This window comes from Phyllobates terribilis, unplaced genomic scaffold (assembly GCF_046119375.1).
Source record: "Phyllobates terribilis strain yellow unplaced genomic scaffold, ASM4611937v1 Scaffold_7__3_contigs__length_470593459, whole genome shotgun sequence".
NCBI lineage: Eukaryota > Metazoa > Chordata > Amphibia > Anura > Dendrobatidae > Phyllobates > Phyllobates terribilis.
The window spans coordinates 258,837,066-258,961,161 of NW_027362767.1; the positions used below are offsets into that span (position 1 = coordinate 258,837,066).

Here is a 124,096-nt window from a genome sequence, read left to right on the forward strand (position 1 = left end):
CCACACTGTACATGACATCACACCCTGCACATCACACACTGCAAATGACATCACACCCTGCACATCACACACTGTACATGACATCACACACTGTACATCACACACTGTACATGATATCACACCCTGCACATCACACACTGCACATGATATCACACCCTGCACATCACACACTGTACATGACATCACACCCTGCACATCACACACTGGACATGACATCACACCCTGTACATCACACACTGGACATGACATCACACCCTGCACATCACACACTGTACATGACATCACACCCTGCACATCACACACTGGATATGACATCACACCCTGCACATCACACACTGTATATGACATCACACCCTGCACATCACACACTGTACATGACATCACACCCTGTACATGACATCAAACCCTGTACATCACACACTGGACATGACATCACACCCTGCACATCACACCCTGCACATCCCACACTGTACATGACATCACACCCTGCACATCACACACTGGACATGACATCACACCCTGTACATGACATCACACCCTGCACATGACATCACACCCTGCACATCACACACTGGACATGACATCACACCCTGCACATCACACACTGTACATGACATCACACCTTGCACATCACACACTGTACATGATATCACACCCTGCACATCACAAACTGTACATGCCATCACACCCTGCACATCACACACTGTATATGACATCACACCCTGCACATCACACTGGACATAACATAACACCCTGCACATCACACACTGTACATGATATCACACACTGCACATGATATCACACCCTGCACATCACACACTGTACATGACATCACACCCTGCACATCACACACTGTACATGACATCACACCCTGCACATCACACCCTGCACATCACACTGGACATAACATAACACCCTGCACATCACACACTGTACATGATATCACACACTGCACATGATATCACACCCTGCACATCACACACTGTACATGCCATCACACCCTGCACATCACACACTGTATATGACATCACACCCTGCACATCACACTGGACATAACATAACACCCTGCACATCACACACTGTACATGATATCACACCCTGCACATGACATCACACACTGTACATCACATCACACCCTGTACATGACATCACACCCTGCACATCACACACTGTACATGACATCACACCCTGCACATCACACACTGTACATGACATCACATCACACCCTGCACATCACACTGGACATGACATCACACCCTGCACATCACACTGGACATGACATCACACCCTGCACACCACTCACTGTACATGACATCACACCCTGCACATCACACACTGTACATGACATCACACCCTGCACATCACACCTGTACATGACATCACACCCTGCACATCACACACTGGACATGACATCACACCCAGCACATCACACACTGGACATGACATCACACCCTGCACATCACACACTGTACATGTACATGACATCACACCGTGCATATCACACATTGTACATGACATCACACCCTGCACATCACACACTGTCCATGACATCACACCGTGCATATCACACACTGTACATGACATCACACCCTGCACATCACACACTGTTCATGACATCACACCGTGCATATCACACACTGTACATGACATCCCACCCTGCACATCCCACACTGTGCATGACATCACACACTGTACATGACATCACACCCTGCACATCACACACTGTACATGACATCACACACTGTACATGACATCACACCCTGTACATCACACACTGAACATGACATCACACCCTGCACATCACACACTGCACATGATATCACACAATGCATATCACACCCTGCACATCCCACACTGTACATGACATCACACCCTGCACATGACATCACACCCTGCACATCCCACACTGTACATGACATCACACCCTGCACATCACACACACCACATGACATCACATCTTGCACATCACACACTGTACATGACATCACACCCTGCACATGACATCACACCCTGTACATGACATCACACCCTGCACATCACATACTGGACATGACATCACACCCTGCACATAATATCACACCCTGCATATCACACACTGTACATGCCATCACACCCTGCACATCACACACTGTACATGATATCACACCCTGCACATCACACTGGACATGACATAACACCCTGCACATCACACACTGCACATGATATCACACCCTGCACATCACACACTGTACATGACATCACACCCTGCACATCACACACTGTACATGACATCACACCCTGTACATCACACACTGCACATGATATCACACCCTGCACATGACATCACACCCTGCACATCACACACTGTACATGATATCACACCCTGCACATCACACACTGTACATGCCATCACACCCTGCACATCACACACTGTATATGACATCACACCCTGCACATCACACTGGACATGACATCACACCCTGCACATCACACACTGTACATGACATCACACCCTGCACATCACACACTGTACATGACATCACACCCTTTACATCACACACTGCACATGATATCACACCCTGCACATGACATCACACCCTGCACATCACACACTGTACATGACATCACACCCTGTACATCACACACTGCACATGACATCACACCCTGCACATGACATCACACCCTGCACATCACACACTGTACATGTACATGACATCACACCGTGCATATCACACACTGTACATGAGATCACACCGTGCACATCACACACTGTAAATGACATCACACCCTGCACATCACACACTGTACATGACATCACACCCTGCACATCCCACACTGTGCATGACATCACACCATGCACATCACACCCTGCACATCCCACACTGTACATGACATCACACACTGTACATGACATCACACCCTGCACATCACACACTGCACATGACATCACACCCTGCACATGATATCACACACTGTACATGACATCACACACTGGACATGACATCACACCCTGCACATCACACACTGCACATGATATCACACCCTGCACATCACACACTGTACATGACATCACACCCTGCACATCACACACTGTACATGACATCACACCCTGCACATGATATCACACCCTGCACATGACATCACACCCTGCACATCACACACTGTACATGATATCACACCTTGCACATCACACACTGTACATGCCATCACACCCTGCACATCACACACTGTATATGACATCACACCCTGCACATCACACTGGACATGACATCACACCCTGCACATCACACACTGTACATGACATCACACCCTGCACATCACACACTGTACATGACATCACACCCTTTACATCACACACTGCACATGATATCACACCCTGCACATGACATCACACCCTGCACATCACACACTGTACATGACATCACACCCTGTACATCACACACTGCACATGATATCACACCCTGCACAATACATCACACCCTGTACATGACATCACACCCTGCACATCACACACTGTACATGACATCACACCCTGCACATCACACACTGGACATGACATCACACCCTGCACATCACACACTGGACATGACATCACACCCTGCACATCACACACTGGACATGACATCACACCCTGCACATCACACTGTACATGACATCACACCCTGCACATCACACTGGACATGACATCACACACTGTACATGACATCACACCCTGCACATCACACACTGTACATGACATCACACCCTGCACATCACACACTGTACATGTACATGACATCACACCGTGCATATCACACACTGTACATGACATCACACCCTGCACATCACACACTGTACATGACATCACACCCTGCAAATCACACTGGACATGACATCACACCCTGCACATCACACACTGTACATGACATCACACCCTGCACATCACACTGGACATGACATCACAGCCTGCACATCACACACTGCACATGATATCACACCCTGCACATCACACACTGGACATGACATCACACCCTGCACATCACACACTGGACATGACATCACACCCTGCACATCACACACTGTACATGACATCACACCCTGCACATCACACACTGTACATGACATCACACCCTGCACATCACACCCTGCACATCACACACTGTACATGACATCACACCCTGCACATCACACACTGGACATGACATCACACCCTGCACATCACACACTGGACATGACATCACACCCTGCACATCACACACTGTACATGACATAACACCCTGCACATCACACACTGTACATGATATCACACCCTGCACATCACACACTGTACATGACATCACACCCTGCACATCACACTGGACATGACATCACACCCTGCACATCACACACTGTACATGACATCACACCCTGCACATCACACACTGTACATGATATCACACCTTGCACATCACACACTGTACATGCCATCACACCCTGCACATCACACACTGTATATGACATCACACCCTGCACATCACACTGTATATGACATCACACCCTGCACATCACACTGGACATGACATCACACCCTGCACATCACACACTGTACATGACATCACACCCTGCACATCACACACTGTACATGACATCACACCCTTTACATCACACACTGCACATGATATCACACCCTGCACATGACATCACACCCTGCACATCACACACTGTACATGACATCACACCCTGTACATCACACACTGCACATGATATCACACCCTGCACATGACATCACACCCTGCACATTACATCACACCCTGTACATGACATCACACCCTGCACATCACACACTGTACATGACATCACACCCTGCACATCACACACTGTACATGACATCACACCCTGCACATCACACACTGTACATGACATCACATCACACCCTGCACATCACACTGGACATGACATCACACCCTGCACATCACACTGGACATGACATCACACCCTGCACACCACTCACTGTACATGACATCACACCCTGCACATCACACACTGTACATGACATCACACCCTGCACATCACACCTGTACATGACATCACACCCTGCACATCACACACTGGACATGACATCACACCCAGCACATCACACACTGGACATGACATCACACCCTGCACATCACACACTGTACATGTACATGACATCACACCGTGCATATCACACATTGTACATGACATCACACCCTGCACATCACACACTGTCCATGACATCACACCGTGCATATCACACACTGTACATGACATCACACCCTGCACATCACACACTGTCCATGACATCACACCGTGCATATCACACACTGTACATGACATCCCACCCTGCACATCCCACACTGTGCATGACATCACACACTGTACATGACATCACACCCTGCACATCACACACTGCACATGACATCACACCCTGCACATCACACACTGTACATGACATCACACACTGTACATGACATCACACCCTGTACATCACACACTGGACATGACATCACACCCTGCACATCACACACTGCACATGATATCACACATTGCATATCACACCCTGCACATCCCACACTGTACATGACATCACACCCTGCACATCACACACACCACATGACATCACATCCTGCACATCACACACTGTACATGACATCACACCCTGTACATGACATCACACCCTGCACATGACATCACACCCTGCACATCACATACTGGACATGACATCACACCCTGCACATGATATCACACCCTGCACATCACACACTGTACATGACATCACACCCTGTACATCACACACTGCACATGATATCACACCCTGCACATGACATCACACCCTGCACATCACACACTGTACATGACATCACACCCTGCACATCACACACTGGACATGACATCACACCCTGCACTTCACACACTGGACATGACTTCACACCCTGCACATCACACTGTACATGACATAACACCCTGCACATCACACACTGTACATGATATCACACCCTGCACATCACACACTGTACATGACATCACACCCTGCACATCACACTGGACATGACATCACACACTGTACATGACATCACACCCTGCACATCACACACTGTACATGACATCACACCCTGCACATCACACACTGTACATGACATCACACCCTGCACATCACACACTGTACATGTACATGACATCACACCGTGCATATCACACACTGTACATGACATCACACCCTGCACATCACACACTGTACATGACATCACACCCTGCAAATCACACTGGACATGACATCACACCCTGCACATCACACACTGTACATGACATCACACCCTGCACATCACACTGGACATGACATCACACACTGTACATGACATCACACCCTGCACATCACACACTGTACATGACATCACACCCTGCACATCACACACTGTACATGACATCACACCCTGCAAATCACACTGGACATGACATCACAGCCTGCACATCACACACTGCACATGATATCACACCCTGCACATCACACACTGGACATGACATCACACCCTGCACATCACACACTGGACATGACATCACACCCTGCACATCACACACTGTACATGACATCACACCCTGCACATCACACTGGACATGACATCACAGCCTGCATATCACACACTGCACATGATATCACACCCTGCACATCACACACTGGACATGACATCACACCCTGCACATCACACACTGGACATGACATCACACCCTGCACATCACACACTGTAAATGACATCACACCCTGCACATCACACACTGTACATGACATCACACCCTGCACATCATACCCTGCACATCACACACTGTACATGACATCACACCCTGCACATCACACACTGGACATGACATCACACCCTGCACATCACACACTGGACATGACATCACACCCTGCACATCACACACTGTACATGACATAACACCCTGCACATCACACACTGTACATGATATCACACCCTGCACATCACACACTGTACATGACATCACACCCTGCACATCACACTGGACATGACATCACACCCTGCACATCACACCCTGCACATCACACACTGTACATGACATCACACCCTGCACATCACACACTGTACATGACATCACACCCTGCACATCACACACTGTACATGACATCACACCCTGCACATCACACACTGTACATGACATCACACCCTGCACATCACACTGGACATGACATCACAGCCTGCACATCACACACTGCACATGATATCACACCCTGCACATCACACACTGGACATGACATCACACCCTGCACATCACACACTGTACATGACATCACACCCTGCACATCACACACTGTACATCACATCACACCCTGCACATCACACACTGTACATGACATCACACCCTGCACATCACACACTGTACATGACATCACACCCTGCACATCACACACTGTACATGACATCACACCCTGCACATCACACACTGTACATGATATCACACCCTGCACATCACACACTGTACATGACATCACACCCTGCACATCACACTGGACATGACATCACACCCTGCACATCACACACTGTACATGTACATGACATCACACCGTGCATATCACACACTGTACATGACATCACACCCTGCATATCACACACTGTACATGACATCACACCCTGCACATCACACATTGTACATGTACATGACATCACACCGTGCATATCACACACTGTACATGACATCACACCCTGCATATCACACACTGTACATGACATCACACCCTGCACATCACACACTGTACATGACATCACACCCTGCACATCACACACTGTACATGACATCACACCCTGCACATCACACTGTACATGACATCACAGCCTGCACATCACACACTGCACATATCACACCCTGCACGTTACACACTGGACATGACATCACACCCTGCACATCACACACTGGACATGACATCACACCCTGCACATCACACACTGTACATGACATCACACCCTGCACATCACACACTAGACATGACATCACACCCTGCACATCACACACTGTACATGACATCACACCCTGCACATCACACACTGTACATGACATCACACCCTGCACATCACACACTAGACATGACATCACACCCTGCACATGACACCCTGCACATCACACACTGTACATGACATCACACCCTGCACATCACACACTAGACATGACATCACACCCTGCACATCACACACTGTACATGACATCACACCCTGCACATCACACACTAGACATGACATCACACCCTGCACATCACACCCTGCACATCACACACTGTACATGACATCACACCCTGCACATCACACACTGTACATGACATCACACCCTGCACATCACACACTGTACATGACATCACACCCTGCACATCACACACTGTACATGACATCACACCCTGCAAATCACACACTGGACATGACATCACACCCTGCACATCACACACTGGACATGACTTCACACCCTGCACATCACACTGTACATGACATAACACCCTGCACATCACACACTGTACATGATATCACACCCTGCACATCACACACTGTACATGACATCACACCCTGCACATCACACTGGACATGACATCACACCCTGCACATCACACACTGTACATGACATCACACCGTGCATATCACACACTGTACATGACATCACAGCCTGCACATCACACACTGTACATGACATCACAGCCTGCACATCACACTGGACATGACATCACAGCCTGCACATCACACACTGCACATGATATCACACCCTGCACATCACACACTGGACATGACATCACACCCTGCACATCACACACTGTACATGACATCACACCCTGCACATCACACACTGTACATGACATCACACCCTGCACATTACACACTGTACATGACATCACACCCTGCACATCACACACTGTACATGACATCACACCCTGCACATCACACACTGTACATGACATCACACCCTGCACATCACACACTGTACATGACATCACACCCTGCACATCACACACTGTACATGATATCACACCCTGCACATCACACACTTTACATGACATCACACCCTGCACATCACACTGGACATGACATCACACCCTGCACATCACACACTGTACATGTACATGACATCACACCGTGCATATCACACACTGTACATGACATCACACCCTGCATATCACACACTGTACATGACATCACACCCTGCACATCACACACTGTACATGTACATGACATCACACCGTGCATATCACACACTGTACATGACATCACACCCTGCATATCACACACTGTACATGACATCACACCCTGCACATCACACACTAGACATGACATCACACCCTGCACATCACACCCTGCACATCACACACTGTACATGACATCACACCCTGCACATCACACAGTGTACATGACATCACACCTTGCACATCACACACTGTACATGACATCACACCCTGCACATCACACACTGTACATGACATCACACCCTGCACATCACACACTGGACATGACATCACACCCTGCACATCACACACTGGACATGACTTCACACCCTGCACATCACACTGTACATGACATAACACCCTGCACATCACACACTGTACATGATATCACACCCTGCACATCACACACTGTACATGACATCACACCCTGCACATCACACTGGACATGACATCACACCCTGCACATCACACACTGTACATGACATCACACCGTGCATATCACACACTGTACATGACATCACACCCTGCACATCACACACTGTACATGACATCACAGCCTGCACATCACACTGGACATGACATCACAGCCTGCACATCACACACTGCACATGATATCACACCCTGCACATGACACACTGGACATGACATCACACCCTGCACATCACACACTGTACATGACATCACACCCTGCACATCACACACTGTACATGACATCACACCCTGCACATCACACACTGTACATGACATCACACCCTGCACATCACACACTGTACATGACATCACACCCTGCACATCACACACTGTACATGATATCACACCCTGCACATCACACACTGTACATGACATCACACCCTGCACATCACACTGGACATGACATCACACCCTGCACATCACACACTGTACATGTACATGACATCACACCGTGCATATCACACACTGTACATGACATCACACCCTGCATATCACACACTGTACATGACATCACACCCTGCACATCACACATTGTACATGTACATGACATCACACCGTGCATATCACACACTGTACATGACATCACACCCTGCATATCACACACTGTACATGACATCACACCCTGCACATCACACACTGTACATGACATCACACCCTGCACATCACACACTGTACATGACATCACACCCTGCACATCACACTGTACATGACATCACAGCCTGCACATCACACATTGCACATGATATCACACCCTGCACATCACACACTGGACATGACATCACACCCTGCACATCACACACTGGACATGACATCACACCCTGCACATCACACACTGTACATGACATCACACCCTGCACATCACACACTAGACATGACATCACACCCTGCACATCACACACTGTACATGACATCACACCCTGCACATCACACACTGTACATGACATCACACCCTGCACATCACACACTGTACATGACATCACACCCTGCACATCACACACTAGACATGACATCACACCCTGCACATGACACCCTGCACATCACACACTGTACATGACATCACACCCTGCACATCACACACTAGACATGACATCACACCCTGCACATCACACACTGTACATGACATCACACCCTGCACATCACACACTAGACATGACATCACACCCTGCACATCACACCCTGCACATCACACACTGTACATGACATCACACCCTGCACATCACACACTGTACATGACATCACACCCTGCACATCACACACTGTACATGACATCACACCCTGCACATCACACACTGTACATGACATCACACCCTGCAAATCACACACTGGACATGACATCACACCCTGCACATCACACACTGGACATGACTTCACACCCTGCACATCACACTGTACATGACATAACACCCTGCACATCACACACTGTACATGATATCACACCCTGCACATCACACACTGTACATGACATCACACCCTGCACATCACACTGGACATGACATCACACCCTGCACATCACACACTGTACATGACATCACACCGTGCATATCACACACTGTACATGACATCACAGCCTGCACATCACACACTGTACATGACATCACAGCCTGTACATCACACTGGACATGACATCACAGCCTGCACATCACACACTGCACATGATATCACACCCTGCACATCACACACTGGACATGACATCACACCCTGCACATCACACACTGTACATGACATCACACCCTGCACATCACACACTGTACATGACATCACACCCTGCACATTACACACTGTACATGACATCACACCCTGCACATCACACACTGTACATGACATCACACCCTGCACATCACACACTGTACATGACATCACACCCTGCACATCACACACTGTACATGATATCACACCCTGCACATCACACACTTTACATGACATCACACCCTGCACATCACACTGGACATGACATCACACCCTGCACATCACACACTGTACATGTACATGACATCACACCGTGCATATCACACACTGTACATGACATCACACCCTGCATATCACACACTGTACATGACATCACACCCTGCACATCACACACTGTACATGTACATGACATCACACTGTGCATATCACACACTGTACATAACATCACACCCTGCATATCACACACTGTACATGACATCACACCCTGCACATCACACACTGTACATGACATCACACCCTGCACATCACACACTGTACATTACATCACACCCTGCACATCACACACTGTACATTACATCACACCCTGCACATCACACTGGACATGACATCACAGCCTGCACATCACACACTGCACATGATATCACACCCTGCACATCACACACTGGACATGACATCACACCCTGCACATCACACACTGGACATGACATCACACCCTGCACATCACACCCTGCACATGACATCACACCCTGCACATCACACACTAGACATGACATCACACCGTGCATATCACACACTGTACATGACATCACAGCCTGCACATCACACACTGTACATGACATCACAGCCTGCACATCACACTGGACATGACATCACAGCCTGCACATCACACACTGCACATGATATCACACCCTGCACATCACACACTGGACATGACATCACACCCTGCACATCACACACTATACATGACATCACACCCTGCACATCACACACTGTACATGACATCACACCCTGCACATTACACACTGTACATGACATCACACCCTGCACATCACACACTGTACATGACATCACACCCTGCACATCACACACTGTACATGACATCACACCCTGCACATCACACACTGTACATGACATCACACCCTGCACATCACACACTGTACATGATATCACACCCTGCACATCACACACTTTACATGACATCACACCCTGCACATCACACTGGACATGACATCACACCCTGCACATCACACACTGTACATGTACATGACATCACACCGTGCATATCACACACTGTACATGACATCACACCCTGCATATCACACACTGTACATGACATCACACCCTGCACATCACACACTGTACATGTACATGACATCACACTGTGCATATCACACACTGTACATAACATCACACCCTGCATATCACACACTGTACATGACATCACACCCTGCACATCACACACTGTACATTACATCACACCCTGCACATCACACACTGTACATTACATCACACCCTGCACATCACACTGGACATGACATCACAGCCTGCACATCACACACTGCACATGATATCACACCCTGCACATCACACACTGGACATGACATCACACCCTGCACATCACACACTGGACATGACATCACACCCTGCACATCACACACTGTACATGACATCACACCCTGCACATCACACACTAGACATGACATCACACCCTGCACATCACACACTGTACATGACATCACACCCTGCACATCACACACTGTACATGACATCACACCCTGCACATCACACACTGTACATGACATCACACCCTGCACATCACACACTAGACATGACATCACACCCTGCACATCACACCCTGCACATCACACACTGTACATGACATCACACCCTGCACATCACACACTAGACATGACATCACACCCTGCACATCACACACTGTACATGACATCACACCCTGCACATCACACACTGTACATGACATCACACCCTGCACATCACACACTGTACATGACATCACACCCTGCACATCACACACTAGACATGACATCACACCCTGCACATCACACCCTGCACATCACACACTGTACATGACATCACACCCTGCACATCACACACTGGACATGACATCACACCCTGCACATCACACACTGTACATGACATCACACCCTGCACATCACACTCTGTACATGACATCACACCCTGCACATCACACACTGTACATGACATCACACCCTGCACATCACACACTGTACATGACATCACACCCTGCACATCACACACTGGACATGACATCACACCCTGCACATCACACACTGTACATGACATCACACCCTGCACATCACACCCTGCACATCACACACTGTACATGACATCACACCCTGCACATCACACTGGACATGACATCACACCCTGCACATCACACACTGTACATGTACATGACATCACACCGTGCATATCACACACTGTACATGACATCACACCCTGCATATCACACACTGTACATGACATCACACCCTGCACATCACACATTGTACATGTACATGACATCACACCGTGCATATCACACACTGTTCATGACATCACACCCTGCATATCACACACTGTACATGACATCACACCCTGCACATCACACACTGTACATGACATCACACCCTGCACATCACACACTGTACATGACATCACACCCTGCACATCACAGCCTGCACATCACACACTGCACATGATATCACACCCTGCACATCACACACTGGACATGACATCACAGCCTGCACATCACACACTGGACATGACATCACACCCTGCACATCACACACTGTACATGACATCACACCCTGCACATCACACACTAGACATGACATCACACCCTGCACATCACACACTGTACATGACATCACACCCTGCACATCACACACTGTACATGACATCACACACTGTACATGACATCACACCCTGCACATCACACACTAGACATGACATCACACCCTGCACATCACACCCTGCACATCACACACTGTACATGACATCACACCCTGCACATCACACACTAGACATGACATCACACCCTGCACATCACACACTGTACATGACATCACACCCTGCACATCACACACTAGACATGACATCACACCCTGCACATCACACCCTGCACATCACACACTGTACATGACATCACACCCTGCACATCACACACTGTACATGACATCACACCCTGCACATCACACACTGTACATGACATCACACCCTGCACATCACACACTGTACATGACATCACACCCTGCACATCACACACTGTACATGACATCACACCCTGCACATCACACACTGGACATGACATCACACCCTGCACATCACACACTGTACATGACATCACACCCTGCACATCACACACTAGACATGACATCACACCCTGCACATCACACACTGTACATGACATCACACACTGTACATGACATCACACCCTGCACATCACACTGGACATGACATCACAGCCTGCACATCACACACTGCACATGATATCACACCCTGCACATCACACACTGGACATGACATCACACCCTGCACATCACACACTGTACATGACATCACACCCTGCACATCACACACTGTACATGACATCACACCCTGCACATCACACACTGTACATGACATCACACCCTGCACATCACACACTAGACATGACATCACACCCTGCACATCACACACTGTACATGACATCACACCCTGCACATCACACACTGTACATGACATCACACCCTGCACATCACACACTGGACATGACATCACACCCTGCACATCACACACTGTACATGACATCACACCCTGCACATCACACACTGTACATGACATCACACCCTGCACATCACACACTGGACATGACATCACACCCTGCACATCACACACTGTACATGACATCACACCCTGCACATCACACACTGTACATGACATCACACCCTGCACATCACACACTGGACATGACATCACACCCTGCACATCACACACTGTACATGACATCACACCCTGCACATCACACACTGTACATGACATCACACCCTGCACATCACACACTGGACATGACATCACACCCTGCACATCACACACTGTATATGACATCACACCCTGCACATCACACTGGACATGACATCACACACTGTACATGACATCACACCCTGCACATCACACACTGTACATGACATCACACCCTGTACATCACACACTGCACATGATATCACACCCTGCACATGACATCACACCCTGCACATTACATCACACCCTGTACATGACATCACACCCTGCACATCACACTGGACATGACATCACACCCTGCACATCACACACTGTACATGACATCACACCCTGCACATCACACACTGTACATGTACATGACATCAAACCGTGCATATCACACACTGTACATGACATCACACCCTGCATATCACACACTGTACATGACATCACACCCTGCACATCACACACTGTACATGTACATGACATCACACCCTGCATATCACACACTGTACATGACATCACACCCTGCACATGACATCACACACTGTACATGACATCACACCCTGCACATCACACTGGACATGACATCACAGCCTGCACATCACACACTGCACATGATATCACACCCTGCACATCACACACTGGAGATGACATCACACCCTGCACATCACACACTGGACATGACATCACACCCTGCACATCACACACTGGACATGACATCACACCCTGCACATCACACACTGTACATGACATCACACCCTGCACATCACACACTAGACATGACATCACACCCTGCACATCACACACTGTACATGACATCACACCCTGCACATCACACACTGTACATGACATCACACCCTGCACATCACACACTGTACATGACATCACACCCTGCACATCACACACTTTACATGACATCACACCCTGCACATCACACACTGTACATGACATCACACCCTGCACATCACACACTAGACATGACATCACACCCTGCACATCACACCGTGCACATCACACACTGTACATGACATCACACCCTGCACATCACACACTAGACATGACATCACACCCTGCACATCACACACTGTACATGACATCACACCCTGCACATCACACACTGTACATGACATCACACCCTGCACATCACACTGGACATGACATCACAGCCTGCACATCACACCCTGCACATCACACACTGGACATGACATCACACCCTGCACATCACACACTGGACATGACATCACACCCTGCACATCACACACTGTACATGACATCACACCCTGCACATCACACACTGTACATGACATCACACCCTGCACATCACACACTGTACATGATATCACACCCTGCACATCACACACTGTACATGACATCACACCCTGCACATCACACTGGACATGACATCACACCCTGCACATCACACACTGTACATGACATCACACCCTGCACATCACACACTGTACATGTACATGACATCACACCGTGCATATCACACACTGTACATGACATCACACCCTGCATATCACACACTGTACATGAGATCACACCCTGCACATCACACACTGTACATGTACATGACATCACACCGTGCATATCACACACTGTACATGACATCACACCCTGCACATCACACACTGTACATGACATCACACCCTGCACATCACACACTGTACATGACATCACACCCTGCACATCATACTGGACATGACATCACAGCCTGCACATCACACACTGCACATGATATCACACCCTGCACATCACACACTGGAGATGACATCACACCCTGCACATCACACACTGGACATGACATCACACCCTGCACATCACACACTGGACATGACATCACACCCTGCACATCACACACTGGACATGACATCACACCCTGCACATCACACACTAGACATGACATCACACCCTGCACATCACACACTGTACATGACATCACACCCTGCACATCACACACTGTACATGACATCACACCCTGCACATCACACACTGTACATGACATCACACCCTGCACATCACACACTGTACATGATATCACACCCTGCACATCACACACTGCACATCACACTGGACATGACATCACACCCTGCACATCACACACTGTACATGACATCACACCCTGCACATCACACACTGTACATGTACATGACATCACACCGTGCATATCACACACTGTACATGACATCACACCCTGCATATCACACACTGTACATGAGATCACACCCTGCACATCACACACTGTACATGTACATGACATCACACCGTGCATATCACACACTGTACATGACATCACACCCTGCACATCACACACTGTACATGACATCACACCCTGCACATCACACACTGTACATGACATCACACCCTGCACATCATACTGGACATGACATCACAGCCTGCACATCACACACTGCACATGATATCACACCCTGCACATCACACACTGGAGATGACATCACACCCTGCACATCACACACTGGACATGACATCACACCCTGCACATCACACACTGGACATGACATCACACCCTGCACATCACACACTGGACATGACATCACACCCTGCACATCACACACTAGACATGACATCACACCCTGCACATCACACACTGTACATGACATCACACCCTGCACATCACACACTGTACATGACATCACACCCTGCACATCACACACTGTACATGACATCACACCCTGCACATCACACACTGGACATGACATCACACCCTGCACATCACACACTGGACATGACATCACACCCTGCACATCACACACTGTACATGACATCACACCCTGCACATCACACACTAGACATGACATCACACCCTGCACATCACACACTGTACATGACATCACACCCTGCACATCACACACTGTACATGACATCACACCCTGCACATCACACACTAGACATGACATCACACCCTGCACATCACACACTGTACATGACATCACACCCTGCACATCACACACTGTACATGACATCACACCCTGCACATCACACACTAGACATGACATCACACCCTGCACATCACATCACACCCTGCACATCACACACTAGACATGACATCACACCCTGCACATCACACACTGTACATGACATCACACCCTGCACATCACACACTGTACATGACATCACACCCTGCACATCACACACTGTACATGACATCACACCCTGCACATCACACTGGACATGACATCACAGCCTGCACATCACACACTGCACATGATATCACACCCTGCACATCACACACTGGACATGACATCACACCCTGCACATCACACACTGGACATGACATAACACCCTGCACATCACACACTGGATATGACATCACACCCTGCACATCACACACTGTACATGACATCACACCCTGCACATCACACACTGGACATGACATCACACCCTGCACATCACACACTGGACATGACATCACACCCTGCACATCACACACTGTACATGACATCACACCCTGCACATCACACACTAGACATGACATCACACCCTGCACATCACACACTGTACATGACATCACACCATGCACATCACACACTGTACATGACATCACACCCTGCACATCACACACTGTACATGACATCACACCCTGCACATCACACACTAGACATGACATCACACCCTGCACATCACACACTAGACATGACATCACACCCTGCACATCACACCCTGCACATCACACACTGTACATGACATCACACCCTGCACATCACACACTAGACATGACATCACACCCTGCACATCACACACTGTACATGACATCACACCCTGCACATCACACACTGTACATGACATCACACCCTGCACATCACACTGGACATGACATCACAGCCTGCACATCACACACTGCACATGATATCACACCCTGCACATCACACACTGGACATGACATCACACCCTGCACATCACACACTGGACATGACATAACACCCTGCACATCACACACTGGATATGACATCACACCCTGCACATCACACACTGTACATGACATCACACCCTGCACATCACACACTGTACATGACATCACACCCTGCACATCACACACTGTACATGACATCACACCCTGCACATCACACACTGTACATGACATCACACCCTGCACATCACACACTGTACATGATATCACACCCTGCACATCACACACTGTACATGACATCACACCCTGCACATCACACTGGACATGACATAACACCCTGCACATGACATCACACCCTGCACATCACACACTGTACATGACATCACACCCTGCACATCACACACTGTACATGACATCACACCCTGCACATCACACACTGTACATGACATCACACACTGGACATGACATCACACCCTGCACATCACACACTGGACATGACATCACACCCTGCACATCACACACTGGACATGACATCACACCCTGCACATCACACACTGGACATGACATCACACCCTGCACATCACACACTGTACATGACATCACACCCTGCACATCACACACTGTACATGACATCACACCCTGCACATTACACTGGACATGACATCACACCCTGCACATCACACACTGTACATGACATCACACCCTGCACATCACACCCTGCACATCACATCACACCCTGCACATCACACCCTGTACATGACATCACACCCTGCACATCACACACTGTACATGACATCACACCCTGCACATCACACACTGTACATGATATCACACCCTGCACATCACACACTGTACATGACATCACACCCTGCACATCACACTGGACATGACATAACACCCTGCACATCACACACTGTACATGTACATGACATCACACCGTGCATATCACACACTGTACATGACATCACACACTGTACATGTACATGACATCACACCCTGCATATCACACCCTGTACATGACATCACACCCTGCACATGTACATGACATCACACCGTGCATATCACACACTGTACATGACATCACACCCTGCATATCACACACTGTACATGACATCACACCCTGCACATCACACACTGTACATGACATCACACACTGTACATGACATCACACCCTGCACATCACACTGGACATGACATCACAGCCTGCACATCACACACTGCACATGATATCACACCCTGCACATCACACACTGGAGATGACATCACACCCTGCACATCACACACTGGACATGACATCACACCCTGCACATCACACACTGGACATGACATCACACCCTGCACATCACACACTAGACATGACATCACACCCTGCACATCACACACTGTACATGACATCACACCCTGCACATCACACACTGTACATGACATCACACCCTGCACATCACACACTGTACATGACATCACACACTAGACATGACATCACACCCTGCACATCACACACTGTATATGACATCACACCCTGCACATCACACACTGTACATGACATCACACCCTGCACATCACACACTAGACATGACATCACACCCTGCACATCACACCCTGCACATCACACACTGTACATGACATCACACCCTGCACATCACACACTGTACATGACATCACACCCTGCACATCACACACTGTACATGACATCACACCCTGCACATCACACACTGTACATGACATCACACCCTGCACATCACACACTGTACATGACATCACACCCTGCACATCACACACTGTACATGACATCACACCCTGCACATCACACACTGTACATGACATCACACCCTGCACATCACACACTGTACATGACATCACACCCTGCACATCACACACTAGACATGACATCACACCCTGCACATCACACACTGTACATGACATCACACCCTGCACATCACACACTAGACATGACATCACACCCTGCACATCACACAGTGTACATGACATCACACACTAGACATGACATCACACCCTGCACATCACACACTGTACATGACATCACACACTGTACATGACATCACACCCTGCACATCACACACTGTACATGACATCACACCCTGCACATCACATACTAGACATGACATCACACCCTGCACATCACACACTAGACATGACATCACACCCTGCACATCACACACTGTACATGACATCACACCCTGCACATCACACACTGTACATGACATCACACCCTGCACATCACATACTGTACATGACATCACACCCTGCACATCACACACTAGACATGACATCACACCCTGCACATCACACACTGTACATGACATCACACCCTGCACATCACACACTGTACATGACATCACACCCTGCACATGACATCACACCCTGCACATCACACACTAGACATGACATCACACCCTGCACATCACACACTGTACATGACATCACACACTGCACATGACATCACACCCTGCACATCACACCCTGCACATCACACACTGCACATGATATCACACCCTGCACATCACACACTGTACATGACATCACACACTGTACATGACATCACACCCTGCACATCACACACTGTACATGACATCACATCACACCCTGCACATCACACTGGACATGACATCACACCCTGCACATCACACTGGACATGACATCACACCCTGCACACCACTCACTGTACATGACATCACACCCTGCACATCACACACTGTACATGACATCACACCCTGCACATCACACCTGTACATGACATCACACCCTGCACATCACACACTGGACATGACATCACACCCAGCACATCACACACTGGACATGACATCACACCCTGCACATCACACACTGTACATGTACATGACATCACACCGTGCATATCACACATTGTACATGACATCACACCCTGCACATCACACACTGTCCATGACATCACACCGTGCATATCACACACTGTACATGACATCACACCCTGCACATCACACACTGTCCATGACATCACACCGTGCATATCACACACTGTACATGACATCCCACCCTGCACATCCCACACTGTGCATGACATCACACACTGTACATGACATCACACCCTGCACATCACACACTGCACATGACATCACACCCTGCACATCACACACTGTACATGACATCACACACTGTACATGACATCACACCCTGTACATCACACACTGGACATGACATCACACCCTGCACATGACACACTGCACATGATATCACACATTGCATATCACACCCTGCACATCCCACACTGTACATGACATCACACCCTGCACATGACATCACACCCTGCACATCCCACACTGTACATGACATCACACCCTGCACATCACACACACCACATGACATCACATCCTGCACATCACACACTGTACATGACATCACACCCTGTACATGACATCACACCCTGCACATGACATCACACCCTGTACATGACATCACACCCTGCACATCACATACTGGACATGACATCACACCCTGCACATGATATCACACCCTGCATATCACACACTGTACATGCCATCACACCCTGCACATCACACACTGTACATGATATCACACCCTGCACATCACACTGGACATGACATAACACCCTGCACATCACACACTGCACATGATATCACACCCTGCACATCACACACTGTACATGACATCACACCCTGCACATCACACACTGTACATGACATCACACCCTGTACATCACACACTGCACATGATATCACACCCTGCACATGACATCACACCCTGCACATCACACACTGTACATGATATCACACCCTGCACATCACACACTGTACATGCCATCACACCCTGCACATCACACACTGTATATGACATCACACCCTGCACATCACACTGGACATGACATCACACCCTGCACATCACACACTGTACATGACATCACACCCTGCACATCACACACTGTACATGACATCACACCCTTTACATCACACACTGCACATGATATCACACCCTGCACATGACATCACACCCTGCACATCACACACTGTACATGACATCACACCCTGTACATCACACCCTGCACATGACATCACACCCTGCACATCACACACTGTACATGTACATGACATCACACCGTGCATATCACACACTGTACATGAGATCACACCGTGCACATCACACACTGTAAATGACATCACACCCTGCACATCACACACTGTACATGACATCACACCCTGCACATCCCACACTGTGCATGACATCACACCATGCACATCACACCCTGCACATCCCACACTGTACATGACATCACACACTGTACATGACATCACACCCTGCACATCACACACTGCACATGACATCACACCCTGCACATGATATCACACACTGTACATGACATCACACACTGGACATGACATCACACCCTGCACATCACACACTGCACATGATATCACACCCTGCACATCACACCCTGTACATCACACACTGCACATGATATCACACCCTGCACATGACATCACACCCTGCACATCACACACTGTACATGATATCACACCTTGCACATCACACACTGTACATGCCATCACACCCTGCACATCACACACTGTATATGACATCACACCCTGCACATCACACTGGACATGACATCACACACTGTACATGACATCACACCCTGCACATCACACACTGTACATGACATCACACCCTTTACATCACACACTGCACATGATATCACACCCTGCACATGACATCACACCCTGCACATCACACACTGTACATGACATCACACCCTGCACAATACATCACACCCTGTACATGACATCACACCCTGCACATCACACACTGTACATGACATCACACCCTGCACATCACACACTGGACATGACATCACACCCTGCACATCACACACTGGACATGACATCACACCCTGCACATCACACACTGGACATGACTTCACACCCTGCACATCACACTGTACATGACATAACACCCTGCACATCACACACTGTACATGATATCACACCCTGCACATCACACACTGTACATGACATCACACCCTGCACATCACACTGGACATGACATCACACACTGTACAAGACATCACACCCTGCACATCACACACTGTACATGACATCACACCCTGCACATCACACACTGTACATGACATCACACCCTGCACATCACACACTGTACATGTACATGACATCACACCGTGCATATCACACACTGTACATGACATCACACCCTGCACATCACACACTGTACATGACATCACACCCTGCAAATCACACTGGACATGACATCACACCCTGCACATCACACACTGTACATGACATCACACCCTGCACATCACACTGGACATGACATCACAGCCTGCACATCACACACTGCACATGATATCACACCCTGCACATCACACACTGGACATGACATCACACCCTGCACATCACACACTGGACATGACATCACACCCTGCACATCACACACTGTACATGACATCACACCCTGCACATCACACCCTGCACATCACACACTGGACATGACATCACACCCTGCACATCACACACTGTACATGACATCACACCCTGCACATCACACACTGTACATGACATCACACCCTGCACATCACACCCTGCACATCACACACTGTACATGACATCACACCCTGCACATCACACACTGGACATGACATCACACCCTGCACATCACACACTGTACATGACATAACACCCTGCACATCACACACTGTACATGATATCACACCCTGCACATCACACACTGTACATGACATCACACCCTGCACATCACACTGGACATGACATCACACCCTGCACATCACACACTGTACATGACATCACACCCTGCACATCACACACTGTACATGATATCACACCTTGCACATCACACACTGTACATGCCATCACACCCTGCACATCACACACTGTATATGACATCACACCCTGCACATCACACTGGACATGACATCACACCCTGCACATCACACACTGTACATGACATCACACCCTGCACATCACACACTGTACATGACATCACACCCTTTACATCACACACTGCACATGATATCACACCCTGCACATGACATCACACCCTGCACATCACACACTGTACATGACATCACACCCTGTACATCACACACTGCACATGATATCACACCCTGCACATGACATCACACCCTGCATATGACATCACACCCTGCACATCACACACTGTACATGACATCACACCCTGCACATGACATCACACCCTGCACATCACACACTGTACATGACATCACATCACACCCTGCACATCACACTGGACATGACATCACACCCTGCACATCACACTGGACATGACATCACACCCTGCACACCACTCACTGTACATGACATCACACCCTGCACATCACACACTGTACATGACATCACACCCTGCACATAACACCTGTACATGACATCACACCCTGCACATCACACACTGGACATGACATCACACCCAGCACATCACACACTGGACATGACATCACACCCTGCACATCACACACTGTACATGTACATGACATCACACCGTGCATATCACACATTGTACATGATATCACACCCTGCACATCACACACTGGACATGACATCACACCCTGCACATCACACACTGGACATGACATCACACCCTGCACATCACACACTGTACATGACATCACACCCTGCACATCACACCCTGCACATCACACACTGGACATGACATCACACCCTGCACATCACACACTGTACATGACATCACACCCTGCACATCACACACTGTACATGACATCACACCCTGCACATCACACCCTGCACATCACACACTGTACATGACATCACACCCTGCACATCACACACTGGACATGACATCACACCCTGCACATCACACACTGTACATGACATAACACCCTGCACATCACACACTGTACATGATATCACACCCTGCACATCACACACTGTACATGACATCACACCCTGCACATCACACTGGACATGACATCACACCCTGCACATCACACACTGTACATGACATCACACCCTGCACATCACACACTGTACATGATATCACACCTTGAACATCACACACTGTACATGCCATCACACCCTGCACATCACACACTGTATATGACATCACACCCTGCACATCACACTGGACATGACATCACACCCTGCACATCACACACTGTACATGACATCACACCCTGCACATCACACACTGTACATGACATCACACCCTTTACATCACACACTGCACATGATATCACACCCTGCACATGACATCACACCCTGCACATCACACACTGTACATGACATCACACCCTGTACATCACACACTGCACATGATATCACACCCTGCACATGACATCACACCCTGCATATGACATCACACCCTGCACATCACACACTGTACATGACATCACACCCTGCACATGACATCACACCCTGCACATCACACACTGTACATGACATCACATCACACCCTGCACATCACACTGGACATGACATCACACCCTGCACATCACACTGGACATGACATCACACCCTGCACACCACTCACTGTACATGACATCACACCCTGCACATCACACACTGTACATGACATCACACCCTGCACATAACACCTGTACATGACATCACACCCTGCACATCACACACTGGACATGACATCACACCCAGCACATCACACACTGGACATGACATCACACCCTGCACATCACACACTGTACATGTACATGACATCACACCGTGCATATCACACATTGTACATGATATCACACCCTGCACATCACACACTGTCCATGACATCACACCGTGCATATCACACACTGTACATGACATCACACCCTGCACATCACACACTGTCCATGACATCACACCGTGCATATCACACACTGTACATGACATCCCACCCTGCACATCCCACACTGTGCATGACATCACACACTGTACATGACATCACACCCTGCACATCACACACTGCACATGACATCACACCCTGCACATCACACACTGTACATGACATCACACCCTGTACATCACACACTGGACATGACATCACACCCTGCACATCACACACTGCACATGATATCACACATTGCATATCACACCCTGCACATCCCACACTGTACATGACATCACACCCTGCACATGACATCACACCCTGCACATCCCACACTGTACATGACATCACACCCTGCACATCACACACACCACATGACATCACATCCTGCACATCACACACTGTACATGACATCACACCCTGTACATGACATCACACCCTGCACATGACATCACACCCTGTACATGACATCACTCCCTGCACATCACATACTGGACATGACATCACACCCTGCACATGATATCACACCCTGCATATCACACACTGTACATGATATCACACCCTGCACATCACACACTGTACATGATATCACACCCTGCACATCACACTGGACATGACATAACACCCTGCACATCACACACTGCACATGATATCACACCCTGCACATCACACACTGTACATGACATCACACCCTGCACATCACACACTGTACATGACATCACACCCTGTACATCACACACTGCACATATCACACCCTGCACATATCATCACACCCTGCACATCACACACTGTACATGATATCACACCCTGCACATCACACACTGTACATGCCATCACACCCTGCACATCACACACTGTATATGACATCACACTGGACATGACATCACACCCTGCACATCACACACTGTACATGACATCACACCCTGCACATCACACACTGTACATGACATCACACCCTTTACATCACACACTGCACATGACATCACACCCTGCACATGACATCACACCCTGCACATCACACACTGTACATGACATCACACCCTGTACATCACACCCTGCACATGACATCACACCCTGCACATCACACACTGTACATGTACATGACATCACACCGTGCATATCACACACTGTACATGAGATCACACCGTGCACATCACACACTGTAAATGACATCACACCCTGCACATCACACACTGTACATGACATCACACCCTGCACATCCCACACTGTGCATGACATCACACCATGCACATCACACCCTGCACATCCCACACTGTACATGACATCACACACTGTACATGACATCACACCCTGCACATCACACACTGCACATGATATCACACACTGTACATGACATCACACACTGGACATGACATCACACCCTGCACATCACACACTGCACATGATATCACACCCTGCACATCACACACTGTACATGACATCACACCCTGCACATCACACACTGTACATGACATCACACCCTGTACATCACACACTGCACATGATATCACACCCTGCACATGACATCACACCCTGCACATCACACACTGTACATGATATCACACCTTGCACATCACACACTGTACATGCCATCACACCTTGCACATCACACACTGTACATGCCATCACACCCTGCACATCACACACTGTATATGACATCACACCCTGCACATCACACTGGACATGACATCACACCCTGCACATCACACACTGTACATGACATCACACCCTTTACATCACACACTGCACATGATATCACACCCTGCACATGACATCACACCCTGCACATCACACACTGTACATGACATCACACCCTGTACATCACACACTGCACATGATATCACACCCTGCACATGACATCACACCCTGCACAATACATCACACCCTGTACATGACATCACACCCTGCACATCACACACTGTACATGACATCACACCCTGCACATCACACACTGGACATGACATCACACCCTGCACATCACACATTGGACATGACATCACACCCTGCACATCACACACTGGACATGACTTCACACCCTGCACATCACACTGTACATGACATAACACCCTGCACATCACACACTGTACATGATATCACACCCTGCACATCACACACTGTACATGACATCACACCCTGCACATCACACTGGACATGACATCACACACTGTACATGACATCACACCCTGCACATCACACACTGTACATGACATCACACCCTGCACATCACACACTGTACATGACATCACACCCTGCACATCACACACTGTACATGTACATGACATCACACCGTGCATATCACACACTGTACATGACATCACACCCTGCACATCACACACTGTACATGACATCACACCCTGCAAATCACACTGGACATGACATCACACCCTGCACATCACACACTGTACATGACATCACACCCTGCACATCACACTGGACATGACATCACAGCCTGCACATCACACACTGCACATGATATCACACCCTGCACATCACACACTGGACATGACATCACACCCTGCACATCACACACTGGACATGACATCACACCCTGCACATCACACACTGTACATGACATCACACCCTGCACATCACACCCTGCACATCACACACTGTACATGACATCACACCCTGCACATCACACACTGGACATGACATCACACCCTGCACATCACACACTGGACATGACATCACACCCTGCACATCACACACTGTACATGACATAACACCCTGCACATCACACACTGTACATGATATCACACCCTGCACATCACACACTGTACATGACATCACACCCTGCACATCACACACTGTACATGACATCACACCCTGCAAATCACACTGGACATGACATCACACCCTGCACATCACACACTGTACATGACATCACACCCTGCACATCACACTGGACATGACATCACAGCCTGCACATCACACACTGCACATGATATCACACCCTGCACATCACACACTGTACATGACATCACACCCTGCACATCACACACTGGACATGACATCACACCCTGCACATCACACACTGTACATCACACCCTGCACATGACATCACACCCTGCACATCACACACTGGACATGACATCACACCCTGCACATCACACACTGGACATGACATCACACCCTGCACCTCACACACTGTACATGACATCACACCCTGCACATCACACACTGTACATGACATAACACCCTGCACATCACACACTGTACATGATATCACACCCTGCACATCACACACTGTACATGACATCACTCCCTGCACATCACACTGGACATGACATCACACCCTGCACATCACACACTGTACATGACATCACACCCTGCACATCACACACTGTATATGACATCACACCCTGCACATCACACTGGACATGACATCACACCCTGCACATCACACACTGTACATGACATCACACCCTGCACATCACACACTGTACATGACATCACACCCTTTACATCACACACTGCACATGATATCACACCCTGCACATGACATCACACCCTGCACATCACACACTGTACATGACATCACACCCTGTACATCACACACTGCACATGATATCACACCCTGCACATGACATCACACCCTGCACATTACATCACACCCTGTACATGACATCACACCCTGCACATCACACACTGTACATGACATCACACCCTGCACATCACACACTGGACATGACATCACACCCTGCACATCACACACTGGACATGACTTCACACCCTGCACATCACACTGTACATGACATAACACCCTGCACATCACACACTGCACATGATATCACACCCTGCACATCACACTGTACATGACATCACACCCTGCACATCACACTGGACATGACATCACACACTGTACATATCACACCCTGCACATCACACCCTGCACATCACACTGGACATGACATCACACACTGTACATGACATCACACCCTGCACATCACACACTGTACATGACATCACACCCTGCACATCACACACTGTACATGACATCACACCCTGCACATCACACACTGTACATGTACATGACATCACACCGTGCATATCACACACTGTACATGACATCACACCCTGCACATCACACACTGTACATGACATCACACCCTGCAAATCACACTGGACATGACATCACACCCTGCACATCACACACTGTACATGACATCACACCCTGCACATCACACTGGACATGACATCACACACTGTACATGACATCACACCCTGCACATCACACACTGTACATGACATCACACCCTGCACATCACACACTGTACATGACATCACATCCTGCACATCACACACTGTACATGACATCACACCCTGCAAATCACACTGGACATGACATCACACCCTGCACATCACACACTGTACATGACATCACACCCTGCACATCACACTGGACATGACATCACAGCCTGCACATCACACACTGCACATGATATCACACCCTGCACATCACACACTGGACATGACATCACACCCTGCACATCACACACTGGACATGACATCACACCCTGCACATCACACACTGTACATGACATCACACCCTGCACATCACACACTGTACATGACATCACACCCTGCACATCACACCCTGCACATCACACACTGTACATGACATCACACCCTGCACATCACACACTGGACATGACATCACACCCTGCACATCACACACTGGACATGACATAACACCCTGCACATCACACACTGTACATGATATCACACCCTGCACATCACACACTGTACATGACATCACACTGGACATGACATCACAGCCTGCACATCACACACTGCACATGATATCACACCCTGCACATCACACACTGGACATGACATCACACCCTGCACATCACACACTGTACATGACATCACACCCTGCACATCACACACTGTACATGACATCACACCCTGCACATCACATACTGTACATGACATCACACCCTGCACATCACACACTGTACATGACATCACACCCTGCACATCACACACTGTACATGACATCACACCCTGCACATCACACACTGTACATGACATCACACCCTGCACATCACACACTGTACATGATATCACACCCTGCACATCACACACTGTACATGACATCACACCCTGCACATCACACTGGACATGACATCACACCCTGCACATCACACACTGTACATGTACATGACATCACACCGTGCATATCACACACTGTACATGACATCACACCCTGCATATCACACACTGTACATGACATCACACCCTGTACATCACACATTGTACATGTACATGACATCACACCGTGCATATCACACACTGTACATGACATCACACCCTGCATATCACACACTGTACATGACATCACACCCTGCACATCACACACTGTACATGACATCACACCCTGCACATCACACACTGTACATGACATCACACCCTGCACATCACACTGTACATGACATCACAGCCTGCACATCACACACTGCACATGATATCACACCCTGCACATCACACACTGGACATGACATCACACCCTGCACATCACACACTGGACATGACATCACACCCTGCACATCACACACTGTACATGACATCACACCCTGCACATCACACACTAGACATGACATCACACCCTGCACATCACACACTGTACATGACATCACACCCTGCACATCACACACTGTACATGACATCACACCCTGCACATCACACACTGTACATGACATCACACCCTGCACATCACACACTAGACATGACATCACACCCTGCACATCACACCCTGCACATCACACACTGTACATGACATCACACCCTGCACATCACACACTAGACATGACATCACACCCTGCACATCACACACTGTACATGACATCACACCCTGCACATCACACACTAGACATGACATCACACCCTGCACATCACACCCTGCACATCACACCCTGCACATCACACACTGTACATGACATCACACCCTGCACATCACACACTGTACATGACATCACACCCTGCACATCACACACTGGACATGACTTCACACCCTGCACATCACACTGTACATGACATAACACCCTGCACATCACACACTGTACATGATATCACACCCTGCACATCACACACTGTACATGACATCACACCCTGCACATCACACTGGACATGACATCACACCCTGCACATCACACACTGTACATGACATCACACCCTGCACATCACACTGGACATGACATCACACCCTGCACATCACACACTGTACATGACATCACACCCTGCACATCACACACTGTACATGTACATGACATCACACCGTGCATATCACACACTGTACATGACATCACACCCTGCACATCACACACTGTACATGACATCACACACTGTACATGACATCACACCCTGCACATGACATCACACACTGTACATGACATCACACCCTGCACATCACACTGGACATGACATCACAGCCTGCACATCACACACTGCACATGATATCACACCCTGCACATCACACACTGGACATGACATCACACCCTGCACATCACACACTGTACATGACATCACACCCTGCACATCACACACTGTACATGACATCACACCCTGCACATCACACACTGTACATGACATCACACCCTGCACATCACACACTGTACATGACATCACACCCTGCACATCACACACTGTACATGACATCACACCCTGCACATCACACACTGGACATGACATCACACCCTGCACATCACACACTGTACATGACATCACACCCTGCACATCACACACTGTACATGACATCACACCCTGCACATCACACACTGGACATGACATCACACCCTGCACATCACACACTGTACATGACATCACACCCTGCACATCACACACTGTACATGACATCACACCCTGCACATCACACACTGGACATGACATCACACCCTGCACATCACACACTGTACATGACTTCACACCCTGCACATCACACACTGTACATGACATCACACCCTGCACATCACACACTGGACATGACATCACACCCTGCACATCACACACTGTACATGACATCACACCCTGCACATCACACACTGTACATGACATCACACCCTGCACATCACACACTGTACATGACATCACACCCTGCACATCACACACTGGACATGACATCACACCCTGCACATCACACACTGTATATGACATCACACCCTGCACATCACACTGGACATGACATCACACACTGTACATGACATCACACCCTGCACATCACACACTGTACATGACATCACACCCTGTACATCACACACTGCACATGATATCACACCCTGCACATGACATCACACCCTGCACATTACATCACACCCTGTACATGACATCACACCCTGCACATCACACTGGACATGACATCACACCCTGCACATCACACACTGTACATGACATCACACCCTGCACATCACACACTGTACATGTACATGACATCAAACCGTGCATATCACACACTGTACATGACATCACACCCTGCATATCACACACTGTACATGACATCACACCCTGCACATCACACACTGTACATGTACATGACATCACACCCTGCACATGACATCACACCCTGCACATCACACACTGTACATGACATCACACCCTGCACATCACACTGGACATGACATCACAGCCTGCACATCACACACTGCACATGATATCACACCCTGCACATCACACACTGGAGATGACATCACACCCTGCACATCACACACTGGACATGACATCACACCCTGCACATCACACACTGGACATGACATCACACCCTGCACATCACACACTGTACATGACATCACACCCTGCACATCACACACTAGACATGACATCACACCCTGCACATCACACACTAGACATGACATCACACCCTGCACATCACACACTGTACATGACATCACACCCTGCACATCACACACTGTACATGACATCACACCCTGCACATCACACACTGTACATGACATCACACCCTGCACATCACACACTAGACATGACATCACACCCTGCACATCACACCCTGCACATCACACACTGTACATGACATCACACCCTGCACATCACACACTAGACATGACATCACACCCTGCACATCACACACTGTACATGACATCACACCCTGCACATCACACTGGACATGACATCACACCCTGCACATCACACACTGTACATGACATCACACCCTGCACATCACACACTAGACATGACATCACACCCTGCACATCACACACTGTACATGACATCACACCCTGCACATCACACCCTGCACATGACATCACACCCTGCACATCACACACTGTACATGACATCACACCCTGCACATCACACTGGACATGACATCACAGCCTGCACATCACACCCTGCACATCACACACTGGACATGACATCACACCCTGCACATCACACACTGGACATGACATAACACCCTGCACATCACACACTGGATATGACATCACACCCTGCACATCACACACTGTACATGACATCACACCCTGCACATCACACACTAGACATGACATCACACCCTGCACATCACACACTGTACATGACATCACACCCTGCACATCACACACTGTACATGACATCACACCCTGCACATCACACACTGTACATGACATCACACCCTGCACATCACACACTGTACATGACATCACACCCTGCACATCACACACTGTACATGATATCACACCCTGCACATCACACACTGTACATGACATCACACCCTGCACATCACACTGGACATGACATCACACCCTGCACATCACACACTGTACATGACATCACACCCTGCACATCACACACTGTACATGACATCACACCCTGCACATCACACACTATACATGTACATGACATCACACACTGTACATGACATCACACCCTGCACATCACACTGGACATGACATCACACCCTGCACATCACACACTGTACATGACATCACACCCTGCACATCACACACTGTACATGTACATGACATCACACCCTGCATATCACACACTGTACATGAGATCACACCCTGCACATCACACACTGTACATGTACATGACATCACACCGTGCATATCACACACTGTACATGACATCACACCCTGCACATCACACACTGTACATGACATCACACCCTGCACATCACACTGGACATGACATCACAGCCTGCACATCACACACTGCACATGATATCACACCCTGCACATCACACACTGGAGATGACATCACACCCTGCACATCACACACTGGACATGACATCACACCCTGCACATCACACACTGGACATGACATCACACCCTGCACATCACACACTGGACATGACATCACACCCTGCACATCACACACTAGACATGACATCACACCCTGCACATCACACACTGTACATGACATCACACCCTGCACATCACACACTGTACATGACATCACACCCTGCACATCACACACTGTACATGACATCACACCCTGCACATCACACACTGGACATGACATCACACCCTGCACATCACACACTGGACATGACATCACACCCTGCACATCACACACTGGACATGACATCACACCCTGCACATCACACACTGTACATGACATCACACCCTGCACATCACACACTAGACATGACATCACACCCTGCACATCACACACTGTACATGACATCACACCCTGCACATCACACACTGTACATGACATCACACCCTGCACATCACACACTAGACATGACATCACACCCTGCACATCACACACTGTACATGACATCACACCCTGCACATCACACACTGTACATGACATCACACCCTGCACATCACACACTAGACATGACATCACACCCTGCACATCACACACTGTACATGACATCACACCCTGCACATCACACACTAGACATGACATCACACCCTGCACATCACACACTGTACATGACATCACACCCTGCACATCACACACTGTACATGACATCACACCCTGCACATCACACTGGACATGACATCACAGCCTGCACATCACACACTGCACATGATATCACACCCTGCACATCACACACTGGACATGACATCACACCCTGCACATCACACACTGGACATGACATAACACCCTGCACATCACACACTGGATATGACATCACACCCTGCACATCACACACTGTACATGACATCACACCCTGCACATCACACACTGGACATGACATCACACCCTGCACATCACACACTGGACATGACATCACACCCTGCACATCACACACTGTACATGACATCACACCCTGCACATCACACCCTGCACATCACACACTGTACATGACATCACACCCTGCACATCACACACTGTACTTGACATCACACCCTGCACATCACACACTGTACATGACATCACACCCTGCACATCACACACTAGACATGACATCACACCCTGCACATCACACCCTGCACATCACACACTGTACATGACATCACACCCTGCACATCACACACTAGACATGACATCACACCCTGCACATCACACACTGTACATGACATCACACCCTGCACATCACACACTGTACATGACATCACACCCTGCACATCACACTGGACATGACATCACAGCCTGCACATCACACACTGCACATGATATCACACCCTGCACATCACACACTGGACATGACATCACACCCTGCACATCACACACTGGACATGACATCACACCCTGCACATCACACACTGTATATGACATCACACCCTGCACATCACACACTAGACATGACATCACACCCTGCACATCACACACTGTACATGACATCACACCCTGCACATCACACACTGTACATGACATCACACCCTGTACATGACATCACACCCTGCACATCACACACTGTACATGACATCACACCCTGCACATCACACACTGTACATGATATCACACCCTGCACATCACACACTGTACATGACATCACACCCTGCACATCACACTGGACATGACATCACACCCTGCACATCACACACTGTACATGTACATGACATCACACCGTGCATATCACACACTGTACATGACATCACACCCTGCACATCACACACTGTACATGTACATGACATCACACCCTGCATATCACACCCTGTACATGACATCACACCGTGCATATCACACACTGTACATGACATCACACCCTGCATATCACACACTGTACATGACATCACACCCTGCACATCACACACTGTACATGACATCACACACTGTACATGACATCACACCCTGCACATCACACTGGACATGACATCACAGCCTGCACATCACACACTGCACATGATATCACACCCTGCACATCACACACTGGAGATGACATCACACCCTGCACATCACACACTGGACATGACATCACACCCTGCACATCACACACTGGACATGACATCACACCCTGCACATCACACACTAGACATGACATCACACCCTGCACATCACACACTGTACATGACATCACACCCTGCACATCACACACTGTACATGACATCACACCCTGCACATCACACAATGTACATGACATCACACACTAGACATGACATCACACCCTGCACATCACACACTGTATATGACATCACACCCTGCACATCACACACTGTACATGACATCACACCCTGCACATCACACACTAGACATGACATCACACCCTGCACATCACACCCTGCACATCACACACTGTACATGACATCACACCCTGCACATCACACACTAGACATGACATCACACCCTGCACATCACACACTGTACATGACATCACACCCTGCACATCACACACTGTACATGACATCACACCCTGCACATCACACACTAGACATGACATCACACCCTGCACATCACACACTGTACATGACATCACACCCTGCACATCACACACTAGACATGACATCACACCCTGCACATCACACAGTGTACATGACATCACACACTAGACATGACATCACACCCTGCACATCACACACTGTACATGACATCACACCCTGCACATCACACACTGTACATGACATCACACCCTGCACATCACATACTAGACATGACATCACACCCTGCACATCACACACTAGACATGACATCACACCCTGCACATCACACACTGTACATGACATCACACCCTGCACATCACACACTGTACATGACATCACACCCTGCACATCACATACTGTACATGACATCACACCCTGCACATCACACACTAGACATGACATCACACACTGTACATGACATCACACCCTGCACATCACACACTGTACATGACATCACACACTGCACATGACATCACACCCTGCACATCACACACTGCACATGACATCACACCCTGCACATGACATCACACCCTGCACATCACACACTGTACATGACATCACACCCTGCACATGACATCACACCCTGCACATCACACACTGTACATGACATCACACCCTGCACATGACATCACACCCTGCACATCACACACTGTACATGACATCACACCCTGCACATGACATCACACCCTGCACATCACACACTGTACATGACATCACACCCTGCACATGACATCACACCCTGCACATCACACACTAGACATGACATCACACCCTGTACATCACACCCTGCACATGACATCACACCCTGCACATCACACACTGTACATGTACATGACATCACACCGTGCATATCACACACTGTACATGAGATCACACCCTGCACATCACACACTAGACATGATATCACACCCTGCACATCACACACTGTACATGACATCACACCATGCACATCACACACTGTACATGACATCACACCCTGCACATCACACACTAGACATGATATCACACCCTGCACATCACACACTGTACATGACATCACACGCTGCACATGACATCACACCCTGCACATCACACACTAGACATGATATCACACCCTGCACATCACACACTGTACATGACATCACACCCTGCACATGACATCACACCCTGCACATCACACACTAGACATGACATCACACCCTGCACATCACACACTGCACATGATATCACACCCTGCACATCACACACTGTACATGACATCACACCCTGCACATCACACACTAGACATGATATCACACCCTGCACATCACACACTGTACATGACATCACACGCTGCACATGACATCACACCCTGCACATCACACACTAGACATGATATCACACCCTGCACATCACACACTGTACATGACATCACACCATGCACATCACACACTGTACATGACATCACACCCTGCACATCACACACTAGACATGACATCACACCCTGCACATCACACACTGTACATGACATCACACCCTGCACATCACACACTGTACATGACATCACACCCTGCACATCACACACTAGACATGACATCACACCCTGCACATCACACACTGTACATGACATCACACCCTGCACATCACACACTGTACATGACATCACACCCTGCACATCACACACTAGACATGACATCACACCCTGCACATCACACACTGTACATGACATCACACCCTGCACATCACACACTAGACATGACATCACACCCTGCACATCACACACTGTACATGACATCACACCCTGCACATCACACACTGTACATGACATCACACCCTGCACATCACACTGGACATGACATCACAGCCTGCACATCACACACTGCACATGATATCACACCCTGCACATCACACACTGGACATGACATCACACCCTGCACATCACACACTGGACATGACATAACACCCTGCACATCACACACTGGATATGACATCACACCCTGCACATCACACACTGTACATGACATCACACCCTGCACATCACACACTGGACATGACATCACACCCTGCACATCACACACTGGACATGACATCACACCCTGCACATCACACACTGTACATGACATCACACCCTGCACATCACACCCTGCACATCACACACTGTACATGACATCACACCCTGCACATCACACACTGTACTTGACATCACACCCTGCACATCACACACTGTACATGACATCACACCCTGCACATCACACCCTGCACATCACACCCTGCACATCACACACTGTACATGACATCACACCCTGCACATCACACACTAGACATGACATCACACCCTGCACATCACACACTGTACATGACATCACACCCTGCACATCACACACTGTACATGACATCACACCCTGCACATCACACTGGACATGACATCACAGCCTGCACATCACACACTGCACATGATATCACACCCTGCACATCACACACTGGACATGACATCACACCCTGCACATCACACACTGGACATGACATCACACCCTGCACATCACACACTGTATATGACATCACACCCTGCACATCACACACTAGACATGACATCACACCCTGCACATCACACACTGTACATGACATCACACCCTGCACATCACACACTGTACATGACATCACACCCTGTACATGACATCACACCCTGCACATCACACACTGTACATGACATCACACCCTGCACATCACACACTGTACATGATATCACACCCTGCACATCACACACTGTACATGACATCACACCCTGCACATCACACTGGACATGACATCACACCCTGCACATCACACACTGTACATGTACATGACATCACACCGTGCATATCACACACTGTACATGACATCACACCCTGCACATCACACACTGTACATGTACATGACATCACACCCTGCATATCACACCCTGTACATGACATCACACCGTGCATATCACACACTGTACATGACATCACACCCTGCATATCACACACTGTACATGACATCACACCCTGCACATCACACACTGTACATGACATCACACACTGTACATGACATCACACCCTGCACATCACACTGGACATGACATCACAGCCTGCACATCACACACTGCACATGATATCACACCCTGCACATCACACACTGGAGATGACATCACACCCTGCACATCACACACTGGACATGACATCACACCCTGCACATCACACACTGGACATGACATCACACCCTGCACATCACACACTAGACATGACATCACACCCTGCACATCACACACTGTACATGACATCACACCCTGCACATCACACACTGTACATGACATCACACCCTGCACATCACACAATGTACATGACATCACACACTAGACATGACATCACACCCTGCACATCACACACTGTATATGACATCACACCCTGCACATCACACACTGTACATGACATCACACCCTGCACATCACACACTAGACATGACATCACACCCTGCACATCACACCCTGCACATCACACACTGTACATGACATCACACCCTGCACATCACACACTAGACATGACATCACACCCTGCACATCACACACTGTACATGACATCACACCCTGCACATCACACACTGTACATGACATCACACCCTGCACATCACACACTAGACATGACATCACACCCTGCACATCACACACTGTACATGACATCACACCCTGCACATCACACACTAGACATGACATCACACCCTGCACATCACACAGTGTACATGACATCACACACTAGACATGACATCACACCCTGCACATCACACACTGTACATGACATCACACCCTGCACATCACACACTGTACATGACATCACACCCTGCACATCACATACTAGACATGACATCACACCCTGCACATCACACACTAGACATGACATCACACCCTGCACATCACACACTGTACATGACATCACACCCTGCACATCACACACTGTACATGACATCACACCCTGCACATCACATACTGTACATGACATCACACCCTGCACATCACACACTAGACATGACATCACACACTGTACATGACATCACACCCTGCACATCACACACTGTACATGACATCACACCCTGCACATCACACACTGTACATGACATCACACACTGCACATGACATCACACCCTGCACATCACACACTGCACATGACATCACACCCTGCACATGACATCACACCCTGCACATCACACACTGTACATGACATCACACCCTGCACATGACATCACACCCTGCACATCACACACTGTACATGACATCACACCCTGCACATGACATCACACCCTGCACATCACACACTGTACATGACATCACACCCTGCACATGACATCACACCCTGCACATCACACACTGTACATGACATCACACCCTGCACATGACATCACACCCTGCACATCACACACTAGACATGACATCACACCCTGCACATCACACACTGCACATGACATCACACCATGCACATCACACACTGTACATGACATCACACCCTGCACATCACACACTAGACATGATATCACACCCTGCACATCACACACTGTACATGACATCACACGCTGCACATGACATCACACCCTGCACATCACACACTAGACATGATATCACACCCTGCACATCACACACTGTACATGACATCACACCCTGCACATGACATCACACCCTGCACATCACACACTAGACATGACATCACACCCTGCACATCACACACTGCACATGATATCACACCCTGCACATCACACACTGTACATGACATCACACACTGTACATGACATCACACCCTGCACATCACACACTGTACATAACATCACACCCTGCACATGACATCACACCCTGCACATCACACACTGTACATGACATCACACCCTGCACATGACATCACACCCTGCACATCACACACTGTACATGACATCACACCCTGCACATGACATCACACCCTGCACATCACACACTAGACATGACATCACACCCTGCACATCACACACTGCACATGACATCACACCCTGCACATGACATCACACCCTGCACATCACACACTGTACATGACATCACACCCTGCACATGACATCACACCCTGCACATGACATCACACCCTGCACATCCCGGTGTGACGGACACATGCCGGTGCAGCAGTCTCCCGTGCTGTCGGTGATAGTCAGTCCCGGCTGTTCCTCCTCCTCTCTCCTCCCTCCTCGTTGCTCCTCCCCCTACAGCCGATCCGCTGAACTCTCCCGGGCCGAGGAGGCTGCCAGGAGCCGGGACTGATCGCATCCAGCGGCCGGGAGAGCCGCCCTGCAGTAGCGAGGTGAGAGGCGGCGGCGGGTCCGGTGCAGGGAGGGGCCGGGTGGGGGCTGCACTGTGGTCCCGTACACCCCTTATATAAGTGGGTCCGGGGCAGGTATGGGGGGCTCCGGGCTGCAGGGAGGCGTGGGCTCGGGGGTCCCTGCAGGGATACAATGCCCCCAGTAATAATCACCCCCCCCCCTCAGATTTTGCTTTTCCCATTTTATCATATTGCAAAAAAATTGTTGCATTTGTTTTCATCCGCAGCTAATAAGTGTGTGAGCGAGCAGCCCCCGGGCCCCCACACCGGGCCGGGCCCCCACACCGGCCAGTGCCGGCCCCTCACCGGCGGCGGCGCCCCTCCTCTCCGGCTCAGGCCTCACATTTCTCTTCTCAATTTTTTTTCCAATTTTTTTTCTGATTTATTTCATTAAAACAGCGCCACCTGCAGGAGGAGCGCTGAACACGCAGAGATTCAGCAGGAAACAAACAATTATTCCCATTTATAAAAAAAAAAAAATCCTAAAACTTTAATTTCATCAAAGATTTTTTTTTGTCTTTTATTTTTTGAGTGTGGGGGCTGCTCTCTTATTTCCTGTGGGTGGGGGATAACACATTCCTTCCTCCCCTGCATTTTTCTGCAATCCAAATCTTTAAATTCAATTCTATATATTTTTTTCCTTCTACATGAAATCTCCCCATAGTTTTTTATTTAGTTTTTCGCATTTCTTTAGAGGCTAATCTGCTCCCCTGGGGGGTGTCGTGCTCGGGGTACATGTGTGCAGTGCAGTATTTTTTTTCTGGCCGGGGAAGAGAAATATGAAATTTTCAATTATTTCTGCCCAGATGACGAGCTGCTAAATGATCCCATCCCCGACGTGTCCGAGGGCGACGGGCGATCCTGGCCGGTGGAGGCGATCCTGGCCGGCGGAGGCTTCTGTCTGTTCTCAGGGCAACACCCAGAAAGGGAAAATATTTACAATTATTGAAATTTCATTTTTTTTTTTGCCAGAGGGAAATGATCGGCCTCATTTTGTCTTTTTTTTTTTTTGCTGTATTTATACAAAAATTTTAAATATTTGTTGTTTTTTATGTTTGATGGTGAAAGTTTTAATTGTGGACTGATATCTGGATGCAGTTCTGATATTGTTTTTTTTTTTTTTTTTAACAAAGCATAAAAAAAAAATATTTCAATCAGTCTACTGCTGTCAGAGGATCTCCAATTTCATTCAACCCATGTCTGCCATATTGAGTGAAATTTTAATTTAATTGATTTGCTTATGCTGGCTGCAGTAGATTGATTTTTTTATATATATATATTTTCTACCTTTTTTTTTTTTTTTATTCAATTACTATGTACCGGCGTATTGTCATTTAAGCGACACTTCAAAGCCGTTGATGATGAGATTTGTAGCTTCGTCCTCTGCTTGCTGCATATGAATGAAGTCAGATTTGCTTGATTTTTATTTTTTTTATTATTATGTGAATTATTCTGTAATTATGGTTGACAGAAGGACTTGTGAATTGTTGACACTTCTGGATTATGGGAGTTTCCTTGTTCCTGGAGATCTGACTTGATGGTACGTGGTTTTGGGGTCATTTTATATTTGTTTGCATTTTATTTATACATTTCCATGTACATTTATGCTACATTTATATTTTTTTTACCTAATGGATAGCTGTGGTGCAAGTTTTTGAAAACTTTAGGAAAATTTAAAAAAAAGATTAGAATTTTTTTTATTTTTCCCCCAATTGCAGATTTTGGCTTTTGTTTCTGGCCCAGCTCCATGTAAATGACCCTGCTGTCACCTGCTCCCCCGGGGGGCCGGAGCGCTCTGCAGCCGCCATCTGCCATTTTTCCCCCGTTTATTTGATTACATTGATTTGCCGTCAATCATTCGTCCTCAGCGCGGTTTCCTGTTATAACTTAATTAAGCAAATTGTAGGATTTTTTTTTCCCCAAAGTTTTTTCTGATTTACTCTTCCTTTCTCCTATGTTAGAAATCGATCTGATTCCATTTATTTTGTAATTGCCGGTTGCCATATGGTAAGTGCCACATCCGGCCACTCGCTCACTTCTTGCCACCTCTGATGCTTCTTCTCGTGGGCGATTCATCACTGAGATTTGTTCAGACTCCTGATAAAAAAAAGTTTTAGTAAAATCTTCAGACCCCAGAAAAGTGTCAAAAGGTGAAAAAAAAACTTTTTCAAAAGCCAAATGAAAATGTTTCCCAGATGACGGCGGGAACATTATTATTTATTATGATATTGGATTTATCTAAAATTCAACAATTGGAATAGAGAGGAGAAAAACTAAATTGTAAGCAATAGCGATGTATCACAAGCTGGAGAGAAACCGTTTCCATTGGTGCTGTAATGACACGCGGACCTCCACACAGAGGGTGAACCTTACCCCGTCCCCACCGCCCTACGGAGACGTCTGACTTTTTGCCTCACAAGGATGAAAAGAAATAAAACTTGATGGAAAAACAAATTCCATTTTTTTAAAATTAATTTATTGGAATTGTTTATTATCTGACCACTAGGGGCACTGGTTTCTAATACTCGTGTGACCTCTAGGGGCGCTGGTTTCTAATACTCGTGTGACCTCTAGGGGTGATGGTTTCTAATACTCGTGTGACCTCTAGGGGCGCTGGTTTCTAATACTCGTGTGACCTCTAGGGGTGATGGTTTCTAATACTCGTGTGACCTCTAGGGGTTATGGTTTCTAATACTCGTGTGACCTCTAGGGGCGCTGGTTTCTAATACTCGTGTGACCTCTAGGGGCGCTGGTTTCTAATACTCGTGTGACCTCTAGGGGTGCTGGTTTCTAATACTCGTGTGACCTCTAGGGGCGCTGGTTTCTAATACTCTAGGGGTGCTGGTTTCTAATACTCGTGTGACCTCTAGGGGCGCTGGTTTCTAATACTCGTGTGACCTCTAGGGGCGCTGGTTTCTAATACTCGTGTGACCTCTAGGGGCGCTGGTTTCTAATACTCGTGTGACCTCTAGGGGCGCTGGTTTCTAATACTCGTGTGACCTCTAGGGGCGCTGGTTTCTAATACTCGTGTGACCTCTAGGGGTTATGGTTTCTAATACTCGTGTGACCTCTAGGGGCGCTGGTTTCTAATACTCGTGTGACCTCTAGGGGCGCTGGTTTCTAATACTCGTGTGACCTCTAGGGGTGCTGGTTTCTAATACTCGTGTGACCTCTAGGGGCGCTGGTTTCTAATACTCTAGGGGTGCTGGTTTCTAATACTCGTGTGACCTCTAGGGGCGCTGGTTTCTAATACTTGTGTGACCTCTAGGGGCGCTGGTTTCTAATACTCGTGTGACCTCTAGGGGCGCTGGTTTCTAATACTCGTGTGACCTCTAGGGGTGCTGGTTTCTAATACTCGTGTGACCTCTAGGGGCGCTGGTTTCTAATACTCGTGTGACCTCTAGGGGCGCTGGTTTATAATACTCGTGTGACCTCTAGGGGCGCTGGTTTCTAATACTCGTGTGACCTCTAGGGGCGCTGGTCTCTGTAAATCATGACCACTAGGGGCCCTGGTTTCTAATACTCGTGTGACCTCTAGGGGCCCTGGTTTCTAATACTCGTGTGACCTCTAGGGGCGCTGGTTTCTAATACTCGTGTGACCTCTAGGGGTGCTGGTCTCTGTAAATCATGACCACTAGGGGCGCTGTTTCTGGACACTGTTGACCACAGCGAGCACTAATTTCTGGCCTCTCCGGGTGCTTTAATATATTTTGTACTAAGCTTTGACATATTTTGTAAAATCCACTGGACTTTCTGCTGGTGTCCACAAGTTTGTAGCCGTCCACTTTGAGCAATCCCTGTAGGTTGTTGTGCCCTCTGATCACAGGATCTCCCACTGCTTGCAGCTCCAGCGATCAGCTCTGATATATGGGAGAATCCAGCAGCAGGTGTGCGATTCTCCTGCAGCGCCACCACAGGGAAACTGAAGTATTGCACAGGTCTCTCCAGAGAGATGGAGACCCCTCTTGAAGCCCCTCGCTCTTAAGCTATTAGATAATGGTCCTGATCAGAATCTCCCGTTGGGAGCGCCTGCGTCTGTCCGCGGCACCTGCGTCTGTCCGGGACTGCTTTCTGATAAGGGAAGAGGTGGACACAGAGTGGTAGAGGCAAGATCCCAGCAGCACAGAGCATTTCATGAGATGACGTTAAAGGATGTGGAAAATCAAAGTGTTTTGCAGCAATTTTGGAACATAACGGCAATGTGAGAATAGGCCCATAACGATCAGAGCGGCCCCAGCAGCACAGAGTATTTCAGTAGCGAGTGCAATATACGAATTTGGTCCCTTTTGGGCGAGAAGAAAACATTTCTTTCCGTCCTGCAGCCTCTTCCTGGTTGTGTGGATGAATGTGGCCTTTCTTCTCGTCCATGATAACAAGTTGCGTAAAAATATTTAATACTCTAAATTCTTTCGAAAAATATTTTCTCTGGAAATGTCGGCGTTCAGAAATGCCACAGAGGAGCTCCGCGTCCCTGGTGCCCGCTACAAGAGGTGGCTGCCACATACCCGGTCGAGGAGGGAGTGTTTTTTGCCTTATTCCTTAAAGGGCCCCTCCACCGACTTCATGGGCAGATAACGGCCCCGGGATCTAGTGACTGGGTAATTTTGTGTTTGCGTTGCCTGCGCTTGCCTTGTATATCTGTGTGCAATCCCTAATGAAGCCCCATCTTTGTGTTCTCCGGAGGAGGATGTTATGGTTGGAGCTTTCCAAAGATTATGATCTCACTTTATTTTTTTTTATTTATTTTATTTTTCAATTTTTACTCTTGCTGCCAAATCCCGTTTCGGCTCACGGGGTCAGGTTGTTCTGCAAAGTTTTATTTTCCTTTCAGAACACAGGGCATGCTAATTAAAAATTCTCCATTCAATTAATAACTTTCTGCACCTCCCATGTCCGTTCCCTTTACCCCCCCCCCAAAAAAAAAAAAAATATAAAAAAAATATATTAAATTGAAAATTCATTTTTTTATTTTTTTTTTATTATGAAATTGATTATTTTTTTCTAAAATTGGAGCCTAAATTGACATGCAGAGGGTGATCTGACTATAGGACGGTGACCTTAAAATATATATATATATATATTTTTTTACCCAAAATCTCATGGCATCCGCAGCACATTGTGTGTATCAGATGTGTAGGGTTTAGCAGAATTTCCATCGGATGGAATGGGGAATTGATAAATGTGTTGGTCTAATCAGCCAAGTGACCGGAGTCATCATAAAAGAAGCGATCGATAGACTGTAGCTTAAAGCCGGCCCTACTTATTAGATTAATTTTGTCTGAATTTGACAATTTCTATGGAGGGGGGAAACATATATTTAACAAAAAAAACAACTTGCTGTTGTAAAGCAATAAAATAAATAATTCCCAACGTAATGATCCCATTGGGACGCTCTTTGGGTCCCTCGCTGGTCTCTATGCTTTCTGCCTGGTTTGGACTGGTCGCTGCAGCAGTGACGCCTGGTTGGGGCATACACATGTCCATGTTCAAACAATTCATCGGAATAGTAGAAAGCGATTATTACTTTGTTTATTGTAAACATTTACTAACAAATGTAAAAAGTCTGAGCAGACCCCCATAACTGAGCCATGATGACCCCAGATTTGAGACCTCTAATCCATCGCAGAAGCCTCTACATGGAGCTGTAGAGCCAGATGACCTAATTTCTCATTCACATCATTACATCGCGTTTACTAAACAAACAGAATAAAATGAAATCTCCGGGACCGCGTCCGCCATTCATCCTCCTTAGTAAAGTAGCGGAGCAGGGAGTGAGGAGGGGGCAGATTTATGATATTTTTTTTTATAAACAGCCGCACAATTCCGGTTCTGTTTGGCGTCCGCACTTCGTAGCTGGTTTGTAAGGTCATATAAAAATATTATGACATGAAATTAGAAAAATAAAACTTTTATTACTGAAAAACAAAAAAAGTTTTGTGGTGTTGATTATTTTCATGATTACGTTGGAGGAGACGGTGACTGACGTAGTGTTAGATATTGGAGGGGGTCTATTACTTAAAAAGGGGTGTCCCATAACCATTTATCACCTGTCCACAAGATGGAGGAGAAATGTATGACGGGTGTCCAGCTGCTGCCAGTAATAGGGAGGACATGAACTTACTTTTTCCTCACAATGTATTGGAGGAAAGCTGTGCTCCCCCCGACTGCTGAACAGCGCACCCTAGTTGTGAGGCCTGTAGCTGCACTGACAACCGGCTTCGACAACACAGTCACTTAAGCTGAATCTATTTCCCTTTCCCACGAGCAGACGGGGACGGTTTTTCACTTTTACGAGCAAAGCTTGTCCCTGTTACATCAGTACTAAAAAAAATTCTAGTCCGAGCGACACGGTTTCTGTAATTTTTACATGTGAATTTTTGTTATTTTATGCCCCTTTTTATTGGAATTCGTTCCAGATCTCAAACATGCGATTTATTCGATTGAAGGTTGTCGGCGCCTTTGTCTTTTCTGGTCATTTTTTTTCGGCTTTCTCCAAATTTCCTCTTATTTCTAAATCCTTTACAAATAGTTTTTTTTTTGGGGGGGGGGGGGGTTTCCATTGTCAAACAAATAAGATTTTTTTTCTTCTCTTCCTCGTCAGCTCAGTCCAGAGGAAATAAATCATTTTCTGTAATTCTATGGAAAACAATTTCAGGAGAATAACACCCTAATAAATTTCAGATCCAGTTTCTACTACCGCAGCAAAACAGCCGCGTGGAGTTATAAAATGCCTATTATTTTCTGGATGCAATTTCCAGGAGAACTTTAAAAACCCCAAGCCCTTTTAGAAAATGACATTTTTTTTATTTGAAACAAATATTTTTCCGTAAATTATTTTCTACTTCTCTGTACATTGTTACTTTGTGCAGTTGACGAAAAGTAATTCACAGTTTTTGCATTTTTTTCTCATTTTTTTCCCTCTACAAGTTCTGTCTAATCACAAGTCCCCGTCCCTCAGCTGCTATATACATTTCGGTTTTGGAAAATTTTTGGGTAATTTTATTATACCAGTTCGTGACACTCAAAGATCTTAAGAGTTTTCTTGTTATGTCAGTGACAGTCGGCACATTTTTAAATAAACTTGTTATCAAGAACGGAGGGATTGTTATTTTTTTTTTAGTTACGGTTTGTTGCCTAGGTGACCGGCCACTTATGCAGTCTGTGAGCAGTGGCCAGTCTCCTAGACTAGGAGCACAGCACTTAACAGCTCTCTCCAAAAGGCCCTGTAAGTGGTGCTCTGAATCTTCAGCACCACTGCGCTCTTTCTCCGACCTCTGCAACATCAAAGAGGGCACGGTACATGACTATGCCAGCGGCCCAAACTGTCAATCAGGAGCACACAAGTCCTGCAGGAGGCTGAGGAGCCATGTGCTCCCGAAGATCAAAGTGGAGAGCAACGCTTTAGGCTGGGTCTGCACCGCGATTTTGGCACATGTTGCACAGTCAAAGTTTCCAAGATGTTACATTACATCGCAGCACAATACAAGTGCATGTGGTTACACTGCGACCCCCTAGGGGAAATCCACAAGCAAGTCTCAAAAAGTCCATCTGCAGTTGCAGTACCTTCATGTTCGCGATGCGACCACATTCACCTAGCAAACTTTGATCGAGCAGATCGTCGTGGCCACAGTCAGCCCTATCTTGTATGGAGCCTTGGTGGCAATGTACCATGAGAAAATAATGCAAATTAGATCTTGAGGAGGAAAGAAAACTATTTTGTTAGGTATTGGAAGTTGATCCCATAGCGAGCCTTGCCCCATAACTAGTGATACAAACTATAGAAACTACTATGAGCCGGGCAGCCACAGGAGCGGAGAAAAGTGACAAGACTCTGCCTAGACCCCGTCAGAAGATTTCAAAACTTTTTCCTTTCTGAAATTTTGTAACTTGTGGCATTATAAAGCTGGAAATGAGTTGGCAGGTCCGGCTGCCGGTCTGTTCTCTGCCGTCTCTTCACTCCGCACAGTTACGTCTTAGGTGGCACAGACTCCGAACAATTACAGGGCAAAAATAGATCACGTCAAGTGCATGGCGTTGGTGTTCAAAGGCTTCATTGTGCTGCACCCGGGATTAACGTACCAAATTGTCATGGAAAATTTAAAAAAAAATGTTAAATTTGGAATATGTTTAAACTTGGCCGAAGACCAGAACTCTCGAACATGTTCTACACGAGCTGCTAAGTCTCTCAAGTCCCTGCATGGAAATAAAACCGGATCCACTCTGAAAAATCTCAGATTATTTTGGCTCTTAGAATATTGTTAGATCAGAGGTGTTTATGGCCGTCGTGCCAGAGAGTCACAATCACTGAAGTATTCAGTACTCCACCTGCAGAAAGGAGTATGTTTAAAAAAAAAATAAAGAAAAAAATCCTTTTTTTAATAGCATCAATCAACAAGAAGTTTATGATTCATTTTGACTTTGCAGTCAAATTCTGCTTCTTTTTCTTCTGTTTTTCATTATATATTTTTTAATCTTTTAAAAAATATATATATGGCATATTTATTTGTTTTATTTTTTTCATCTTTTTTTTTTTTTAATTGACGGAGATATCCACCAATTACGGTTGTGTGTTCGATATTTCATTTTGAGGAGGAAAGATTTTTCCGATGCCGCCAGGTAATTGAGTATTTTCTTACCGTCGCAGACTCTTTGCAGAACAGACTGATTGGAACAGAACTTGACCCTGTCACAGACAATTATATTTGCAATTTTGCAAAAAAAAAAAAAAAAAATCACTCGTGAAGACAAACCAATCTTCTGTCCCGTTAATCACAAAGCCAGGGATTATGGGTAATAATTTGGAAATTCATCCATGCAGTCATGGCTTCTATTACAGAGGGAATGCATTTGCTGAAGGACTAAAAGTCTGAGAATGTCCCTAACACACGAGCGATGGCCAATACTGCAGCCATTACAGATCCCAAAGTTGGATGATAACTCCTTTGGATGCTACTATGAAAGCCATATTGGATTCAATACTAAAACTGTCCATAAGCAAGCAGTGTTTAATGGCAGAGTTGGACAGTCAAGGTGCAAATTGCATAAATGTTAGAGCAATCCGATCAGAATGGTTACCATCCTGCAACTATTATGTTGATCTGTGCTCAAGAGGTTCAGCATTGGGCCATCTTTTCTTGTTGGTCCAGTTCTCCTACAACGTTGACCGATAAATGGCTGCCTTAATAATGGGCCTTATTTTTTTTTACATGAATTGAGGTCAAACTCAAGGTTGTGTGCTTAATGCTTTTTATTTTTCACACTTTCCTGTACTTATTTTTTAATAACTTGTTTGTCAATCTTTTGTCAAAAATGTGGGATTTTAATTGAAAACGGGTAATTGAAGAAACTTGTCTGTGCAGATGGGATCGCCTTCGGTGTCATGTCAGGTCACGCACATCTAAGATTTCTAATCCTGCCATCTCTCTGGTGTGATTTACTCTGTGTATTGCTGAAAGGAACCAAACCCGTAAACCCATTTTGGCTGTTTTAGTAGCCCGTAATCTGACGGTCCTGAAATCTTATTTTTTTTATCAGCACCCTCCTCCCCTCCCGATGACCAGATATATTGAGGAAAATAAACTTTGGGGTGATGGATTTCACCTGCCCGATACTTTTGTTCTCAGGGGTGATAAGTTGCTGCCAGAGGTGTCCGTCAGAAGACGTGCGCTCGGCCCAGCAAAGTGTGTATGGGGGGGTCAGGAGGAACCATTATTCTAAAGTTTATGTTCCGCTTCAGTCTTCGTCAGGGGATGTTCCTGCTGCTTTCTACTCTAAGCCCCCTCAATGAGCTTCCGAAAGAGAAGATGCAATTGAACGACACCTCAAGCGAAGTATAGAATTATAATATTTTTATTTACTTTTATAAATTTCTTACATATGTTTTTTTATATACTCACTAGCTGTACCCGGCCACGCATTGCTGTGGCTCAGTCTGGTTAAATGGGAAAGAAGGGAAAGAGAGAGCGCACGTTTCTAAAATATGTAATTTCACAATGCTTGTGGGTATACAATAGTTTTAGTTGTTCCATTGTCTGTGTAGATATAGAGATTGTCTGGTTTGCCGACTCTAGACCACGCACCATATAATTGTCCATGTGAGAAGCAATCCGTGTCTAGATGTAAACCGCACAATTCTAAAGATTGGCCCTGAGCTTTGTTGATGGTGATTGCAAACGCCAATCGAATTGGGAATTGCAATCTCTTAAATTGAAATGGCATATCTGTTGGAATCACAGGAATGCGAGGAATGAGGACATCTTCACCTTTGAAAGGTCCTGTCAAGATTGTTGCTTCAACGACGTTGCTCATTAATTGTTTTACTGCAAGCCACATGCCGTTGCAAAGCTTTGGCTGGTTGATATTTCACAACATGACAATTGGCACGCCGATTTTCAATTGCAGTACATGCTGTGGCATCCCTGGCAGATCAAGTGAATGCAGAAATTCTGTTGGATAATTAACCGCTTCATTGTAAAATTGGAAATTTGTCAATCGTAAATGGGAAACATTGAAATGGAATCGTAAAACATTTTGTATAGCCTGTGTTGCTTTTACGTCCCAACAGATGGTATATAAAAACATGCGTGTATTCGAATTCAACGTTGTGTCAAAATTTCAAAGCAATCGGTGACAAACTTTCGGAGATTTAAGATTTTGAACAAACGAACATTTACATTTTTATATATAAATAATGGAAGATTATATATTTTTTTTTCAGAATGTGTTTACTCCTTTTCCATTATCGGCCAATCCCATTTAATTACATCAACCGATTGTCAAGAAGGAAGCGCGCCGCTCCTCTAAATGATTTGTACTAGATTGTTGGTGGTGGGAGGCTGTGAGCGGAGGATGCAGAGGTCACAGACATAGCTAAATGAGAAAACTGTTAGGCTAAGTGCCCACGAAGCAGAAATGCTCTGGATTTTTCTGCATCTCCCTGGCAGGAAAAACGCATGTACATGCGTTTTTCCTGCCATGTAGAAGCGTTTGTGAAGCTTTCTTCACATACATTTCTGCATGCGGGTTATCGAGCGCTTTTCCAAGCGATTTTAGCATCACTTGGAAAAGTGCTTGACAACTTGTTCACACTATATAAATTCATGCAACCCGCATGAATTTATATAGTGTGACCAAGTAATAGTTAAAAAAAGAATAAAAATGGTAAAAAATAAACATTATTCTTACATTCCGATGGCCCCCAGTCTCCTGTACAGTGCGTCCTGGCTCCCCGGTGGCTCGCGGTGGTGTAAAAGGACCTTGCATGATGCCATTTAGTCATGTGACCTGTCACATGACTAAATTACGTCATGGAAGGTCCTTTTACACCATCGAGAACCGCCAGGGAGCTAGCATGCACTGTACAGGAGACTGGAGGCCATTGGAAGGTAAGAATAATGTTTATTTTTTATTTTAATTCTTTTTTTTTTTTTTTACAGATACTATGGTACCCGGGTCTGGATGAGAGTCTCTTCTTCTACAGACCCGGGTACCATCCGCACATTGAATCCCTTAATATCCGCATGTGCACATGTAGTGATGCGGATATTAAGCGATTCAATGCAAGTCAATGGCGGCGATTACGCTGCGTATCCGCAAAATTAATGGATGTGCTGCGGATTTTTCCGCAATGATAATCCGCAGCGGAAATTCCCGCAGCATGTGCACAGCACATGCGGATTATCATTGGGGACCATGGGGCACGTATTACCAAGCGTTTTTTAAGCGTTTTCGCTGCGGAAATTCCGCGGCGAAAAACGCATAGTGGGCACGCAGCCTAAGTCAATATTTTCCGGCAAATTAGCCAAAATTAACTTCTCTAAAGTGAATGGGTCGTCGGCTTGGATTGGGCCATTTTGGAATTTTCTCAGCTCCTTATAGAAGCTGATTTGGATGGGATGATTTTCTTGCGCCATCCACTATACACCTGTTTGTAGAGCGCCGCGCAGTGGAAGATAGCAGTCTGTACTTGGTCTGGTACTTTTCCATTATCCGATGCTACCAATAACTGACCGTGTGTGGAGTCCAGACCTCTAATGCTGGGTCATCAGTCCAGATGAGTCCCTACTTATTCCAAGTAACCAGTTGTGAGCTGTCAGAACCCCCACTTTGTGGGCTGTGGCATGCTCTTTCTGCATCCCATCCTGTAGGCATCTCTAGAAGCCAGGGGTCCTGAACGTCAGAGGCGAAAGCTTTGGTGGGAATGTGGCACAGTTGGATGTTGGAGCTGACAGCCCTGGATGGGATGTTGTATTGGGAAGAGGAAGACCAGCATCCGGACTCTGCATAGAAGCTGTCGAACTACCCCTTTTATATTTTTACATTTATTTATATATGGTATATAAAGAAAATAAATAAAAAAATATATATTTATTATTGTTTATTTTATTTTTTTTACGTCTTGCGTTCTCTTAAATCTTTCTTTTTTGTTTTCTTTGAGTTATCAGTCTTCCAATTTCACTGAAACTGGTAATACAGGGAAAGAAAGATCCACGCTTAATTACCCTGGAAAAGAGTCCGTATTCTATACAGAAGGATCAATACCCTTTAACCAGTTACTAGAAACAAAGAAAAATTATCAATATCCCTGTAGCACCGACCAATGAAGCTGCCACCGCCGTCCACCCGCGGCTTTACTGATGGCGCTTTAATCTACATTGATACGATTGATTTTAAAAGTCCGGCCGTAGGAATCGTATAGTCACGCCACATCTTCGCTGCAGATTAATTGGGATTTGTGTATAGATTTCCTTCGCTGCTTGGTTTTTAGTTGGCTTTGGTTTTTTGGATGTTTTTCCTTTAAAAAATTTTTTGGGGAGATATGGACAGAATCACAACCCCCTCCCATGGTTTACAAAATTGAACCCGGGGCAACAAGGGGGGCCTTGAAATGCAAGACAGGGGAATTTGGTATCTTTTTAAAATTTTTCTGAAAAGTGGCTAATCACTTGAATTTTGTATTTTATTTTGAAAGAGAACTAAAAAAATCCTTTACATTTTTTCATCTTTATGAGTGCAGACTATTCCACATTTTTTGTCTTAAGTTTTATTTTTTTATAGAAATTGCTATTTGCGGGACGGACGTTTTTTTTCTTTTTTCTACTGTATTAAATGAGAAAATATGACTTCCCGTTGACAGGCGCACTTTTAAAAGCCGCATCTCAGAATTACCTTTGAGGTTCACTCGTGCCGGCAGCGAGCCGTGACTGCCATTCAACGCTCTTCTTACAACGATCATTAATTATTTTCTCAGCCTAAGAATAGGGCGGCCGGACGCAAATATCATTACCACAGAAACACAAATGCAAATTGACGACCCAGATTTTTTTTTCATTTTTTTTTTTAGCCAAGAACAAAGGTAGACTCCATCAATAGCGAGATGAGGCCGAGTAGGAGGCAAAGGACTGTCTTCACGTGCATGAGCAGGCTTCTCACACTGGACAAGGGTTTCTGATGAAAAAGATATGAAAAATGGTCATGGGTGGGGAGAGGGGTTCTCAAGATGTCAAACGGGGTCCATAGTAACAAGGTGATGACTGCCAGTCTGGCCGGCTCTCGTCCAGTTGCACAGAGTGTATGGTCTATATACAATGGCCCTTGTCCTCAAGCAGCCAAAAGCAAAATAAGTATTGTCGGTATAGTTGACAGTTTTGCAAGGAATGTGTGATGGAATTGCAGGCTTGGTGGCCCATTGGGTTCAAAGTTGGCTGTTTGGTGGGCTGAATGAGAGGCAGTTGGAGTTATTGGGGTGCATTGAGGCAATACTGGTTGCAATAGGGTTCAATAAAATCCATTCATTTGGCTGAACGAGAGGCAGTCACTTGTGGCATGGGGATGTGTAATTGGTATCCCATTGGGCTAGATGAGCAACAAGAATTGGGAGCCTATTAGGCTGTGTAGGGAACCAGGGCTGTGAAGTTGGAATCTGTGTCCATTTTGGTGGAGTCGGTATAAAATGGACCAACTCCTAAAATATATAATAAATTGGGTACAGTAGTTCAATGCAGTTTGTGGGGAATATTTTTTTTCATAAGAATTTAGGAAAGTTATGAAATGTCCTATAAATGTCTGTTCTGTTCCTGGTCTCAGGATCTAGACTTTTAGCTGAGATGAATCTGTGCTACAGTAAATTTATCACTTAAACATGAGCCATGTATGAGGGAGTCGGAGTTGGAGTCTGTGTCATGGAAATTGAGGATTCGGAGTTGGAGTCGTAGGTTTGGCTTACCAACTCCACAGCCCTGCAGGGAACAGTCACAAATGGTCCATTGGGCTGCATGGGAGACAGTCACAGGTGACTAGTTGGGCTGAATGAGGACAGCTACTTGTGGCTCATTAGTGACTTGTTGGGTTGGATGGAGACTGTCTTCGGTGGCCCATTCGGTTGTATGAAGACGGTCATTGGTGACCCTTCGGGTTACTTGGAGAAAGTCAATGGTGTCCCGTTGGGTTGCATGGAGACTGTCTTCAGTGTCCCGTTGGGTTGCATGGAGACTGTCTTCGGTGGCATTTTATGCTTCTAAGGGACAGTGATTGAGGTGTTTCGTCCTCCTTACCACTCCCCACAATAAGGCCATTCTTACTATCGTGGAGCAGATGACTATCAATGGGTTCCCGGCCATCTCATAGCCTTGTCCAGAGATGATGGCACCTCCTGGTCGTATATTCAGTAACCCGCCCATCACTCTGTAATAATCGCCAGTACTGTGTCCTTCTAGGCGAGTGGTGGAGGGGGGCGGCTGCTCTACAAGCTGATTAGTTTCTCACTCTGAATAATGCTGTCACCTTCTCCATCGGCCGCTGTATTATTGTGTCTATTCCGGCGTCGTAACTCAGAGCACTTGTGACAAAAGAGACATCAGTAATGTGGATCTGGGAACGCACTTGACAGCTGCTGTGTAAAGCGCGCCGTTGCATTCCGTGCGCCGCAATCTCGCACATTTGGAAATTGTTTACAAATGATTTGGCAACATTCAGGATATTCCTGTCTTGTCCTTTACAAGCTCTTTATTTGCATATAAATGAGTTTTCTCAGCTGCACATTAGTGACATTACAGGAACAAGTACAATTAGAATCTCAGTTGTTGTTTTTTTTTCCATTTTTCCCTCCTCTAAAATCTCCGCTCCTGATTTCACGTCTCAGATTTATTAAGTTTTGGAACAACTAATTTAATTCTGTTAAGACGCTTAAAGGGATCGTCCACGATCTTCTTTCTGTGTCTCTTGCGTTCCTTTATTCTGAAGTCAGACACTCGTGTTTAAGGTAAACGCTCCGCAATGGCCGGACCGACCGCACGTCTCCTTACTTATTTCCATATGTGGTTTCTCTGTTGGTAATAGGTCGGTGACTGCTGCAGCCAATCGGCGACCGCTGATCGGCTGCGTCTTTAACAGTTTTGTCTGACCAAAGAGCAACTTTTCTTTTTCTTTGTAGATAATGAAGGGGGAGGGTGTACAAATCTTTTTAAACAGGACTTCATTCTGCCACGTGAGACGCGCTGGTTTTGGCGGTGGTACTTGGGGAGACTTTATTTTTTGTGGCTACATCATAAGAACAGTAATCAAACACAAAGCAAAAAGGCTGACCAAGGTAAACCTCTACCAAACCATCTGGTCAGCTGAGGTGTATGGAGGCCTCCCAGGAGGAGGAAGGATCGAGCATGCTGGATTTCAATATGCCCAATACTTTTTTTCCCACGGCCAGTAATGAGCTACTAGAGGAGTGAAAACATTAGTCAACTTGTATGTGTACGGCCATGTGAAATGAAAAAGAAAAGCCATACTCCACGTCCTCCTCTTTTTCTAACTCTTCCTGGGTCCTCTGGGCCCTCTGGACACTGGCAGGTCACAGCTCAGGACAGTAATTATCATTTTCTGTCATTTCCTGTGAATCAAAATGGAATAAGATCAGAGGGGACCTAAAGCATCGGGGTAATAGTGGCGAAGGAAGGGGAAGACCCCGATTCCTTGTGAGCTTAGGACCATTTCTGCCGTCAGTTACCCAAGGGATTTTTCTCCTGCCCAGTTGTGCTTGGCCTGAAGCGTTTCAGGTAGGAAATAATAGTGGATAAATATCAGCGATGTGTGGATATCTGCGTTTCTGGCACACGATTCACATCCCGGAGCATTTCCAGGTCTGAACCTCGGGTGACTAATTCTACGATACTTTGGAAGTAGAACCACAGTGAGAAATCACCGCCAAGTTCACTTCCCGTGTGATTCTTGTAACCGGCTTCTGTCTGTTTACTCGCCAGCTCAGTGATTAGGAAAATGTGTGCCATGTCCACGCCAGGAGAGGCGAGAGACTCCCCTGTGCCGAGCCGCAGGTTCCTATATAAATGACTGCAGGGTTACGTTACACTCTCGACCTCCGGCCGCGGAGGAGATCGCCGGTAGCACTCTGCCATTTCCTTATTGATCTTCGCTCTTCAATTTGCATTACTTTGTTTATGCAAGTAAAACGTGGCAGATCTTCCTCCTTCAGGGTGATTGCATTCATTTTAAGAAATTCATTTTTGCTATTTATTTTTTTGTAATTTTTATATTTTGTAAATAATAGGCTGCATACCCTGCTGGTAGACCCTCGACACTCAGGAAAGAATGGAGGCTGCTTGAGTGGTATCAACTATTTTTGCCAATGGCTACAGAAAGGAAATCTGACCCGACCATAGTACTACATACAGTGGCGACCAAAAGTTTTGCATTTATTTTTAAAGTGTGATTACGTCTGTCTGGTTGTTGTGATGCCATTTCCCTTGTGATGAATTGAAAGTGCATGAAGTTGTCATCATACAAGACCTTAATTTTAACCAAAATGCTTTTGAATATAGGCATGGTCATTTAATTAAAGAAAACTGACTACCAAAAGTTTTGCATCTACTATTTATTGATCACAACATAGAGAGTAATTCATGGCTTACAATGCCATAACTTAGTATTTTGTAACATAACCTCTTGCTTTATTTACTGCACCACACCGACGGGGCATTGAAACTGCTAGGGTAATTCAAGACATCTTGAGGGATCTTGCTCCATTCCATTTGCAAATCTGCAAACAATTCATCTTTATTGCTATGGGTACGGGCCCCAACTTGTCGCCCTAACTCATCCCAAAGATGCTCTATAGGGTGTAAATCAGGTGATTGGCTTGGCCATTGCAACAGGCGAATATTTTTCTTTGCTAACCAATTTTTGACTAAATTGGATTTGTGCTTAGGATCTTTTGTCTTGCTGGAATTTCCATCCCCTGTCTACTTTGGTTTTACCATGTGGCAGCATTACATTCTCCAGTATATCCTTGTACATGGTAGCATTTATATTTCCATCAATTCTATGCAGAGGACCAATGGCAGATGCAGAAAAGCAGCCCCCAACCATGACATTGCCTCCACCATGTTTCACTGCAGGTGTTTTTTTCCTTACATCATTACGTTTTCCAATTGGGTGGTATATATAGTGCTTACCATCACTACCAAACAGATTTGAACTTTGATTCATCCGTCCACAACACCTTAGACCAATCTGTCTCTTTCCATTGGCTGTGTTCTTTGTTCTTTGGCAAACTCAAGTCGGACCTTCCGGTTCTTTGCAGAGATGAAAGGCTTCTTGATTGGAACTCGTGCATTCAGCCATACTGCTCTCAGCTGTCACACCACAGTTTGACGACTCACTTTGACCCCATATTCTTCTATTATTTTGTGTGAAATCTGTCCAGCACTTTTATGGACTTCAGATACTGACCTTTTCTTTATAATGTGATCAACTCTGGAGGAAGTTTTCCATGGTCATCCACTTCTAGGTTTGTCAGCTGTTCCATAACCTTATTTTTCTTTAATATATGTGACACTTGACTCTGAGAACAGTTGAATTCCTAAGCTACCGTATTTTTCGGACCATAAGACGCACAGGACCATAAGACGCACCCCAAATTTTGCGGTGGAATATAGGAACACTTTATGATGGGGGTCCGTCTTATAGTCTGAATAGGTATCTTACCTGGGGGGCGGTGGAGCGAGGTTCACAGGAGGCTGGGTCCTTCAGGAAGCTGGTGCTCCAGCAGCGGGGAGTTGCGATGGTGGTGGAGCAGGATCGCAGAGCCCTCCGTTCCCTCCCTCAGGAACCTGGTGGCTGCAGCAGAAGAGGTGGGATGGCTGAGGCCTGGAGCCGATGTCTGGATGGGGGCCGCTGTCTGGCTGGGGGACGGTGAGCGGCGTGCTCGGCTTTCCAGTGTGCGCGGCCATCTTCCTGAAGTTGTGATCTACAGGAAAATGGCAGCCCGAGCTACCAGGCTGCGCATGCGTCAGCTCGAGCGGCCATTTTCCTGTAGATCACTGGTCTGCAGCATCTGACCTCTTCTGCCGCCACTGGGTTCCTAAAGGAGGGAGGGAACGGAGGGCCCTGCGATCCCTCTCCACCACCACCGCAACTATCAGGTAAGCTCTGCGTTTGGACCATAAGACGCATCCTCCATTTTCCTCCCAAATTTGGGGGGGGGGGGGGGAGTGCATGTTATGGTCCGAAAAATACGGTACCTCTTTTTGGCTTTTGCCTGACTTCACTCTCAGAATTATAAGCTTCCTGACATCTGGTGATAAATTTGGCTTTGCTGTTGTTTTAACCTAAAAACACACACACACAAAAAAATTTAGGCAAAATTCGATTATCCATGACGAAATATGCAAAACATTTGGGCCAGCAAATGAAAACTAACACATAAAGGGATAAAACAATGTCAAACACAATTTTCGTCCTTATAGCTGAGAAACATTTTCTTCCGGTTTACTAAAATCATCAGGAAAATGGCATCACAACAACCAGACAGAAGTAATCACACTTAAAAAGCAAAACTTTTGGTCGCCACTGTAGTATGTCTGAACTGCTCTCCTATTTGTCCACATACATCACCCTGGTGGATGCGTCATCTCTTCCGATACAATCTGCCATGATCATCGGAGGATTCCCGATTTACAAGTGCTTCTCACAAAATTAGAATATCATCAAAAAGTTTATTTATTTCAGTTCTTCAATTTAAAAAGTGAAACTCGTATATTATATAGAGTCATTACAAACAGAGTGATCTATTTCAAGTGTTCATTTCTGTTAATGTTGATGATTATGGCTTACAGCCAATGAAAGCACAAAAGTCATTATCTCAGTAAATTACAATAATTAACAAAAAACACCTGCAAAGGCTTCCAAGGCGTTTAAAAGGGTCCCTTAGTCTGTTTCAGTAGGCTCCACAATCATGGGGAAGACTGCTGACTTGACAGATGTCCAGAAGGCAGTCATTGTCACACTCCACAAGGAGGGTAAGCCACAAAAGGTCATTGCTAAAGAAGCTGGCTGTTCACAGAGTGCTGTATCCAAGCATATTAATGGAAAGTTGAGTGGAAGGAAAAAGTGTGGTAGAAAAAGGAGCACAAGCAACCGGGATAACCGCAGCCTTGAAAGGATTAAGAAAAGGCCATTCAAACATTTGGGGGAGATTCACAAGGAGTGGACTGCTGCTGGAGTCATTGCTTCAAGAGCCGCCACACACAGACGTATCCAGGACATGGGCTACAAGTGTCCCATACCTTGTGTCAAGCCATTCATGACCAATAGACAACGTCAGAAGCGTCTTACCTGGGCCAAGGAGAAAAACACCTGGACTGTAGCTCAGTGGTCCAAGGTGTTGTTTTCAGATGAAAGTAAATTTTGCATTTCATTTAGAAATCAAGGTCCCAGAGTCTGGAGGAAGAGTGGAGAGGCCACAATCCAAGCTGCTGGAGGTCTAGTGTGAAGTCTCCACAATCAGTGATGGTTTGGGGAGCCATGTCATCTGCTGGTGTAGGTCCACTGTGTTTTATCAAGACCAAAGTCAGCGCAGCCGTCTACCAGGACATTTTACAGCACTTCATGCTTCCCTCTGCTGACAAGCTTTTTGGAGATGGAAATGTCATTTTCCAGCAGGACTTGGCCCCTGTCCACACTGCCAAAAGTACCAATACCTGGTTTACACACAACAGTATCACTGTGCTTGATTGGCAGCAAACTCGCCTGACCTTAACCCCATAGAGAATCTATTATAGAGAATCTATGGGGTATTGTCAAGAGGAAGATGAGAGACCCCAGACCCAACAATGCAGACGAGCTGAAGGCTGCTATCAAAACAACCTGGGCTTCCATAACACCTCAGCAGTGCCACAGGCTGATCGCCTCCATGCCACATTGCCGCATTGATGCAGGAATTGATGCAAAAGGAGCCGCGACCAAGTATTGAGGGCATTTACTGAACATTTCAGTAGGACAACATTTCAGATTTAAAAATAATTTTTCAAGCTGTTGTTATAAAGTATTCTAATTTACTGAGATAATGACTTTTGTGTTTTCATTGGCTGTAAGCCATAATCATCAACATTAACAGAAATAAACACTTGAAATAGATCACTCTGTTTGTAATGACTCTATATAATATAGGAGTTTCACTTTTTGTATTGAAGAACTGAAATAAATTAACTCTTTGATGATATTCTAATTTAGTGAGATGCACCTGTAGCTTTTGGGGAAGAGCATAACTGTATGAATCTTCTCCATCTGTCCGGACCTCCGTTTACCCCTCGTAGTTTTTATTTTAAGGACTAGAAGGGTGAAGTCCGGAGTTACATTATTGCCGCTGTCGTGCTAAATGCCGAGTAATCTCTGCTCCTAAGACTCCATGGCTAATTTTGGAGTTTGAGGTTAAGAGTTCATCTATTCTGGCATTGCAGTAAGAAGACCTGATGTGGCGGGATTTTCTGGGGCCATTTAATAAATCTAATGTGCGGGGAAAGGAAAAAATATAAAATCTAAGATCTCATTCTTAAGCCCAGGTCATCGTAGACGAAACGTAAAACTGCTAAAATAATATAAAAGAAAGATATTAAAGCAAATCATTAAAATAAGACACCTGAATCTATTTATGATATTCTGACTGATATAGCTATGTGTATATAGATAGATTGGGGACAGACCCTATGTCTGCAGCTCCTTAGAGCTTTGTCCCATGACAACACTTCATGTCTCGTGCTATGCACAGCAGAGTTGTCATGGGGGCATGGAGTCCAAGTCAGTGCTGACAGTTTTCTTGTCAGTACAAATGCTGATGTTGATCGTGAATTGACCCTACACCATGCCAATATGACAAGGCTTAAGGACGGGGATGTGTTGTAGGAACTCTGAAAAGCTGTGTGTGTTGGGTCGGGGCTTTAAAGACTGATTTTAATGTTGACTAAAGAGGAAGGGTTTAATACTTGCGATATTAAAGGGGTTCTCCGTTTTGGACCGATCCTACTTGTTAGAAAGATCCTTTGACAATGAGCTGATCACAAAGTGTCCTCCTGCTGCAATCAAATGTGATCTATCTGGAAAGCTTGGGCGTAACTGTTCAATCTTCCTACAGTGCCACCACCTGGAGACATTGGGTATTACACAGCATTCATCCTAATGAATGGGGTGTCTGTATAATACAGGACAGGTGCTCCCGAGGGAGAGACGATCCTAGTAACCATTCTCCACCACGGCCAAGTCATGCAGAGCCTGAGCAGAGGACCCCCAAGTTTTTGCTTTCGCTCGCCCTGGTAGGTTGCAACAGGTAGCAGAATATTCGGCTGAGCTGAAGTATGTGGGGAACGTGTAGAGCAAGACCTCTCCTAAAAATAATGCAGGTATGAAGGCTGTTAAAATAGATCTGATGAGCCCAAGGGATGAGCTGACCCACATTTCACTCTGACGAGGAGAGATTTTTGGTGTTTGACAGGCAGCTGCTCGCATATCGAAAGCTGCATCAGTCAACATGATTAGGTAGATCCCGTCAGAGGGAAGAATCCAGGATCTTGTGCGCAGATTCCCCCGTTACATGGCATGTGATGGGTCCTGTCCTTATTTATCCAACTCGTATAAAGTGGACGATCCAGTAAGTCTACATAAAGGACCATACATCTCCGTGGCTGCACAAAGCCATTGTACTGCACTGCACATGAGCTCTGGGGGAATTTGAAGGGCAACTCCACTTTTCTATGAGAAATTTCCTACTGATTTAGAACCACATCGTTGTCTGCAGCTCGTAGCAATAAGGTTATTTTCCTCTTCTCTCACATCAATATTCCAGTTAGTTTTCAGGAAAACTCACATTTTTAACAGCTCATTCAAAATTCATGAGCTTCAGAGAAAGCTCCTCCCACCAGAAAGCCAATATGCAAAATAAAAATCTGTGCTCCACCCTGATGCATGATGGGAAGAGCATTCAGAAAGTGAAAAACTGGGCAAAGGTTATATACATGCAGTGCTGGGATAATTCCCATCATCTAAGGGATGATGGAGGAGTAGTCATTGTTCTTTTCAGCTGCTATGATTTCCAGCTTCTTTTTTTCTGTCTGTTTCTGGCACATTCTTGGACTTTTTGAAGTTTTCGCTTCTGCCTTTGAGGAATTTGCTGCTGCAAGGAATTTACCAAATAAAAGCCGGACTGTGAGCGGCCGGCGCCTTAATTCCACCGCTGTTCAAACAAAAGTTGTCAGATTTTTTTGTTTTGTTTTGTTTTGTACCCTTTGGCTTCCAAAACTTAAATTCCAATCATTCTACTTACTGGGAGCGCTTGTGCGGACAACAAAACCTTCATTAAAAAATTGTCAAAAAAAAAAAAAAGATTTTAATAAAAATTGAAAAAGATTAAAGAATGTTGTCAAAATTGATTTTGAATTTAGTTTAATGTTTTAAGCCCGATTATTATTATTATTTTTTTTTTATTGTTGTTCTAGGTCTTTATTCTTTGGGGGAAACTTTTGGTATGTATGAACATTAGGGGATTAGATGTGCCAGTTATTAGTTGTCCCCCATAGTTCTGTTACATTGCTCAACAGTTTCGCTACTTTTTGGCTCTTCAGCTTTTGCAATATTATTATTGCTATTATAGCGACATTTATTCCATGGCGCTTTACATGTGAAAGGGGGTATACATACAAAAATAATTACAATAATCTTGAGCAAAATGTGACGGCGACTGGTACAGGAGGAGCGAGGACCCTGCCAACGAGGGCTCACAGTCTACAAGGGATGGGTGAGGATACAGTAGGTGAGGGCAGAACTGGTCGTGCAGCGGTATGGTGGAGCGGTGGTTACTGCAGGTTGTAGGCTTGTCGGAAGAGGTGGGTCTTCAGGTTCCTTTTGAAGGTTTCCACGGTAGGCGAGAGTCTGATATGTTGGGGTAGAGAGTTCCAGAGTAGGGGGGGATGCACGGGAGAAATCTTGTATGCGATTGTGGGAAGAAGAGATAAGAGGGGAGTATAGCAGGAGATCTTGTGAGGATCGGAGGTTGCGTGCAGGTAGGTACCTTGACACTAGATCAAAGATGCATGGAGGAGACCGGTTGTGGATGGCTTTGTATGCCATGGTTAGGGTTTTGAACTGGAGTCTCTGGGCAATGGGGAGCCAGTGAAGAGATTGACAAGAGAGGCCGGGGAACAGCGGGAGGACAGGTTGATTAGTCATGCAGCAGAGTTTAGGATGGATTAGAGTGGTGCGAGAGTGTTAGAAGGGAGACCACAGAGCAGGAGGTTGCAGTAGTCGAGGCAGGAGATAAGGGCATTCGCTAGTGTTTTTGCAGATTCGTGGTTGAGAAATGTACAGATCCAGGAGATATTTTTGAGTCGGAGTCGGCAGGAAGTGGAAAGGGCTTGGATATGTGGTGTGAAGGAGAGATCAGAGTCCAGAGTTACCCCAAAGAAGCGAACTTGTGGGACTGGGGAGAGTGAGCAGCCATTGATGTTGATAGATAGGTCAGATGGGGGGGTTGAGTGAGATGGTGGAAAGATGATGAATTCTGTTTTATCCATGTTAAGTTTTAGAAATGTAGCAGAGAAGGATAAGGATGAAATAGCAGACGGACATTGTGGGATTCTGGTTAGTAGGGAGGAGATATCAGGTCCAGAGAGGTTGATCTGTGTGTCATCAGCATAGAGGTGATACTGAAAGCCATGAGACTCTATGAGCTGTACTAGGCCGAAGGTGTAGGTGGAGAAGAGCAGGGGTCCTAGAACTTAACCTTGGGGGACACCGACAGATAGGGGGCTAGATGAGGAGGTGGTGTGTGAGTGGGAGACACTGAATGTCCTGCCTGTTAGGTATGAAGAGATCCAAGATAGGTCTAAGTCTGTGATGATTGTTACGGGTCCAGGTGGTGGAACCTCTGTGCTGCGGTGCAAGGAGGGACCCAGAGGGGCGTAACTAAGTATCAACTCGGACCGACCTAGGTCGTACGGCGGCTAACGACTCCGTGACCAGGGAGGGACTGAGCAGAGGGACCAGGTGCTACTCTGGGGACGACCTTGTAAGAGAGCAGGTGACTCCCACGGGTCAGATGGCTGGGACTGACCGGTTTAGCAGATGGGCACAGCAGGCAGGCTGACGAGTGATCCTGGTGGATGGACTGGCAGACACGGCAGGCGGGAGCCTCTAGGTAGGCTGTCAGGTGGTCACGGCAGGTGACAGACAGGAGCCTCCAGGTAGGCACGGCAGGTAGCAAGCAGTAGCCTCCAGGTAGGCACGGCAGGTAGCAAGCAGGTGCTTCCAGGTAAGCAAGCGGGCAAAGCCCATAGACAGACTGGCGGAAGACAGACTGTCGGGCTGGAGAGTAGTCGGGCTGGCGGACTGGACTGGTAGTCAGGCTGGCGGGCAGGACTAGTGGTCAGAAGCAGAGGTAAGTACACTGTGCATCAACTATTGCTCGGGCACCTCCATTTTGGAGGAGGTGCCTTATATATGGGAGGACCTCCGGCAATTGGGCGGGGACTCCTTAGGGCGGCAGCAGAAGCAGGAAGAGGAGCGCTGGAGGACACCGGGCAGGGAGCGCGGCGGTGAGAGGGATGGCGTCTCTGCCTGGCAGGGGGCAGAGACGCCGATGCTACAATGATGAGAGAGTCTGTGGTAAGAGGGAATGGTCCGCTGTGTTGAAAGCAGATGACAGGTCTAAGAGGAAGAGGACGACAGAGTAGTGTCGCTTGGATTTGGCGGTTAGTAGGTCGTTGGTGATTTTAGTCAGGGCAGTTTCAGTAGAATGATGCTGTCGGAAGCCAGATTGGAGGCGGTCAAAGAGAGAGCAGGAGGAGAGGTGGGAGGACAGTTCAGAGTGGACATGTTGTTCCAGTAGTTTTGAGGCACAGGGGAGAAGTGATATGGGGGGGTAGCTAGGCAGAGAGGATGGGTCGAGGGAGGGCTTTTTGAGGATGGTTGTGATCGAGGCATGTTTGAAGCATGAGGGGAAGACACCAGTTGTTAGTGACAGGTTGAAAAGATGGGTTGGGGATGAGGTGGGACAGGACTGGGTCAAGTTCACAGGTGGTGAGGTGTGATTTGGAGAGTAAAGAGGAAAGTTGATCTTCCGTAATGGGGGAGAAGCTGGTTTTGGAGGAGGAGAATTGAGTAGGTCTGAAGAGGGGTTGGGGGGACTTTAATCAAAAGCTTTGTCTGATGGTGTCAAAGTCTTCGGCTGAGATGAGAGGAGTGGGAGGAGGCACTTCGGGACAGTGGAGAGAATTGAAGGTGTGGAATAGCTGTTTAGGGTTGTGAAACAGGGAAGATATGAGAGATGAGAAGTATGTTTGTTTTGCTGCAGTGAGTGTGGACTTGAAGGTAGTGAGGGACTGTTTGAATGCGATGAAGTGCTCATTGGAGTGGGACCTTTTCCATCTACGCTCAGTAACCCTGGAGGCCCTTTGCAGTTCTTTGGTTAGGCTGGTGTGCCAGGGTTGCCTGTTGATTGTGTGAGCTTTGGTATGTGTGAGGGGGGCGACTGAATTGAGAGCTGCAGCTGTTGTGGTGTTGTATAAAGCGGCAGCTACATTTGCATCATGTAAGGAACTAATGTCTGTAAGAGGGAGTAGGGATTCAGAGAGTGAGTGTAGGTCAAGGTGTTTAAGATTTCTGCGAGCGTGTGCAAGTTTGTGGGTTGGGGATTATGGCCCTGGAGATGGTAGAGAATGTAAGTAGGTTGTGGTCAGAAAGAGGGAGAGGTGAGTTAGAGAGGTTAGATAGGGAACAGAGGCGGGTGAAGATGAGGTCCAAAGTGTGGCCATCTTTGTGAGTGGCTGTGGAAGACCATTGAGCAAGGCCGAAGGAGGAAGTGAGGGAAAGATGCTTAGAGGCAGCTGAGAGGGAAGTGTCGTTGGGAAAGTTGAAGTCGCCCATGATGATAGTGGGGATGTAAGCGGAAAAGAAACGAAGTAGCCAGGTGGTGAAGTGATCTAAGAAGGTTGTGGCTGGTCTTGGGGGGTGGTAAATGACGGCCAAATGGAGGTCGAAGGGGGAGTAGATGCGCACACAGTGCACCTCAAAAGAGAGGAGAGTAATGGGGGGTGGCAGTGGGATTTGGGTGAAGGAGCAGTTATCTGACAGGAGAAAACCTACTCCTCCACCATGCTTGCCATGGGGCGGGGGGTGTGGGAAAGGTTGGAAACCGCCGTACTAAAGTGCAGAGGGGTTGAGCCAGGTTTCGGTGATGAAGAGGAAGGAAAGTTTATTAGTGATGAAAAGATCATGAATGTAGGAAAGTTTGTTGCAGATGAAAGGAGCTTTCCATAGAGCTCCTGTTAGTGGGACTGGTGAAGTGGGGGCTGGGCGGATGTGTATGAGGTTAGAAGGGCTGTGAGAGTTTGTGACAGATCGTGGATAGGAGGTGGAGGTGACTGTGGGGATGTGGTGAGGAGGGCCAGGATTTGGGGAGATATCGCCAGCAGTGAGGAGGAGCAGAGAAAGTGTTAGTAGGTGGGAGCAGGAGAGAGCGTGAGGTGGTTGTCTGTGTTTGGAGACAAAGGATTGAATGTTGAGGAATAGTTCTGAGGAGGTGGTGAGATGAATGGGGAGGATGGAGGGAGAGATAACCTGTTCCTTACTAGGTGTACAGATACTACAACTCCTATCATGTCCTGATGGCCACACTAAGGCTACATTCCCACCATCCGGAGCCTGCTGCGGAGAAGCCGCCAGCGGCTTCCGCTCAATATGCTAATGAGAGGCACCATTTTATTTTTCCTCATGCGGACTTTCCTCATAGAGGTTGGGTCTATGGGGAAAGCCCGCATGTGGACCCGCAGGAGAATTAGACATTCCGCGGGTGTGCCGCAGACGCATAGTGGACATGGGATTTCTACAAATCCCATCCACTATGCTGTAACATCTGGCTGCTGCTGTTTGCACGTCCAATCCGCAGCAATTGCTGATCGTGTGCACGTACCCTATGTCACCTCAGTGTTAGTAAACTTTGAGCCACATTAGGTTTTTTCACTGTCTGTTCACATTTGGGTTATAGCTTCTGTTTATTAGCTAATAGAGACTTTTTATGCCTACTGCAGGCCTCAGGGGTGGAACACAGCACAGGGGACTCCCTGTAATATCATGCTCCTTCCCGTCATGCTACGCCCCAGACATAACACAATGTTGCAGTTTTGCCTGCAGTGTTTCTTTAAGAATTTGTAAGGGAATTGAAAAACATGGCTGCTTTCTTTCAGTAACAGCGCCACTCTTAGCCATTGGTTATAGGTGGTATTTCCTCCCATTATTATTAAAGGATGTATTCCCTTTTTAGTTATAGTAGCATAGGTTGAAATAAAGACTTGTGTCCATCAAGTTCAACCTTCCTCCCCCTATTGTGCATTTTGTCTAATTTAACTGTAACCCACAATTTTATATGTATCGAGGAAATCGTCCAGCCCTTGTATAAAAGCTATTATAGTGTCTGCCATTACTACCTCTTGTGGTTGGCATTCCACAGTCTGACTGCTCTGACTGTAAAGAACCCTTTCCTGTTGAGGTGCCAGAATCGCCTTTCTTGCACCCTTAATGAGTGCCCCCTGGTCCTTAGTATGGTCTTTGGAAGGAATAAGTCATGGGCTAGTCCTTTGTACTGACCACACATATAAATAAGATCTCCTCTTAGGCGTCGTTTTTCTAAGCTAAACAAGCCCAACTTTTCCAACCTCTCATCATATGAGAGTTCTTCCATCCCTTGTAATAATCTTGTTGCCGCCTTTGAACTGACTCTAACTTCTGAATATCCTTTTTAAAATGTGGAACCCAAAACTGGATCCCATATTCCAGATGTGGCCTCACCAGTGATTTATAAAGGGGTAACAATACTTTGGGATCGCAGGATTTTATTTCTCTTCTTATACATCCTAAAATCTTGTTTGCTTTTGCGGCTGCTGCTTGACATTGAGTACTGCTGCTCAGCTTATTCGTAACCAGAATACCCAAGTCCTTCTCCTGTTCTGTAGTCCGGAGTATACTCCCATTTAATGTATATGCAGCAATAGGATTACTCCGTCCTAGGTGCATTACTCTACATTTATCTACATTAAACCTCATCTGCCAAGTGTTTGCCCATTCAGTCATCTTATCCAGATCTTTCTGCAATATTGCAATGTCAAAATCAGATTTTAATATCCTACATAGTTTGGCGTCATCAGCAAAGACTGACACTTTACTCTCAATCCCTTCGCCAAGGTCATTAATATAGAGGTTAAAAAGAATCGGTCCTAGCCCAGATCCCTGGGGCACGCCTCTGCTCCCAGTACAGATCCCTGGGGCACCCCACTGCTCCCAGTACAGATCCCTGGGGCACCCCACTGCTCCCAGTACAGATCCCTGGGGCACCCCACTGCTCCCAGTACAGATCCCTGGGGCACCCCACTGCTCCCAGTACAGATCCCTGGGGCACCCCACTGCTCCCAGTACAGATCCCTGGGGCACCCCACTGCTCCCAGTACAGATCCCTGGGGCACCCCACTGCTCCCTATATCCCATTTAGAGAATGTACCATTCATGATGACTTTGTTTCCTGTCATTTAGTTAATTCTTTACCCATCTGCATATAGTTCCCCCAAGTCCTTGCTTTTGTAGCTTCTGTATAAGGCTGTTATGTGGTACACTATCAAATGCCCTTGCAAAGTCCAGATAAATCACATCCGCCGCATTACCACCATCCATATTTGCACTTACCTCCTCATAGAACCCCAACATGTTTTTTAAACACGACCTATTTTTAATGAATCCGTGCTGGTTCATCATTTATTATATTATTCTCTATGATATAACTCTGCAGGTCATCTCTTATGATGCCCTCAAAAACCTTGCACACTACTGATGTCAGACTTAACGGACGGTAGTTACCTGGATCCACCTTCTTACCTTTCTTAAATATCGGTACTACATCGGCTATCCTCCAATCTTGTGGCACTACCCCTGTTACAAGAGAGTCTAAGAATATGAGATACAGCGGTCTATCAATTACTGAGCTTAATTCCCTCAGTATCCGTGGATGAATACCATCTGGGCTGGGGGATTTGTCAGGGTTTAATTTGCTCAGACGCAGGCGTACTTCTTTTTGTGTTAAGCTAGTTATATCACGTGCTGAACTTTGATTTTTGCCCTGTTGAAAGATCCCTGGAACAGACGGTTCGTTGGTGAACATGGATGAAAAGTAGGAAGTAGTTTAGAAAAACTCCAGCACCTTCTCTGTTTCCATCACAAGAGATGTAAAGTTAAAACGTCCATTTTATTAGTTCCATTAAAAAAGCGCCATATGTAAGGCAGACCTTACGCGTTTCGAACCAAACAGGGGTTTTTAATCATATCTATGATCTATGATTAAGAACCCCTGTTTGGTTTGAAACGCGTAAGGTCTGCCTTACATATGGCGCTTTTTTAAAGGAACTAATAAAATGGACGTTTTAACTTTACATCTCTTGTGATGGATACGGAGAAGGTGCTGGAGTTTTTCTAATCTACTTCCTACTGCTTCTCATCCCTGGATTACCAAGGATTTCCATGCACCAGTGGACCCTTATGGCATATGCATGGTAGGCTGAAATTTTCCCTTTTTTTTTTCTTATATACCATGGATGAAAAGTGCCTGTTTAATATTGCAGCCTTTTCTTTGTCCTCTATAATTATCTTATCGTCTTTTAAGGGGCTGATACCATCTGTTTTTTTCTTTTTGGCATTGATGTATTTCTAAATTTTTGGGGGATTTATTTTAATGTTGCTGACAATTTGTTTCTCTGTAGCTAACTTTGCTAGCTTGATTTCTTTTTTGCATTTCTTATTTAGGTCTTTATACTCCTGAAATGCTATTTCTATTTTCTTGGCTGTCAAGATTTTGAATGCCCTTTGTTTTTGTCTTATTAAACTTTGTACTGTCTAATTTATCCATAATGGTTTCTTTTTATTCCTGGACATTTTATTACCAGAGGGTATACATTTTCTACAGGATTCTAGTAGTGTTTCCTTAAACATGCCCCATTTACGTTCTGTATCCCCAGCTACCCTGACATGGTCCCAGTTTACGTGATTAAGCTCTTCCCTTAATTTGTTGAAATCAGCTTTCCTAAAGTTCCAGGTTTTTGCATTTCCTTTTTGAAATGTTTTATTGCATATTACACTGCAACTTACCATATTGTGGTCACTGCTTCCCAAATGCTCCCGGACCTGTAGATCTGAAATTGTAGAACCAGATCCAGCAGATTACCTTCCCTGGTTGGTTCATCAACCAGCTGAGAGAGGTAAATGTCCTGAACTGTGGATAAGAACTTGCAGCTTTTAGTACAACTGGAAGATTCTTTGTCCCATTGAATATCTGGATAGTTAAAATCCCCCATAATAAGGACCCTAAATAATTATGTAGACATTAGTAGAGAGAGATATTTGTGAATCGACAAATGGGAGTCAGCGGACCCCAATCTTCCTCCTCGCTCTCTGCGCAATGACCTCTGCACAGCTCACAGAGCATGCACAAGTCTCTCGCATGGAGCTCAATGAGTTATCTCAAGTCCACAGCCTCGTATGGTCCATGTGGCTACTGCAAAGCATATCCCTGAATTACTTTTAATAGCGTCTCAAGCACAATGTCCGCCCACATAAAACAAGAACCATAAATACAAAAAAATCTATAGCCCAAAAATAAAACAGATTTGAAATACAATATATTGATTACTTGTTTTTAATGAAAAAAAAATCACACAGGTAATATATTCCCACTGATTAGAATTTAACAGCATTTTTTTTTTAATGATTCACCAAAAAATAAGAAAAAAAATATTCTATGCTCCGCTCCCAACATCCAAGTAAAAAATTGGGTTTTCAGAAATATCCAATTTGTCTGAAATATTTTCTAATTTTTCGCTGTTCATCAAAATCTATTTTTTTTTTCTCCCCCACTTGAATCTCCAGCTCCACGGTTGATATTCCTTTAATATTTCTGAATTTCATGAGTACATTAAATGTGACCTCTATAACTCTAAATTAAGAATTTATGCTGTCTTGAAATTTATGAAATATTTCAACATGAAAGAGAGGCCCGTTCCCTTGGGAAGGGAGTATAATAAATCACAGCTCTGTGGATTTAATACTCCGTAGTCAGCAAGATCTGATTTTTTTTTTCTTCTTCTTCTGCTTTCAAAAATGAAAAAAATGTAATCCTATAAAATAGCTTAACTGCCATCATCCCACATACTAGAATTTTTAATTTCTGCTGTTTCTGCCTGGATTTATTTCCAATATTCCTGCTCAGCTTTTCAATTTCCTCTGTTATTAAAATTTAATTCAGTGCATTAGCATTTAAATTAAAAAAAGGTTTTATTTTGTAAGAATCATTGGCGAGGAGGAAAAATTGTAACAGACCTATTCTTTCGTTGCATGAATTTGTGATGCGGTTACGGGGCTTGTACAATTTAAAATGCAGATGGGGTTCCTCTTTTCTTGTAATTTTTTTTTTTCACCTCTGAATTCTAAAAAAAAAAGGAAAAAAAAAAACGATTTAGAAAAGAATACCGAAGAAAGAAAAATAATTCAAGTAATTTAATTATTACAATGTTATGGATTTACCTTTATATTCTGGGAGTCACCTTTTGTGATCAACTGATCGCTGCCAATCATGCTCCTGGCATGACTTAGCGAGGCTTTTTCCCCACAGTGGCCACTACTGGAGAAGCAGAGTATTACATGGCTGCTATTCAGATGGTTTGAGACCAGGAGAGCAGATCACATTTCTGGCTATTAGAGGGGGTTCCTAGGACCTAACAAGGCATGTGATGGGCACTTGATTTATTATCTATCTGGAGGGGCCTGTCGATTTTCAACAGCTGAAGCACCATAGGTTGGGAGCCGCTGATAAACTAAAGCTTTGCAGATTACAGAACCAGCAGGACCAGGAACAGGCAGTTTATTAATGTTCTTTCATTGGACTGTCTGACAATGTGCAGCAAGGGAGAAGTATTGGAGGAGTATGGAGCATGACCGCACACCAGGAGAAGAGCTGCGGCACGGACCACCATTACTAGCATGGTGATCATTGATATATGAGAAGAGGGCTGGGTAGGTCATGTATTGTGTCCAAAATTGCATAGTCCGCCATTGGATTGATGGTCTCACTTTTATTTTTGATCATAGGAAAATTAAAAACTTTTTTAGTAGATCAGCAGATTTTGTTCCAGTTTCTGTTTTCTGAACACTACCCGCAAAGCTCAAAAGAATGCCATAATATCCTCATCATAAAGCCATGTTTTATTTTTTTCTCCCTTTGTGAATCTGCAACCAGATAGATATTTTTATATTATTATTATTTATTTTTTTTCTTGAAGTTTTGGACTCCAGCCTTTTATGCTCGATGACTGATCGCTCTTTCTTATCTTTTCTCCATAGGGTTTTAATAAATATTCATGCTGCAGAAATAATGATATGTTCTAATTTAAATTAATTAGGATTATTAAAATGAGTGAAGAAAATAGGCGACCTTTCCACCCCGCGCTTCTCACCACGCATATATTACCATCCGAACATTTGTATAAATTAGCGGACAATGGGCGAGGGGGTGGGGCGGCCATTGTGAAATGTACACTGTCTTTACAGATTGTTATGCCCCTCTCATTGCACAGTTTGTTTTGGGGTGGGGGTTTTATACGTAGAAAAAAAAAATCACTTTTTTGGAGGGGTGGGCTACTTTTTCAGCATTAATCACTTTATGTTGCAGACTGAATTTGGAGAGAACATTTTATTAGAAGATTAATTTAGTTTTATTGTGGCTGTTTTGAGCAATTTGACCAAATTGGGGTAAATTTAAAAAAAATTCTAATTTTTTTTGTGTAAAATTTTTCAATTTTTATTTACTATTTTACATGTTTTTGTTGTCTTTCTAACATTTTTATTTTTCACATTGTTATATTTTTACATTGATTATGTTGTGCTTTTTGCATTGTTTATTTAGTTATATTTTTTAGGTAGTTTTTGTAGTTTTTTTTGTGTTATTACATTTTATTTTTTGCATCGTGTATTATGTTATTTAACTTTGTTGTCTTATGTTGTGTGATTTTACAACATAATGTTACAATTTTTCTTTTTGCTGTTATTTTTTATTTTAGTTTATTATTTTGCATTATGTTTTCTATGTTGTGTTTTTGCATTATTGCAGTTGACAGAAGGCATGTTTAATGTATTTGGAGGGAGACTTTTGCATATGGAGCTTTTTTGTGATGGGGTTTGCATTTCCTAGCTTTTGCCAATTTTGTACCAAAAGGGCGAAGAAAAAAATCACTTCTGACATGACCTTTTATCTGGCAGAAGTCAATATTTTATTTTTCATTTTATTTTATTCCCAGTACAGTTTTACTAGAGCAAATTCTCATGGTAATATTTTCCACCTCCTACTTTACATTTTAGTAAACCGCCTCGAGCTGGAAAAAAAATAAAAATAAATAACCTGATCTATTCTTTACAATTTTTCGATATTATTTGCATACTATTTTCCTAACCACATTTTCTTTTTGTCTTGACTCATGCAAAATCATTTACACAAATTTCCCCCTGCTGTTCATGGATGCAGTCAGGTTTTTTTTTTTTTTTTTTTTACATTTTCCCTTTTGACATGTTGTAATTTATAGAAACGGAAAAAAAAATGAAATTGACAGAAATATACATCAGTGGAAAATTCCCCCCAGCTCTTGAAATTTTTCCACTAGAAAACATTGGCTGCGGTCTGAGCCGAGACTGAATATTCCATTGTGTAAGGAGAATAACTGGATTCCTAAATGGGCTCCTTGAGCAAATGTCACCTCGGGGCCTTATATAGAAACGTGGAGACTGTGCCGCTGCCGCTTGCACTAACACAATATTTCTTGTACTTGTAAGTCAAGCAAATGGAATTTTGTGTTTTTATGTAATATATAGTGAAGGCTAAAACAAAACCTGTAACCCCCCCCCATAGTAGTGAATGGAGCTTACACTTATCCACATGTCCTAATGGAGCCAATGGACCTGTGTGAGGCAGAACGGGAAGATCTGCTCTGTACCAGCAGCTCCCTTTTTGGTGGTCTCTAGCCGTCCTTGTTTTACATTTATCTGTTGCCCTGTCATCAGATTCCCTCCCACCCCCGTCTGGGAGAAGGACCTGACGTTGTCCACTTCGGATATTCATTTTAATCTTCTAATGATGAGATGATCACAGCAATCAGCTCCAAAATGTGCGGCAGCAGGTGTTTGAGTTTCCCACAGCACCACCGCAGGTTAAATGAAGCGTTACATACCACTCAATGCATAAATGGGATTCCCAAGTAATGCATGGCCGTGCTGGGTCCTCCAGGGTCGGAGACGCTCTTTTTAACCTCTGGCTAGTGTCCTATAGACTGGATCGCTCCTCTAAACACTATTTTTACTGGTATTTCAGGGTTTCTTCTCCAAGAAGTTTCCATGTACCGCATAGATACAGACCCAATGTCCAAGCAATGGTGCAACATCTAAATGTCTGGTTTTATAAAATAATGCATTCAGAAGCAGAACCACAGAAAATATGACACTCGCATTAAATGATCGGATCCCCAGTTATTAGTCAAGACCAGTATGGACCTGTGCAGGTTTCACTAGGGCTCCTGATATTTCATTATTAATTGTGAACCACGGAATGAAAGGAGGTCAGACTCATCCAATGCTTCCTGCTCCGCGCGCCAGGGTAAAAGGGATTGGAAATCCTATGTTGTGCAGTGACCCACATGTCCATCTCAGGTGGGATGGGGGGTCTCTGCAACTGGATAGGTATCCAGGAATAGAAAGCATGCTGTCTTTTTCAAAATATAGTACCACATTTCTCTTAAGGTTGTGTATGGTATTGCAGTTCATCCCCATTCACATAAATGGAACTGAGCTGGAGAAGCAGACAAATTCTATAGCCCGGGGAGGCGCAGTTCTAGAAGAAAGTGGCCATGCTTTTTTAATTCTTAGGACTTTTAGAATTTTTGGTTTTGGTCATCCCAGACCTCTGCTGTGTTTTTCTAGGGAGCGTGCCATCCAGGGGGGAGAGCCGAGACCCTTACTTCATTCATCCCAAAGTGTGTGGACCATGAGTACGCAAGATGTGACGGTGAAAACAGAAAAACCTGAATATGTTCTCCAGCCTGCGCTGTGGAATCGGGAGGCTAAAAATGCTGCTGAGAACCAGATGAATGATGGCGCCAAGAAGGTGCCCGCCGAAATCTGCGTGGTGATCGGAGAAAACCACAACCAGCAGAAGATTGGTGAGTGGAGCGATGGTAACCATAAGGACAACCCTTAGAGAAATTTATGGGGTCGGTCGTTTTTTGCTCCCCGTAGCAGGGACATTGTTTTTGGCCAGACCTATGAGCAGGGAAAGGGGATTGACAATCACGCTGACTACATTTCTGTTTTTTGCTGTTCTTATCTGATCTAATATGAATTCTTCTGTCCTTTTTTTTTTCCCCTGCCTGTGGATATTCCCACCAGAAAAACCTGAAGATGTTCTTCTGCCTGCACTCTGGAAACAGAAGGCCAAAAATGCTGCTGAGAAGAAGATGGAAGATGGTGCCGAAAAGGTGCCTGCTGAAATCTGCGTGGTGATCGGAGAAAACCATACTCAGCAGAAAATTGGTGAGAGGAGTGATGGTAACAGTGAGGACAACCAAATTTGTGGGGTCATTTTTGCCCCTGGGGGCAGATGCAGTGTTTAGACCAGAACTATGAGCGGGGGATTTGCTGTTTTTGTTCAATCTAATATGAATTCTTCTGTCCTTTTTTCTTTCTTTTTTTTTTTTTCCCTGCCTGTGGATATTACTGCCAGAAAAACCCGAAGAAGTTCTTCAGCCTGCACTGTGGAAACTGAAGGCCAAAAATGCTGCTGAGAAGAAGATGGAAGATGGTGCCGAAAAGGTGCCTGCTGAAATCTGCGTGGTGATTGGAGAAAACCACACTCAGCAGAAAATTGGTGAGAGGAATGATGGTAACAGTGAGGACAACCAAATTTGTGGGGTCATTTTTGCCCCTGGGGGCGGATGCAGTGTTTAGACCAGAACTATGAGCGGGGGATTTGCTGTTTTTGTTCAATCTAATATGAATTCTTCTGTCCTTTTTTCTTTCTTTTTTTTTTTTTTTTTTCCCTGCCTGTGGATATTACTGCCAGAAAAACCCGAAGAAGTTCTTCAGCCTGCACTGTGGAAACTGAAGGCCAAAAATGCTGCTGAGAAGAAGATGGAAGATGGTGCCGAAAAGGTGCCTGCTGAAATCTGCGTGGTGATCGGAGAAAACCACAACCAGCCGAATATTGGTGAGTGGTAATCATGAGGACAACCCTTAGAAAAATTTGTGGGGTCCTCACCCCTCCCCCATGGCAGGGGCAGTGTTTATGGCCAGAACTACGAGTGTGTGTGTGTGTGGGGGGGGATTGACAATCACGCTGACCACATTTGGGGCTTCTGTTGTTTTCGTCTGGTCTAATATGAATTCTTCTGTCCCTGTTTTTTCCTCCTGTGGATATTCCCACCAGTTGCAGACTCTCCAGAGAGACATTCAGTAGTAGTGAGCAGAGAAGCCTCCTGGAGCGGCGGCAGCCGTCCACGTAGCATCCCACCAAGAATCAGCACATCTTCTCCAGGTGAGCAGTGGGAACAGGACATCAGCCAGTGCTGCCATACTGGTCGTCATCAAAAGTGCTGTGGATGCAGCCACTAATGGGGCCCTCGGTCACCTCTCCCCTGCGCCGCATCGACAGGTGCACAGCCGGTAGGTGTAGTGCACCTGTCCTGTTCATTGCACAGCCATATTTATCAGCCGCACTCACGTCCTGTCAGCACAAAGTCATCAGTGCCTGTGCTGTGGCAACCAATGATGGCGAACGTGGACGCCCAGAATCCAACATTGGATTTCTGCTGACTGTCGGGCCGCCGCCTCTTGTGGCTCCACATTCACATTGCTAGTCGCCATTATGTCCCGCCTAACATTAATGGCTCCGGAGCATCGCTCCACATAAAGGTCTTTTATCTTGATAACGGCGCTCATCTTTTTCTTTTTTCCAGGTTCCTACGAATGTGGAATTTGCAGGAAGAAGTACAAATATTACAACTGCTTCCAGACTCACGTCCGAGCGCACATAGGTAACCACTGCCGTCCGGACGCGTCGGGTCCCCTCCTTCTCTGTAATTGCCCGGTTCAGTTTAATCAGTGTGTGCCGTAAGAGAGGGCACTCGCCCCGCGCCACTGTGGATAAAGGATTTCATTATCTGCAAAAAATAATTACATTGATCTAATGACCATTGTGCTAATAGCTCAGGGCAGAGAATGAAGTGACGGAGGCCGCGGCAGCCACAGAACCAGGCTGTAAAGTTACTAATGACTCTCCACTGTTACATGTACCAGCACTTACGCCCCACTCCACCTGCTGTTTATACCCACTTTTACCCTAGACCACCAGGGAATAAAATATTAACGCTTTTCTACTCTGGTCTACAAGGTTTTAACCTTCTCTGCTGCTATTACCCCAGCGTAACAGAGAATTAACTGTTCGGCCTTATTCTACCTTAGGCCACCACGGCTACCCTACACCAACAAGCAAAGGCGCATTACCATGGGGTATGAGGGATTTACATATTAACACCTAAACTACCCAAGACCACCAGGGAATTAAATATTAACCGCTCCACTATCCAACTAAGCAAGAGAGCAGTGCACTAGACTACCTGGGAACAAAATAGTAATTCTCCACTTCTTTAATCTGGCAGTGAAGTCTCATTTCCCTAGACCACCAGGGAATGAAAAACTTATTAACCTTACTATTTCAGACCACCAAGAAATAAACTATTGACCAATCCACTAGAGTACTCAAAAGTACAAGGGAAATAAATAGCTACGGCTAAAATGCCCTAGACCACCAGGGAATTCAATATTACCCTAGACTACCTTAGACCATCAGGGGAATAAATTATTAGCCCTTCACTACCGTAGACCACAATGGATTGAAATATTAACCCACCACCACCCCGCAGAGAATTAAATATTACTCATCCACTACCTTAGACCACCAGGGAATGAAATATTAGCCCTTCCCAACCCTAGACCAAGAGGGAAATACGTATAAACTCTCCACCACCTTAGACCACCAAGGATTGCGTTATTAACCCTTCACTATGCTATTAACTCCCTATTCCTCAGAGAATTAAATAGTGGCCCTAATCCACCTTGGACCACCGGGGAATGAAGTATTGGATATAAAGGAGTTTTTGGTATATGGGTATAGGAGGCGCTGTGGGCTCGTCACTACTAGTGGCAGCAAATTAGTGGACAGGGAACCAGAGTTGTCCAAATGGGTTTTGATGTAGCTGAAAAGAAGTAAATTTGCGCTAGTGGTAGTGAACAGAAGGACAGCACGAGAGATATACAGTGCAAGAGATAATTTTATTTAATCGAACATAAGCTTAAATTAGCTTAGTTAAAATGATTCAGACTCAGTGGGGTCACTGGGTCGGATAAGAGAATAGGTATTAAAAGTATTAAGATTTTTTTAAAATCAATAAAAAGATTGGTGTCCACTGATATAGGATCAACATAGGCCTTTTTCCCGTAGTCTGTGGATGTTCGGTTGCAGTAGATGTATAAGGAGGCAAAGGCTTGTAGACCTGGTGGGATAGAATAGGAATGTATAAATATGGTATACTAATGAGCGATAGGGAACAGGTAGATATCTTTTTGTTGTGGTTACCTGATACTGGTGCCTCATATGGTATACGAGGGTCACTGGTGGTACGTGTTGGTGCCTAGGAGGGAGGACGAAGGGTACCTAGAGTGGGGTACAAAAGATGTATGGATCAGCGGGGGTGGAAGTCGATAGAGATGTCTCTGTTGGACTCTGAGTTGAGTCGTGAGTTACCTGTACTTGGTATGGTACTCAATAGGCTGTGGTAGTGGTTGGCTGTTTCTCCACAGTCGTTCTGCTACTGGTATGACAGTCAGCAGGCTGTGTGGATAATACGGAATTCACTGGAGGGGTACTAAAAGGGAGTGAGGGGAGACAAGTATTGAATAGGGTGCGAGGCTCAGGGGTAAAGGTACGAGATTTGAAGAAGTCAGTTACCTTCTAGAAGGTGGCGGGGGGTGTCCTGAGTATTTTTTGATGACTAGGAGATGGCGGTCCTAGTCCTTTTTGGAAAGTGGTAGAGGATATGTCACACACGGCTGTGGGTGGATGATCAGAGTTAGATCTGTAAGGGGGAGGAATAAGGATAGATCATAAATTAACTAACTTGTGTAGCCGTGGTACAAGCATTGGAGACAAAAGGTATTTTGGTTTAACTGTAAATAGGTACAAGGGGGCTCCAAGGGGCGTCTTGAGATGAGCGGGAGGTAGTAATCCTGGTCCCTTGTAGAGTGGAGGTAGCACGAGGAGGTCAGAGGTGGGATGCAGCAGGAGGCTGGTATTAGCATATAGTGTCTCTGTATGCTGAATAGAAATCTATACGGAAGGGGGAGGGGGTATATCTGTTAGGGTGTCACTGGGTAGTGGTTGTAGCCTCCAGTATGTACCCAGAGATCGTGGTTTACCTGTTTCGTAGGGATTAGGGTGTCAAATAGTAGATGCTGGTTCCGGTCTCCTTATTGTAGATACAGCAGGGTGCTGTAGTAGGAGGCTATAGTGGTATCAGAGGTAGCCAGAGAGAGGATACAGCATGAGGCTATTGTTGTCCTATGTTGGGTGCACCAGGAAGCTCTGGCTGAGTAGAGAGTGCAGGTGCCAGATGCGACAATATGGAGGGCTGCTGGTGCAGGGCCCAACTGGGGAGGTTGATGGCAAGTACTGCAGGGAGCAGGGAAAATCCGTTAGAGGGTCAGCTGGGTGCAGTATGGCTTGGTAGGGCAGAGGCTCGTTATTACTTACGGTCAGTAGAGAGCTTCACCGTCTGGGGGTGGTGGTCGAGGTCCGGAGCGAGGGCGGAGTCCCGGCCGGTGACTGCCGCGTACTCGCTGCTTCCGGGTAGGAGAGGGAGAAGGAGTGTATGTGGAGAGCGCGTGCGAAGGTGCGCGTCTCCCAGGAAAGCGCGCGAGAGGGGGGCAGCGTGACGTGCAGTCACGTGGTGTGCAGCGTGCACAAAGTACGGAGGCCTGTGGGCGCCTCTTTCACTGGGTTAAAGGTCAGTCCTTTAACCCAGTGAAAGAGGCGCCCACAGGCCTCCGTACTTTGTGCACGCTGCACACCACGTGACTGCACGTCACGCTGCCCCCCTCTCGCGCGCTTTCCTAGGAGACGCGCACCTTCGCACGCGCTCTCCACATACACTCCTTCTCCCTCTCCTACCCGGAAGCAGCGAGTACGCGGCAGTCACCGGCCGGGACTCCGCCCTCGCTCCGGACCTCGACCACCACCCCCAGACGGTGAAGCTCTCTACTGACCGTAAGTAATAACGAGCCTCTGCCCTACCAAGCCATACTGCACCCAGCTGACCCTCTAACGGATTTTCCCTGCTCCCTGCAGTACTTGCCATCAACCTCCCCAGTTGGGCCCTGCACCAGCAGCCCTCCATATTGTCGCATCTGGCACCTGCACTCTCTACTCAGCCAGAGCTTCCTGGTGCACCCAACATAGGACAACAATAGCCTCATGCTGTATCCTCTCTCTGGCTACCTCTGATACCACTATAGCCTCCTACTACAGCACCCTGCTGTATCTACAATAAGGAGACCGGAACCAGCATCTACTATTTGACACCCTAATCCCTACGAAACAGGTAAACCACGATCTCTGGGTACATACTGGAGGCTACAACCACTACCCAGTGACACCCTAACAGATATACCCCCTCCCCCTTCCGTATAGATTTCTATTCAGCATACAGAGACACTATATGCTAATACCAGCCTCCTGCTGCATCCCACCTCTGACCTCCTCGTGCTACCTCCACTCTACAAGGGACCAGGATTACTACCTCCCGCTCATCTCAAGACGCCCCTTGGAGCCCCCTTGTACCTATTTACAGTTAAACCAAAATACCTTTTGTCTCCAATGCTTGTACCACGGCTACACAAGTTAGTTAATTTATGATCTATCCTTATTCCTCCCCCTTACAGATCTAACTCTGATCATCCACCCACAGCCGTGTGTGACATATCCTCTACCACTTTCCAAAAAGGACTAGGACCGCCATCTCCTAGTCATCAAAAAATACTCAGGACACCCCCCGCCACCTTCTAGAAGGTAACTGACTTCTTCAAATCTCGTACCTTTACCCCTGAGCCTCGCACCCTATTCAATACTTGTCTCCCCTCACTCCCTTTTAGTACCCCTCCAGTGAATTCCGTATTATCCACACAGCCTGCTGACTGTCATACCAGTAGCAGAACGACTGTGGAGAAACAGCCAACCACTACCACAGCCTATTGAGTACCATACCAAGTACAGGTAACTCACGACTCAACTCAGAGTCCAACAGAGACATCTCTATCGAGTTCCACCCCCGCTGATCCATACATCTTTTGTACCCCACTCTAGGTACCCTTCGTCCTCCCTCCTAGGCACCAACACGTACCACCAGTGACCCTCGTATACCATATGAGGCACCAGTATCAGGTAACCACAACAAAAAGATATCTACCTGTTCCCTATCGCTCATTAGTATACCATATTTATACATTCCTATTCTATCCCACCAGGTCTACAAGCCTTTGCCTCCTTATACATCTACTGCAACCGAACATCCACAGACTACGGGAAAAAGGCCTATGTTGATCCTATATCAGTGGACACCAATCTTTTTATTGATTTTAAAAAAATCTTAATACTTTTAATACCTATTCTCTTATCCGACCCAGTGACCCCACTGAGTCTGAATCATTTTAACTAAGCTAATTTAAGCTTATGTTCGATTAAATAAAATTATCTCTTGCACTGTATAAAGGAGTTGTTGTCTCATAAAATCAGTTATTTGCCATGTTCCCTATGAGTTGCACTTATGTCATAGGAGGTGTCCCTTGTCCTCTAATATCCCGGGCTGAGAGCAGATAAAGGCATATTCTCACCCTGGTCTTTTATGACTTATCTGCATGTATTGTTAGGGAATCCGTCTCCAGGAGAGGAGTCCCAAAGGTAGATGCGAGGTGGGACACTTGTCCGTCTATGTGGCCCATGTTCTGGAGATGTGTAAAAGTTGGGACCTGCAACCTGCATCTGTCCTTTCCTGACTGTCATGGGAAAAATCGACTTTAGGTGTCGCAGACCCGGCCGGTCTCTGTATTCCACGGTCACTAGTGGTTGGACAGCCTGCAGATGGCGCCGTAGAGGGAGCTCCAGAGAGCGCAGCTCCGGTAGTAAACTGCGTTGTCTGTCCTTCAGACTAGAGGCGACATCACGGCTTCATCATTGTTTTGGAGGCGCTCGGTGATTAAAATGTGTAATTAAATCCTATCTTCCCATAATGAGATAAAAACCTCGGAAAACGAATGGGTTGTGGGAGATATTGTAATTAGAATAGCAGATACGGGCGGCGAATTCATCAGGATGAGAGAGGCGCTTTATTGGAATCTTTTAGATTATTAATGGATCTCTCTACATCAAAAAGATTATCTTCAAACCCCACTAATACATCGCTGAGAGATTCACACTTTGAGATGGCGGATGAAAAACCGCCTCCGAGAACTTTGCTGCAGATTGTTTTCCAGCCAATTCCCAGTATCAACCGTGGCCAAGATCTCACCTGTCCCCGGAGCAGAAGGCACGAACACTGGATACAGACGCCTGCTTCAATTCTGCAGCACCACCAGTGGTCAATTGCAGTAGTACAGCCGTATCCGTCCATTTGGTGTGTTTTTTTTGTAAGCTTTCTATAAGGTTGCTGCACTTTTTTTTTTAATTTCCCGTAAGGAAATAGTAATGTTTCCCACGAGTCGCGGTAACGCTGCAATTTTATAGCAACTCGCTTGACTGTGTGTTGCAGTAGCAGGAAGGAAATATTCAGAAAGTTCTTGATGTCACCATTGTGGATATGTAGGAATTTTCCTGAAAATGTTTTTTCCGAGCTGACAGATGCTGATTGGTTTGCAGGACGACCTCATGCAAGTCTCATATTCCAATTTAAAGGGGTATGCCCGCCTTAGGATATCATTAGTGTATCTGATTAGTGGCAGTCCGACCCTCGGGGTCTGCGTTGCTATTGTCTTCGTGCTGTGCTCCAAAGGAATTGTTGGGGTTATGGCACCGATCAGTAAATAATGGTATTGAAGTGCATTATGCAATATATACATATATATATATATATATATATATATATATATATATATATATATATATATATATATATATATATATATATATATATATATATATATATATATTTTTTTTTTTAAATTTCCATCTTTCTGATTTCTACTTAGACAATGAAGTTGCATCGGTGGAGGGTGTCGTACAGGGAAGTAAGTATGCCTGTCTTCTCTTCCTTCCGATGTCATTCAGGTCTTGCACACAATGCTCACTGCCATTATTGATTGCATTATAACTGATGATGGCGAGGAACCTTCCCCCCTCCCCCCAAAGTGCTTCTTAATTATTAATCATTTTATGAAAATGAATCCCTGGACAAAAAAAATTCAGATAATTTCTAGTGGACTCTATGTACCATTTTTTTAAGATCTTTGAGATTCTTCTTTCCATTCAGATGCTGATAAGATCCCAATTGGTTTGTTACAATGTATCAGTGTTGGTGTAGCCTGAGCTTTACCGTCAGTCATGGCTGAAAGTGTTCAAGATAATGAATGAAGTTTTTCTTCCAGAAAAATTATTGCATTATTGCAATTACACATGTTTTGTTATACACGTGTTTATTTCCTTTGTCTGTATTGGAACAACACAATATAACAGAAGAAAACGGCGAATTGGACATGTGTTAAATTGTTGGCACCCTGAACTTAGTATTTGGTTGCACAGCCTTTGGAATAAATAACTGCAATCAGTCGCTTCCTATATCCATCAGCAGCTTCTTACAATTCTCAGCTGGCATTTTGGGCTCTTCTTTTGCAAACTGCTCCAGGTCTCTTATATGAAGATGTCTTCTCCCAACAGTAATTTTCAGATCTCTCCACAGGTGATCATGGGATTTAGATCCGGACTCATTGCTGCCACTTCAGAACTCTCCAGCGCTTTGTTTCCATCCATTTCTGGGGGCTTCTTGAAGTATGTTTGGGGTCATTATCCTGCTGAAAGACCCATGACCTAGGACGCAAACCCAGCTTTCTGACACTGGTCACTACATTGCAACCCAAAAATCCTTTGATAGTCTTCAGATTTCATGATGCCTTGCACACAGTCAAGGCACCCAGTGCCAGAGGCAGCAAAACAACCCCAAAACATCTTTGAGCACTGATGCACCCTGAACCTGCAGGACAGCTTGAATTTCTTTGTAGCTTGATTGGGGCTCCTTATCCACCATCCGGACTATCCTGCATTGCAACCTTTCACCAATTTTTCTCTGCCGTCCACGTCCAGGGAGATTAGCTACAGTGCCATGGGTTGTAACCTTCTTGATTATGTTGCGCACCGTGGACAAAGGAACATCAAGATCTCTGGAGATGGACTTGTAACCTTCAGATTGTTGATATTGTTCAACAATTTTGGTTCTCAAGTCCTCAGACAGTTCTCGTCTCCTCTTTTTGTTCTCCATGCTTAGTGTGGCACACACAGACACACAATGCAGAGACGAAGTCAACTTCTCCCCTTTTTATCTGGTATCAGGTGTGATTCTCATTTTCCCCACATCTGTTACTTGCCACAGGTGAGTTTGAATAAGCATCACATGCTTGAAACAAAATTGTTTACACCCAATTTTGGCAAGGTGCCAACAATTTTGTTTGGCCCGTTTTGGGGTTTTTGTGTGAAATTATGTCCAATTTGCCTTTGTTTCTCTGTTTTTTTTGTGTTGTTAAAATACACACCAAGGAAATAAACATGTGTATAACAAAACATGTTTAATTGCAATAATTTTCTGGGAGAAAACCTTCATTTTCTGGAACAATTTCAAGGGTGCCGACACTTTTGGCCATGACTGTATATGGGTATATTGTGGCAACAGGATAAGGTAGAGATGTCTGATTATAGTGTTACACTGATGGAACCCCCACTATTCACTGGAATGGGGCTTCCTAACCCCTGTTCCTCCTTCCTACATGACCCCAGCGAGTGATGGTTGAGCGTGCACTGAGCCGCTCCATTCTGTGTCTATGTGGGTGACGGAAGCAAACAGGCCGTGTGCTCTGCTATCTCCGTCAGTCCCATTGATATCGAAGGGGCACGTTCCCACTTGCTGCTTCCAGTACCATATTAGATCTTTTTCACGGATCACTTTATGGTTCTGAAGTTCATATGAATGTCTTATGCTGGTGCATTATACATAAAATGTATATTACTAGTCTTGCTGTGTGATTGCTGGGCTGTACTTTCAGGTGGTAGGTAAGTATGGTCGTCCTCCTTTTACAGAACTGAATTTTGGGCACTAAAAACAGGACACATTTAGGATTTGACTAAATTAGAAACATATATGTTTTATTTACAATTTGGTATTTTGCTTTTTAATGTTTTGGGCATTTTAATTCTGCATATTACTCCCAGAGCTGTATTCACAATTCTGTTATTTTGTCATTGTAAACAGTCATCTAGTCGACAGTTTAGCTTGTCTCCTATAATGAAGATGGCAATTAGTTTTTCCTACAATGACTAGTGACACTCCCCAGAATGTGAGTCACAAGAAAACTGCAATCAGGGAATGCTGAGAGATTTCAGCTCTAAATTGTGAATGCAGCGCTCGATAAGAAAAGGTTTGATAACTCAGGATTAATGCAAGATGAGGCTATAAGTAAGGCAGAGTACGTAGAGTATATCTAGATGTAAAAATTGATAGGAGCTGAACAGTGAATGGGCCGATGAGAACTATTGAAGGTAGATACTTGGTGATCTGACTGCCGAGAACCCTTAACTGCCGTGCTAGACTTTCCGTACATGTTGGTGTTCAATACATTGGTCGAACTCCCAGCAATCATAATATTTTACTGTATTATGACCTATTAAAGAGGACCTGTGACTTGACAGAAATGTGGAATTTATTATTCTGGTGTAAATGCCGCTGTTCTCCTGAATCCGAGGATGTTTTTCTTTTGTTCCTGCGCCTCTCCGTTCCTGAGATACAGCCTCCTCTTCTCTGTATGTAAATCTAGTCTCCTACAAGTGGGCGTGGTCCTCAAGAAGAGGCCTACAGACAACAGATGAGGACCACGCCCACTTTTCTAATAAAACTAGATTTGTGTTCTTGGAAAAGGAGGCCATATCTGTGGAACAGAGAGGCACAGGAAGAAAAGAAAAACAACGCCGGATTCAGGAGAACAGCGACATTTACACCCGGTAAAATAATGTATATTTATGGCAAGTGACAGGTCCCCTTTAAGTGCTCTCAGATAGTCCACAGCAGCTCGTTTTCACAACCACCTCATATAGTCATGTTTGTGTTAACCCCATTATTATTTTTGGACATGTCCTTACCCTATAGAATGTTCTGCCAATCCACTAGATGGGAGGGTATACAGTATTGTATCCCAAAAACAACAATTGCAAGACACAATTCTGGTTACAAACTGTTTGGACATAAAAGGCCTATGTAATCATGTTTGGTGATAAATGTATGATCAACACCATAGGGACCCCCAACTGGTAACGAGAACAGAGGTCCTGTGTTCGCTGTTCGCTGTTTGGTTTTGGGGCGGTCACACACACTCCTCTATTAAAATGGAGGACACGACACAGCCATTCTAGTGAACTGTAAGAGTCCCCATGGATCAAGGGTATGGGTATTAAGGTGAACGAAACCCTTTAATTGGGGTTATTTTGATAACTGTGGAATGACTTTATGGTAAATTGTCAGTTTTGGGTTGGTTTGTAGCTGGTAATAAGACCGAATCCCTCACCAGTTCTTCCCTTTGACATAATATTAGGACAATCCCTTCAAAACATATTAGTAAACGATTATCCATCTGCATTAATGGATCCCATCACCTTGGAGCCATGTCCCTAAGCCCTTATGGCCAATAGTGAAAGAAAATCTAGGTCTCAGTCAATGAAAAACTGTGTTCTCACTAGTAGCGTAGACCATAGATATTAAAGGGTATTTCTATCTCCAAGATCCTATCCCAATATGTAGTGGGTGTAGTAATATTAGCAAATGCCTCCAATTAAAAATATAGTATAGTTTTTCTGATTCGCTATGTCTTTGCTCATGTGCAGGCATCGTAACCATGGATACCTAAGGTCCTGCAATGCCTGCACATGAGGAAAGAGACATAGCGAATCAGAAAAACTATACTACATTTCTAATTGGAGGTTTTTGCTAATATTATTATTATTACACCTACTACGTATTGGGATAGGATTTTGGAAATGGGAATACTCTAAGTATATGACGTCATTCCTCTCTGCTCCCGCCATGTCTGCTTCACGTCATTCCGTGTGTACTCATGTGGGTAGGTGTCACTCCTGCATATTGCAGAAATTATAATGCCTCATAAATGAGCCGGGTGACAGCCAGTAAGGCCGGGGTGGGGTTATATATTGATGATATGGGTATTTCTGGCAAACTGTGCCCGTCTGCCCCCATTACATGACTCCACATTAAATCCTCTTGGCTAGATAAGGGGCGTTAGTGTCTCCCATCCACGTGTCCCGTGCTGTGTTGCCGTCCGCTCATTCATCTGAACGTGCTAGCCGACATATTTTCATTCTTGCAGACAATTTTCGCTACACGTGCGACGTCTGTGGCAAAAAGTACAAATATTACAGCTGTTTCCAAGAGCACAGAGACTTGCATGCAGTGGATGGTAAGTATCCCAGCCTCCATCTCTCAGAGGTAGGAACCCTGTGCTACAGACCTGCAGAGAGGGTAGGTGGCAAAGGGAAACTGTCAGCAAGTTGGCAGCATGAAATGGTGCGAGAGTACTATGCTTTACTGTCAGGTAGAAGTCAGTGCTGGGCGGCTGCTCTCTGGCTTGTTCATTCCCAGCTGAGCCTGAATCACTTATATCTCCCTATAAAATCAGTTTCCTGCTGCCCTTAGTTATCTGCTGACAGGTTCCCTTTAATGTCCGTATCAAAGGTGTTATCAGTCCTGTAAGATATCAGATTGGGGGGATTCTGACTTTTCAGCCCTTCAGTGAGGTCACCTCCCCTCCATTGTTTATCAAGTGCAGTGTCGGGTATTTCAGTAGGTCTGAACTGTAATACCAAGTACAGCCACCACTATTTGTGCAGCGCTGTGCTGATAAACAACCAAGGGAAGGTGACACTCGCTGTAGGGTTGCAATCCATTCAGCAGATCGAAAACTGGGAGATAAGGATCGGACCCCCACCGACCTATTGTCGATGGCCTATACTAATCCTAAGCAATACATTTTGGAGGACCCCATCAATATGCATCAACCATGTCTTAAAGGGAACATCCATCCAATTCCTGACTTTCTATAGTTACCTCTGAGCTGTAACTTAAAAATGAAGGGTCTTCTGCCGCCTCAGAGTCCCTGAGCCCAACTAAATGTTCTTGAATTGCTTTATTTGAGGGGTGTGAATTTTTAGTAAGTGAATGAATTCTGTGGTGTTCCCTTTTAAATAACATTATTGTATATAACATATACGTACTGCCGAGGATATAATGCCTCAGACTAGTGACCTAGGACACCACACACATCTTGGCAGCCTTTGCTAGACAGGCCCCTCCTGTAGTACAGGTCTGCCCCCTAGTGGTGACGGTAAACAGCAGATAGTTTATGCTGCTGCTCTTCACTGCTTATCTCTTTGCCTTTGCTCCTAAGGAATTAATAGAAATCCCTACGGTCACCATTTTTTTGTTCAGTGCGGCCGTATACAATGGGTTGATTTTCTGATTACTTTATGTGAAGGGTGTAATGGAGTCTTTATACAAACTCAGCATTTTATGCATGTTGGAAGCTGAGTTTTTGGAAAACTGTTCTCGATGGTGGATTTCTGCCTTCGTTAACTAATTAGCATAAAATAAAGTTGTACATTTAGTTTCAGGGCCGTACTGGTAGGCAGGAAAATTACACATTCAGCAATTTTTCATTTTTTTTTCTCTCGATAGAAAAAAAATCTGATTATTGCAGTAAGGCAAGTGATGCACATGTCTTATATTTTGGACCCCTCCCTCCAGCGTCTGCACGAAGACCAGGAATTGGGAGAAGTCTTGTCTTTTCTTGCATGTTGCAGCTCTCTTGTTTCCCATTAGTATCACGTGTTGCCGCATTTTACATCGCTGCCATGGTATATGTGTGTGGTTAGAGGCTCACCCCTTCATCCGCTCATATGGCTCCCATAAGATCAGCTCACCTTAAAGAGGTTGGCAGAAATCCCCGTACCCCATTTAGATGAATGGAACGGATCTTCAGTTATTTTTGCACCACATGTACCGCGTGTGAATTCACCTCCATCATTTATTTCTAAAGGACACTAGAGTTGATCAAAAAGCTTTGCAGGACCCCGGTCCAGTGGGTAGTCTGTGGCTGCCGGACCGGAGCCCTGAAAGTCTTCTCCTACCTGCCGGCACGCCAACTCCTCTTTTGATCAGTAGATCCGGCACAACGTCCTGGTAGCAGTGTGATACACACATGGCGGCGTCTACTTATCAGAGGAGGCCACAGCTAGTAAGTAGTTCACAGACCTCCCCCTGTGGCCATGGACTAGTGATGTGGCACTCCAGACCAGGGTCCAACAAATCATTTTACTCAACACTAAAGGACACTCTTTTTGCATGCGCCGAGTGCATGGGGGCCTATAGATACATTAAGCGTTCAGTGCACACCCGCAGAATACTACACTTATATTAGTAACAGAGCAAAATGTGAACAGATCCCATCATGTCACTAAATACAGATTGGTCTTTATTTTATGCAATTATTACAAGTAACTGATGTAAATGAAGCAAAATGTTCCAGAGCTATAAATATATGAGATACATTGTAATGTCAGGAATGCATAAAAGTAGCATCTCTGATGACATCTTCTGGCCGTTTGTGGAAGTGCACAAGCCTATATGAAGGGACGCCTGTATTTTGGCGCTGTAGGCCCCCGTGTACATGCTCCTTGTGAGGAGGCAACCCCTCTAAATGAGGCTGCTGGGCACTCAGAGGTGAGGGGGGAGGATGGGTTTGATTATGTAACTTATGGTCCACTTCATTCTGTATTTTATCTATTTTTTTTTTCTTCAGATCATATAACATCAGTTTCTTTTTATTTTTTTATGGTTCTTTTTTTTGCCTTTTTAGACACCTATATCCATATGATGGTAACGTCAGGGGACGCAAAAGAAGAGGACCTAGAATCATGTGTCAGATTTGGTCCAAGTATGATTCACATATGGGATATCTCTAGAATATCTCTCTCCTCCCATCTGCATGTCTACACCATTCATTCCCGCTAGGTTTATTTTTAAAATGTTGTCCCTATTTATTGTATAAAGGTTTTTTAGGATTAGGGGGTCTGTTTGCTGGAAAAGATGTGTTCCCCCAGAAGTTATGTATATATAGTACATTTTCCGTGTGTGTAAAATTTGATCTGTACACCGACCCCCACCCACCATCAACTCTTGTTTAAAAAGCTAAGTAATTCATGACATCACTTTAAGAGTTCCCCTCCTCCTACTGCCATAGAAGATGAACCTAAGCCAAAGTATTGATTGAGCGGCAGACTGTTTCTTCTATACCCAGTGTAGGACCCTCTAGAGCAAGAGATGCATTCTAATAGAGGGGATATTGATGGGGACCACCACTAATTTGTATGAATGGTATCCTTCTTTCCACAAGCTGCCTTGTCCATTAAATTTGACCCATAAACATGGCAAAAATTACCTAAATATCATGGGATATATTTACAATGTATTTTCTAACAATAACGATTATTTTAATCGTAAATTAGTATTACATATAGTAATATATATAATTAGACGAGATGGCATCTTTCTCACTTTTGTCCTACCTGCAGGTTCTCAATAATGGTTTAGGTTCCACCTCAGTCTCCAGAATTTTATTAAATCTATGTAGTGTACAACAGGAACTAGTATAGAGTACAGAGCGGGTTGCGGCTGCAGCTTCTCTGGTGCGTCTGTGCGGCTGCAGCTTCTCTGGTGCGTCTGTGCGGCTGCAGCTTCTCTGGTGCGTCTGTGCGTCTGCAGCTTCTCTGGTGCCTCTGTGCGTCTGCAGCTTCTCTGGTGCGTCTGTGCGGCTGCAGCTTCTCTGGTGCGTCTGTGCGGCTGCAGCTTCTCTGGTGCCTCTGTGCGGCTGCAGCTTCTCTGGTGCGTCTGTGCGGCTGCAGCTTCTCTGGTGCGTCTGTGCGGCTGCAGCTTCTCTGGTGCGTCTGTGCGGCTGCAGCTTCTCTGGTGCGTCTGTGCGGCTGCAGCTTCTCTGGTGCGTCTGTGCGGCTGCAGCTTCTCTGGTGCGTCTGTGCGGCTGCAGCTTCTCTGGTGCGTCTGTGCGTCTGCAGCTTCTCTGGTGCCTCTGTGCGGCTGCAGCTTCTCTGGTGCGTCTGTGCGGCTGCAGCTTCTCTGGTGCGTCTGTGCGGCTGCAGCTTCTCTGGTGCGTCTGTGCGGCTGCAGCTTCTCTGGTGCGTCTGTGCGGCTGCAGCTTCTCTGGTGCGTCTGTGCGGCTGCAGCTTCTCTGGTGCGTCTGTGCGGCTGCAGCTTCTCTGGTGCGTCTGTGCGGCTGCAGCTTCTCTGGTGCGTCTGTGCGTCTGCAGCTTCTCTGGTGCCTCTGTGCGTCTGCAGCTTCTCTGGTGCGTCTGTGCGGCTGCAGCTTCTCTGGTGCGTCTGTGCGGCTGCAGCTTCTCTGGTGCGTCTGTGCGGCTGCAGCTTCTCTGGTGCGTCTGTGCGGCTGCAGCTTCTCTGGTGCGTCTGTGCGGCTGCAGCTTCTCTGGTGCGTCTGTGCGGCTGCAGCTTCTCTGGTGCGTCTGTGCGGCTGCAGCTTCTCTGGTGCGTCTGTGCGGCTGCAGCTTCTCTGGTGCGTCTGTGCGTCTGCAGCTTCTCTGGTGCCTCTGTGCGGCTGCAGCTTCTCTGGTGCCTCTGTGCGGCTGCAGCTTTTCTGGTGCGTCTGTGCGGCTGCAGCTTCTCTGGTGCGTCTGTGCGGCTGCAGCTTCTCTGGTGCCTCTGTGCGGCTGCAGCTTCTCTGGTGCGTCTGTGCGGCTGCAGCTTGTCTGTGCGGCTGCAGCTTCTCTGGTGCGTCTGTGCGGCTGCAGCTTCTCTGGTGCCTCTGTGCGGCTGCAGCTTCTCTGGTGCGTCTGTGCGGCTGCAGCTTCTCTGGTGCGGCTGCAGCTTCTCTGGTGCGGCTGCAGCTTCTCTGGTGCGGCTGCAGCTTCTCTGGTGCGTCTGTGCGGCTGCAGCCTCTCTGGTGCGTCTGCGCGGCTGCAGCTTCTCTGGTGCGTCTGCGCGGCTGCAGCTTCTCTGGTGCGTCTGCGCGGCTGCAGCTTCTCTGGTGCGTCTGCGCGGCTGCAGCTTCTCTGGTGCGGCTGCGCGGCTGCAGCTTCTCTGGTGCGGCTGCAGCTTCTCTGGTGCGTCTGTGCGGCTGCAGCTTCTCTGGTGCGTCTGTGCGGCTGCAGCTTCTCTGGTGCGGCTGCGCGGCTGCAGCTTCTCTGGTGCGGTTGCAGCTACTCTTCTGCGTCTGTGCGATTGCAGCTTCTCTGGTGCGGCTACAGCTTCTCTGGTGCGGCGGTGCGGCTGCAGCAGCCACTCTGTGTGTGTCTGTGTGGCTGCAGCCCCTGTGTGTCTGTGCGGCTGCAGCTGCCTCTGTGTGTGTGTGTCTGTGCGGCTGCCTCTGTATGTGTGTGTCTGTGCGGCTGCCTCTGTATGTGTGTGTCTGTGCGGCTGCCTCTGTATGTGTGTGTCTGTGCGGCTGCCTCTGTATGTGTGTGTCTGTGCGGCTGCCTCTGTATGTGTGTGTCTGTGCGGCTGCCTCTGTATGTGTGTGTCTGTGCGGCTGCCTCTGTATGTGTGTGTCTGTGCGGCTGCCTCTCTGTGTGTGTCGCTGCAGATGCCTGTCTGTGTATTTCTTGTGTGGCTGCAGCCTCTGTGTGTGTCTGTGTGACTGCGGCTGCAGATGCCTGTCTGTGCGGCTTCAGCCCTCTGCGTGTGTGTGTGGCTGCAGCCCTCTGCGTGTGTGCGGCTGCAGCTGCCTCTGCGTGTGTGCGGCTGCAGCTGCCTCTGCGTGTGTGCGGCTGCAGCTGCCTCTGCGTGTGTGCGGCTGCAGCTGCCTCTGCGTGTGTGTGGCTGCAGCCCTCTGCGTGTGTGCGGCTGCAGCTGCCTCTGCGTGTGTGCGGCTGCAGCTGCCTCTGCGTGTGTGCGGCTGCAGCTGCCTCTGCGTGTGTGTGGCTGCAGCCCTCTGCGTGTGTGCGGCTGCTGCTGCCTCTGCGTGTGTGCGACTGCGGCTGCCTCTGCGTGTGTTCGGCTGCGGCTGCCTCTGCGTGTGTGCGGCTGCCTCTGCGTGTGTGCGGCTGCCTCTGCGTGTGTGCGGCCGTGGCTGCCTCTGCGTGTGTGCGGCTGCGGCTGCCTCTGCGGCTGCCTCTGCGTGTGTGCGGCTGCCTCTGCGTCTGTGCGGCTGCCTCTGCGTCTGTGCGGCTGCGGCTGCCTCTGCGTGTGCGTCTGTGCGGCTCACTTGTCAGATTCTAACTGTGTCCTATTCTGCCCATCACCAGTTCTGTGAAATGGAGTTTCCTGTAACATATCAGTGTATCATTATAACAGTCTGATCTGTGCCCTATTGTAGAGCTGGGATCCATCGTGGCGGCATAGGTGTAAACCCTGATTGGAATAGAGGCGCGGACAGTCAGGGCGGTCCTGTAGTAAGGTTCCCCTCTGTAGTGGGGTCCCCTCTGGAGCTGCTCTTTATTCTTGGGGTCCCAATTGGATCACCTCTTTTTCGTATATTGATGGTTCATAGAGGACAGGACCTTCTCTATTAGTCTGTCCGGAGTCTTTTCTCTGGAGGACACGACATTTCCATGACATAGACTTGTGATGCCTCATTTCGCCTCTTGAGGCGCTACAGGGTAATTGGCGTTGGTTTTTCCACAGACTATCGGTGATCACTGGGGTCCCAGAAGCCAGTGGGGAATATGTAAAGATGACAAAGTCCATTATCTCCTTAGAAGCCGCCTTTTGGGTATCTGTCAATGTGCACAGTGGCTGCAGTAGGAACAGCCTTGGCTGTGACTGGAGTATAGTAGACCTGTTAATGGCAGGATATGATGCCGTCCTCGCCGGCTGATATTTCTCCATTGGATTCAGCACAGTGATGTGGACTTTTCTCCTCTTTTTGCAGAGACCGGTAATTACATGTGCGAGTTCTGCGGAAAGCAGTACAAGTATTACACTCCGTACCAGGAGCACGTTGCTCTGCACACCCCTATCAGTGAGTATAGTGATTAACCCCTTCTCACCTTACAGGACATCAGCGACGCCTTCTGCAATGTGCAGGCGACAAGGATCAGTGGCAGAACACCTATAAGCGGAGCTCTGGAGGGGGGATTGCAAATATTACAGGGGACAAGTACTAGGAGTGCAGTTTGCAGATAACACATCACCTCTCAGCCAGTCAGAAGTGCTCGGAGAGTTTGAGCGACACCCATAGCACCAACAGACATAATTTCCCATTTATTTCATACCCTACATAATATAATTCTGCATCCACCACTAGGGGGCGCTAAATGCATACAGATATATTATTAACTTCTATAGGAGCTCCCCCTATTGGCGGCGGCAGACTTGTTTTTTGCTGTCACCCCTAACCTGACCTTATAACTATAAGATTAGGGAATTGTTACTTAAGCCGTCCCTTACTAATTTTAAATAGACCCGCAGCTATATTTTATTTTCTGCAACGGGGAAGGGGTGTGATGTGTGTAAAGAAAAACAAGGGACTGGAGACACCTGTAGAAAAAAATAATCCCAAATATGTATGGGCTGGTGATGTGGGATTTTTTACTGAAGAGAACTCTATTCCAAGAATATAATGTCCATGCTCCGGCCAAGAGGCGATCAGGAGACGCGAAATGCTGACATCTGTGTACTAACGGGTAAATGTACTTCTTTTTCTCAGAAAGTACATTCATCCAAGATGTAGAAGAAAAGCAGCCCAATAACTATGAGGAAAACAACAGCAATTCTCAACACTCCAGTGGTAAGAGCTTCATATCAGAATCGTCACCTCCAGAGCTGCATTCAAAGTTCAGCTGGCACTCAGTATTGTGACACCAGAGACTACCAGACTGGTGTATTACGGGTGTAAACCCCGAACCCTATGGCATGGTCGGCCGAGGTCCTTAGACCCACGGTTGAGCTGAGACTTTCATCTGTGGTATGCTCATGAGACTGGCCTCATATTGACGTGTGGGGGGAGGGGGCTGCTGCAGCGTTTCTTTATACTCCCGTCTGGGGCAGTTTCCGCCGCTCTGTAATACACGTTTACACACTTCTTGTAGCCGGCTCCTGTCGAACACACACAGGCATGTCTGACATGGTGGGCGGAAGTGGAGGAGGTGGCAACATGACCAATTGGCAGAAAGGTGAGCTACACAATTATGCCCCACACCTACCAGATATGGCCACAAGGTGGAGCTCTAATAATTGATCACAGTTTAGTTAGTGAGGTCACTTGTCCCAGCTCAGATGACCTGAAATATAATAACCCAAAGCCTTGGAGATCAGGGACATTCTCTCTACAGCTAGGTCTAGTATAAACCAGATGCCAGGTGGAGGCCCCGCGTGTCAATAAAGTTAATCTATAACTTCTAGATGTTCTTAGCCAATGCATGGGGACTGGTGGCCACCGTCTTACTCCTCACCTGCCAATAAACCCCAGGATTGTTATAGCCGAGCTGCTCCTGCCTCATACATTAGGATTTATGGCTCATGGTGGCACCTGATCTGGATTGTAAGCTCTTAGTAGGTGGACTGCCTGCTCTTTGTGTCTTTATGGGGTCATAAACTAATTGTAAAGGTGCTATATACCCCATACTGCATGCTATCACCAAGAAGTTGTATAGACGTGTCTTTCCTAGCTGCAAGGACAGAGATGCTTCGATAATAAAGGACGGCAGTCACTATCTGCAGCCATACGTAGTGTCTGCCCACAGCCATGGACCTCAGTAATGACAGTGATGGTGTATTGCTCAACTCATATAGCATTTTGTCTTTTCAGAAGCCACCAGCCCAATGACCTCCAGCTCCTTCCCACTCATGCAAGGTTTGTATCTTGTCTTGTTTATGTCACACATCAGTGAGGCTGCACTACTGAGAGTCTGGCCTCAGTGATCACGCCAAGTCCTATCAGTCTGTGCAGCCTGGAGGCAGAAGGAATTGTGAACCACTGTCACCGGCCTAACAGGAGACTGGAGGGAACTGCACGACAGCCCCAAAAGGGAAGGGTGCAGGTGGTGCCACAGACATGTCCTCTCTCCTCACCCTCCCTCCCTGACTGACTCCTCTAGTTTTGCCTTTTGCTCGTGTCCTTGACACTATGTAGGATAAGGTAGTATCTGCTGCCCATTCCGGTGGCATAGGTTGTCCAGTGCCTCCAAGATGGCACAAATACACACTACTGATCACATTATGGGATGTCAGGATACATACAGACATGTGCGGTCATACACTGCTGATCACATTATGGGATGTCAGGATACATACAGGTATCTAGGGGTAATATTTCTCCTTGCGGAGAGTGACGTGTTAAGCACGTCAGGTGAGGAGACTTTTAAATACAGATATATACAGACACGTGGTGTCATTCATGCTGATCACATTATGGGATCTCAGGATACATACAGACATGTGGGGACATACACCGCTGATCACATTATGGGATGTCAGGATACATACAGATAACGAGTTGCTATGATGAAATTCACACAGATTGGATCCGCCTGTAGCTTGAATGTTTTCCATTTGATTTCGGGGAAGATCAGGAATACAGCCTCAGTTGGTCTTGGTTCCCATTGAGTGTTGATAACAAGTTACACCATTTACAACTAGGTCAGAAATATTTAGACAGTGACCGCACCTTCGTGATTTCAGCTCTGCAGGCCGCTATTTTGGATTTAAAATGAAATAACTGAGATACAATTGAAGTGGAGACTTTCAGATTTAATTAAAGGGGTTGAACAGAAATATCTTGTGAAACGTTTATGAATTGTAACCATTTTTCTACAAAGCCTCCTCATTTTGGGCTCAAAAGTAATTGGACAAATTAACTTTATCATAAATAAAATGTTAATTTTTAATAGTCTGTAGAGAATCTTGTGCAGGTAATGACTGCCTGAAGTCTGTGAGCCATGGACTTCACCGAACGCTGGGTTTCTTCATTTGTGATGCTTTGCCGCCTTTACTGCAGTGACTTCAGTTGTTGCTTGTTTGTGGGTCTTTCCGCCTTACGTTTTGTCTTAAGCCTGTGAAATGCTGCGAAATGGGGCTGAGATCTGGTGATGACTCGGCCATTGCAGAATAATCCACTTCTTTGCTTTCACAGTATGTTTTGGGTCATTGTCCATCTGTCTTGTGAAGCGCCGTCCAATGAACCTTGCTTCATTTGGTTGAATCTGAGCAGAGTGTCGCCCTGTACACTTCAGAATTCATCCGGCTGCTTCTGTCTTCAGTCACATCATCAATAATCACTAATGACCCAGCACCATTGTAAGTCATGCATGCCTGCGCCATCACACTGCCTCCACCATGTGTTACAGAGGATGTGCTGTGCTTTGGATCATGAGCTGTTCCAAGTCTTCTCCATACTTTCTTCTTCCCATCATTCTGGTGCAGGTTGATCTTAGTTTCATCTGTCCTGTGAATACTTTTCCAGAACTGGGCGGCTGCCTCAGATGTTTCCTTGGCAGTGTCTAATATGGCCTTTCTATTTGTAAGGCTGATTAATGGTTTGCACCTTGTGGTGAACCCTCTGTATTTGCTCTTATGAAGTCTTCTCTTTATGATGGACTTAGATATTGAAACACCTACTTCCTGGACAGTGTTCTTCACTTGGGTGGATGTTGCTGAGGGGTTTTTATTCACCATGGAAAGGATTCTGTGATCACCCACCACTGTTGTCTTCCGTGGATGGCCATGCCTTTTTGAGTTCCCAACCTCATCAGTGCGCTCCTTTTTTGCAGAATGTACCAAACTGTTAATTTGGCCAATCCTAATATTTCTGCTGTCTCTCTGATGGATTTCTTCTTTTTTTCACTTCCATTGCAAGCTCCTGTGACCGCATGTTGTGGGTTTACAGCAACAGCTTCCAAATGTAAATATCATACCTGGAATCAGCTCCAGACCTTTCACCTGCTTAATTAATGATTTATTAACAAGGGAATAGCACATGCAGCCCATTACAAAAGCTTTTGAGATAATTGTCCAATTACATTTGTTCTCGTGAAAAAAAGGCATCTGCATATTAAGGAGCTGTAATTTCTAAACCCTTACTCTAATTAGGATGTGAATACCCTAAAATTAAAGCTGAGAGTCTGCAAATTAAGCCCATATTGATTATACACTGCTCAAAAAAATAAAGGGAACACTTAAACAACAGAATATGACTCCAAGTGAAGCAAACTTCTTTGAAAACAAACTGTCCACTTAGGAAGCAACACTGATTGACAATCAATTTCACATGCTGTTGTGCAAATGGAATAGACAATGGATGGAAATTATTGGCAATTATCAAGACACCCTCAATAAAGGCGTGGTTCTGCAGGTGGGGACCACAGACCACATCTCAGTACCAATGCTTTCTGGCTGATGTTTTGGTCACTTTTCAATGCTGGTTGTGCTTTCACACTCGTGGTAGCATGAGACGAACTCTACGACCCACAGAAGTTGCTCAGGTAGTGCAGCTCATCCAGGATGGCACATCAATGCGAGCTGTGGCAAGAAGGTTTGCTGTGTCTGTCAGCTTAGTGTCCAGAGGCTGGAGGCGCTACCAGGAGACAGGCCAGTACACCAGGAGACATGAAGGGGGCCATAGGAGGGCAACAACCCAGCAGCAGGACCGCTACCTCCACCTTTATGCAAGGAGGAACAGGTGGAGCACTGCCAGAGCCCTGCAAAATGACCTCCAGCAGGCCACAAATGTCCATGTGTCTGCACAAACGGTTAGAAACCGACTCCATGAGGGTGGTATAAGGGCCTGATGTCCACAGATGGGGGTTGTGCTCACAGCCCAACACCGTGCAGGACGCTTGGCATTTGCCACAGAATACCAGGATTGGCAAAGTCGCCACTGGCGCCCTGTGCTCTTCACAGATGAAAGCAGGTTCACACTGAGCACATGTGACAGAGTCTGGAGACGCCGTGGAGAGCGATCTGCTGCCTGCAACATCCTTCAGCATGACCGGCTTGGCAGTGGGTCACGAATGGTGTGGGGTGGCATTTCTTTGGAGGGCCGCACAGCCCTCCATGTGCTCGCCAGAGGTAGCCTGACTGCCATTAGGTACTGAGATGAGATCCTCAGACCTCATGTGGCTGGAGTGTGTCAGCAGTTCCTGCAAGATGAAGGCATTGAAGCTATGGACTGGCCCGCCCATTCCCCAGACCTGAATCCGATTGAGCACATCTGGGACATCATGTCTCGCTCCATCCACCAACGTCGCGTTGCACCACAGACTGTCCAATAGTTGGCGGATGCTTTAGTCCAGGTCTGGGAGGAGATCCCACAGGAGACCATCCACAACCTCATCAGGAGCATGCCCAGGTGTTGTAGGGAGGTCATACAGGCACGTGGAGGCCACACACAATACTGAGCCTCATTTTGACTTGTTTTAAGGACATTACATCAAAGTTGGATCAGCCTGTAGTGTGTTTTTCCACTTTAATTTTGGGGGTGACTCCAAATCCAGGCCTCCATTGGTTAATAAATGTGATTTCCATTGGTGATTTTTGTGTGATTTTGTTGTCAGCACATTCAACTTTGTACAGAACAAAGTATTCAATGAGAATATTTCATTCATTCAGATCTAGGATGTGTTATTTGAGTGTTCCCTTTATTTTTTTGAGCAGTGTATAACTGTATCTTGAATTTGTTTTGGTAAACAACTAAAATGCCAAAACTTGTCACTGTCCAAATATTTTTGGACCTAACTATACATCTGTAATGATCTTCAGCTTGAACCTTTTGTTTTTCGAGATCAGATTTGTGATTTTCGTGTTCCTTTTCAGGTTTTCGAGCAGTGAAAATGACACAGCTTTAGAGTCCTGTATACGGAGTCTTATTACCTCCTGTTACTGTTACTAAATCCTTCAAGTCTCAGTCTTCATTTGTCTTCTATTACAGGCAAAGGGTGGAAGAAGAGGATCAAAAGAAAGGTGGAAACGAACAACAAATCTATAAAAACAGAGAAAAGCAGTAAAGTAGAAGGTAGGTTTATTGTGAGAGCATTTTTCCAGGACCGAAATGTCCCTGGTGCTAATATGTCAGTGTATTTTATAAGGAAACCACCTGTAGAGGTCATGCTCTGTTCACCTTAAATTCCACTTTACCTATTGCATATATGGTGGTAATCTTGCAGCAACCGGACCCCTGGCCGGGGAGGTAGCTTGCAGCAGCATGACCTCTGGTCTGGGGGTAGCTTGCAGAAGGACCTCTGCAGAACCCCTGGCCAGGGTGGTAGCTTGCTGCAGCAGGACACCTGGCTGTGGAGGTACAGTGGATATGGTAAGTATTCAGACCCCTTTAAATTTTTCACTCTTTGTTTCATTGCAGCCATTTGGTAAAGTCTAAAAAGTTCATTTTTTTTCTCCTTAAAGTGCACTCTGCACCCCATCTTACAGAAATGGTTGCAAATTTATTAAAAAAGAAAAACTGAAATATCACATGGTCATAAGTATTCGGACCCTTTGCTCAGTATTGAGTAGAAGCACCCTTTTGAGCTAGTACAGCCATGAGTCTTCTTGGGAATGATGCAACAAGTTTTTCACACCTGGATTTGGGGATCCTCGGCCATTCTTCCTTGCAGATCCTCTCCAGTTCCATCAGGTTGGATGGTGAACGTTGGTGGACAGCCATTTTCAGGTCTCTCCAGAGATTCTCAATTGGGTTTAGGTCAGGGCTCTGGCTGGGCCAGTCAAGAATGGTCACAGATTTGTTCTGAAGCCACTCCTTTGTTATTTTAGCTATATGCTTAGGGTCATTGTCTTGTTGGAAGGTGAACCTTTGGCCAAGTCTGAGGTCCAGAGCACTCTGAAAGAGGTTTTCATCCAGGATATCTGTGTACTTGGCCGCATTCATGTTTCCTTCAATTGCAACCAGTCGTCGCAGCTGAAAAACACCCCCATATCATGATGCTGCCACCACCATGTTTCACTGTTGGGATTGTATTGGGCAGCTGATGAGCAGTGCCTGGTTTTCTGCACACATACCACTTAGAATGATCACCAAAAAGTTCAATCTTCGAATCATCAGACCAGAGAATCTTATTTCTCATAGTCTGGCAGTCCTTCATGTGTTTTTGAGCAAACTCTATGCGGGCTTTCATATGTCTTGCACTGAGGAGAGGCTTCCGTCGGGCCACTCTGCCATAAAGGCCCGACTGGTGGAGGACTGCAGTGATAGTTAATTTTGTGGAACTTTCTCCCATCTCCCTACTGCATCTCTGGAGCTCAGCCACAGTGATCTTGGGGTTCTTCTTTACCTCTCTCACCAAGGCTCTTCTCCCACGATTGCTCAGTTTGGCTGGACGGCCAGGTCTAGGAAGACTTCTGGTGGTCCCAAACTTCTTCCATTTATGGATTATGGAGGCCACTGTGCTCTTAGGAACCTTGAGTAATGCAGAAATTCTTTTATAACCTTGGCCAGATCTGTGCCTTGCCACAATTCTGTCTCTGAGCTCCTTGGTCAGTTCCTTTGAGCTCATTATTCTCATTTGGTCTGACATGCACTGTGAGCTGTGAGGTCTTATATAGACAGGTGTGTGCCTTTCTAAATCAAGTCCTATCAGTTTAATTAAACACAGCTGGACTCCAATGAAGGAGTAGAACCATCTCAAGGAGGATCACAAGGAAATGGACCGCATGTGACTTAAATATGAGTGTCTGAGCAAAGGGTCTGAATACCTATGACCATGTGATATTTCAGTTTTTCTTTTTTAATAAATTTGCAAAAATTTCTACATTTCTGTTTTTTTTTTTCAGTCAAGATGGGGTGCAGAGTGTACATTAATGAGAAAAAAATGAACTTTTTAGAATTTACCAAATGGCTGGAATGAAACAAAGTGAAATATTTAAAGGGGTCTGAATACTTTCTGTACCCACTGTAGGTTGTGGCAGCAGGACCTCTGGCCCGGGGGGTGGGGGTGAGTGGCTTGTGGCAGCAGGAGCTGTGGCCAGGGGGTAGATTGCGGCACTAGGGGGTCTGGCTGGGGTGGTACCTTGCTGCACTAGGAGGTCTGGGCCTGGGTGGTACCTTGTGGCAGTAGGATGTCTGGCTGGGGTGGTACCTTGTGTAGGTAGGAGCTCTGGCCGGGAGTAGCTTGCGGCAGTAGGAGCTCTGGCTGAGGGTAACTTGCGGCAGTAGGAGCTCTGGTCGAGGGTAGCTTGTGGCAGCAGGACCCCTGGCCGAAAGGTACCTTGCGTCAGCAGGAGCACTGGCCAGGGTTAGTCGCAAGGTACCACCCCGGCCAGAGCTCCTAGTGCCGCAATCTACCCCCTGGCCTAGTGCCGCAAGCTTACCCCTAGCCAGGGCTCCTGCTGCCACAAGCTACCCCCAAGCCAGAGCGCTTACTAACGCAAGTTACTCCCAGCCAGAGCTCCTGCTGTTGCAAGCTACCATCCTGGCCAGGAGTTCTGCAGAGGTCCTTCTGCAAGCTACCAACCCAGCCAGAGGTCCTGCTGCTGAAGGCTAACCCTGGCCAGTGCTCCTGCTGACGGAAGCTACCTTTCGGCCAGGGGTCCTGCTGCCGCAAGGTACCTCCCCGGCCAGACCTCCTAGTGCCGCAATCTACCCCCTGGCCATAGCTCCTGCTGCCACAAGCCACCTCCCCCGGGCCAGGGGTCCTGCTGCCACAACCTACAGTGGGTACAGAAAGTATTCAGACCCCTTTAAATATTTCACTCTTTGTTTCATTGCAGCCATTTGGTAAATTCTAAAAAGTTAATTTTCTTTCTCATTAAAGTACACTCTGCACCCCATCTTGACTGAAAAAAACACAGAAATGTAGTAATTTTTTCAAATTTATTAAAAAAGAAAAACTGAAATATCACATGGCCATAAGTATTCAGACCCTTTGCTCAGACACTCATATTTAAGTCACATGCTGTCCATTTCCTTGTGATCCTCCTTGAGATGGTTCTACTCCTTCATTGGAGTCCAGCTGTGTTTAATTAAACTGATAGGACTTGATTTGGAAAGGCATACACCTGTCTATATAAGACCTCACAGATCACAGTGCATGTCAGACCAAATGAGAATCATGAGCTCAAAGGAACTGCCCAAGGAGCTCAGAGACCGAATTGTGGCAAGGCTCAGATCTGGCCAAGGTTATAAAAGAATTTCTGCATTACTCAAGGGTCCTAAGAGCACAGTGGCCTCCATAATCCTTAAATGGAAGAAGTTTGGGACCAGCAGAAGTCTTCCTAGACCTGGCCTTGCAGCCAAACTGAGCAATCATGGGAGAAGAGCCTTGGTGAGAGAGGTAAAGAAGAACCAGAAGATCTCTGTGGCTGAGCTCCAGAGATGCAGTAGGGAGATTGGAGAAAGTTCTACAAAGTCAACTATCACTGCAGCCCTCCACCAGTCGGACCTTTATGGCAGAGTGGCCCGACGGAAGCCTCTCCTCAGTGCAAGACATATGAAAGCCTGCATAGAGTTTGTGGCAGCAGGAGCTATGACCAGTGGGCAGATTGCGACACTAGGAAGTCTGGCCGAAAGGTAGCTTGCGTCAACAGGAGCATTGGCCAGGGTTAGCCTTCGACAGCAGGACCCCTGGCCGAAAGGTAGCTTGCGTCAGCAGGAGCATTGGCCAGGGTTAGCCTTCGGCAGCAGTACCCCTGGCCGGGGAAGTAGCTTGTGGCAGCAGGACCTCTGGCCGGGTTGGTAGCTTGCAGAAGGACCTCTGCAGAACCCCTGGCCAGGGTAGTAGCTTGCAACAGCAGGAGCTCTGGCTGGGGGTAGCTTGCGGTACCAGGAGCTCTTGCTTGGGGGTAGCTTGCGGCAGCAGGAGCCCTGGCTAGGGGTAGCTTGAGGTATCTGGAGCTCTGGTTGGGGTGGTACCTTGCGGCTGCAGAAGCTCTGGTTGGGAGGTAGGTTGCAGTTGCAGGACCTCTGACCAGGGGGTAGCTTGCGGCTGCAGGACCCTCCCCTTGCTTTTTCTTGATGGGTGGGATCTGACAATCTAAGACAAAAGGGGTTAAAGGGGACCAAAAAGATATGGTCCTCATGTTTTACTTTCCAAAATAGAATTGTTTAATAAAGGTCTTGGAGGCCTAACAGTAGATAAGTGTTTTGTTTTTCTGAACCCTAAGTTCTGGTATTTTCTCCGGGACACTTGGTCTCCATATTTGAGCATACAGCAGGTAAGGCAATGTTTGACTCTTGATGTGCAGCCAGGTACCTCGTGTGATTATATCAAGTGCCACATGTGGCCTCACCCTATATAGCTCTTTTGAATACTGAATCATCAGAAGCCGGTCCCCTGGATTACTAAAATACCCTTCTAATGCCTGGTTGTTGGGGTGGATTTTATATTTTACTGCTATTTTCTGTGACAGAATTTACTTTAGTGTCTTAAAGAAGTCACAAAGCAGCGTTGAGGAGCTGGTATGTAGGGAGATAAAGGACAATATTCTTGGTGTCACTAAAACGAACAGTTACAGTGCTCAAACAAGACTGTATGACCACTGTGACTTGTAATCATTTCTGGCATGTGTAGTTGATATAGGAGTTCTTATCTCTCATCATTAGACCGGTATCTCCAGGCTGCTGCTGCTGCTGAACGCTGTTCCTAGGATTAGCAGATAGGATCGTCCTGCGAGAGAACAGTCAGGAGCCAAGCATAATATTGCATCATAGTGCTCAGTAATAAGATCTATATATTCGTGACCGTCCCAATGTCCTCTGTCACACCCTTGCTGGTTTATGAGTAGGCTGTGCTGGTGTCATTTCCATAACACTGTTAGACTCACGTGTCTGCTCCTGCTATACTGCTCGTGTTCCACGTCAACATCTTTTTCACCTTTTCTTAGTTCAGCGCGCTTTACTTCCGCATCGGGAGCGGCACTGATGACGTCACGTTGATGACGTCACTACTACACTGATGACGTTATGTACCTGCCGGGATTCCCGCACAATCCGCTGGTATGAAGCACCTGATCTGTTCATCTGCTGATTGTGTACCCGTCCTGGGAGGTATATGCAGAGGAGACGACATCGGTGCTGCTCCCGATGCGGAAGTGAGGGGCACTAGACAAACCCTTTAGGCAGAAGTATTAAAAACCCCTATTACTGGTCCTGCTGGTGCTGTATCCTGCTTCTCCCTAGCCAAACTACTTTCAGACATGGAAGAAATAATAAATTATTTTGGTATCAAACATGGATTTCATTCATGATTCCAGCTTCTACAGTGTTAATGACAGGCAGACACATAAGCTGCCGTTCACACTGGCTGTGAAAGGTGCTATAGACATAAAGTAATGCACTTATATATTATTAGTGACTGGCCCAAGTGAGCAGATCAGGGTCTCTGCCTTCACCATACATCTTGGTGATGGGTTGTGCACATAGATGGCCATAGCAATCTCTAAATTCCGGTTAGGTCCTTAAAGAGTTCGACCACATTCTCTTGTGAGTGCCACTTTCGTCACAGAGGGACCACCACTTCTCTCCGTACATAGAGGAGCATCTGACTAGACCTATCAATCAGCCTCCTCCAATAAGTAAGAAGCTTTCTTCTGAGGTGTTTCATCTGGAGGCGTCTGACGGACAGGTCTGGTCACATGACCCTCCTCCACCAGTGGTGGCCACTGTATGGACAGAGCAGTTTTTGATGAAAGCTTCACTATCAAGAGAAAGTGGCCGACCCCTCTAAAAGGTCTCCACAATGTCTTCCACATTCTTGAGTCTTCAGAGAAACAAGGGCGTTTCAAGGGGTCTTCCCACTATGTCTAATAGCCACTCGATTGTAACTGGAGTATCCCGTCTGTGACGTGTCTATAAGCTCATTGCATTGTGAGAAATCTTTTTGAAACCCCCGAATTGTTTTCTCGCAGAACCGTACACTTGTGGGGCATGCGGGATTCAGTTCCTGTTTTACAGCAATCTCCTGGAGCACATGCAGTCACACGCTGGTGAGAATACTCGCAAATTTATTGTCGTTTGCTTGTAAATGAAGTATTCTGATTTTTTTTTTTTCTCGAGTTCTAGCTTTTTTTGCACTGTAGGCTTTGAGGGCTAGTGACTTACTCCGGCTGACACGTAATGCTCCACATTAATGTATTGTAAAATCTGATTAATAAGGCCGGGTGACAGCGAGAAGCCTTCTGGACCCTTACCCATCAGGCCTGGATGGCTGATAACAGAAGGGTGCACCATTTGGCACAGTTCTTTCCTGTCTCGGCTGGCTTTAGTAATCAGAATTTCTTACATTTTGATGAGGGTAATGTATAATGCAGGGCGGCTCATACTAGCACTGCTCTCTGTATCTTCTAATGGTCTTTCTGTCACTCAACCCACGTACTTTGATATTTCCTCATCTGTTCCAACCTTTTTTTTCTGTTTTTCTCTTCCTTCAGCTGACAACGAAAACACTATCGCCACCAACCAGACCAGGTCACTGCCGCCTGCGGAGGAGAGCTGGAAGTCTCAGCCCCAGAGAAACAACACGAATAACAGTACGTGAGCACACAGGACGCATGGGATTTCTGATAGGATCAGTCTTTGGAAAGGAACCTGAACCATTTAATCCCCCTCAGCCATTTTTTTCTTTTTTTGCATTTTTATTTTCCCCTCCCCTTCCAAGAGCCCTAACTTTATTTTTCCACCTACATAATCATATGAGGGCTTTTTTTTGTGGGACGAGTTGTAGTTTTGAATGGCACCATTCATTTTATTGTACTGGAAAACAAGAAAAAAATTCCAAGTGCGATGAAATTGTGAAAAAAAAAATGCAATTCCACAAAATATTTTTTAGGTTTTGTTTTTATGGCGTTCATTTTGAGGTAAAAAGACTTGACAAGACGATTTTCTAGGTCAGTGCGAGTACGGAAATACCTAACATATATAGCGTTTTTTTTTTTATTATTATTATCTAAAGAGGTATTATCAAGTTTGCTGGATAGGGAATAAGGGAATATAACTTTCAGTCGGACCCCCAGCAATCACAAAGTTCTCCCTGAATCCCATTAATGGGGCATAACTTACAAACTTGAGAATACCCCTTTAAGTGGTGTAAGGAAATTTGTAAAAAAAAAAAAAAAAATTCACTTGTGCCACCATTCTCCGAGACCTATAATATTCTCATTTTATGGTAGATGGAGCTGTGCATGGGCTTGTTTTTTGTGCCCTGAGCGGTCATTTTTATTGGTAACATATTGGGAACGATACATTTTGATCACTACTTATTGCTTTTTTTTTTTAATTACTGCATTCATATTTTATTTATTTTTTTTAGCTCCCCCTCCCCCTTCTTCTTTAGTTGCTGCCGAGATCTTTATCATTGTCTTTTTCTTGTCCCATCTCTCACTTTTTCAGCAGCTGCAGCGTCTTCTGCTCCAGTGCCAGCTGTTAACAACTCTCTCCCCGAGAAGGAGCGCCAACACATTGCAGAAAGGCTTCTGAGGGTAATGTGCGCTGATCTAGGAGCTCTGAGTGTTGTCAACGGAAAAGACTTCCTGAAGCTGGCACAAACCCTTGTAGACACTGGAGCTCGTTACGGGTCATTTGCTGTAAATGAAATTTTAGGTAACATGAACACGCTGGCTCTGAAACATCTGCCACGAATGTACAACCAGGTCAAAGTCAAGGTGACCTGCGCCCTAGGAAGCAACATCTGCTTAGGAATCGGGGTTACCTGTCACTCACAAAGTGTCGGTCCGGACTCGTGTTACATCCTCACCGCGTATCAGGCTGAAGGGAATCAGATAAAACGCTATGTGCTGGGAATTAAAGATGTGGACAGTAGAGAAAGTGGTGAATTCATCCACCAGTGGGTGCAGAATATTCTCTCAGAGTTCGTCATGTCGGAGATTAGGACAGTATACGTAACAGATTGCAAGGTGAACACGTCTGCGTTCTCCAAGGTTGGGACGTGCTTGCGTTGTTCTGCTTGCTCATTGAACTGTGTGGTACAAAGCGTATTAAATAAGCGCACGTTGCAGGCTCGTAACATGCACGAGGTCATAGAGCTGTTGAATGTCACCGAGGAGCTGGCAGGGTCAACTGGTATCGCCAGGGAGACTTTTGGCTCCTTGGAAGAAAGCTGTCCGCCTCCTTGCTGGAACTCTGTCACAGACTCTCTCTTGCTAGTTCACGAGCGGTACGAACAAATCTGTGAGTTTTACAGCCGGGCCAAAAAGTTGAGCATCATCCAAAACCTAAACAAACACCTACTGAGTAACTTAGCTGCCATATTGGCCCCGGTGAAACAAGCCGTTATCGAGCTCAGCAACGAGCGTAGACCAACCCTGCAGCTCGTTCTTCCCACCTATGTCAGGTTGGAGAAGCTCTTCACCTCAAAGGCCAATGACGCCGGGGTCATCAGCAAGCTCTGCCACCTGTTCCTCGAAGCTTTGAAGGAAAACTTCAAGGTCGAGTCTGCACACAAAGTCGCTATGATTTTGGACCCTCAGCAGAAACTACGGCCTGTTCCTCCATACCAACACGAAGAGATTATCAGTAAAGTCTGTGAACTGATCTACGAAGTTGAAGAGACTGAGTTCGAATCGCCAGCCAAAAAACCTAGACAATCCACCGAAACGGCCAAAGTTCAGGAAGACGATCGGCTAGGGAAGAATGAAGTCTACGACTATCTACAGGAACCTGTCTTTCAAGTGACTCCGCACCTTTTCCAGTATTGGTCATCAGTTTCCCAAAAACACAAGCACCTCTCCAAATTAGCCTTTTGGCTGTTGGCGGTCCCTGCAGTCGGCGCGCGGAGCGAGTGTGTAAACACATGCGAACAAACATTACTTATCAAAAAAAAGAGACTTCTCAGCCCTGAGGATATGAACAAAGTTATGTTCCTGAAGTCCAATATGCTTTGAGCTGCTCGTATTTTTCAGAGTTCTTTTAAAACACTGTTCCAAAAATTAAAAAAAAAAAAAAAAAAAAGTGAATGACAAAGGATTTTTATGCTGAAAACACTGTGGACCTCAAAAGGAAACGCTATGAACCAAGTGCTGTTTTTGTTTTCTGGTTTTAGTTTCTTAAAACTCGAGAGAGACAGAGAGAGTTGTTTTAAGGATCACCCAGAATCGATGGCGACTGTTCTTTACGCTACAGGCAGCTGACTTCCAAAGTCACTTGAAGATTTTATTTTAGTTTTCTTTTCCTCAAAGTTAGTTTTTCTCTACACATAGTAACTATTTATTTTTCACTTTTTTTGGCAGGGCCTTATTATACAGTGTGTTTGTTAAATTGACTTTTAAAATAGTTAAAAATGAATAAATAATATCGGGGAAAAGAGATAAAAATAAAAATATTTGAAGGGAACAAGAAAGAGCCAACAACCAACTGTGAGGATGGAGAACTACAGATTTATCTGTTCCCCGTTTACACTTTGTCTAAAGTCTTTTAGGTGACAATGCCCTGTTGTATTTTTTATAGCTGTTCTTTAGACTACTGACTGTACTGTTAGGATCCGCATTATTAGTCCAAAAAATGTTTCACCTGAAATTAGAAATGGTCTGGAATGTAACGGTAGAATCTGGTGAGCAATGATTGTGAATGTATGTGCAATATCCAGCATAAGAGGATGCCCACACCAGAATCGTAGCACAAATGTCTATGTCGTGGTCATTCAGGTGGTACAACCCGCTGCCCAGCTCCTAGAAAAGGGCTTTAGAACTACTTGGTGATATTAACCTAAAAGGGTTCTCTGAGATCAAACAATTGTCTTTTTTTTCTTTGGGGGGAGGGGAAGTAGGTTTATACAGGAACAGCACCATCCTTGTCCATAGGCTGTCTGTGGTATTGCAGCTCTGGCCAGTAGATGACTACTTTTTGGAAAAAGAAAAAAAAATCTTAGTATTCAACTCCCTTTGAGTTTCACCTTGATGGCTGATTTCTTCCAAAAAAAAAAAAAAACCTGCCACTCCTGGCTACAGGTTGGGTCTGGTATTGCAGCTCCACTCCATTGAAGTGAAGGTTTCTGAGCTGTAATACAACATACGGCCAGTGTTTAGGAAAAACAATCTTAGACAACCACTCCATGCATTTGGTAATCTGTGTATTTTGTCTTTTCTGATCACTACATATCCTACACTACCTCTAGTTCTTCTCCATCACGTCCTGGTCTTCCCTGCCAGCCCATGTAGTGCCATACAGAAACGGGTCTCACTCACAGGTCGATGTAAGGTGCAAGAACAAAAATTCAGATCATATACAGTGTCTTGAAAAAGTATTCATACCCTGAACTTTTCCACGTTACACCCACAAACTTAAATGTATTTTAAGATTTTATGTGATACTTTCTGCTTTGTGTTGGTATTTGTGAAGTGTAAAAGAAATGATAGATGGTTTTCCAGATCTTTTAAAAATATAAATCTGAAAATTGTGACATGCATTTGTATTCAGCCCATTACAATTTGATACTCCTAAATAAAATCCCGAGTGACCAATTGCTTTAAAGTCACTTAAGTAGTAAATTGAGTCTACCTGTGTGTAGTTTATTTCCAATGTAACTGCAGCTGTTCTGTGAAGGCCTCTTAGGTTTGAGAACATTAGGGATCAAACAGGATCATGAAAACCAAGGAACACACCAGACATGTCCAGGATAAAGTTGTGAAGAAGAGTAAAGCAGGGTCAGGTTATAAAAAAAAAAAAAAAAAATAGCCCACGCTCTGAACATCTCACGGAACACTGTTCAATCCATTATCCAAACATGGAGGGCGTATGGCACAACTGCAAACCTACCAACACATGGCCGTCCACCTGATATCCCAAACAAGGAGGGAACTAATCAGAGAAGCAGCTAAGAAGCCCATGGTCACTCTGGAGGAGCCGCAGAGGTCAACAGCTCAGATGGGAGAATCTGTCCACAGGACAACTATTAGTCATATACTCCACAAATCTGGCCTTTATGGAAGAGTGGCAAGAAGAAAGCAATTTTTAAAAGCAAGCCATCAGAAGTACCATTTGCAATTTGTAAAAAAAACTATGTAGGGGATACAGCAAGCATGTGGAAAAAAGCGCGCTGGTCAGATGAGACCAAAGGAGAACTTTCTGGGCAAAATGCCATGTTTGGCGGAAAACTAACACTGCACATCACCCTGAAAACACCATCCCCACCGTCACACATGGTGGTGGCAGCATCATGCTGTGGGGATGCTTTTCTTCAGCAGGGACAAGGAAGCAGGTCAGAGGGGCTTCATCCAAATGCATGTCACAATTTTCAGATTTATATTTTTAAAATATTTAGAACACCTTTTATCCTTTCCCTTCCACTTAACAAATACTTGCTACCTTGTGTTGGTAAATCACATAAAATCCCAATAAAATAATTTTAAGTTTGTGGGTGTAACGTGAAAAACTGTGGAAAAGTTCACAGGGTATGAATATTTTTTCAAGACATTGTGTCTATGTATGTGTTATATATAATATATATATATATTTTTTTTTTTCGGGAGGGGGTTTAGTACCACTACTTGCACCTAATAAAGCTTACTAACCTATTTTACTGTTGGGCAGTGAGCTGTTATCCAACACTTCATGTAACTCCTGATATACGGTGATCAACACAGAAATGCAATGAGGATATTCAGGTAGCCAGGTTGTTGTAGAAGGTCAGCGCTCTGCAGAGTTATGTACATATCTGCTGGGAATATAGAAATCTGTCAATCACCGGTGGGAAGGGAGAGAAAACAAGCTCTTGTCGGCTTGTGATGAAGTATAATCCAGCACAATGGCAGTTTCCAAATAATAGTTTTTCATTTTGTCACATTTAGTAATTTCTTGGTTGCTAGGGTTGGCTGTGTATAGTAACCAGATCATCATCACGTCATTAGAGACTCTCTTAACCAGGTTTAAGCTGTTTTGCGGATTTTTTTTTTTTTTTTTTACTAGTGTGCATTCAGGCAAGTTTTACTTTTACTTTTCTTTTTTCCTAAAACACTTTTCTGATAGAACCAAAGCTTCTTTAGATTCTTTGTAACCAAAGGGTAGATTAAGGCTTTAAGGGGGTGGGGTGGGGGAGAATCTAAAGAGGTTTTTTTTTTTTTTTTCTCCCCTGTTTTTGAGATTATTAATCATTTATCTGATATTCTGCACACTTCAAGGATGATACATTGTACCTCCCAGTTTACACCTTTTGGTTGTCCCGAGCTGAGATCTTGAAAATATCATTGAGGCTCTTCATTGCCAGTGCCCTGTCCACATTGTACTGGCCTCTAGAAATAGATACAGCATTGCACAGCAGTATGTGGAAATATGCCAGAATATTATAGAACTAAAAGTACAAAAAGAAAATACTGGTTGTGGAAAAACTGCAATTAAAGGGGTTATCTGTTCCCGGTCACTTCTGATGCGCTGATGACACCGCAAGCCTGGCTAGACAAGTGCATGCATCCTAGCCTAATAAACACATGTGCAGGGTCAAAGCATCATCGACACTGTGCACTTCCAATGTAGAAGTCAGCGGCACCAAATAACCCCCTTTAAATAGTTTAAAAAAAAATGAACGACACAGAAGAAATAAGAAAAATTAAAAATGAGAAAAAAAAATGATAAAGTTAATAAATTACTTTTATGGATGCGCACACATCCTCTGGGTTTCCCATATTCATTTTAGTGCCACAGAAGCCTTAAAATATGTTACCTCACACTACAGCTAAGGGGCAGCTATTCCGTAGGATGTGCTAATTTATTGAGAAATGTCACCAAGACCCCAGTGATGTCACTCAATCCTCCTCCTGTGCTGAGGACATAACATCGCACATCTTAGGCAGCAGGTACCTTACAGGGCACTGGAACATAAGGTGAGGCCAAAAAATTCTCTGAACTCTACAAGTTTTCTAGTGAGCTTTAACTTTAAGATTAACCAAATTATCTACGGTTGTACTAGGCTTTCACATAACCAGGGTGAAGAATAACGCGTCTATCTCATGACAATACACTGATCCACCCCATTTTATATGGAAAATATGACATTTATTTAATTTTTATTTGTACTGCTACAATTCAGAATTCTGTATTTGATTTTGTCTCATTTGCTTGCCAGAATACTCCTTACCTCTGTGTGGTGTGTATATAATCTATATGGAGAATTGGGCCGACCCTGTACATATTTACTTAGCATCTACAGAGAACCTTTAGTCCACACCGATATTGCCGCCATACAGCAAAACACGTGAGGTTTAGCTGAAATTTTACCAGTCTGAGAAATTTCAAAGACGATATATATATGGACTTTGCACTGTGTTAAGACTGAGCCTGATTGGGAAAATACTCAGCAGAAAATGTGTGGCAAATCGGCAAAAAAAAATAATATTTTTTTACTTTTGTCTTGTAAATGTTTTCAAAATGTTAAAGGAGATAATGGGAAGGGAAGGGTGTGATGAAAGAAGGAGGAAAAAAAAAAAAGTTGATCGCAATACCACATGTTCACTCCACAGCTCGACAAGAGTCCGTACGGAAACAGAGAATCACACAATAGATTTTCTAGGCCGGGTTTTCTACAGGTATTAACAAATATTTTTCGTAATCCTTTTTCCGTTTGGTGTGTAATATTTCTTAATACCAGTAGTGTGCGTTTCTTTCTACTTTTTTAGTGACACAATATTTTTCTACAGATCACATTCGCCTGCGCGGTGCTGACGGTTGGGACATACCGCACATCACCTCCGCGTACTGTTCGTCCGGTCGGATCGCTCAGAAAACTTCCTGTTTTACAAAATACTTGTTTGTTTTGTTGGTGCAGACCAAGAATCTCACACATGGGAGCAATACTGCACGATGAGGAGTCCGCTTCTTGGAGGGTTTCTTTGGGGTTTTTGTAAAAAGTTTCATTTGTTAATTTTTGATAAAATGTGCAGCCGCGAGGTAAAAATTGGGGAGGTTTTTTTGGAGTTGTGAAAGTTTCAATTTGCACCTTAAAACAAAAAAAAAAGTAAAATATTTAGCATTTTTTCTTTTTTTGAATCTCCATGTGATATGAGGGATGTGCCATTTTATAGCAGTTAGCATCACCAATATTTTTTTTTTGTAAAGTGGTACTAATGGTTACCATGTTATATTGTTGTAAATGGTTCATCTATGACCAGAATATCTTTATTTAAGGATTATTTAGATTGTATGACTTCCTTAGATACTTCCCTTAGAGCAGACTGTATCACATTGAAGGCTGTACTATGTAATTATCTACTGAATCGGGTAAGATTATCAGTCTTACATTTAAAAAAAAAAAAATTCTTCCCTTCTCTTGGGTTGTACGAAGGCTTCCTGACATTTGACGTTGCAGGTTTACGGGCAGCCACAAGGAAAACACGTGTTTTTCTGCCCTTTATGACACCTGTATCGATGAGAAGCTGCCTCTTTTTTTACATACACTGACACTTGACAAAAGTTCTATATATAAAGAATTCTATAAATATCTATATACAAACTGAACGGTTTTGCAGTTTTACCAGCTCCTTGTATAGGTTCCATACTGATGGTCCGCGATCAGAGGGCGATCACTAGGTGAAAAAAAAGGCTCATGAATAGTTAATGCAGCAAATATTTTCTGATACCTGATGCCAAGACAGACGACACATTGTACATGTGAGGACGACCCAGTTGCTCGCTGACTTTGTCTGTGATGTATTTATGGTTTTACAATAAAATTCAGTTCTAAAAAGTAAGATGTGTTCTCCTTAGCGGAAGCGTTTTATTATTTGCGTAGGAAACTTTATGAACTGTGATAAAGAATTGTACAGAATCCAGATAATCCACTTTAGCCTTCATACACCCGGCAAAGCCAGTGTGGCAGCTTACTGTATCTTCTCATGTATCCTCTGTGGAAAAGACGTAGTTACTTACCGGTAACGGGATTTCTCAGAGCCCATGACGGCACCACGGAGAGAGGGGATCCGCCCTTCAAGGACTGGAAACCTACAGATAAAAAGTGCGGCACCTCTCTCCCGCATCAGTTGTTTACAGAGCACAGAGAGGACCCCCAGGTTAGTAACACAAATTTTAACATTTTTAAGGAGCTTACCAGACACACCTCGTGACTAAACATAGGTAAATAAATTAAATGTGCACACCCATGCGTGAAGGGAGGGAATGTACTGGTGCCGTCATGGGCTCTGAGAAATCCCGTTACCAGTAAGTAACTACGTCTTTCTCCTTCCCCCCATGACGGCACCACGGAGAGAATTGCAGAGAAGTGTTTAGGGAGGGACCACCGCTTCCAGAACCCTTCTACCAAAGGTAAGGTCCGAAGAAGAGGTTAGATCCAGTAGAGCCGGTAGTGTTTAAAGAATGTAGAAGGGGAAGACCAGGTTGCAGCTCTACATTGAAGCACCGTCTTTCTCCGCCCAGGAGGCTGCCACTGCCCTAGTCGAAAGCCTTTAAACCCTCCGGTGCGGTCTCCCTGCTTGATGAGTATGCCAGGGAGATGGCGTCCCTTATCCACCTTGCCAGTGTGCCCTTGGAAGCTTTCTGTCCCTTCCCAGGTCCCTGGAAGCACACAAAGAGAGACCTGTCCTTCCTATACTCCCGTGTGGCCTCTAAGTACTGGATAATGCACCTTCTGACGTCTAAGGTATGTAGGTCTTCTTCCCCCCTGTTTTTAGGATTTGAGCAAAAGGAAGGGAGGGTGACCTCCTGCGATCTGTGGAAGTGTGATCCCACCTTAGGAAGGTATGCTGGGTCAGTCCCAAGTGTCACCCTGTCTTCTAGAATTTGCGTAAAGGGGGGCCCTGCTGATAAGGCTTGTATGTCGCTAACTCTACGTGCCGATGTGAGGGCTACTAGGAGAGACGTCTTAAGAGATAGGACTTTTAGAGATGCATTCGCTAAAGGTTCAAAGGGATGTTTGGTTAGGGCTGAAAGAACTAAATTTAAGTCCCAAGGAGGAGTATTCTGGGAGGGGATGGGCCTAGACCTGTGTGATGCCTTGATGAACCCAGAAATCCACCTATTTCTGGCCAGGTCGCAGTTGTATAGGGCTCCTAGTGCCGCAACCTGAACCTTTAGAGTGCTTGTTGCCAGACTCCGCTCTAACCCCTTTCGCAGAAACTCTAAGATGGAAGTAATGGGGGCCTCCCCTAGTACCTTCAAACCCGCAAATGAGAGGAATTTTTTCCAGGTTTTACTGTAAAGTCTGGTGGTTACGGGTTTCCCACTCTGTAGTAGAGTGGAGATTAAATTCGGGGAAAACCCTCTATCCCTTAAGAGCGCCTTCTCAAAATCCAGGCTGTCAAGTGTAGATTTGCTACCTGAGGGTGGAGAATCGGTCCCTGGAAAAGGAGATCCGGAATCTCTGGAAGAACCCAGGGGTCGGAGGTGGACATTATCCTCAGCCAGGAAAACCAGGGCCTCTTTGGCCAGAAGGGGGCTATCAGAATTATGTTTGCCTTGTCTTCCCTGACTTTCCTCAGAACCGCCGGAATCAGAGCGATCGGAGGAAAGGCATAGGCTAGCTGGTGGTACCATGGAATTGAGAAGGCATCTAATGCCACTGGGTTCCCCTTGGGGTTGATTGAGCAGAATATGTCCACTTTTTTGTTCTGCCAGGTGGCGAATAGGTTTATGGAAGGATTCCCCCAAAACTCTGTGATTTGGTTGAACACCAACTGATTCAGCTCCCATTCGCCCTGTCTGAGCTGGGTCCTGCTCAGAAAGTCTGCTGTGATATTTTCTGTTCCTTTTATGTGGAGTGCAGACAGGGACTCTAGATTGTTCTCTGCTACCTGGAGGATGGATTTTGACACCTGTAGTAGAGAATGGGACTGGGTCCCCCTCTGGCGATTTAAGTATGCCATTACTACCCTGTTGTCTGAAAAAACTCTTACATGGTGTCCCCGTAGGGTGTTTAGGAATTTTGAGAGAGCGAATTTTACTGCCAGAAGTTCCTTCATGTTGGAAGATACCCCTTCCAAATCCTCTGACCAGACCCCCTGAGCTATTTGGTCGTTTAGGTGAGCCCCCCCACCCCCTGGGGCTTGCATCTGTAGTTAGGACCTGCGACACAGAGATTGTCGATGGAACGCCTCTGGTTAAATTGTCCACCTCCGTCCACCAAGTTAGGGAAAGCAAGGTTTTTGATGACAAAATTAGCCGACCTTCTAAGCGCCCTTTTAGTGACTTTTCTGCCCCCAAGATTTCCCATTGCAAGTCCCTGGTGTGCAACTGAGCCCAGCGGACCCCCGGGTTTCAGGCAGTCATGGAACCTAGAAGGGACATTGCTCCCCGCAGTCATAGAGGGATGGTCTTTCACATGAGATATCCGGGCTATCATATTCTGGATTTTCCCTGCCGGGAGACGGCATTCCTGATTCCTCTAATCTAATAGGATACCTAGATACTCTTGTACTTGATCCGGCTCCAACCTGGACTTTTTTAGGTTCAGAAGCCAGCCTAAATTCGTCAAGGAACCCATGACCCTTGCTAGATGGTTCTTGCAATGGTTGAACGAGTTGCCTATTTTTAGCAGATCGTCCAGGTACGGGGTGATCAGGATGTTTTGCTCCCTGAGATAGGCCATTACCTCTGCCACTATTTTTGTGAAAACCCTTGGGGCTATCGCTAGACCGAAGGGAAGGGCCGTATATTGGTAGTGTTTGACAATACCTTTTAGCGATATCGCTACTCTCAGGAATTTCTGGTAGTCTCTGTGTATGGGGACGTGATAATAGGCGTCCTTGAGATCCAGGACAGCCATAAAACAGTCTGGGAACAACAATTTCATTGACGATTTTATGGACTCCATCTTGAAGGATTGCACGTTTAGAAATTTGTTCAATTTTTTCAGGTTTACAATTGTCCTGAATGTCCCGTCTGTTTTTTTCCTGAGGAACAGAGGGGAGTAGAATCCTTTGCCATCCTCCTGTGCAGGGACTTCCTGAAGGACTGCTTTCCCTATTAGGCCTAGAATCTCTTGTTCTAGTGCTAGTTGTTCTACCCCTGATGACCTCATGGGGGTTATGACAAAGTTCGGACGGGGAATGGAGTGAAACTGGAATTTTAGTCCTGTTTTTATCAGATCTAAAATCCAAGAACTGTTCGATATTTTTTCCCAGGCTGGGAGGAAATGAAGAAGTCCCTTCCTGTCCCCCCCCCCCACCTGGGGCTGACTCTCATTGGGTGGGTTTCCTGTTGTCGCTGGGGGGCCTGTTAAACATAAACCCATTGGCCTTTTTCCTCCTATCCTCCCACCTATCCTGGTCTTTGGGGGGTTTTCTGTGCATAAATTTCCTGCTCCGAAAGGAATTCCTGTATGAAGTACCGGAGAGGATCGGGAAGCGTTTCTTGTTATCCCCGGCTTTGTCAAGGATATCATCCAGAGTAGATCCGAATAGGAACTCACCCTCGCAAGGAATGGAACACAACCTAGATTTTGTTTGGTGGTCACCCGGCCAGCATTTAAGCCAGAGGGCCCGCCTGGCTCCGTTAGAAAAACTCACAGCCCTGGCTGCCAGCCTGATGGAACCGGCTGATACGTCAGCCAAAAAAGCTGCTGCGCCTTTCATTACTGGGATGGAGCCTGGTTACCACCTGGGCCCCGACACCACTGGAGAACGTGGCAGCTCCGGTCTTCTCCTGCGCAGCGTCTCCCTGCCACCCTAGAGGCCCACTGACCCCAGCGGTGGCGCTACAGGACACCGCACCAGCCGAGGCAGGGAACCCCCGCTGCCTGAACCGGTCTGGCCGGGCCTGGTAAGTCCATCTATCTTCCTTTCTTTCTTTCTTCCTGTAGGTCCCCATCAAGGACAGGAAACCAACTGATGTGGGAGAGAGGTGCCGCCCTTTTTATCTGTAGGTTTCCTGTCCTTGAAGGGCGGATCCCCTCTCTCCGTGGTGGCGTCATGGGGGAAGGAGAAAAGGGTTTGGAAAGGAAGAGACCTGTTTAATACAACAACCAACTAGTCATGTGTTGGAAGAGAACAGCCCAAACATCAATGGGCACAATACAAACACAAAAGTAGGAATTGGTCCTACCGGTAATTGTATTTCCAGGAGCCCATCATGACCTCACATCAGGAGGTAGTCCTTCTCATTCTCTAGAGACAGGAAACACATGAGAGGTTAAAAGCCCCCTCCTCCGCCTCACCCTCAGTGTTTTACCAATCACCACACCAGGATGGATGCAACTCAATTTTATTGAACTCTCTCACACAAATGTACAAGGAATTCAGGGGAGTGAATGTAAAGGGTGCTGTCACAATGGACTCCTGGAAATAGGAAATAGTCTTACCAGTAATTATATTTTTGCAGGACGTTCCTCATGACAGCACGTCAGGAGAAATACCAAATAAATGGATTCTAGGGTGGGAACACTGCC

The 124,096-nt window shown here is 46.0% G+C and overlaps 1 protein-coding gene across 9 annotated transcripts; it reads left to right on the forward strand.

Annotated features, from left to right (window-relative positions):
* Positions 1-43,921: 43,921 nt before the first annotated feature.
* On the forward strand, positions 43,922-119,446 carry ZNF618 (zinc finger protein 618). Of its 9 annotated transcripts, XM_073640463.1 has the most exons (19): positions 43,923-44,064; positions 45,554-45,622; positions 79,408-79,646; positions 79,870-80,016; positions 80,207-80,350; positions 80,546-80,689; positions 80,909-81,016; positions 81,438-81,515; positions 87,775-87,813; positions 92,164-92,253; positions 94,708-94,785; positions 98,746-98,835; positions 99,523-99,603; positions 99,905-99,988; positions 100,624-100,668; positions 104,740-104,823; positions 110,667-110,744; positions 111,189-111,287; positions 112,147-119,446. In XM_073640463.1, the coding sequence occupies exons 3-19, from the start codon at positions 79,472-79,474 to the stop codon at positions 113,655-113,657; spliced, it is 3,075 nt and encodes a 1,024-aa protein (XP_073496564.1). In that variant the 5' UTR covers positions 43,923-44,064; positions 45,554-45,622; positions 79,408-79,471; the 3' UTR covers positions 113,658-119,446. The 9 variants fall into 9 exon arrangements, with proteins under 9 accessions (XP_073496563.1, XP_073496567.1, XP_073496565.1 ...); XM_073640462.1 differs by lacking the exon at positions 45,554-45,622 and having other exon boundaries at positions 43,922-44,064; XM_073640466.1 differs by lacking the exon at positions 45,554-45,622 and having other exon boundaries at positions 43,922-44,064; positions 112,150-119,446.
* The last annotated feature ends 4,650 nt before the right edge of the window (positions 119,447-124,096 follow it).

Excerpts from the sequence above, each read along its gene's own strand:
- ZNF618 (XM_073640462.1), top strand. The coding sequence starts at position 79,472 with ATGAGTACGCAAGATGTGACGGTGAAAACAGAAAAACCTGAATATGTT. Across the intron at positions 81,017-81,437 it reads AATCAGCACATCTTCTCCAG|GTTCCTACGAATGTGGAATT; the intron begins GTGAGCAGTGGG and ends TCTTTTTTCCAG. Across the intron at positions 100,669-104,739 it reads CTCCTTCCCACTCATGCAAG|GCAAAGGGTGGAAGAAGAGG; the intron begins GTTTGTATCTTG and ends CTTCTATTACAG.